The following is a 132,009-nucleotide window of genomic DNA, read 5'->3' as shown; positions in this document are numbered from 1 at the left end:
GCAGACAAAAAGTGGCTGCAAAAAGTCTCCAGGAGATCAGAAGCAATAAAGTGCAATAAAGTATATAAAAAAACAAAAATAGGAGCAACAAATGGTTTATGGTACTATCAAACGAAATGACGTCACTCAGTGTTTACATGTAAAATTTAGGTGCAAAGTAAACACTTAGTGCTGATGCTAGCAACATCCTGTTATCATTAATAATAATTATTACTTGCTCTGCGAGTCACGTGTTGCTAACCTGTAATATAATGATATTATGGCTGCTTGTCATACCTTTGTAAAATAAGTGTTTGCATTTTTTTTGATGTCTCACTGTGTATTTATAATTTGTAAGAGCCAATTATGTGATGACCTGCCGGTAAGAAGTACTATGTAAAAACATGAATGCTGTTGATATATTCAGAATGTGGGGTTGTGGAAGAATTAAAGCATTCCTAATCACAGAAACAAAAAAAATGTAAAAGACTACAGCTGACCAGTCCTTAGATGTGTTGGCTGCATTTGTTTTTCTTTTTTCAAGATTTATTCAATTTTTCTTGTTTGGTGATCCTGCCAGTAACACACTTGCTGGAACAGAAAGAGAATGCTCAGTCACTGTACTGTATCTATGGAGGAACAGCGTTGTCACATTAGGCCAGGGCAGAATGTCTGGTAGGACTACAGGACACCTCACCCGTTCCTTCTCTCCATAACATAAGGGGGGGGGGGTGTTATGTAGTTCACAGAGAGCACAGGGAGTTATCAGCTGACACCAGGGTTGCCAACCTCCTGCAGCATTCTTTACTGACAAAACATTGAAATTTTACTGGCGGAGCACATTTATTACTGGGAACCTGAGAATTTACAGAACTCCTATTGAAAACTAACACAGTGAATATTTGAACAGTATAAACATGATATGGAAACACTGACAATACCTAGAACAAAGTAATTTGTTTGATTTTACAAGTCAACACAGCATGAAATTATCAGCCCTGATATTTACTGGCAGTTGTAAAAAAATCACAGATTTTTATAAACTGTCAGTAAATTTACTGGCGGTTGGCAACCCTGGCTGACACATCTTCTGTGGGGATCAACAAATATTTATTTGCACTTATTACACAGATATAGAAAAATTCTTTAACAAAACCAGACAGGAGTTCTATCTTTTCCCTACCCCAAACAATAATAAAATAGTTTTGGGTTTAGATACACATTCATTTTATCATCTGCATTATTGTGTTTCATCATAAATGAGAATCCTGTTAGAAATTCGGCAAATCTGAACTTCGCAGCAAATAATATTAGTTTTAGAAAACCGCAACCTCCCTCCCCCCAAAAAAATCTCCTCCCTGCAAATGAATGTCATAATGTGTTAGTATGCATCACATACTGGTACATTATGTGAAACTTACCTTAAAAAGAAGCCCTCCGGCAGCATGCTGTCACCACTGACAGGGATTCCATCTTCACTCGGTTTTCCTTCCAGGTTCTCGGGCAGCCACCGTTTGATTGGCTGAGCCGCGGAGACGCCATGCGCAGGAGTTCTGCTAGCGGCAAAGCTCTCTCTATGGATGTCATATCGTCCAGTGAGAGTGCAGTGCGCATGTGCTGGTGACATCACCGGCGCTGTTAAAGTAAATATCTCCTAAACGGTGCACATTTAGGAGATATTTACTGTATTTACAGGTAAGCCTTATTATAGGCTTACCTGTAGGTATAAATACAAAAATAGCCTTTATTACCACTTTAAGGTCTCTGGGTGGCAAATCCTGTTATTAAATCTCTGTCTGTTTTAGGCAGGGCCGCTGATAAGGCAGTACGACTGGTCCTGTTGTATTGGGCTCAGGCCTCATCAGCTAAACAGGGGGGCCCAAAGCAGCTTTATTGTTAATTTCTGCCTAAATTAATAAATTGATTTTACTAGACCACACCCATGCGATCCGATTCCTGTCTGAATTGACAGTTCGCACTGCGATATGCAAACTGTTCTGGGGGTGTCATTAAATTTGTATTGACACTCCCAGCAGTTCGCATATGGCAGTGTGAACTGCCTGTGAGTCAGGTGCGATGCGGGAACCCGCAGTGGATTCGCAGGGTTCCCGCATTGCACCAATGTGAACCGAGCCTAAAACAAAGCACCGGCGTGCTGCAAAAAAAAAGGCAGCTCCAAGAACAGTGGACACAAAATATAACAAATCAATAATTGCGCTTATACAAAAAAACGTAAAAACGTGGTGTGGGGAATAGCTGCCAGCATGTAACAATGTGGTAGACAATGTAGAAACAAGAATTATATGAAACACATGCAGCGCTAAAAAATGTGCTTATACATCTTAAACATGTATATGTGATAAGTGCTGAATTACAAAACTTTAGGCAAATAAGTAAAAAATGTGGTAAAATAAACAAATAAACACATAGAGGAGAAAAAGTCCATAAATGTGTAGTGAATCCTATATAGTTCCACAGAAACTGAAGGTTCGTGGGTGTATACGGTATCAGACCCACACATGGGATAGGAACTGAAGCAAGCTCTGTATGTAGAGGAGACACCTTGCATCCAAATCTTCCAAAAAATTCAAATCAACACAGCAAACAATAGAAATAGACACCCTTACCAGAGGGGATGGACACAGTCACCGTACGGTGGAGTGTCATACGGGCTTGTGGGATCCAACGAACCCAGGGATGTCTGGTTGAAGAAATCTTAACGGGGAGTCTCATCCGGGACGACAGTCGCTGTTTGGTGGTATGCAGATCCACAGCCAGTCACGGTATCTCTCTCAGATGGAACGTCAGTTAGAAACTGAGGCTCAGCGAGGTCCCCATGGTGGAAGGAGGGAAGAACAAAAAGATCCCCACATAGGGCATGAATCCATAAAAAAAGCTTTTATTGAAAAGCTAAAAAGTGCTCAATGGCACTATACAATGGGTAAAATGTGATCACAAAAAGGAGGAAACAAAGTAAAATCGCGTGGTATCAGAGCATCTCTAGGATATAGCAACCCGACATGTTTCGGACCATCGTCCTTCTACTGGGGCATAAACCTGAATGTCTGTACCACGCTCACTTAAATACATAAACAATTAAGCCAAATACTACTCAGCTGTATGAAACCTAGATGTTTGTGTGGGCAACTACACAGGAATCACTGTCAGCTGTTATTCAACACAGGAATCACTGTAAGCTGTATTCAGCAGCTAGTCAATGGTCATCCCCGTGTAGTAACCTTCACTGAAGACAGTTCTGGGATAGACACACAGTGATCCTCCAATCCCAGTGCTCAGAGCGGAGTCACATGACTGTGTCACTGCGTGTGACATCATCGCGCACCGGACGCCGCGCTCCTAGCCTCCTTTCGAAACCAGGAAGTGCTAGGCTATGCAGTGGAGTGTATACACCCACAACAGCCCAGGAGGACGGTCATAGCACATCAGTCCGGGGCACTCACTGCGCTCGACTTCCGGTGTCCCCAGGAGGGGAATTGAGCAATCTGGATTGCATGAGGAAGGCCATAGACACATCCCTATTTATAACTGCAACCCCAAGGCTCAATCCGGATAGGGTTAATTGCATACATACAATTAATTGCATACATACATCTGTGTATATGAAATAAAGTTTAAATAATAAAAATATACACATAAAAAGAAAAAGAAAAAAAAATTTTTTTGAAAAAAATATTTTTACAACAACAACTAAAAATGGGAGTACCTCTGCAATGGTGTAAGACCATACCAAGTGGTCCTATAACCAGGTCCCAAAAAGGTAACGCTAGTGTATAAAAACATATAAAGGGCTTAGGACTTATTTATAAAGGCGTTAACATCCCATTCTACATTCAACCCATAAGGGAAATAGCTTTTTATTTGGTAAATCCAGAACGTTTCAAGTTGTGATAGCCCCCTAATCCGTGGACCCCCTCTCCATGATGGAACAAATTTGTCTATAATCTGAAATTTAGAGCCCCTAGGGTTCTTATTATGAAACTCCAAAAAGTGGCGAGGGACGCTATGGTTGGTGCGACCCTTTTTGATAGCAGTAATGTGTTACTGACAGTCAGTATCTGACTGTAGTATCTGGCAGTCAGTCAGACAGTCAGATACTAATAAATGTTGCACTTGTAAAAAAAAAAAAAAAAAAATGCCCTATCATCATAAAATAAAAATTACCCCACCCCCCAAAAAAAGAAACAAAAACCCCAAAGTCCCACACCTTTTTTTTAAAGGGGGGCCTTGCAGAAAAAGGACGGTTAAAGCTTAAAGGAAGGCTCTCTAAATATGCAATTAAAAACAATATATTGCCAAAATAAATGGACCCTTAAAATATTACCCAATGAATCAAAACGTCTTGTCTGGTAAAACCTTTGCCACCAGAAGAGGAAGTAAGGGTAAATTTCTCTAATGGAGCCTCAGAGAGCAACAGAAACCAAACAGAGGTCTAATCCTTTCCTAATCTATCCAAAATTTTAAAAAAATAAATAAATGTTTTTTGGCTTGACATATATTCTAACACCCCTTTCACACTGAGGCGGTTTTCAGGCGTTTTAGCTCTAGAAATGGCCTCTAAATAACGCCTGAAAACAGCCTCCCATTCATTTCACTGGGGCGGTGCGCTTGCGGCGACGTTAGGAAAAGTCCTGCATGCAGCATCTTTGGGGCAGTTTGGGAGCGCTGTATACAGTACTCCCAAAACGCCCTGCCAATTGAAATGAATATGCAGCGCTTCGTAAGCACGGGCCTTTTTAACCCCTTCTTCGGGCACTAGCTTGGGGTTAAAGGTGCCCCACTATCGGCCAAAAAGCGCTGCTTAAACAGCATCCCAGTGCCCAATGAGCATCTATTTACCAAGTTACACAATAACATACCTGACGGATTTTCCTTCATGCACTGCAAAACAGTGCACATGTTTACAGGTGTACATGTTGCGGTGTATGAGGGTCCAGTATGACATTTACTGCTTAGTTGGGTGCTTCCAGGCAGAAGTGGTTAGCACTTCTGCCTTTTAGGATTTGGGTCCAAAGTTCAAGTCCTGGTCAGGATGCTATCTACATTAAGTTTGTATGTGCTTACATGAGTTTCCGCCCATACTCTGAAGACGCACTGGTACGTAATTGGCCCTATTATGTGTATGTCAGCTAGGTACTTTGGATTGTAAGCTCCTTGAGGAGACTGATGTGAATGTATAGTATGTAAATTGTTGGTGCTATATAACACCTGTGATAAATAAAATCATGTGTGAGCACGCTTAAACACTTAAGCTGCTAGGCAGAAGTGCATGTGGTTAGAACTTCTGCCTAGCAGCACTGGGGTCATCACTTTGAATCTCAACCACGGAACTACGTGCCTTGAGTTTGCATGTTCTCCCTGCGCCTGCGTGAGTTTCCTCCCACACTCCAAAGACAAGCTGGTAGGTTAATTGGCTCCTGTCTAAATTGGCCCTAGTATGCATATATATGAATGTGAGATAGGGACCTTAGATTGTAAGCTCCTTGAGGTTGGGGACTGATGTGAATGTACAATGTATATGTAAAGCACTGTGTACATTTTTGGCAATATATAAATACCTGAAATAAATAAAATGAACAACGCACGTGTCTGATGTGCCTTGACCACAGTTCAATTGCATGAAATTCAGTGACAATTGATGACACTGCTATTATCTTGTGTCTCCCTATGCTGCAAAGACAGGGTCTCTTTAATTTTAAAGATATTGCATGTTTTAGAGGCCGCATCCAGTAACGGCTGCTTCATGTTTACACATCAGTCAAAGGGAGGGTGTGACCGCCTCACTGGTTTATTTTGTGGCATTTTACAAGTGACAACCTGCTCCAGCCGGTTTAACTTATTGAAAAAAAATGGAATGTAAGACAAATGATTGGGGCCTGGCCTGGGCCTAAAAAAAGCTTTTTTTTAACATTGTTTTATTATATATATATATATATATATATATATATATATATATATATATTATGAAATGCATATACAGAAAAGAAAGTCCTGCAGTAATAGCTTTACAGAGTTTGTCAACTACAGTTAAAATGTATTGCAGGATTATTATACACGAGCAATAAAAAGAGATTGTTCATATCATAAGATATCAATATAACAGAACTTTTAAAATAAGAATGTTAAAGGTGAGCTCCAGTTTCCCTGGAAAGAAAGGTAAAACTTGTAATATAGGGACACTTACCTTCCCAGGAATCCAGCACTGTCCTCACCTGGGCCCATTCTTCAATCAGCTTTGGGTCCAGGCGCCAGCATCTTAAATAGGGAAACTGGAAGTGAAGCCTTCTGGCTTCACAGCTTGTTTTGTACTACACAGGAGTCGCGCTGCGCTTTCTGAATGGTCCCGCCAGTGGTGGCTGGTGCTCAATATTTTGTGGGGGGACAAACAAACCTCTCCCCTCACTTGCACCACCACCACCCCCGGCGGGAGACAGATGGGAGGCAACAATCCCCCCCCTGGTTGGGAGGCCGCGATCGGAGGCTCTGCACCCTGAGCCCACCCTTTTTTATGCCAACTAGAGCCTCGGGCTCTAATCACGTGCTTCAAAGAAAAAAAAAACATTGGAATCCCTGTGTCCGGCACCCTGAATGTAGATTAGGGACAGGCACATGGATTAGGGGGACGGCGCCCCTGCGCCCCTAATGGATGGGCCGCTACTGGGTCCTGCAGTCTTCTGGGACTTGTGATGTGTCCCAGAAGGCTGGGGAGGAAGGAGGGGAGCCAAAATTCCTCTCAGATCACAATCTAACTGAAAGTGGGAGCGGATACCTGTCAAAACCAAGTACCCCCCCCCCCAAAAGTGCCAAATGTGGCAGTTGAGGGGGGAGGATACACACAAGCGGAGCTTCACCTTTTAGGTGAAGTTTCACTTTATGAGAGGTTCCTGCCTCAGATCCAAGATTGATCTTTGTAGGAATAAATATTTATAAGGGGAAAAACAATCAAAGAATGTGTCATGTTCTCTGCTGTGATGTAGAATTATTGTTTAAATGATAAAGGGTGTCTATTTTTCAAGGATATTAAGTAGAGGTACATCTAAAGTCTAAAGTTGGCCATATACCAATAAATGTTTTCTAATGGTTATCAGGGTCAAATCAACATTTGTTTTCAATTGCTGTGACAAGAAAATTCAAACACGCAGCATGGATATTTTTTATCAAACAATCATTTTTTGTATCATTTTTCTTCAGAAACTTCCATTCATATCAAAATTGAATGTTAAAAACAAATAACATTTTGATGTACTTTCAAATGACATTCATCCAGTCTCTGTTACATTAGCAAATGTACTGATGAGATTTTTTGTACGAATGTTCATTTTAAAATCTACCAGTGTATGGACAGCTTTATGCCCCGTACACACGGTCGGACTTTGTTCGGACATTCCGACAACAAAATCCTAGGATTTTTTCAGACGGATGTTGGCTCAAACTTGTCTTGCATACACACGGTCACACAAAGTTGTCGGAAAATCCGATCGTTCTAAACGCGGTGACGTAAAACACGTACGTCGGGACTATAAACGGGGCAGTGGCCAATAGCTTTCATCTCTTTATTTATTCTGAGCATGTGTGGCACTTTGTCCGTCGGATTTGTGTACACACGATCGGAATTTCCGACAACGGATTTTGTTGTCGGAAAATTTTATATCCTGCTCTCAAACTTTGTGTGTCGGAAAATCCGATGGAAAATGTTCGATGGAGCCCACACACGGTCGGAATTTCCGACAACACGCTCCGATCGGACATTTTCCATCGGAAAATCCGACCGTGTGTACGGGGCATTAGAGCCAGCAAGACCATTTTTAGAATGCTAAAGAGTAGCACAAATTTTCTCAGACTGGAAATGTTGATTGACAAAATTTAGGAAGAGTTGAATATCAGCCCATTCCTTTTCTTTCCAGAGTCTAGCTATGGTGGCTCTCACTTCAGTCAAGTTGAGAGTTACAAATGTTCTGTATTCTTGGGGCCACGAGTTGGTTTCTATATGTAGTAGAGCTAATGCAGGGTTTAAGGGTATTTTGATGATGGTCACAGAGAAGATGGGGTAAGTTTTCAATAGTTCCAACATATATGATGTAAAGCACAAAAAAGCTGGTCATAGATGGCAAAATCTGATGAAATTCAAGCTCTAGGTGGCCCTTTCAACCGTAATTGGTTTGAAAAAAGTTAATTTGCAAATTGTCTTATCACCTGAACAGTGACTGCATCCTATAGCAGTGACGGTGAACCTTGGCACCTGAGATGTTTTGGAACTACATTTCCCATGATGCTCAACTACTCTGCAGAGTGCATGAGCATCATGGGAAATGTAGTTCCAAAACATCTGGGGTGCCAAGGTTCGCCATTATTGTCCTATAGTGATATCCTATCACTGTTTGGGTATTCAGGCAATCTCTGGTGCTGTTTAGCTGTTTAGCATGGGTGGAAGGAGGAATCTAATGATTTCCTATAATTCAGCCTGCAAGAGCAATGAAGTTGTGTATGGCCACCATAACTGTCCACATAGTCTTTGTCGTTTCATTTTGGATTCATTCAATAAGTAAATCATTGTGAACTTTGAAATAGCTAAGTATGAGCAGATTAAACCTTAGCTTTAACATGTAAAAATAAAGCTGATGGCAGGTCTACTTTAACAATGTTTTTCATTCTCATAAGAAGTAGGAAGCCCTCTATGTACCGTAAGCACTTGGATTGTGAGCATAATTATTTCCAGAAACATGCATGTAATCCAAAGCACTTGTATATTAAAGTGAATTTCCCCATAAGAAATAAGGAAACTCAAATGATTTGTTCCACAACCATTTATTCATAAGTCCTTCAGTTTATAGTCCAGATAAAAAGATTATAACAATGTGATAGGTTGCTTAACTATAAAATGTCCATCCACAAATGAAAGCCTCCACAAGGGGATTAGAAGCAAAATCCATCAGGAGCTACAGACTATAAAAGAGAAGAGAGGCGCCTCTAAGTGTAGCAATATGGTTACATTTAATGAAGGTACAACATTTAGCAACTCAAATGGTTGATGATTAAAATAGGTACATGGCACAGGCATCCGGGGTAAAGCTATCCACATAGACCATCCCCTGCACTGCCAGCTCTCACCGATGTCAGTCTGCAATCGTGAACAGGCAGACTACCCTGCAGTAGATCGATCTGAAAGCCTGGCTTGAAGCACTCATGGAGCGCAGCATGGAAGGGATGACTTCAATGGCGGTGAGGAGGATGGTCTATGTGGACAGCTTTACCCCTGATGCCTGCATACTTAGATGTGCCTGTTTTAATCATCAAACATGTGAGTTGCTAAATGTTGTACCTTTATTACATGTAACCATATTGCTACACTTAGAGGTGTCTCTCTTCTCTTTTATACTCAGTTGTGACATGACGCTACTCTTATAACAAGACATCGCTGGTATATCAAGTCAAAATTTATTTAAAAATTGTTCTTGTCTTGCAAAACGCTCTGAAACCAAGTTACTCTGAAACCAAGGTTTTACTGTATTTGACCGCAACCTGGGGGCAATCCACTCCCTGTACAGGTGTTTAAATGTGGTACAAACCAGGTACTTCATCTCTTCTAAAGATCAGAGCCGTTCAGTCATTTGCAGGTTACTTTTGTCTGGTCGGATTTGACAGGTAACTATGATCGATGTCTCCCCTAGGGGTTGTCATTGATAAGTTGTAACAGCTCAGCTTTCAGAATCACCTGCAGGTTTTTTTTTTGTTTTTGTTTCACAAATAAGTTGCACAATATCACTAATTGCATTCTTAACAGTTTGATCCCAAAGTACATAATACCAATATACAGGGAAATGAGAAGAAGGTGATGTAACTGGCAACCCTTGAAGTTTGCAGTGAAAGGTAAACCCTGGCCTGCCCCATCCAGTGGACACCAAGGCCGTTCATTACTTTGAAGGGCAAGTGGTGAACCCACCTTTTAGGTGGGTTCATCTTGCCTCAAAATAAGTGCATTTTATGTATGAAGCTGCTTTAGCTTTATGTAGCACCCTCCTAGGTAGGTGCTAGAAGAGAGTATAATTTTTGGGTCTGCTTACCAGGAAGATTGCCAGGTAAATTTAGAGTGCTCTATGCCTACCAGGGAGCAGGATCTATTCATAGGGTCTGCTCATGGAACTCAGGTGCAGTTCAGATTGTCTGACTGTTTCACACTGGTCCAATAGGGAGGCTTATTGGACAGTGGGAGGCAGGGCCACCATCAGGGTGGTACATCCGTTACAACTGTAAGGGGCCCCGGGGTCCGAGGGGCCCGTCCGGGCCAGAAAAAGACAGGACGGGTGAAGGGGATCCATGCTGTGCAGTACAGAAACGATCTCACAGTTTCTGCTATTCTCATGGCATTAACTCAGGCATCAAGCTCTTTACTGCCACCTCTGGCTACTATGTGCATGTGCACCCCTCGTGTGACAGTCATCTGCCTGTAGTATGCTTCTCAGCAACATGTGAGCTTTGTGAAAATGAGCTGGGACCAGGTAGGAAGCTACTAGTAGGGGCTGTGAAGGTAAGAAAGGGGAGCTGTTTGTGTACAGGGAGGGGCCAGAAGCTTGTTTGTGTACAGATTTGTGTATGTGGGGCTGCCATATATACAGGTGTGTGTGTGGGGGGTGTGGCTGACATATATATACAGATGTGTGTGGGGGGGCGCTAACATATATACAGGTGTGTGTGTGGGGGGGGGCTCTGACATATATACAGGTGTGTGGGGGGGCGCTGACATATATACAGGTATGGGGGGTGCTGACATGTATAAAGGTGTGTGTGTGGGGGGGGGGGGCGCTGACATGCATACAGGTGTGTGTGTGGGGGGGCTCTGACATATATACAGGTGTGTGTGTGGGGGGGGGCGCTGACATATATAAAGGTATGGGGGTGCTGACATATATAAAGGTGTGTGTGTGGGGGGGGGGGGGCGCTGACATATATACAGGTGTGTGTGTAGGGGGGGCTGACATATATATACAGGTGTGTCTGGGGGAGCTGACATATAAACAGGTGTGTGTGAGGGGGGGTGCCATATATACAGGTGTGTGTGTGGGGGGCTGACATATATACAGGTGTGTGTGTGGGGGGGGCTGACATATATACAGGTGTGTGTGAGGGGGCTGACATATATACAGGTGTGTGTGAGGGGGGCTGCTATATATACACGTGTGTGTGCGGGAGCTGACATATATACAGGTGTGTGTGTATGTGTGGGGGGGGGGCTGACATATATACAGGTGTAAGGGGGGCTGACATATATACAGGATTGAGGGGGGCTGACATATATACAGGTGTGAGGGGGGCTGACATATGTACAGGTGTGTGTGAGGGGGCTGACATATATACAGGTGTGTGTGAGGGGGGCTGCTATATATACAGGTGTGTGTGGGGGAGCTGACATATATACAGGTGTGTGTGTGTGGGGGGGGCTGACATATATACAGGTGTAAGGGGGGCTGACATATATACAGGATTGAGGGGGACTGACATATATACAGGTGTGAGGGGGGCTGACATATATACAGGTGTGAGGGAGGCTGACATTTATACAGGTGTTAGGGGGGCTGACATATATACAGGATTGAGTGGGGCTGACATATATACAGGTGTGAGGGGGGCTGACAAATATACAGGTGTGTGGGGGGGCTGACATATATACAGGTGTGAGGGGGGGGCTGACATATATACAGGTGTGTGTGGGGGGGGGCTGACATATATACAGGTGTGTGTGAGGGGGGGCTGCTATATATACAGGTGTGTGGGGGGGGGGGGGCTGACATATATATACAGGTGTGTGTGTGTGCTGACATTTATACAGGTTTGGGGGGCTGACAAATATACAGGTGTGTGGGGGGCTGACATATATACAGGATTGAGGGGGGCTGACATATATACAGGTGTGAGGGGGGGCTGACATATATACAGGTGTGAAAATTAAACAAAAACACTGCGCTTACTAGGATAACGAAAACAAAAAAGCAGCTACATACGTTATTACAAACAAAAACAATAAAGGAAAAGTGTGAAATGCAGTTCCAGAAGTAAAAATGGCCGCTGTGATACTCCGAGCCATTCCGGGGATGCTGGGTGTTGTAGTCCGCCCTCTGCTCTGTGCTCGTCGTATCACAGCGGCCATTTTTACTTCTGGAACATGTGACAGGAAGTTCCCAGGATACATCCATGAGCCCAGGGTGACAATACTCGAAATTCCAGTAATTGATGAGAGCGATTATCCTGTTTGGGCTTCTTGTGACATATCCTGCCTTCAGAGCCTGGAGTCTGGAACCCTCACTTAGATGACCTATCTGGAAGATCCCTTGAGGTTCCGTTGATGACCCCTGGAAGTTCGGCTGAAGTCCATCCAACCAGCCCTACCCTTCTGAAATCCTCTCTTCTGCCCGGCTGGGCTCACCGCTTGATTTACTCCATGTCGCTGACAGGGGAGTCCACCCTACCCGGTAAGAGTACCCATCTTTTCTCATCCACCGATGTTGAGTATTACTGATGTTGGCTTCCTCCATGGATTTATACCACCTATCAACCTATGCTTGCCACCCATCACCCAGGATTTATCCCTTCAGTGTTCTGACACCATTGGACACTACAACACTTCATAATCTTTCACCTTGAGACTTTATGATTTATTTAACATTAGATGCACCACTGAATTTAAGATTTGTGGACTTGATGACATATATACAGGTGTGAGGGGGGGCTGACAAATATACAGGTTTGGGGGGGCTGACATTTATACAGGTGTGTGGGGGGGACACTGACATATATACAGGTGTGTGTATGTGTGTGTGTGTGGGGGGGGGCTGACATATATACAAGTGTGAGGGGGGCTGAAAATTATACAGGTGTGTGGGAGGGATGACACATATACAGGATTGGGGGGGGGGCTGAGTACGTACAGGTGAGGTGGCTGGTGTGTGGATTCGGTAGGATGGCCCATAGGCAAACCCTGGGGAATGTTGGTGGTCAGGCTCGGGGGTGGGGGCAGGGGGCCCAGGCCTAAAACTGTGTAAGGGGCCCAAAAATTTCTGATGGCTGCCCTGGTGGGAGGAAACCTGATGCGTGAGAGCACAGGCATTGTTACAGCCCTGGCTATTGGCAGAGGAAAGTGCCTCATTACATGCTGGGTGACAGTATAAATGCCAAGGGCACATGTGCTCCGGGTCTTCAGATGAAGAGCGGGGTCCCGGAGGGAGGGGGCGACTGCCCCTCCTCTGTAGAAGTTGCCTTAGGTAGTCGACTTAAGGGCCTGAAAGTCAGGGAGAAGCTGAACCCAGAGGTCCTGCACAGCTGACTGGAAGGGAGACACCAGGAAGGATCTGATTCTGCCTACTGCGAGTACAGATCTGTGTCATGGTATCTGTCCTGTGATTGGCATCCCTTCAGCTGTGAGTGTCAGTGTATGGGTGTCAGTCAAGGGGATGCTAGAGAGTATCCTGAAGATAAAGTAATTGCACAAAGTCTGTTGTTAGAGAGAGCAAGAAGACTTAATTCTTCCATACAAGTGGCAGTATGGTTAAAGCAGTGTGTTTGCTTCACAAGTAATCCGGTGAGGCCAAGTGAGAGTTGTCCTTATCTACTGTGAATAGTTCAGTTGGAGTAGCCCACTATTCCCTTCTCCCATCCAAGTTCCACAATAAATATAAAAAACAAAATACCCTTGAGTGTTTATTGAGTAACGAGCAAACAGGAGTAAGGAGGGATATGGGAAAAAACCCTAGCAACTGTCTGCAGGTAATCAGAGGGAGGCCTAAGAAGTCAACACACAGCAAGCCCTATGGGGACAGTGATACATTTATTATTATTTTATTTTTTTGACTAACATGTTTACTTACCAAAAGCAAGCTTTTCTATAAGAAAATATGGGGGCTGACAATACTGGTCTGCTCCTCAAATTTTTTTTAATAAAACAAAAAATGTTTTATAGTAAATGATCAACTATAACACATCAGTTTGAAAACCTTAACCTCCAAATTAAAATAAAATGGGTCCTAAACCTTTATAATGTGGATGATGTTTCTGTGCATTGGAGGGTGACATTTTTCATTAAAGAGTTTTTTTTTTCTTAAACAAACACTGATTTCCAATGGTGGGTGTCGGGATGAAATGTTGGAGCTGCTTGCCTTTATTGTGTAAAAAGCTAAAGTCATTGAAGTCAGAAGCAGGGCTGAAGGTGGAGATGTCATCATCATAAAACTAGACAGTTTGGCTGTTCCATCTACTTAGGATCTACAAATAACTATGTAGGTTACATGTTTAGAGTTACAGAGGAAGTCTAGTGCTAGAATTATTGTTCTCGCTCTGACCTTACCGCACGTCCCTGGTACAGTGTACAGTCCTGGCATGTTACAGATGATGGGAATGGGGCAGGGTGCTGAGATAATGTAACTCCAGTGCACATGCAACGGAGTTACATCATCAGTGCCTGCCCAATGGGTAAAGCAAGAAGATAGCAGATCCAAAGCAGGAGAAGGTCATGGCACAGGCAAGGATGGGTAAGGGTGGCAAATGCTGGCCACCCCCGCCATGCTAAACGTCTACTTTCAAACCTGTTCCCTAAAGTGTCTTAACACAGGCTGCGGAGGGGGGGGGGGCGACAATTACAAGGTTATGCTATCATTTTGTCATCTACACTCACAGTAAAAGCAGCTATATTTATGGCTGAATGCAGATGCACATTTTAATGATAGTTTGCAAAATTGGCTGCCCTTCAGTTTGTTGCACTTTGTTACCCACTTTCCCATGCTGTCAGGCCTCTCCTTTCACAAACAAGTTGGATGGGTTTGTAGGCGAGAAATGGGTTAATAGGATTCTTGTTTTCTTACATGCCTGATGGGTGTGTTGCTTACGCTGTGAAAATTATTACAAGTGCGTTTTCAAGGGCATTTCTGGAATAGTTCTGAAACAGATCTGCAATGTTGATGCATAGCAAAAATCCTCCTTTCAAATCTGGAGGAGAGAGATGAAATAAGAAGAGACAGTTAGGCTGCCCTTTCTTTTTCTTTTACTGTAGGAAAACAGGAGACACATATGAGATAAAAGGGCCCATACATATAGATTGACTTTGTAACTATATTACTTTTGCTACATTTGGACCATTTCAAAAGCTGAATTTTCTCCTAATTTAAAACGCTTGTATACCCTATTTTGACATTTTTATCTACAGGTAAGCCTATAATAAGGCTTACCTGTAGGTAAAATGAACATCTCCTATTCACCTTGCATGCAGCCGCTGACATCAGCGGTGCATGCGCTCTGAAGGTCCGGCTGAAGGACCGGCAGACACTGCCGGACCTTGCCGGAAAGAAGACTCCCACCCGCATGCATGGGAGTGACGTCCAGCGCTGTGATTGGCCGGAGCCGTGAACCCGGAAAGCACGCCGAGGGGAGAATGTCAGCTCCCTCGGCGCTGCCTGGGATGTGATGCCGACACCTCGTTCTAAGGTAAGCATTTCATAATGAGCTAGTATGCCGTGCATACTAGCTCATTATGCCTTTTCCTTACAGGGTTTTTTTTTTTTCCTTGTGCGGGTATACAACCGCTTTAAAGAGTAACTCCACTTTTGTTGAGAAAAAAAACATTCCTCTCTGGGTGATCTATGTACATTACAAGGATTTTAACAAACTTTGCAGATTCCTACCTTTTGTTATTCTGAAGGAATAGCTGTTTGTTTGCATGGTCAGAGTGAATCTGTATGGGAGTGGTTTTATAATTATTAATCATCTGCTACACCTGCAGGGCTCTGATGAGGAAAGTTGCAGGGTCTGCGTCCCTGTAGACGTGATTTCCCTTTGAGAGTATCTCACTAAAAATTGCAATTTATTTGCAGGGGATGCTCAAAATCTGATTTGTATCTTAGTGCAGACTTCTGTGAAAATTAGTAAGCCAATCTCACAAGCAGGAAATTAAATTTTCAGGGGGCGTTCTGTACACCATCTGTGTACAGAGCACCTCTAGGTAGCCATATTGCATTGTGGTACAAGGACTGCAAGAGGCTGATTGCAAGTGCCAAGATGCCAAATTTAGATACTTATACTGCTTGCATTTAGAAATAATAAGTACATTCAATTATGTATTAAAGTGAAATTAAACTCTGCTATTTTATTTTTATTTTATTCTGTTAATTTAATGGACCTTTAATAGGAGGATTATGGCATATTAGCACATTATGACAGACTTACCTGCCAACTGAAGCCTTCCAGCACTGGAATGCCAGCACTCCAGCTGGTCCCAGGTGCTTCTATTTTTGCCCGGGTCACTCCATTTGATCGCATGAATGGCTGGGCATGACAACATCACTCCAACACATTTGCATGGTAGTCACATCATGGTACATGCGCAGCTTAGTGTAGATTACCACTGACAGGCAGGGAGAATTATTATGACAGAAGAGACAACTAGGTTTTTTTCTGTTATAATAACACTGCCTGTCATCAGTTTTTAATGCCACTTGAATGAATACAGAGCTGCAATAATTTGTATCATGTAAATCTCTTTGCAGTTTACCTTTAAAGCGGAACTAAACCCATCAATTTAACGGTTTCAAAAAATATCCATCCACATTCCAGGCATCTTGGGATTGCTAACTGTCACATTTGCTTGTGTCCTAAACCCAACTGTCAAACCATCAAATAGCTGGAGTTATAACTGATCACATGTGCAGCACCATGGCAGTTGTTGATCAAACAGAAGTTAAGATGGCAGCTTCCTTAACTGAAAAGGATAGTCTGATTTAGTTCTGCTTTAAGACCTCATGTACACTGGGCATTTGGCCATCTCTTCTAGATGCCTTTTCTCCTGGCAGCAGGGTTTAAGCAGAAAAATTTCTTGACACTTGTAAATACACATTTAGATGCATCAAGCGCTTGGATGTTAATGAATTTCATTGGCCAGAATAATAATTTATAATGGCCATTGAAATGAATTAACGCTGAAGTGATAAACGTGCCTAGCTTTAACACGCGTTTACATGAATCAAACATTTTTTCTGCCAAAACGCTGACGTTCCTGGACGCACTGGCAGTGGGATTTGTTTTCTGTGTCTAAATGCCTACATGTGCATGGACACGTACGTTTAGAGGCAGGAAAAAAAAAGACATATGACCCTAACAGCAGCATTAAAAAAAAACTGTGTGCATGAGGCTAAAGACCCTATTCTTACGTCTGCGTGTTGCTTGATGTGTCCTTTCAGAGTATGGTTTGCTGCATGTGCCTATTCATTTCATTAGTCCTCAAATGCACTTGACCCCTTCTTCTCAGAAGATGCCAGTACAGGTGTATGCTTTTCACTGGTGTATGCTTTACATTTAGGGCCCATTTATATTTGTGTAGTTTGTTATTATACTGTATGTACATTAACATGGGTTAATGTGTATTACAATATGGCAGCCTAATAAAAAATAAAGGGGTTGCCAATGCACCAAGCATCCCAAAAATTGGCCACTCCACAAAATTTTAATTCAGTGCAGTGGTTTTTAAACTGCAGCCCATGGCCATTTGCTTGCCTTTATCCAGTACTTGGGAGACTGATCCTCCTAGTGATACGAGGCACTATTCCTCCCACGACACCAACCATGCAGCACTATTCCTCCTACTGACACCAATGATGGTGAATTAATCCTTCTCCTTCTAGTGACACCACTGATGGGGCACTATTTCTTCTACTTACAGTAACAATGGGGCATAATTCTTCCATTCATATAAACAATTAGGCACTATTTTCACACGTATTTCCACAGGTTGTTTAATGCATGCATTCCCAAATTGCATAGATGTGTGTGGGCCATGAGAGCTGTGTGTGCTATTTGGTGAGTGGATGTACAGAGGGGAAAATATTTGATCCCCTGCAGATTTTGTAAGTTTGCCCACTTACAAAGAAATGAAGGGTCTATAATTTTTATCGTAGGTGTATTTTAAATGACGGAGACAGAATATCAACCAAAAATCCAGAAAATACACATCATACAAATGTTGTAAATTGAATTGCAGTTCAGTGAGTAAAATAAGTATTTGATCCCCAAGCAAATCATGACTTAGTACTTGGTGAAGAAACCCTTGTTGGCAAGCACAGAGGTAAGACATTTCTTGTAGTTTGTTACCAGGTTTGCACACATCTCAGGAGGGATTTTGGTCCACTCTTCTCTAAATCCTTAAGGTTTCTTGGCTGGTTCTTGGGAACTCGAAGTTTCAGCTCCCTCCATAAATTTTCTACAGGATTAAGGTCTGGAGACTGGCTAGGCCACTCATGACCTTAATGTGCTTCTTCAGTGTTCTGGCTGAGAAAATAAGGTTCTCATCCAAGATTTTACAATAAACGGCCCCGTCCATTGGTCCTTCAATGCAGAAATGGTGGCCTGTACCTTTAGTAGAGAAACAGCCCCAAAGCATAATGTTTCCACCTCCGTGCTTGACTGTAGAGATGGTGTTCTTAGGGTCATAGTCAGCATTTTTCTTCCTCCAAACACGGCGAGTCGAGTTAATGCCAAAGAGCTCAATTTTGGTCCCATCTGACCACAGCACTTTCTGCCAATCCTTCTCTGAGTCATTTAGATGTTCATTGGCATGACTGTACATGTACCTTTTTGAGGAGGGGAACTCTCCATGTTTGGAGGAAGAAAAATACTGACCCTAAGAACACCATCCCTACAGTTAACCACGGAGGTAGAAACATTATGCTTTGGGGCTGTTTCTCTGCTAAAGGTACAGGCCACAATTTCCGCATTGAGGGGCCATGTATTGTAAAATCTTGGATGAGAACCTTCTTCCCTCAACCAGAACACTGAAGGTCATGGAGTGGCCCGGCCAGTCTCCAAATATTAATCCTATAGAAAACTTATGGAGGGAGCTGAAACTTTGAGTTCCCAAGCACCAAGCAAGAAACCTTAAGGATTTAGAGAGGATCTGTAAAAAAGAGTGGACCAAAATCCCTCCTGAGATGTGTACAAACCTGGTAACCAACTACAAGAAACGTCTTACCTCTTGCCAACAAGAGTGTTTTTATCAAGTAGTAAGTCAGGTTTTGCTTGGGGATCAAATACTTATTTTACCCAGTGAACTGCAAGTCAATTTATAACATTTGTATTATGTGTTTTTTCTGGATTTTTGGTTGATATTCTGACTCCATCATTTAAAATACTCCTATGATAAAAAGTTATAGACCCCTAATTTCTTTGTAAGTGGGCAAACTTACAAAATCTGCAGGGGATCAAATAATTATTTTCCCCACTGTATGTTGAGGGTCTGGCTGGGTACCGCATGTGTGGCAGCAGTAACACACACTTGGTCCAGATGCAATTAAAAAAAAATAAAACACTTCTCAACAAGCCCAGTGGAAGGAAGCCCAACCAGGAACACTCACAGATGACAGCAGCTTGTAGCAGAGCAGGTCTAGGCCAAAATGACAGCGTTTGTCTTGAGGGGCAGAATGCATCCTGGCTGGTCCATGTTAATAGGGAGGTTTCCATGGAGAGTAGAGAAACCCCATGCCGTCTCTACTCGCATGGAACCTTTCCCTGCCACTATTACTGTCCCTTACAGACAGGTGACCTATCCCTACACTACCCAAATGTTGGAATGCGCACCAAACCAAGGAGACAGGGTCTTAATTAGACTCTGCCCCACCTAAGATGGCCACTAGAGTAACATGGGCAGCCAGAACCCAACCAGATTGCTGCCCCAGTGACCCAGGAAACCATAGAGGAATCACGTTCCTCTTGACTTACTGCCCCTCTGCAATGTCTCTGCGGTTGAGAGCCCCCTGCAATGGAGAAAGTGGACTGCACCTGCCTACAGGAGCTCAATAGAAATGGATGCACCTACAGCACACATGAGTTTGTGTAACATATGCCAATGCAGATTACAACATGCATAGGTGTGAGGGGACATGAACATTTTGTGATGTTCAAGTAAAGTAAGAAAAAGTAAAAAAAAATGGAAGATAAAAAAGAAGCAAAAATAAAAAGCACATTATAGCCAAACTCCAGATTTTTTTTTTCAGGCCACACATGTCCATATGCATTTACAGCAAAATAAAAATATACATGAAACGAAATACATCAGGAACCCACTGAAAGGATATGCGTTCTAAAGGAAACAGGCAAGAATGTGGCCTGATGGTTTCAAACCAATAACAGGTTTTCTTTATCGTTGTTTGGACTATTCATTTCTGCGGGGTTAAATGGCTTTGATTCTTCCAAACCGTCAGAGGTCCCCACCTATGGTAAACAGAGCTGCAATTATCCCTGCAGACTGTGGAGGGTTTGTGACATTGTTGCCTTGTTTAACAATCGTCCTCTTATTTGCTCTCTCACACAGTTCACATCTGCTGTGTGTCTATATTCACCTTTTTACAGGTGTCACACAGCAGTGTCATGTTTGCAGTGTTACATTCAGGAATGACATGTTCTTGTCATGTGGCCAAGAAAGGTTACACAAAAAAAGTTACTTCACAGCTTTTCCTTCCAGGCTTTCTTATGTGTACTACTACAATTGCATGAAATAATACTGCTGAGTAATGGAAATATTTTTTTTTTAAATCACGCCTTCAGTGATGCTGATCACAAAGAATTAATACGCAAAAAGTGAGTGTTTAACCATTTGCTGACTACTGTACATAGATATGTGGCCTGTCAGCAAGTAGTGGACCAAATTAATGGCTGCAGTTGCCTGCTAACTTAAGTGGCCACAATCCCTTTAAACAGAGGAGGGGGAAGAACCTTCATTCCCCAATCTCTTTTGTAAGTAATGAAGCAGAAAAAAACAAAATAAAAAATGGTCCCAGCACTACAACTCAAACCCATGAAACATAGAACTGGGTTAGAGATGAATGAAGCTGCAGGAAACCAAGTGGAGCCTGGTATACAACCAGCAAAAAAAAAAAAAAAAGAGGAACAGCGCAAGCACATGATTTAACTAGAAGTACATAAACAAAAATTAGTGAATCACACTCAAGTCCATATGATAATGTTAAATAAGCCCAAATCCGATCTTCAAAAGTCTATGGATAAGCTGGTAATTTTTATGGGGTCAAAATATCAATCTGTTCCAGTCTAAGCAGCTTGAATGGGAAGCTTAAGGTACAGCCAAGCAGTCCGCAGTTTGCTCAATGAGGACATCAAGTGGACGAAACATTTAGGTGGGGAGCTGTGGTTCTTACGTCATCACGCATGTACGCTTGGATGGGCGGCATGCCTGTATTGCACTCTATTGTCTGCTGTATTCTAATGAATCCCTGTTTCTTATGCCCTGTACACACGGTCGGACATTGATCGGACATTCCGACAACAAATCCATGGATTTTTTCCTACGGATGTTGGCTCAAACTTGTCTTGCATACACACGGTCACACAAAGTTGTTGGAAAATCCGATCTTTCTGAAGGCGGTGACGTAAAACACGTACATCGGGACTATAAACGGGGCAGTAGCCAATAGCTTTCATTTTTTAATTTATTCTGAGCATGTGTGGCACTTTGTGCGTCGGATTTGTATACACACGATCGGAATTTCCGACAACGGATTTTGTTGTCGGAAAATTTTATAGCAAGCTCTCAAACTTTGTGTGTCGGAAATTCCTATGGAAAATGTGTGATGGAGCCTACAAACGGTCGGAATTTCCTACCACACATTTTCCATCGGAAAATCCTATCGTGTGTACAGGACATTAGTGTTTTTTAACCCTAGTTATGAAGTCTGACCTGCTCCCCTGTTGTCGGCTTGGATGCAGCAGGAGGAGAGGTGGCAGGTTTATAACTAGGGTTAGAGAGCACTTATAAACATAGGCCATGTACTTTGTCCCATAGTGGACAGAATTGTAAAAAATGATAATGGTGGATCTTCTTTAAACCCACACTTGCTTATTTTCCTACAAACTGGTCTTTTAAAACCACAAATGCAATAATATAGAGGTTAAAAACAATGTTATGCACAGTAAAATACTTACAGTATAGATATGTGTAGCCCAGTCTGCAACACTAACAGGAAAGGGATTCTGTAGCTGGCAACAGAGGAGCTTTTTACACTGGCGCAGCTACAGAAGGAAACTCTTATTGCAGAGCTGTGTGCAGCTAGTCCTAAGCCTGCCCTCTACACAATAGTAAGGCACACAGTATGTGAATTGCAAGGATTGTGGGAGGTGTAGTTCTGACAGACTGAGCTGGCTTGGTGAGCTGGAAGAAGGAAACCGCAGATCCCACAAACCACTGGGGCAAAGAGGAGAGGTAGTTGCCTGCTGCTTTCTCCAGGCATAGAGGGGAAGGGTATAGGCTGTTTTGAGAGGACTGTGCACTTTCGGCTGCTGGCAGATCATTCAATGCTGCACCTGTGAGGGAGAATGGCACAATGATAGATATCTTTAGACATTGGAGAGAGTCACCGATGTTGGTGGAGCCCGCTGCCTGACCAAGGTGAAAGACACTGTGGACCTGCTTGTGCTTCATACAGTGAACAAAGAGAAGTCACCTTCTGTCACAGGAGTTGGTGATATGCTGCTGACCAAAATCACATTACATTTTGACCAAAAAGGGACAGGCTTGTCTGCAAGAACACAGAGTCAGTTTCCATCAGTTTTTAAAGGTACGTTAACCTGAGCGCTCCAACGTAAGAGTTGGGCCCCAACTAGTTGGCCAGCAGAATAAGGGCAATTATATTACAGACCCAACAAACTACTGGGGCAAAGAGGAGAGGTGGTTGCCTGCTGTTTTTGCCGAGCAAAGAGAGGAAGTGTGGAGGCTGTTCTGAGAGGACTGTGTGCACTTTGGACTGCTAGCGGGCCATTCAGTGCTGCACCTGAGAGGGAGAGATGCACACAAAATCACATTACATTTTTTTTTTTTTTAATGATTAACATTTTGCTTAACCATTACAAAACAGAAAAAAAAATGACTTGAAAATAAGTTAAAGATGATTTAACACACTGTAAGTGCTGACTATGTTTAAGGGGTAGGGTCAGAGGTTCTCAATATTAGGGTGGCCAAACAAGCATATTAAAACAACAAAATGCCTCACAGAGAATAGGCAGTGAGGCATTCACTTTTCCTTGAACCTGCTGTGATCCTCAGTGTGACCCAGATGATAATGTGTAAAATACACACGTGCTCAGTACTTTTCTTCTAATTGGCACCTGTCACAACTAATCTGAAGATCTGTGTGTGATAATGAACGCTTCTGATGGTGAATATATTCATTAACCCTGCTGGGTAACATGCCAACAGCTTGAATCTCACCCATTCACTACAGGCAATGCAGGTTTGGAGCCATTTTTGACCAGTCCCAGGCACATAGAGGTCAGTTGAACATTTTCAATCCTGCTGTTGGCATGTCAACCGAAAATGACTTATGCCATGTACACACGATTAGACTTTCCGGCATACTTGGTCCGGCGGACCAGAGTCCGTCGGACAATTCGATCGTGTGTGGGCTCCAGCGGACTTTGTTTTCTCAAAAGTTTGACGGAGATAGATTTGAAGCATGTTTCAAATCTGTCCGACGGACTCTAGCGGACAAACCTGTCGTCTGTGTGCTAGTCCGACGGACTCAAACTGACGCATGCTCTGAAGCAATTACAAGACGGAAGCGCTCGGTCTGGTAAAACTAGCCTTCGTATTGAAGCTAGCACATTCTTCTTCTGTGATCTTTTAATACAGCGCTTTTTTTTTTCTTTATAATGCGAGAAGAAGGAAGTTCTTTGGCTGCTTATATTCACACAGAGTTCTCACAAACTACTTTCTTCATGATTTATCCTCATGCCATGACTAATATTAGATTTTTGAAAAGCCAGATCTCCAGAAAAAAAGTAGCAAATTTGTTTTTGGACTCATCTTTATTTTTTACAGATTTCAACAATATAGATTTTACAATGTGTGCTAAATTATCCAAAATATTTTTTTTTTGTTTTTTTTTTGGATTTTGAGTTTCAAGTTACCACAATAACCTTAATAATTTTTATTGTTTTAATGAATCTTAATGAGGTTGGTGTCCCTTGTTAATTAGACATAGGGGGTTATTTTAAAAAGGCAAAATCATTTTTCACTACAAGTGCAAATTGTACTTGGAATTGCCCTGAAAGAGCATTTGTAAGTGCATTCGCTGTGGATCTGAGGGGCACATGCAAGGAACCCCCCAACAAAAAAAAATACTCTTGCACATGATTGTATGATAAAATCAGCAGAGCTTCCCCTCATTTCAGATCTTCCCCTCAGATTTACAGCGACTGCACTTCCAACAAGTGCACTTGCAGTGCAATTTATCAAGTGCACTTTGCAATAGCACTTTGCACTTGAATTGCAAAATGATTTAGCCTTTTGTAAATAACCCACATATAGTCTTTTTGACCTGTACCTGCCTACTCACAAACCAAATGTCCTTTTTGAATCAAAACACATAGTCAATAATGTAAGGTAACAAAAATATCCATTTATTTGGGTCAAAACAGAAATGAGGAAGGCAACACTCTGTGTGAAGCCTTTTGTCCCCCAGGACACACATCAAGTTAGAGGACAATAAAATTGGTATCTTGCGCCTAGGGAGCACAGTCAGAAGTCAGACCAGACAGAAGCCAGCCAATCACTTTCAAGTCTTCCATGGAGCCTTCCCTGCACGCTGCCCTGTGTCAAAAAATGTGTCAAAAAATCTTGATCCTTAAAAGGATTAATTTTTGCTGAAAGACAAGACACAAGATAAAAACTGTAATGTCAGTCTAAACTCCCAGTATTATATTTGGCTCAATCTAGGGTACACACACACACACACACCAAACACATTCACCAAACACACACCCACGTTTAATCTTACCTTCGTTTCTGACGCTCGCTACTTCCGCTCGGACATACATAGGCCAGCGTAATAGCTTTATATACCCTGCGCATGTGTCATGCTATGCCTGCTTCGCCCGCCCCTGACGTTCTTTAGTATGATTTGTCCCCGCCCCTTCACTCTTCGTTGCGCAGTGGGAGTATACAGAGAAAGATGGCGGAGAGATTTTCTGGAACTAGCGCAGAGGAAAGCCCGGAGCCACAACCATCCAGATCCAAGAGGAGATATAAGGCCACCAACATGGCCTTTGAAGAGATGGTGGAGATGGTGTCCATATTGAGAAGGGAGGACTACGATGGCAAAAAAGGACCGTACACCCGACCCAATATGCGGAAGGACAAAATAATGTCCTCAGTTGTCACCGCTCTTCAACATAAATTTGGCACTAAACGGGCTAAAGAACAATTGAGGAAGCGGTGGTCTGACCTTAAAAGTAGGAAGCCTGAACAATATTGGCGAATAAAGAAGCTGCTTAAAAAAAGTAAGTACTTGTTGTGTGTTCCGAATGAGATACTTAACTTGCATGCTGATCCATATGCTTTTCGTTTATACAGCATCGTTCGTAAAGACCGTTCTTTATATAAAACATGATACTTAGAAAATGACTTTTTTTTTACGCAAAATACGATGGTACAGGGTTTGGACATACATTTAGGTCTTGGTAATTTGTCGTATTCCAAAAATGTGGTGATGTTGTGTAGATGTGTTGGAAAATATAATGCTTCTTCAAAAATGATTCAGTGTAATGTAAGGACAGGACACAGCAGCTGAAACCCAGAGAAAATGTTTTTGGGTAATACACATAGGGGCTCCAGGGGATACTTGAGGTCTCTGCATCTGTGAAACTTGCATGAAAATGTGTATTGTTTGGCATTTTTGGGCAGAGTGAATGTAGATTCTGTCTTCAAAAGTTTTGTTGGAAAAAAATGACAATTGTCCACAACTTCTAACGAAAGTTTCATATTCCCTTTTCAAGACTGAAATATCACTGTGTTTTAACTATACCTTTTGTCTAATGTTCTGGTTGTGGAAGGCCAAGCGGCGGAGCCATTTAGCACAGACAGTGCACAAAGACTCATTGGCCAGATAATGTTGTGGAATGGCCAAATTGATCGAATGCGTGACCAAATTGACAACATGAGAAATCGGCTGGACAGCATGCAACAGGAAATGAAGAACATGATTGATGTTTTGGGCAGAATCTAATAAATTTTTGCCTAAAAACATCAATCATGTTCTTCATTTCATTGTCAAGTTTTATTTTTCTAAAATGTTTTAACTTGCTAAATACTAATGTCAAAATTTTGCAGATGCACACGGTGTGTCATCATGTGCTATCTTCCATCGGGGATATCAATGTACTTGTTTTGTGTTTGCAACCCCTTCATCAGAATAATGTTAGTTTGTGGGAGGAACAAAGGGATTGCACACACAAAACACGTCCATTGCTCCCCCATGATGGGAGATAGCACATGTTGACTTGAACCTTTTTTCAGTGGAAATTGTGAGCATCTGCAATTTTTTTGGTTTTACATGGGTGACATCACCAGCACCATTATTAACATGTTGAACTTTGTAAGTTCCGTTTATTTTTTGGTCTTATTATGGTTTTTAAAACCCTGTTGTGAAGCACAATTTTTTGAAAAATGTATATTTTCGATAAATATGCCGAAACTAAAAAAAAAAAAAAAAAAATATTGCAAAAAAAAAAAAAATATATAAAAACAGGTTCAAACAAAATGCAACTTTCAATGTGCACACAGTAAAATGTTTTTACTACTACAATGTGTGTGGCTTCTTATTTATCAATAACATTTTTTAGTTTAATTGTGTGGTTACAGTGACAAAGGGCCTTATTAACTAAAGGGAAATGCACTTGCCACTACAAGTGCACTAGGAGACAGACAAAACAGAATGCAAACAGGAATCAAAACAAGAGATTGTTGCCAAAAGTTTTTATTTTTTTGATAGAAAAAATTAAAGATCTTGTGGCATTGCAGTGAACCCCCGACCACTAAAATAATTGACATATCTGTCACGCACTTCACGTGCGGTTTGGGGGGCCAAGCCAATATGGCCACTTTCCAGGCCTGTGAGTGGTACATCAACACCAAGTCCGGCCTCAGGCCCAACAGAAGATACATATGTTAAAGAATGTTTTCTCAAAAAATTGTGCAGAATGCAGCAAGCAAAGATTACATGATTTATTTTGTATTCAGCTAGATTGATTGCGGAGAGGAACAAACGGAACCGGCTGGCCAGAATCCCAAAGGCATTCTCCACAACTCTTCTTGCTCTGGCCAGCCGGTAATTAAATACCCTCCTCTCAGGGGTGAGTGTCCTTTGGGGGAACGGCCTCATCAAGTGCTCACCGAGAGCAAACGCATCCACATTCTGGTCATCAGGTGGCAATCCCAGGCCACCAGTCTGGAGACGGTGGCACAGCTCAGTCTGTGCAAAAACTCCTCCGTCAGACATCCGGCCGTTCTTCCCCACGTTCACGAACATAAATTCCAATTGTGCCGAGACCGCCGCCATCAAAACTACACTATGGAACCCCTTAAAGTTGTAGAAATAAGACCCCGAATGGGGTGGTGGCACAATGCGGACATGCTTCCCATCGATCGCCCCGACACAGTGGGGAAAGTCCCAACGGTCAGCGAACTGGGAGGCCACAGTCTGCCATTCCTGTGTGTTTGAAGGAAACTGTGGAGTCAAACAAGAAAAAAAAAATATAAGTACTTTTAAACATAACTTGAATATCAGATTACACAACAACACTATTGGACAACAGCAGTTGAACATTATTAATATGTGTTATTTTTAAAAATTAAAAAAAAAAAAAAAAAGGGCCACTTATAACATTACTCACCCCCTCTGATGGACCATTGATCAATTTGTATGTGGGGGAGGGGTACTAATTGGGGCCAAGAACACACCTGACAGTTGCAAACATTTGAGGGGATGGGGGAGGGGTACTAATTGGGGCAAAGAACACACCTGACAGTTGCAAACATTTGAGGGGATGGGGGAGGGGTACTAATTGGGGCAAAGAACACACCTGACAGTTGCAAACATTTGAAGGGGTGGGGGAGGGGTACTAATTGGGGCAAAGAACACACCTGACAGTTGCAAACATTTGAGGGGGTGGGGGAAGGTAAAACAGTACAATGGAGCTGACAATATACATTGTTCAAGGGACTATAGGCTAGAGGTATAAATGGACCCAGGATTGCATGGTGGGGAGGTTATTGAAGGGAAATATGCATGTAGGCCAAAAAATTATTAACGTAAAAAAACAGCCATGCCTGAAGATAAAGGGGACATTCCCAGCATATTCCAAGCATGGTAATTAGGTAACGAGGACATTTAGACAATACATTAGCAAACATTAAATACATATCATGTAATGTTAAAGGATAAAACTTACCTTCATATAGTCCTTCTGCAGGACCTGAATGATGGCAGAACAGGTCTCTGGGATTATGATCCAAAGAGCCTGGGGGGAGATGCCTGTTGAGAACTTCAAGTCCTGAAGATTTCTCCCAGTCGCCAAGTAACATAAAGTGGCAACTAGCCTCTGCTCCGCAGTGATGGCTAGCCTCATGTAGGTATCCTGCCTGCTGATATAGGGAGTCAGCATAGCCAGCAGACGTTCAAAAACGGGATCCGTCATCCTGAGAAAATTCCTGAAATCCTCAGGATTATTCTCACGGATCTCACTGAGCAAAGGCATATGCGAGAATTGGTCACGCTGGAGCAACCAATTCTTCGTCCATGAACTCCTCCTCGCCCTGTTCATGGACTGGACTCGGGTCAAAGTATTAACCCCAACACCAAGTCCCCACGCAGCACGAACTCGAGAACGAGTACGTCCACGCAACATGGCTTCAAAACGTTCGGCTGGTCAAACAAACAAACTTAGAACAAACGCACTGAAGAACAGCAAGGCCTATGAAGAGCGACCTGAAAATCAGGAACGAGCAGACCAGAACGGCCTGCTAGGCAGGTTACGAACTGACCAACACGCACTGAAAAGCAGATACAAACCTCACAAGCACAAAATGAACCGCAGAAAAAGATCGAAATAAGCTGAAGTGTGAAAAGCACGAATCGTCTCTAACCAAACTTCTACTAACACGAGATAAACATGAGATTAGCAGAAGGAGCCCAAAGGGTGGCGTAGTGGGGCTTGAACTAGTCCCGTCGTACGTGCTCAGGGCCGTCTTTAGCGCAGGGCAAACGGGGCACTTGCCCTGGGCCCAATCTTTGTTGGGGGGCCCGCGCTAGCCGTGAATTGGGGCCCCGATGACAGCTTTGCAGAGTGCGCAGAGGACGGAGGATGTATTCCGTGCTAACCAGCTGAGAGGGGGTGGGGCCGGGAGCTCCACTGACGCTCTGACCCCGCCTACGTGACGGCTTGTAGTGAGAGCCAGTGATCGGAGTGGGAGTGTCATTGGAGCTCCCAGCCCCGCCTCCTCTATACTGGCTGGTGAATACAGAGGTCCGGGGGCGAGGCCGGGAGCTCCAATGACACTCCCACTCCAATCACTGGCTCTCACTACAGACGCTCTATTCCGAGTACACAGGCTGCACGTGGGCGGGGTCAGAGCGTCAGTGGAGCTCCCAGCCCCGCCCCTCTCAGCTGACTAACGCGGGAATACATCCTCCTGTATCCTCTGTGCGCTCTGCAAAGCTGTCATCGGGGGCCCCAATTCATAGGTGATGCGGCCCCCAACACAAAGCGTCACTGGAACTGTTGTAGTGAGAGCAGAGAGTGGAAGCCCCGCCCACACACCTGAATGTATGTAGTGAGTTTGGCTGGCCAGGTATGTCTTTACACCCATAAAATGCCTGACTGCTGAAACCCTGAGCTGTGTTATTCAACTGTAAAGCTGTGCATTGCTGAAAGTTCTTTGACCATCTCCTGTATAATGTCTGCAGTCTCTGATTGTCTCCTGCAGTATGTCCGCAGTCTCTGATTGTCTCCTGCAGTATGTCCGCAGTCTCTGATTGTCTCCTGCAGTATGTCCGCAGTCTCTGATTGTCTCCTGCAGTATGTCCGCAGTCTCTGATTGTCTCCTGCAGTATGTCCGCAGTCTCTGATTGTCTCCTGCAGTATGTCCGCAGTCTCTGATTGTCTCCTGCAGTATGTCCGCAGTCTCTGATTGTCTCCTGCAGTATGTCTGCAGTATCTGGTAATCTCCTGCAGTAAGTCCGCAGTCTCTGGTAATCTCCTGCAGTATGTCCGCAGTCTCTGATTGTCTCCTGCAGTATGTCCACAGTCTCTGATTGTCTCCTGCAGTATGTCCGCAGTCTCTGGTAATCTCCTGCAGTATGTTCGCAGTCTCTGGTAATCTCCTGCAGTATGTCCGCAGTCTCTGATTGTCTCCTGCAGTATGTCTGCAGTCTCTGGTAATCTCCTGCAGTATGTTCGCAGTCTCTGATTGTCTCCTGCAGTATGTCCACAGTCTCTGATTGTCTCCTTCAGTATGTCCGCAGTCTCTGATTGTCTCCTGCACTATGTCCACAGTCTCTGATTGTCTCCTGCAGTATGTCCGCAGTATCTGGTAATCTCCTGCAGTAAGTCCGCAGTCTCTGGTAATCTCCTGCAGTATGTCCGCAGTCTCTGATTGTCTCCTGCAGTATGTCCATAGTCTCTGATTGTCTCCTGCAGTATGTCTGCACTCTCTGACACTCTCCTGTAATATGTGTATTAATGTGCCCCTTTACTTGCTCAATTATTTGGGATTGCTCCACTGCTCAGTGAGAGGTAATGATGTGCATTAACCTCTAGCAACCAATCAGCGAACAGTAGTGATCTGCTTTAATCTCTAGCAACCAATCAGTAAGTGATAATGATGTGCTGTAACCCCTAGCAACCAAGTGAGGGCTAATAATGTACATTAACCTCTAGCAACCAATCGGCAAGCAGAAATTATGTGTTGTAACCTCTAGAAACCAGCCAGTGAGCAGTAAGGATAGGCTGTAACCTCTGGCAAACAATTGCAATTGCTGCGTGATCTGCTGCAGTAAACTGATTTTGAGTCTACCTGCTATTTTTTGTATGTCTCAGAATGGAGGGGTGGGGCCCCAAGAAAATGTTTGCCCAGGGCCCAATCAAAATTAAAGACGGCCCTGTACGTGCTGTACGTCACCGCGTTCAAAACCATCAGACTTTTGGAGTGATCGTGTGTGTCCAAGTCCGTCCGTTTTTAAGTCCGGCGCACCTAGCGTACAAAGTCCGTCGAAAAGATCGCCGGACCAAGTATGCCGGAAAGTCCGATCGTGTGTACGCGGCATTAGACCTATAAAATGTGACCTGTGTACAGCCAAAAAAGGAAACCCATGATTAATATAATTTGATGAAAGGTTCCCAAACAAAGCAGGATATCAACACAGCCTCGTTTTAAGCAATGAGTCTTGCTTTCTCCAGGAATTTGCAGATATGCCAAACTGTACCTGTAAATGATATCAGGTGATCAACCTAACCATTGCAAATTGACCATCCATTCTTTTTGAGTGGAAAATTAAGAGTAAAAGGTGGTCAATTGTGCTGCTAATTTGGATTGGGAGCAAGAAACACCACAGCACCAAAGCAATTTAATCTTGTGGCCTGTCTAACATTGTAAAATCTTTTTAACATATACTGAAAAGTCCCTTTATGTACCAACACTGTATTTTTAATCACATTACATTTTGACCAATGAGGGACAGACATGTCTGCAAGAACACAGAGTCAGTTCTTGTATCAGTTCTTAAAGGTACATTAAAGTTTTACTAAACCCACAACAGTAAAATCAGTCTGTATATGCAGCAAAGCATGCTTGTTATACTCACTGTGGAACCTAAGGGGTTAATCCTCAGCATTGTGTAAAAAAAAAAGGCTGTTTGATCCTGTCTTCTCTGATCCTCCCCTTCTTCCACAGTCCTCGATCCCTCTGTTGACAGTACAGAGCCTTGGGGCACTCTGCACATGCTCAGTTTGTTGTGTATTGCTAGAGAGTTCATTTTTTTTTCCTGGGAAGGTGCATGTGATCATCACAGGGCCAATCAGCAATTCCAGACAAAAAGTCAGGGGCCCTGCAACCTCATAGGACAGCCAGAAGAAAATGAAAATTCCTTCTACAAGCTTTAACCAGTGCTGGGCCAGACACTCATAGAAGTCATAAGACTTCTACGGTATATACTGCTAATGAGAAAAGGTATTTAGCAGTTTATATTTACAAAATAATTGCATTTCCATGTTCTGTGTACTGTGGGAGACCAAATATAGTGAATGCACGGTCCTTGGCTTAGTAACACTTTAACCTGAGCGCTCCAACGTAAGAGTTGGGCCCCAACAAGCTAGCCAGTGGAAGAAGGGGGAATTGTATTACAGACTGCTGGATTGTTGTGGTTGTATAGTACTCCCTACTTAGTATTACCCTCAGTATAGGGCTTAATAGGACTAAACCCTAAGGACTAATAGGACTAAGCCCCGGTGGGCTGAAGTTTAGAGTCCCTAGTCAGGTTTTTATTGCTATTTAGCGGTGACCCCGCTAAAAAGATTCACTCTTTTTGTTCTAGTGATCATTGTCACTGGCACAGGAAGTGTTGGAAAATCCAAAATGATATAGCTGTCACAGGGAAAGAAGATGAGGAAAAACCTTCAAATGTGGACACCTGTTTAGGAAAAAACTGTCTTCGAGGTAATTTCCACTGGCCATGGAGAGATTTCAGTTCCTATTGTGTCTCTGGTACAGGATGTGAAGGTAAATCTCCCCAACAACACACACACACACACACACAAACACACACAGACACACACACAAAACAAACAGAATTTCTAACCTATGAACCACTCCTTCTCTATGCTAAACAAAAATACACTGGAAGGGCTAATTCAAACCAACCTACCAATAATGCATATGTGCTGGTGTGCATTGGGTAAGGGCAGTGCAATGCATTGTTGCAATTCATCACACTGTTTACTTTTTTTTTCACTTTTAAGCATCACAAAATACAACTGTACTGTATGCACGGCAACACATTATGATGCTGTGCAAGTGTGCATTTCATTGCGTATGAATGCAAAAAAAGAAAGTTTTTTTTTTAAGTGTTTTAAATGTAGAAGTGTACTATAAAAGACTCTGTGATGAAGAGGGGGTGATGCAGCACTGCAGTTACAGTATATTCAAATAGCACTGAAAACGAACCAAAAAAGCAGAATGTGCTTCTCATGGTTTTAGTTTTGCTTGTTCTGTGTACATTCAGCTGTGTTTCATGTTTGCTGATGCCCAGAGGTGTGCCGGGTGTGTGTAGGTGTTAGTGTGTACAAATGGAATGCAAACAATTAAGTGTTTATGTCTCTGTGTCTTAATACATTTGTGCAACAGTAGCAGACCATGCACAGATATTAACCAGATGTGTTTCACAATAATCATTCCTAACATTTAAAGTGGTTGTAAACCTCAGACATGAAATATGAACACAATGTATCCCTCTATAGTGTGTACTTGTCCCAATCCAGAGCCCTAAGGGGTTGATTTACTAAATGCAAATAGACTGTGCACTTTGCAAAGTACAGTTGCCCTCTGCAAGTGCAATTGCTCCAGAGCTTAGAAAATTAGATAAAGCTTCACTTTGCAAAGAGTACTCAATCACTTGCAAGGTAAATAAAAAAACAGCATTTTTGCTTGCACATGGTTGGATGATAATCAGCAGAGTTTCTGCTCATTTACAAAGCTCTGGAGCAACTGCACTTGCAGAGTGCAACTGCACTTTGTGAAGTGCACAGTCTTTTTTCCCATTAGTAAATCAACCCCTAAGTGTAATTTCTGTCTGCTGCCCTGTCACTGACACCAAAATGAAACAAAGGTGACAGGGGAGGGAGCTCCAGCACACAGCGTGCAACTGACAGCCTCAGCTCTGTTCCCGTGTGCTGTGTGAAGGGGGGTTGTGTCTCGTCTCTCCAATAAGTTCTCAGGGTTCTCCTCACTGAACTCTGCAGAATGTAAATTCAGCTTTTTGCTCCCCCCTGCTTTCTGAAATTTCAGACAAGTGTAGCAATAACTCTCGGTGAAGCTGCTGGTTTAAAGCAGGCTGTTACCGTCACCTTCGTTACCTCAATTTCACCAGAACCGGGTCTAGGGTCCTGTTGAGCTTAATACCAGACAATGTAGACACTGGACACTTGAGTATCTTTTCCAAGGTTTTAATAAGTTAAGAGTAACTGAAGGAAGTAGCAGGAACGAGGTAGAAGAAGAGTTGCAGGGAAGTTCAAATACCTTTTCTTAGTGTAGTATCAGGAATTGGAATCTTGTAGTTGAATGTACTCTCCTTTCAGAGTTGAATCTTTGCCCGCCCGGATAGGTTTCTCTCACTAACCTAGCAGCTGATACGCAGCATGAACAAAAGTCTCTGCCACAGACTTGAATGGAATAGAAACCCGTACGATCCTCTGCCACAGGATGTAATGGTTTACGATGGATATCAAACACAGCACTAGAACCTTTAAGCCGACCCGGCAGTACTATGCGGTAGGTTAACTTTAGGATACGTCCTCCAACTGAGTCACCAGGCCCCTCTCCAGACCAGCACTCTGCATGATCCTTCCATGACGGGTCCCCCCCTGTTATCTTCTCAGTTGTCCAGCTTCTTCCCGTAGGACAGACAGCACAGGACCATTCCTTCGCCGCTGTGGTAGGCCCCAGACAGGCTTCTGGGCTCACCCACACGCAGAGGCGGCTCTCTAATTAGGCAAAATAGGCGGTGGCCTCAGGCCTCGCAGTCATAGGGGCCTCGCACAGCTGGCTAGTTTACCTAATTAGAGAGCCGCCCCTTCCAGCAGCAGAGATCTCCGCCATCTCACAGTCCTGTATCCCCTCACTCTGCTATAGGGAGAGATAACAGGCTGCGAGTTAGACGTGTGATCGGAGCTCCGGATCACAGACAGGGAGGGAGAGCCGCTCAGTAGAGCTCTGACAGATCTCCCCCCTCCCCCTGCTGCCCGCACAGCCAGACAGAAGAGGAGAGAGAGCTTCTGCTCCTCCTCCTCCCGCCCTCTCCTCCTGGGTCTGCCCCGCCCACTCTCCTCGGCAGTGTTCTCTGTTCTGCCTCAGAGAAGGGGATGTGTGGGCGGGAAGATTCAAGCTGGAACCCAGCAAAGAGGAAAGGACAAGGGGAGTCTGATCCATCCATCCATCCCTCCATCCATCCATCCATTCCCTCCTGCCTCCCAGTGAGTACACTGATGTAGGGGATGCTCTTCCTTCCCTTCCGTCTCCACCCCCTTCTCTTTCTTTCTTTCTATCTATCTATCTATCTATCTATCTATCTATCTATCTATCTATCTATCTATCTATCTATCTATCTATCTTTCTTTCTTTCCATCTTTCTTTCCTTCTTTCTTTCTCTTTCTTTCTTTCTTTCTTTCCTTCTTTCCATCTTTCCATCTTTCTTTCTTTCTTTCTTTCTATCTATCTATCTATTCTTTCTTTCCTTCTTTCCTTCTTTCCATCTTTCCATCTTTCTTTTTTTCCTTCCATCTTTCTTTCCTTCCATCTTTCTTTCTTTCTTTCTTTCTTTCTTTCTTTCTTTCTTTCTTTCTTTCTTTCTTTCTTTCTTTCTTTCTTTCTTTCTTTCTTTCTTTCTTTCTTTCCTTCCTTCCTTCCTTCCTTCCTTCCTTCCTTCCTTCCTTCCTTCCTTCCTTCCTTCCTTCCTTCCTTCTCCACCCACCCCCCTTTTATTTCTCTCTTTGTGACAGCCTACCAGAATAGGTAGGATCTGTGAGAGCAGCTTCCCTGTGCAGCTCTGCTTGAGGAAAATATATCTTTATTATGCCCACTCACCTACCCCTTGTACTGTCCACTCCCCTATACTGTACACTCCTAATACAGTTCATTTTCATCCCTTGAATTTTTTTTCCCATTATGGGAATGAGTGGGGCCTCATGTCTAAGTTTTGCCTAAGGCCTCACAAAGTCTAGAGCCGCCTCTGTCCACATGCTGCAGCAACGTGGTCCTCCCGGTCGTAGGACCACGAGGCAGTACTCCTAACACATACCTGTCGGCCAGGAGGGCCAGCAGGTGGAACGAAAGAACCTAAAACATGGCGTCTGTCCCATAAATACCCTCTCCCAGAATGCAACTCGGAGGACCACCTCCACCGAGTTATCTCCGGGACAGAGGAGCACTTATAGACTTTAACGTGTTGCCTTTCCAACACCGACCCATGGCAACAACGACACCCACAGGCACAGTGTGAAACTACATACAACACAGCCAAACTGGACACAGAGGCTAAATCTGACTATGTATGAACAGGTAACCCACTAAATTTACCTATAAGCGGTAGATTGAAAAATCTACCAGCGCTACACAAGCTTTATAAATCCTGGAGTTTGAACAAATGTAGAGAAGAGAATAATGCAGATAAACAGGTACAACTTATGTATGAGGATGTGTTTCATCTCTGTGTATCACCTGGGGCCAGTCACTTCACTGGGTATATGTGAGGGTTTAGAACCACTTTTAGCCAGCCATAGATGGCCATAAATTCGGCCGGTTAGGTAGGGACTCGCTTGAATTTTGCTCTATGTATGGGCTAGCTGGTTTTACACAGGTCGATTTAATTAATTTAATTAATTAACTTGTGTACAACCAGCCCGCCCGGCTTTTCCTGAACGATCAGTGCCCTTGGCTATGACGGGTAACACTGATCATTGCATTCTGCCAGCGGGGGAAGCTCCCGGCCAGCAGAACACAATAGCTCAACAGGAGTGATTGGATGTGTTGATTGGGGAATCGGTTCAACCTGCTGGTTGAACAAAAAAAAAAACATGTATGGCCTGCCTTGGAGATGAAGGAGGTTAGAAGGTTTATTCTACTTATATTTTGCCTTCCCTGGTTTATTCTAGATCCAGTGTAGGGTGACCACGTGTCCCGGATTGCCCAGGACAGGCCCGTATTTTGCAGGTCTGTCCCAGGCACCTTCATTCCAGGACAATACAGTGTCCCAGAATGAAACTAAAACTGACACAGCCACGCCCCCCCCCCTCCGATCCGATGCCCAGAAAAGGGCACATCGCCACTCTACTCACTAACAGTACTTGTCCTGGCCTGGGAATGTCTGGAGAGGCACAATCCCCACCCCCTGCTTGTGATTTGAGAAATTATAAATCCTGCCTCTTGTGTCTAATCACTGCAGGGCAGTGTAGAGCCAGCATTGGAACAAAGGAAAACGGGTCTCGGCCGGCCAGCAGGACAAGTAATGTCAGCGAGTAAAGTGGTGATGCGGCGGCCTTTTTTGGCGGCGTGATCAGTGCTTCTGGTTAAAGCGTGCACCCGCTGCCCTGACTGTACTGTGATTCGTTACAGTACAAGCTGATTTTTGGGATGGGGGGGGGGGGGGGGGTGTCCCTGAATGGCAGTTTGGAAATATGGTCACCCTAATCCAGTGATGTCATCACTGGGTCTTTTTGCTTCTCCATGGTAATGCATGCACATCATGGCTGGTGGGAGGAGGTAGCAGGGTGCTGTACATACCTTCCCGAACACATCACAAAACTCAAGGTATCAAAATGCTGTGGTACGGATATCTGCTAGTCTTAAAATAGAATTCCTGCCCAACACTGAGCAGCAGTAAAAATGCCCCCCTTCCCTCTTCAGCTACCTATGCTGAGTAACCTGTATAAAAATATGTCTATGCCTACCTTTTTTCCGCACCCTCTGGTCTGGTTACGTGATCCCCTGATCCTCAATCAGCGGCGGCTGCAGGGGAGAGGAGAGAGAACTCGGCAATGGCTGGGAAATCTGGAAACGGTGCTGTCACCCATAGTTTTCTATGTCCCAGCTGTTGTCGGCACTCCCTCTTCTCCCTTGCAGCCGCTGCGGACTTATACGGGGGATCACATGACCACACTGGAGCGTGCTGAAAATAGGCAAGTACAGGTTAGTCACCAAGGGTGTTCGGAGGGGGAGGGAATTTGTTTGAAGGCTGGTTAGTGTTAGGCAGGAATTGTATTTTAAATATGCACTCCAAGAGTAATTAAAGAAAAAAATGCTATGCAGTTCTGTACACTATAAATATTAATGCAGTTTAAGGTACACTATTTTGGCAAGAAGTTTATAGACACCTATCGCACCTATACAGTATGAGCTTGATGGATGGGAGTGCATCTAAAACCGCACATAAAACACACATACAATCCAATGCACCCAAACCACAGAGCACTGGTGTGAATCCGACTTACAGGTCTTGCAGACTGATGAGCTTACCTCTGTAATTCTGACCAATGCATTCTGCTCTCTCCTTCCATCAGCATCTTCCTTATTAGCACATTTGTCCTGCAGCAAAGTTGACTCCTTGTACTGCTTCCCTCTCCACCAGACTGAGCTCTGCTGTACAGGAACTGTGAGGGGGTCATACGAGTCAAATGAAAGTAGTTACCCTGCTTGCATTAAAAAAAATACATATTATGATATATTGGTGAATACTTTTTTAAACGGGTAATATTGGTGAATACTTTGGCAGATGAGACATTTGGAATAATTGTATTTTAGTCATCTGTTTAGCTTTAAAGGAAAATTTGAAATCAGATGAATATGTAGGCTTGCCTCTTCTTGAAAATGGTAGCTGGCTGGCTGTCAGAATCACTTAGACCCCTTTCACACTGAGTCGCTTTTCAGGCGCTTTCACGCTAAGAAAAAGTGCCTGAAAAGCTCATGAAAACCTATTTCCATTAAAATGAATGAATGCTTTCACACCGGAGCAGTACGCTGGCAGGGTGGTGAAAAAAATGCCCCTCTCCATTGAAATTAATGGAAAGTGCTTCAAAAGTACCTGAAAAGCTCTTCAAAAGCGCTCAGTGTTTTACTGGCAGTTTACAAGCGCCTCAGTGTGAAAGGGGCCTAATAAGAAGTCCTGATCTGCATCTGGGTCAGTGACTCATTTCACTCACACTGTCACCTCAAGCACTGAAGGCTTTGGATCAAAATGATAGCTGGGGAAATAGTATTTTTAGAAGTAGAGATCCACAGATACAACCTACAGGTTTCCTCAACACAGGTTTTTTTTAAAGTGGAGATCCACCAGTCTTATGCCCTGTACACATCATCGGACATTGATCGGACATTCCGACAACAAAATCCTAGGTTTTTTTCCTAACGATGTTGGCTCAAACTTGTTTTGCATACACACGGTCGCACAAAGTTGTCGGAAAATCCGATCGCTCTGAACGCGGTGACGTAAAACACGTACGTCGGGACTATAAACGGGGCAGTAGCCAATAGCTTTTGTCTCTTAATTTATTCTGAGCATGCGTGGCACTTTGTGCGTCGGATTTGTGTACACACGATCGGAATTTACGCGAACGGATTTTGTTGTCAGATTTCGTCAGAAAATTTTATAGCCTGCTCTCAAACTTTGTGTGCCGGAAATTCTGATGGAAAAAGTCCGATGGAGCCCACACACGGTCTGAATTTCCGACAACAAGCTCTGATCACACATATTCCGTCGGAAAGTCCGACCGTGTGTACAGGGCATTAGGCTACTTTCAGACTGGGGCGTTGTGGGTGTCGGCGGTAAAGCGGCGCTATATTTAGCGCCGCTATACCGTCGTTTTAGCGGCGCTATTCGGCCACTAGCGGGCGGTTTTAACTCCCGCTAGTGGCTGAAAAAGGGTTAAAACAGCGACGCTGCCCCATTGTTTTCAATGGGAAGGGGCGCTTTAGGAGCGGTGTATACACCACTCCTATAGCACTGCAAAGATGCGGCTTGCAGGACTTTTTTGACCGTCCTGCAAGCGCGCCGCTCCAGTGTGAAAGCCCTTGGGTTTTCACACTTGAGACACAAGAGAGGCGCTTTACAGGTGCTATACAGGTGCTATTTTTAGCGATGTAGTGCCTGTAATGCGCCTCAGTGTGAAAGTAGCCTTAGGCTCCATTCACACTTGTGCAACTCCAAAGTCGCGCAAATTCCATTGTGACTTTAATATACATCTTTAATAAAACTTTGGATGGGTGCAACTTGGATGCAACTTTGGCTGTTGACTTTGGCTTTGACTGTCGCATTGATAACATTAAAATGCAACTTTTATGTAACTTTTGAGAGTATAAATTGCAGTTTACGGCATTCAAATCGCATGAAAGTCACATCACAATTAGTGCAGGGACCTTTTTAAAGTGGCTGCAACTTTAAGTGGCAAAGATTTGAACAGCTTCCATTGAAATACATGTGCTGCGACTTGTCATGTGACTTTTATGTTTCCAAAGTTGCCTGACAAGTCGCGCAAGTGTGAATGGGGCCTTAACGTGGTTCTAAAGGCTTAAAAGAGAAGTATGGCTTTTTTTAATCAGATTTATACTTACCTAGGTGGATGCAGCATCAATGCAATGCTGCATCTGTCCCCCCGCCGGCTCTAACACTGAGAACCAAGCGATCTAACACCACCGATTGCTTGGTTCTATGGGCTCTCTGCTCTGCCCCCTCCTCACTCACTAGAGCGCTCGGCTGTGGAAGGGGCAGGAGCGGCCAGCTCAGGCTCTCAGCAGCTTGCTGAGAGGCTGAGCCGGGTGTCGGTCCAGGCATATGGGCGTTCTTCATTGTCGCTCTGTGACGTCAGCTGAGAGCCAGCTTCAGCCTGCTGTCTGCTGAAATCGGGTCACAGGAGTGCAAAATGAACTGCACTCCTGTGATCCACAGGAGAAAGAAGTACGGCCAAATGAGCTTTGGCTGTACTTCGCCTTTAAGGTTTTTTACCTTTATGCATTCTGTACATGAACGTAAAAAAACCTTCTCTGCAGCAGTCTCCCCACCCCCCTTATACTCACCTGAGCTCTCTGCAGACTCTCACTCCTGATTGGCTGAGTCAATTACAGCCAGGGAGCCAATGACGAGAGAGAGGGGGTGGAGCTGAGCCACAGCATTGTGTATGAATGAACATTCAGAGCAGCGGCTCGGGAGCGAGGCTTCTTGGGTGCCCCCAGAGCAAGCTGCTTGCTCCGGGGGGCAGGAGGGAGGAGCTAGGAGCGGATGTGGGGGACCCGAGAAGAGGAGGATCCGGCTACTCTGTGCAAAACCATTACACAGGGCAGGTGAGTATGACATGTTTGTTATTTTTTTTTTTAAAGAAAACCATACCTTTAATACCATTTTAATGACAAGCTGATCTGTCAGCACTTAGCCGTTATGCCTGTTGACACTTATGCCTGGTACACACGATGAGATTATCAGATGAATGATCATCTGTTTTTTTTTTTTGCATGCTAATCTTATAGCGAAAATGAAGAGGTTATTAGAGTTACGAAAATTGTCTTACGACAGAATAAAAATTTGGACGTGATGTAATGTGCTGCATTGTATTTGTATTGTATTTTCAGACACAAACTGTACCGACTAAACGAAAATCATGCGATCTGGTATTGTATGAGAAGTTTTCACGCTTGTCCATTCAGATAATATCAGATGAACTGTTGTAATTGTCTCTTGAAAGCTGTGTACTAATGATCAGATTATCGTACGAATGTACAATCGCATCGAAAGTGGTATTTTTCATGCTATTTTCTGATCGTGTGTACGGGCCTTAATGGCCCGTACACACGGTCCGAATATCGTACAAAAACGTTTGTCCGAGGAAGGATCGTACGATTTTCGGATCGTGTGTACACTACTTTCGACAGCTGATCACGACCGTTCATCCGATCTTATTCGATTGGGCATGCACGAAAATTTTCCTCGTACGATTCCAGATCGTACGATTTTTGGTTAGTCAGTATAGTTGTCATCCGAAAATTCAATACAAATACATTACAACACATGACATCACTTCCGATTTTTTTTCTGTCGTACGAGAATTTTCGTGACTTTATTTAGCTATTCAGTTTCTACTTGCGACTATTAAGCGAAAACGGTCGTAAGATCGGTCGTTCGATATTCGGATCGTGTGTACGGGCCATTAGATAGCCTGCACACCCTGCCTGCACCTGCAGATAGTTATTTCAGTTTTGACCTGCACCTGGCAGATTTGCAGATATTCAGATATTGAAAACTATCCAGTGCTGAACTGCCCTTTGTTCCCCCCGGGGACTGGAAAGCCCTTGTAGTTATCACTGGTGGCGCAGTGTAGGTCTTGACCACGGCCAATTCTAGGCTAACCTCTCTGGGCATACGCTCATTCCAACAGCTGAAAGATGTGTACGATATTCCTGATTCTGAGAAATTTTGATATCTAGAAATCTGCCACTTTTGGAATCCCTCACTAGAAATCATGATTGGTCGGTGCTCATGACGGCCTTCGAAGCCAGGTGCCGTACCAACCCTACCACGCAAGGCCTTGGATTTTTCCTATACTCATCCCTTGTAGGCCCTTCTAATGCCGCATACACACGAGCGGAATTTCCGGCAGAAAAGGTCAGATGGAACAAATCTATCGGACAATTCGATCGTGTGTGGGCTTCATTGGACCTTTTCTGTCGAAAAATCTGACGGACCTTAGAAAAAGAACATGTTTCAAATCTTTCCGACGGACTCGATTCCTATCGAAAAAAACGTTCGTCTGTATGCTAGTCCGATGGACCGAAAATGACGCAAGGGCAGCTATTGGCTACTAGCTATTGAACTTCCTTTTCTAGTCCGGTCGTACGTCATCACTTTGGTGGGATCGTGTGTAGGCAAGTCCGTTTCATCGGGACTCCGTCGGAACTCTGTTGAAAAGTCCTTCGGAGTTCAGCCCGACGAGAAGTCCGCTCGTGTGTATGCGGCATTACGCTCAGGCACCCTCCTATTGTGCCTGCTGGGAGCTGGACATCGCAGGCCCCGAAGTACTGGACTAAGATTGTTCTGTTCCTCACAGAATATAGTGGCTTTAGAGAATTATTTCTAAGTATCAAGATGGTATTATATCCCAGTGAGAAATGCAAAATACCTCCCTACTTATTCTGCTTCATACTTCTGGGGGTGCTCAGATCCAGGCGATATATACATGGTGGCCATGTCCGAAAGTTAAATGTCTATGAATTTGAGTTTATAGCTTGGTCAATACGATGCTGCATGTGTGACTCACGTAAACCTATTACAGATGTAGTGAAAAGAGAGTGTATTAGCTGCACATATCTTTATGGCCACAAAACAAACTATTGCAAAACCTAGGAAAACGCATGTCCTATCAGACAAACAGGTGCATGGTACACTGTTGAACGAAAAAATAACAGCGTTTCTTACTGATACACATGATAAATTTCTACGGATCTGGCAGCCTTGGTGGGATTTTTTTCCCAATTATGCGACTACCCACTCGCTTCTAATGCCGCGTACACACAGTCGGACTTTACGGCAGACTTTGCCCGGCGGACTTTTCGACGTACTTTACGACGGACTTTCTGAATGAACGGACTTGCCTACACACAGTCCACCAAAGTCTGTCGAATTCGTACGTGATGACGTACGACCGGACTAAAACAAGGAAGTTCATATCCAGTAGCCAATAGCTGCCCTAGCGTGGCTTTTTGTCCGTCGAACTAGCATAAAGACGAGCGGACTTTTCGACCGGACTCGATTTCGACGGATTCATTTAAAACATGTTTCAAATCTAAGTCCGTCCAACTTTTGATAAAAAGGCCGCTGGAGCCCACACACGATCGAATTGTCTGACGAAATCCAGTCCGCCGGGCAAAGTCTGCCGTAAAGTCCGCTCATGTGTACGCGGCATTAGATTTATTACCCACTCTTTTCAGTAAGCTTTGTAGGATTGTACCTGACCCTTTTTTGTGTTTTAGGCCCCTTTCACACATATGGACTGCTCCATCCATCTGTTGAAAAATCGGACATCAATGCATCTCTATGGAAATATGGATGTAAACGGATGATCATTCATTTACATTCGTTTACACCCACATCTGTCAACATCCGTTTTTTTTAAAAGGATCAAAGCCCTATTTTTGTTCCAATACAGAAACGGAACGGGTGAAAAACTGATGTAAATGGACAAACGGTCCATTTTTGCATCCGTTTTTGCATTGGTAGTGGATGTAAAAAAAATGATGGAAAAACTGATAAGCAACTGATGTAAACTTCATATGTTTTTTTCTTTGAAAAAACATGATCTAACTGATGAATTAAAGGAGCCAACTCTTTTTCCCAGGGCTTTTTTTCTGCGGGAACACTGGGAAATACATTTCTGGCACCTCCAACACTTAACTGCTTGCTGACGGTATACAGTACATATACAGTGGCTCTAATGTGCTAAATCACGTACCTGTGCATGATTCTGTACTTCCGGGTCTGGGGTGTGCACACGCGCCCACGGCGACCCAATCCCACTGTGATTGGACACAGTGGGATCCAATCAGCGGGTCCGGCAGACTCGTTGTCCGCCAGGACCCGCTGATCATTCAGGAAAGAAGCAGAATGGCGGTCTGAAAATGTAAACAAGGCATGTCGCCGTTCTGTGAGAAGGGAAGGTAGCGATCTTGTGTTTCTGCTAAGCAGGAACATGGATCTCTGCCTTCCCACAGCACAAGCACCTCCCCCACAGTTAGCAAGCACTCCCTAGGAACACATTTAACCCTTTGATCGCCCCTGATGTTAACCCTTCCCTGCCATTGTCATTAGTACTGTGAAAGTGCATATGTTTAGCACTAATCACTGTATTAGTGTCACTGGTCCCCAAAAAAGTGTCAAAAGTGTCACTTAGTGTCAGATTTGTCTGCCGCAATATCGCAGTCCCGCTATAAGTCACTGATCGCCGCCATTACTAGTAAAAATAATTAATTAATTAAAATTCCATAAATATATCCCATAGTTTGTAGACGCTATAACTTTTGTGCAAACCAATCAACATATGCTTATTGGGATTTTTTTTTACCAAAAATATGTAGCAGAATACATTTTGGCCTAAATTGATTAGGAAATTTGATTTGTTTTACTTTTTTTTTTTTATTAGATATGTTCTATAGCAGAAAGTAAAAAAATGTTTGTTTTTTTTTTTTTTTCTAGTTCAAAAAATAAAAACCGCAGAGGTGATCAAATACCACTAAAAGAATTTGTGGGAAAAAAAAGGACATACATTTTATTTGGGTACAGCATCGAACAACCACACAATGGCCAGTTAAAGTAGCTCAGTGCAGTATCTAAAAAATTGGCCTGGTCATGAAGAGGGGTAAACCTTCTGGAGCTGAAATAGTTAATGTATGTAATGGCAAGGGGTACTGGGTTGTGCCACAGTGTCTATCGATGGAGGGGATCTATATTTTTTTGGGGGGGGAGTAGTGTTGCTGGGGAGGTCTATTGTTGCTGCTGGGGGATCTATTGTATCTGGAAGAGCCCTGCTTTTTTCAATAAAAATATTGTGAAAGAAAACTATCCATTGAACAGATCGATTTGATCCATCTTCTGCTTGTAGCTGATATAGGGTCGCATGGGGGCTTATTGGCTAAAATGCATAATCATGTCATTCACTGTCTGTCATTCACAAATTAGCGAGTATGGAGGTAAGGCTAGGTTTACACTTGTGGTTGTAGGTGGTAAAAACATGCAGTTTAGATGCATTTTTACTTCCTCCTCAATCACTCCCTCCTAAAACGGACCATTACCCTAAACTAACTTTTATATTGTCCTGCCTCCTTCCACCTCCCTCTCTCACAATTGGATATACAATTAATTATTTTTTTATTTATTTAAAAAAATGTTGTAAGATAAAGCAGCACTTCTGCATTTCTCGCCTAGGCAAGAAGGACATTTGTACCCCCTGCACCCCATCCTGATTTCGGCACAAGTGCAGATGTGCCGCCTGAGGTCTCCCGCACAACTGCACATGCTTGGCCTTTACTGTGCATTCACAAAGACAGCTGTTATAAAAGTTTCAAAACTTTGTTGTGCATGTGCTGAAGGGTTCTGCCAGGAACCTTAACAAGCTTGACAAAAAGGATGGTATACTCAAAACTATTTGTCTTGATTCCTATGTATATGCGGTAAAATTTGTGTGATGGCCTATGGCCTCTTTGCAGCCACTTCTTGTCTACATGCAGTCCAGTGATGGCCTCATGCCATTTCTCAGAGCGTGTTTCCTAATGGTAACAACAATGTAACGTGCCACTGTAATGTGTGTTGAAACAGCCATTTGTCATTTCTGTCAGAAGCCAGGGTGACAACTCTGGAGCGCAACTGGGAGATAAGAACAGATCGTCATATAAGAGGAAGTGACTGAAAAAAGACCTTCATGGCAGAATCGCCAAGGATTATTCTATTGAAAGTGACAAGTTGAAAAGTATTGAAAATGACTTTTGAAATGGCATTAACATGTTAAATCTTATATGGGATTTTAGGGATTGGGTTTAAATACGTAGCCTCCCTGGCGGTATGATTATGTCAGATTTTTGTGTCTCAAAGCAGTACAATTATTTTGCATAGAAATTTGGCGTTTTATATTGTAGGCCTGTAATTCTTAGCAATAACACTTAAATCTGTCCAAACAAGAGTCTAGTAGACATCCCGGGTATGACAAAGTTTGAAACACAAAATCATAAATTATAATATAATAAATAAATATAAATAATTCTAAAAAATAATAATATAATAATAATAAGATTAAATTTCCCCACGATTCACTATCGCTCCAATCTGCAAGTGTTCTAATTGACTATCGCTGTTTTCTAGCTGGTCTAAAACCACTTTTGATGTTAAGGGACATTTTTTGGTTGCTATGGACAATCTCCAGTTTCCAGGCAGAAAGAACAGTATATATCATATAAAAGTGCATGCAGGCCACTGGACAAACCACTAGGGATAAAAGGGATGTGAAATAGTTTCATACAGTAATGTAATCTGTAAGATTACAATGTACTGTATGTGTTATGAATTTTACATTTTTTGAATTTGCCGCCGGGCTCCACCCCCATGCGTTGCGACGCTCGCAGGGAACGGAGTCCGGCACACAGAGGCTTCAGGCGGAGGACAGAGCCCGCGGACACAGCGGGGGGATATCGCAGGATCCTGGAGACAAGGTAAGTATACCACACCAGGATCCTGCAATGCAATCCCGAGTGTGGCTCGGGGTCACTGCTAATGGTACTGAAATTTAACCCCGAGCCCCACTCGGGAAAACCGCCAGGGAGGTTAAGGGCCTTTTAATTGTAGCACCCTGAGGTTTAGTCAGGGAGCTCCTCATAAATTTAGTCACCTTGGTCGATTGATAGAGATCTATTAATTTCCCTTTAAGTTTGGCTTGTTTCATTTTTCTCTTCTACCCCTAGGTGGCCGGGAAATTGGTGGTACTAGATATGAGAAGGGCAATCCAAGGTCATGCTACGGGTATTTGGGGTATCTCAGCCAATGCGCAGGGGTGTGAGGACCTATCCAGAAGTAAGAGGGCAGCATAGGGTTGGGGCTGCGGCTTGCAGTCCAACCGAAAGTGATCGTTTTCTATCGACTGGAGAACCTGTCATTGGTCGGAGGTAGAAGGGAAGCTGTTGCCACAAAGGGACATACTACCTTTACCAGGGATAACCGGGGGGTAACTGAACAAAGTACCGGAACCATATTCTCACTGAACGGGCATGGTGGAGAATCGGGAAACTTCAGGTGGTGATCAAACCAGGGACCCAACCCGCGGAGGAGACGATTGCAGGACAGCCTTGTGACAGCCAGGGACCACGCCGGTTAGCAGGGGTGAAGCTTGAAGTATCTGGAGTGCCAAGCGAGGGACCCAGCGGGAAACATGGGTGACGCTTGAGGGAGATCCCACCACCAACTTTGGAGGAGCTCAAGGGATTCAGAGTCAGTGAATCAGAGGGACTAGTGAGAGACCGGGAGCTCAGTGTTGAAGAACTACAAGAGGCAGTTGTAGTGAAGCTGAAAGAACTTTTGAGTTAAGAACTGTTAAAGGACTGTTGCCATAGGAGACAGCAATCCTGCATGTACAGAAGTGACACCTTGCAGGGGCCTTTCCCTGCATGGCTGTCCTCCTATTGAAGTCTCGGAGTCTGCCAATTGAATCTATAACTACTTAAGGGTGTCCTGGCCCTAACCCTTTTCCCCCCAAAAATACAAAAAGGACTGTCAAAAGAAATAAAACCTCTTTTACATCCAAGAAGTGTCTGGCGCCCAATGACTTTCACCATCTTTGCACCCACTTTGCCTCACAACCCACCACATATTGAAGGTTGTCTGCTATCTTTGGCCTTGGAGGTCCTCATTAGACTGGACAAGGCCGGAGACCTTGCTACATAATTCAAAAAAACTAATGGCGTAACTGCTCTAAAGAGTCTGTTTATTAAGGCAGCACAAGGAAGAAAAATCAAGGTCAAAGTACAGAAATCCTTTGCAACCAGCTGTAGTTAAACTAGTTTACAGGTTCCTCCCACAATTTATATTTGCTTTAGCTGATGCTAGAGAATTAAAATATAAGTCCACCCATAACTGATGTTTGTTTTAGTTGATGCTGGAGAGCTGAAGAGTCAGACGAATGAAATTCAGCATTTGTATAGTAGACGCTGGAGAATTAAACTCCCTCACAGTTTCCTTTATCTCTCGGAGACTCTATCGTTGAGATCTATATGCTAAGTTCCTAAATCTGCACACCTATTGAGCCCATTATGAGGGGTTCTCATCATCCCTGTACAGAGTTCCCAGTAGGGTTGCCACCTTTTCCTCAAGTCAAACCCAAACACTTTAGCGGCACACAGCAATTTTTTTAAATAGTATAAATTATACGTATACTGTATTTTGCTATTAAATAACATTTCTAATTATATGAAGTTAATAACAAGAGTCTCCCTTTACATCAGAGTCAAGAGAGAGTTCCCCTTTTACATCTGAACTTGCAGAGTTCCCTTTCACTGTAAGGGGGGACTCTGCAGACTCTGATGTAAGGGAGAACTCTGGGGACTCTAACATAAGGGATGCCCTGGGAAACCTTTAAGGGGGAACACTGATAAATCTGATGTACAGAGAGGACTCTGATGTAAGGGGGAACGCTGCCACTTCTGGTGTAAAGGGGAACTCTGATGTAAGGGGTGCTCTGAGAACCCTGATTTACCTTAGTGTACTCAGAGGCAGGAGAGAGAAGGGGGAGACTTCAGTCACAGACAGGGATGGATGGTGAGTTCACTAACCCCTTGGCAGTCAGCACCTCTCATACAGATCTATCTGAGGCTGCTAGACTTCCAATTTCCGGCCTTCACTTTCCTTTTCTGAGGCACACTCCGGGGATTGGAGTGTGGGCAGACACACAGGGGTGGGAGGGGGGAAGAGGTGCAGATCAAGCTCTCTCTCCTCTCCCGTCTGTGTGTGTGTTTGGGGGTGGGAGGGGGGATTGTTAGTGCTGGCTCTGGGCAGTGTGAAAGAGAGTGTAACAGACACCCTCAGCTTAGGCAACTGCAGCCAGCAAACCTGCTGGGAAGCCCTAGTCTAGTCTGATAATGCATAAAGGCAGTCTGAAACCCGGACGCATGATTCAAAACCAGAACTGTCCGGGTGAATCCCAGACAGGTGGCAACCCTAGTTCCCAGGTCTGCACACCTGCTGTACCAATGATGAGGGGTTGTCATCATCTCTGCACTGAGTTCCCAGATCTGCACACCTACTGAGCCCATTATGAGGGCTTCTCATCATCTTTGCATTCAGTTCCCAGATCTGCACACCTGCTGAGCCCATTATGAGGAGTTCTCATCATCCCTGCATTGAGTTCCCAGGTCTGCACACCTGCTGAGGCCATTATGAGGGGTTCTCATCATCCCTGCACTGAGTTCCCAGGTCTGCACAACCGCTGTGCCCATTATGAGGGGTTCTCATCATCCCTGCACTGAGTTCCTGGGTCTGCACAACCGCTGTGCCCATTATGAGGGGTTCTCATCATCCCTGCACTGAGTTCCCAGGTCTGCACAACCGCTGTGCCCATTATGAGGGGTTCTCATCATCTCTGCACTGAGTTCCCAGGTCTGCACACCTGCTGTGCCCATTATGAGGGGTTCTCATCATCTCTGCACTGAGTTCCCAGGTCTGCACACCTGCTGTGCCCATTATGAGGGGTTCTCATCATCTCTGCACTGAGTTCCCAGATCTGCACACCTACTGAGCCCATTATGAGGGCTTCTCATCATCTTTGCATTCAGTTCCCAGATCTGCACACCTGCTGAGCCCATTATGAGGAGTTCTCATCATCCCTGCATTGAGTTCCCAGGTCTGCACACCTGCTGAGGCCATTATGAGGGGTTCTCATCATCCCTGCACTGAGTTCCTGGGTCTGCACAACCGCTGTGCCCATTATGAGGGGTTCTCATCATCCCTGCACTGAGTTCCCAGGTCTGCACAACCGCTGTGCCCATTATGAGGGGTTCTCATCATCTCTGCACTGAGTTCCCAGGTCTGCACACCTGCTGTGCCCATTATGAGGGGTTCTCATCATCTCTGCACTGAGTTCCCAGGTCTGCACACCTGCTGTGCCCATTATGAGGGGTTCTCATCATCTCTGCACTGAGTTCCCAGATCTGCACACTTACTGAGCCCATTATGAGGGCTTCTCATCATCTTTGCATTCAGTTCCCAGATCTGCACACCTGCTGAGCCCATTATGAGGAGTTCTCATCATCCCTGCATTGAGTTCCCAGGTCTGCACACCTGCTGAGGCCATTATGAGGGGTTCTCATCATCCCTGCACTGAGTTCCCAGGTCTGCACAACCGCTGTGCCCATTATGAGGGGTTCTCATCATCCCTGCACTGAGTTCCCAGGTCTGCACAACTGCTGTGCCCATTATGAGGGGTTCTCATCATCCCTGCACTGAGTTCCCAGGTCTGCACAACTGCTGTGCCCATTATGAGGGGTTCTCATCATCCCTGCACTGAGTTCCCAGGTCTGCACACCTGCTGTGCCCATTATGAGGGGTTCTCATCATCTCTGCACTGAGTTCCCAGGTCTGCACACCTGCTGTGCCCATTATGAGGGGTTCTCATTATCTCTGCACTGAGTTCCCAGGTCTGCACACCTGCTGTGCCCATTAGGAGGGGTTCTTATCATCTCTGCACTGAGTTCCCAGGTCTGCACACCTGCTGTACCCATTATGGGGGTTCCCACCATCCCTGCACTGAGTTCCCAGGTCTGCATACCTGCTATGCCCATTACAAGGGGTTCTCATCATCTCTGCACTGAGTTCCCAGGTCTGCACACCTGCTGTGCCCATTATGAGGGGTTCTCATTATCTCTGCACTGAGTTCCCAGGTCTGCACACCTGCTGTGCCCATTAGGAGGGGTTCTCATCATCTCTGCACTGAGTTCCCAGGTCTGCACACCTGCTGTACCCATTATGGGGGTTCCCACCATCCCTGCACTGAGTTCCCAGGTCTGCACACCTGCTGTGCCCATTATGAGGGGTTCCCATCATCTCTGCACTGAGTTTGCATTGAGCTCCCGGGTCTGCCCACCATCCCTGCCCTAAGTTCCCACTCTGCACAGTTGTTATGCTCATTGTGAGGGATTCCCTCAACTGGTTATTAGCAGTTATTATTATATTTGGAGTGTGCCACTTTGCAGTATAATGGTGAGCTGGCTGGATGTCATATATTTCCCATATCACACTCTTCCCTCCTCTGTGCTTTTGCATGTGTGCAATTATCATTGTTAAAGACGTGATGAACCGCTGCTAATAACTATTGCTTACTATCACTGCTAATGAATAAACATTGTGTTTGGCAGGAACTACAATTCAGGTGCTGCTGATTTATTTTCTATACTGGGGGGGAGGGGGGCGGACTTCCAGAGAGTGCTGGATGTGGCTGTGGGTGAGCTGTCCCTGGAGACCTCCCTCCAGGGCCATTGCTTCTCCTCCAAGGCAAACAGGAAGTGGGTCCTGAGGCCCCTGGCCATGATTGGTGCTGACAGCTGAATATAAAAAAAAAATATTGGCGTCAAAAAAAGTTGCAAAAAAACCGGCGTGGGGTCCTCCCCACGTCCATACCAGGCCCTTCGAGTCTAGTTTGGATTCGGAGGAAACCCCCCAAAATTTTATAACAAATGGCGTGGGGTCCCCCCCAAAATCCATACCAGACCCTTATTCGAGCATGTAGCCCGGCAGTTCATGATAGGGAGGGGATGAGCGAGCGCCCCCCCCCCACGCACCATACCAGTCCGCATGCCCTCAACATGGGGGGTGCATGCTTTGGGGACAAGGGCCTTTTCCCGACAACCTTGGCTGGTGTTTGTTGGGGTCTGCGAGTGGGGGGCTTATCGGAATTTGGAAGCCCCCTCTAACAAGGGGGCCCCCAGATCCCGGCCCCCCCATGTGAATGGGTATCGGGTACCGTCAATGGATGGATGAAAAACGGACATACGGAACGTCCGCGAGAAAGGGGCCTAAGAAGCACAGCTAAATTTTAGACAACAAAATCCTAATTATTAGGAATTCAACTACAGGTGAATTAGACTACAGGTCTAATTATTCATTAAACAGGTGTCCAGCAGACAGTTGATTATAAAAGGGCATTACTTAACAAAGAAAACCTCTTTCCATTTCACGCTGTCAGCAATAGCACCACATGGAAGCATGGAAGAGAAATGTAACAAGGCCTGAGAAAGAATAAAAATGTTGTTACACAAGAAAGGTGAAGGCTACAAAAAATTCAGCAAAGCTTTACTTATCAGTCAGAATTCTGTAGTCATCGAGACCGCCGGGCACTGGCATTGGCTCCGGGGGCGAGCAGCGTGTGCGCGCGAGCACCTCCGGCGGTGCGTATGCACCCCTAGTGGCCACCTTAGGAACCGACGTAACATAACGGCGATTTGCCTGCCTGTGCCATTCTGCCGCAACTGCGGCGGCTGGTCGGCAAGCGGTTAAAGCCGCGAAACGCGTTGAGCTACCAGATGTCATGTACTTCATGACATGCCCTCGAGTGGCTCACAGTCCCTGACATTGGGCCATTATGTGCACATATACCTGTAAGTGATCTTATTTAAAATAGAAGGGGGTGTTTTCTATCTATTCTCCCCTATATTGATACAAGCTAGTTTACTTAGTTTATTTACTCTCCCATTGCAGATACATCACATGTCTTAAAGAGCGGCTTAAAGCCACAAAACGCGTCAAGCTACCAGAAGTTGTGTACTTCAATTACACGCCCATTAAGATATTTGCTCATATATACAATTTTTATTGTGACAGGAATCAGAAAGTCCATAGACCATGCAGATCCTATCTTGCAATATGCATATATCCAATCATGAATGTTGGTGGATTCCTTAATCTTATCATGTGATTAATGTTTATAAATATGTTATTACCAGATAGTACTGTTTCAGAAATTGGCACTATGGAAGTGTGTATTTCTGTGTATATGAAATTTAATGTATCTAAACATGTATCTTTGTATTATTAAATACTTTACTATCCACCATCCTATTAATATTGTTACCATGAGTTTCATATAAAGTCCCACCCTTTTTGTTGCATCTTTGCTGCTTTTCCTGCTGCATTTTTTCTCCTTTTCCTCTTAATGATAGGGATGGACCCGGCCATGGCTTCATTCAAAGTCCCAAATTCCCCAATTCCCCCCTTTTTATGATTGATGTTGTCATGAATTCACAGATGTACTGTTCTATATTGAAAGAAAAGATGCTACCATCACTCCGTGCCCTTGGTTGTCATGCACTTTTCCAACATGACAATGATCCAAAACACCCATCTAAGGCCACTGTTGCATTTCTGAAGTAGAAAAGGATGAAAGTGATTTAGTGGCCAAGTATGTCTCCTGATCTGAACCCAATCGAACATGGGGAATTCGGAAGAGACGAGCATCACTCTCCATCCAGCATCCAGGCTTTAAAAGAGGTTGTTCTTGAAGAATGGAAAAAGATAAATGTTGCAATATGTCGCCAACTTGTTCATTCCATGCCTAGAAGACTTGGTGGTGTCCTTACAAATCATGGAGGTCATACAAAATGTAGATGCAGTTGTTTTGTTGTGGGGGTATATTCATTTTTGCATCAATTAATTTGAGTAAAACTGAAAATTTTGTAATTTAAGTTATATTATTAACCTTACTTTCATGGAATGGAGTTAAACAAATGTTCTATAAAACTCAGTTTTAGTTTAAAATTTTGGAAATTGATATTGTGTTCATTGAGATATTGATTAAAATCTTACTTTTCAAAAGAGCAGTACGCATTTATGCCGAGCACTGTAGATGCCCCCAAAATTATAAGGTGTGTGACAACACAAGCTATCTACTTCTACTGTTGGCTGAAATACAATTTTTTGGGTGGATTGATTACAATGATTTATGATGTCTGATATAGATACATTTACATTTTTTACAATAAGAATTAAGGAGATATAGGAGGAGAGGAGAGGAGAGGAGAGAATATGAATATGGGAGGGGGTGATGAGAAGATGAGTAGGGGAAGGGAGGAAAGAAGATGAGGAGTGGAGAGAAGAGGAAAGAGGAAAAAAAAGAAGAGTAGAAGATGAGGTGTGAGGAGAAGATAAAGAGGGGAAGAGAGGGGAGATTTTGAAGATAGGAAAAATAAGGAGAAAAAAAGGTGAGAGAAGATGATGACAGGAGAGGGAGAGGAGAGAAAATGAGGAGAGGAGAGAAGAATAGATGAAGAAGAGATGAGATCAAGAGGAAAGGAGAGGGGATGGGAAGGAAAGGAAGAGAAGATTGGGAGAGGAGAGACGAAGAAGAAAGAAGATGAGGAGAGTAAGGGAGGATATGAGGAGAAAAGAAAGGAGAAAGTGAGAAGAGTGAAAGTTGAGATGATGAGAGGAGAAAACACAAGAATGGTAGGAGAAAATGAAGAACGCAAAAGATTAGATGAGGAGAGGAAAGAAGAAAAAGAGAGAAGAGGTGCAGTGAAGATGAGGAGAAGATTTGGAGAGAAGAAGAAAGGAGAAGATGAGGAGAGACTGAGAGATAGGTATAATGCATACAGTATATAGTTCACAGTATTGAAGGCTCTCTGCTGATGTTCTTCCAATATAAAGTGGGAAGGAAAAGAGAGAAGATGTAGAGATTAAATGAGGAGAGAAGATGAGGGGAGGAGGACAGGAGAGGATGAGATGAGAGGGGAGCATGAGGTTCCTTTTCAAACGTTTCCAATAAAACATGGATGTCAAAACACACAGGTGTGATTCTGGCCTAATGCTGAAAACACACATTTGAGTTTTAACACACATGCATTTCCATTGAAAATGAATAAAAAACGCATGTTAAAGCGTAACAACGCATGTTAAAAAACATGCACTTTTAGGCGATATCTGAAAAAGTTTCTCCTCAGAGACGCCTCCATCTTTTATTTTCTTCATCAGCTCATCCCCCACAATTATTACCTTTTGTGTCGTTTAACCCTCCCTCTTAGATTGGAAGCACTCCTCCTGTATTGCATTGCATTCTAACTGTACTGTCTGTCCTCATGTTATAAAGCACTGCGCAAACTGTTGGCGCTATATAAATCCTGTACAATAATAATAATGAAAAAATGTGTAGTAAAGCACGCTTAAGCTTGTTACTATGTATTTACATTAATTTTTCCTCATGTAAATGTGCAATGCAAGTTACAAGGCACACGTATCAGATAGGATTTGATTGCTCAGATGACCCTAATATTTTTCTTTGTATTAGCTCTCCCAATGGTCCACAACCTCCTACTACAGAACATGTGTGGGCTATGCTCATAAATGACAACGCAAAATAAATAGTAATGAGCACATGGCAGTAACTGAGACAGCTATAGCATACCTGCCAATATTTTGAAATGGGAATCAAGGCAGTGTTGCCAACCTACCAGATTGAAATTTACTGACACGACACCCAAAATTTCCTGGCACAGCCACGTTTTTACTGGCATTTCCAAAAGTTTCAAAATTACAGTTTTAAGTGCAAATTTTAGTATTTAGGCTACAAACAAGTACAATATGCAATTAGCAATGTGATTTAAGGTAGATATTAGGGCAAAAAACATATTTCTTATTTTATCTTCGATATAGTAAGTAAGTAGCTCAGGGACAGGACTCAGGAGGGCAAGAAATTAGAATAGGAAGGCACACACACACATGAAGTTGACTCTTGGTCCCTTCAGTCCACTCCAGTCTAAACAGCACTGACAGTCTTGCTCCTGTCCTGCAGACCCACACACGAGGCTCTGGCCTCTCTGCTTGGCTCCCTTGCACCATGACAGACATCACACGATACGCTCGGACACCACCTCCACCAGAGCTGCCCGAACACACTGTAGCAGGGACTCGGATGGTCTCGGCTGGCTCTGGATCGAGCCGAACATCACAGTTATATTTTTTACTGGCAACTTTTTTCCTTTTATTGGCATTTACTGGCAGGAGAAAATTGCCTGTTTTTTACTGGCTGCCAGTAAAAATACTGACGGTTGGCAACACTGAACCAGGGACACCTACTAGCAAACGTATGTAGGCATAGGACACGCCCCCTGTCACACTCCCTTAAAGGAAAAGTAACCAAAAAAAAAAAAAGGTTAATTAAATCCACAAGTGCTTTTTTTTACCACTACTATTTCTTAATATTGGCTTTTAAAATTTACAAATGCATCAATTTAGAAATTGGATGGAATGTTTAGCACTGGGAAACACTTTTTTGAAAGATAAAATAGATAGATAGATATATCAGATCAGACCAAAATGAGTGACGTATGAGGAGGAATGAGGGACATTGCTCCAAATCAGGGACAGTCCCTCGAAATCAGGGACAGTCCAGAGCTATGGATATAGGTCAGGCTGTTAAACAAAAAAGTTGCTTGGGTGCCACAGTCACATTACCTACACTTTGCCCATGCTTTCTACACCCGCGCCAAGTGCACTACACGTATCATTACTGATAAGAAGAATTGATTTCCATGTCTCCAAAACAAGAGCCATTTTTATTGAAGCCAATCCTATAAGCTTTTAAACAAAGTGAGTCTACGTCAAAATGGCGGCATGCCACCTACGGTTGGGAGACTTTTATGGGGAAATGGATGGGCCTCTAGCGGTAGCAGACTGATGACTAGATGAAGGAGGGGGCGTGGTGCCCGCACAGGGTGTGCCAATGGGCGGGTTGTGCAAGGGACAGGTGCGTGGATCTCGCGAGAGGTGGGAAAGCTGCAGCTGCTACTGCTATAGCAGCCGGAGGACGGTGAGGGCTGAGCAGAGACACCGGGGATCCCCGGAGGAGGTGAGACTTGGGGGACAGTGTATTCTTCTCATTCTATATCATAGGACACGGAATGAGCTTTATACCGGCCTCTGCTGTGATCATAGTAGAATTACAGGACAGCGCTGTATGTTGTATAATAATACATAGGATGACCTGCACTCTCTGCTCTGCATTCTGATCACTACCACTGGAATATTATTACTATTGGCATTAGATGGCAGAACATCACTTTTTTTTTGTATAAAAAGTGTGCCGAGTACATACAGATATTCCTTATTGCCCATAGCAGCCTGCACTCCATGGATGAGGAGGAGGAGGACGACTTGGTGTGGTTGCTATTGGTGACGTGACATTGGCTTGCAGCGCCCTTTTAAAGCATCACCTGTGTAATAATCTACAATAACTGTGTACAGACTGATGATCATAATACACTTATTATTATTGTCATCATATGACAGGACAGCCCTGTGTGTATACATTGTACCAATACATCACACAGACCTGATCTCTGTATACACTGTCTGTACTGAAGGTGAACAAAGCTTTGTTACACATATTGTATGCAAATATACCTACAGTAATACCCAAATGTTACTGGATTGTCTCCAGATGAGGCAGAGCTGTGTGTGTATATATACCTTATAATAGTACAGAACTGTGTGTATATATACCATATAATAGTACAGAGCTCTGTGTGTATATATACCATATAATAGTACAGAGCTCTGTGTGTATATATACCATATAATAGTACAGAGCTCTGTGTGTATATATACCATATAATAGTACAGAGCTCTGTGTGTATATATATACCATATAATAGTACAGAGCTCTGTGTGTATATATACCATATAATAGTACAGAACTGTGTGTATATATACCATATAATAGTACAGAACTGTGTGTATATATACCATATAATAGTACAGAGCTCTGTGTGTATATATACCATATAATAGTACAGAACTGTGTGTGTGTGTGTGTATATATACCATATAATAGTACAGAGCTGTGTGTATCTACCATATAATAGTACAGAACTGTGTGTGTATGCCATATAATAGTACAGAGCTGTGTATATATACCATATAATAGTATAGAGCTGTGTGTGTATGTGTATATACCATATGATAGTACAGAGCTCTGTGTATATAGACAATATATATATATATATATATATATATATATATATATATATATATATATATATATATATATATATATTCTCTATCTATCTCTCACCAAATGGAAGTTTTGGTACCGAAAACGCAGGATGCACTTTGCTGAAAATGACAGTTTTTAAAGAATATTTATTTTTATATATAATTGTATCCAACTTTTATATGAAAAATATGAAATTATTGTTGGCCATTATTGGCACCTTTTTAGTGCAAGGGAAAGCTCAAGAAAAATGCAGTCTCTGACCATCTCTTGTATCATGTCTGCAATCTCTTACTTAAACACACTGCTAATAATATTAGCAAAATTTCCATTCGGTGCACCTCTAGCAGACCTGATACAAGAGATGGTCAGAGACTGCAGACCTGATACAAGAGATGGTCAGAGACTGCAGACCTGATACAAGAGATGGTCAGAGACTGCAGACCTGATTCAAGAGATGGTCAGAGACTGCAGACCTGATTCAAGAGATGGTCAGAGACTGCAGACCTGATTCAAGAGATGGTCAGAGACTGCAGACCTGATACAAGAGATGGTCAGAGACTGCAGACCTGATTCAAGAGATGGTCAGAGACTGCAGACCTGATTCAAGAGATGGTCAGAGACTGCAGACCTGATTCAAGAGATGGTCAGAGACTGCAGACCTGATTCAAGAGATGGTCAGAGACTGCAGACCTGATTCAAGAGATGGTCAGAGACTGCAGACCTGATTCAAGAGATGGTCAGAGACTGCAGACCTGATTCAAGAGATGGTCAGAGACTGCAGACCTGATTCAAGAGATGGTCAGAGACTGCAGACCTGATTCAAGAGATGGTCAGAGACTGCAGACCTGATTCAAGAGATGGTCAGAGACTGCAGACCTGATTCAAGAGATGGTCAGAGACTGCAGACCTGATTCAAGAGATGGTCAGAGACTGCAGACCTGATTCAAGAGATGGTCAGAGACTGCAGACCTGATTCAAGAGATGGTCAGAGACTGCAGACCTGATTCAAGAGATGGTCAGAGACTGCAGACCTGATTCAAGAGATGGTCAGAGACTGCAGACCTGATTCAAGAGATGGTCAGAGACTGCAGACCTGATTCAAGAGATGGTCAGAGACTGCAGACCTGATTCAAGAGATGGTCAGAGACTGCAGACCTGATTCAAGAGATGGTCAGAGACTGCAGACCTGATTCAAGAGATGGTCAGAGACTGCAGACCTGATTCAAGAGATGGTCAGAGACTGCAGACCTGATTCAAGAGATGGTCAGAGACTGCAGACCTGATTCAAGAGATGGTCAGAGACTGCAGACCTGATTCAAGAGATGGTCAGAGACTGCAGACCTGATTCAAGAGATGGTCAGAGACTGCAGACCTGATTCAAGAGATGGTCAGAGACTGCAGACCTGATTCAAGAGATGGTCAGAGACTGCAGACCTGATTCAAGAGATGGTCAGAGACTGCAGACCTGATTCAAGAGATGGTCAGAGACTGCAGACCTGATTCAAGAGATGGTCAGAGACTGCAGACCTGATTCAAGAGATGGTCAGAGACTGCAGACCTGATACAAGAGATGGTCAGAGACTGCAGACCTGATACAAGAGATGGTCAGAGACTGCAGACCTGATACAAGAGATGGTCAGAGACTGCAGACCTGATACAAGAGATGGTCAGAGACTGCAGACCTGATACAAGAGATGGTCAGAGACTGCAGACCTGATACAAGAGATGGTCAGAGACTGCAGACCTGATACAAGAGATGGTCAGAGACTGCAGACCTGATACAAGAGATGGTCAGAGACTGCAGACCTGATACAAGAGATGGTCAGAGACTGCAGACCTGATACAAGAGATGGTCAGAGACTGCAGACCTGATACAAGAGATGGTCAGAGACTGCAGACCTGATACAAGAGATTGATGCAGCCTGCCTGTGCCCGGATCTGAGCAGCTATCTCCTGCTGTGTCACAGAGCTGGATTTGAATTTCCCGGCCGCAGTAACAATGTCCCTCCTCCTGTGATCACGTCACACTGATTCAGTGTCCCGCCATTGAATCAGTGATCCTTCTATCACAGGAGGCCGGACATTGTTACTGCGGCCTGGGCAATCCAGCTCGGTGACACATGGAGGTAATGGTTCTGCAAGGGGAGGAGGAGGACGGGCCCAGGAGGACAGAACCTTAAGCCGCCAGGATGACACCCGCAATGGGCGTCACCCAGGGCAGACCTCGCCCCCTTTTCAACTCCATCATCTGCATTTTTCTTTCGGCTGCATGCCAAAAACACAGTTTGCATCCGATATATATCTATAGATCTATCTATCTCTATCTCTATCATATATATATTATTCTGCAGAGCTGTGTGTGTGTATATATACCATATAATAGTACAGAGTTGTGTGTGTGTGTGTGTGTGTTAGAGCTGCACAATTAATCGTCAAGAATTGTTATCGCGATCGCTAAAGTGTTTCACAATTCTTTCTATGCAAAGAATTCTCTCTGCTCTTCTGAAGCCACAGCCCTCAAAAGAAAGGAAGAGAAAAAACGGGCAGTCTGCAAGAAACAAAACCTTCTTTATCAGTTGAACTTAAGTATAAACATTGTAACAATTTGTCAATGGAATAGACTTCCTGCTTAAGTGAAAAAAGTTTAACCACCTAAGCACTTAGGGCTCTTTCACACGGGGCCCCCGTGAACACCCGCTTGCTCAGCGGGGATCGCTCCGCCGATCCCTGCTGAGCAGGAAGATGACAGGTCCATCGCTGCACACTGTGCAGCGACGGACCTGTCAGAGCACCGCTCTCCCCTATGGGGGATCGGGTGATGACGGACCGTAGTGTCCGTTGTCACCCGATCCGATCCGAAAACGGATGGAAAAGTAGGGTTTTCCTCCGTTACACTTTTCGGGTCGGATGTCAGCAGACATGTCACCGCTGACATCCGACGCTCCATAGGGATACATGTATGTCCGTTTTTCATCCGAAAACGGAAGGATGAAAAACGGACATACGGATCCCTCGTGTGAAAGAGGCCTAAACCTTTTTCTGACATTTGCTGGTTTCAAGTTAAAATTTTTTTTTGCTAGAAAATTACTTAGAACCCCCGAACATATATATATATATTTTTTAGTAGACACCCTAGAGAATAAAATGGTGGTTGTTGCAATATTTTATGTCACACTGTATTTGCGCAACGGTCTTTCAAATGCAATTTTTTTGGAAAAAATTACTTTAATGAATTAAAAAAAATAATCTAACCAGTAAAGTTGGGCCAATTTTTTTTTTTTTTGCATAATGTGAAAGATTTTACGTCACGAGAATCGTGATCTTTTTATTCTAAGCAAAAAAAATCCATGATTCTCATTTTGGCCAGAATTGTGCAGCTCTAGTGTGTGTGTGTGTGTGTGTGTGTGTGTGTGTGTGTGTGTGTGTGTGTATGTGTATATATATATATATATATATATACACACACACACACACACACACACACACACACACACACACACACACACACACACACACACACACACACACACACACACACCCCAGTACAGAGCTGTTACATGGTACAGTGCTGTGTGTATACACTGTAATAATACACAGTACTGCCACTGCTGTCTGTATACTGCCAGCACAGTGCAGTCTGTAATTTTCTGTATGACTTTCTTATATTACTTTGTCTGATATCAAGACTTGATAGTGCTGGGTGTATACACTGTAATAATACAGAGTGCTGGCATTGCACTGTGTATACAGTCTGTATTCACTATAAGTCCTCATGCACACGGACGTTTTTACAGCTGCTTTTTTGAGCTTTTTTTGCAGCTTAAAAAGGCCCGTCTATGTTAGTCTATGGCTTCATGCCCACCTAGGCGTTTTTGAGCTGCAAGTGGCATAGGCGTTTTTAAGCTGTAAAAAAAACCCAGGACCAGTGGGTTCTGAAAGACGTTTTTCAGCTATAAAAACGCTCTAACGCTGAAAAACGTCATTCACCAACGTTTTTTAGCGTTTTTGATCCATTGAAAAAATTTGGAAAAAAAAAAAAACGCTCAAAAACGCTAACGCGGAAAAACGCTCATAAACGCTAAAAAACGCTATTGCAAAAACGCTGAAAAAAGTAAAAAAAAAATCACTGCAAAGATACTGGCGTTTTCATAACGTTTTTTTAACAGCCTGTGTGCATGAGGGCTAATAATACACAGTACAGACACTGCTCCCTTTATATTCATGTACTGACCTATGTATTTTTATATTGTATATATGATTCTCAATTGTTACTTTTAAATGTCTTTATATGAGATAGTGCTGTGTGTAATATAAATATACAGCTCAGTGTTACATTATTACTATTAGCCTTTGTATGTAACATAGTATGAACTGCTGCACTTTATCAGAGTACAGAAACTTGACCCGAAAGAAGAGGATTGTTCCCTTTTACTAGTCTTATTAGAGTAAAGTAGGTCCAGTTTAAGTTTTTGCAGTCCATGTTTGGCAAAATGATCCCTCTTCTCCGCACTGAGAGCGGAAAAGTCACATGGCAGAATATAGCAATCATTGTGGCAAATCGCACGTACATTGTAGCTGTCAATGTTTTTGATAAAATGTACTCTCTGCTATAACAGCTTCACACAATACTCTGGCCTCTGCCTAATGTATAATTGTATGAGCGTGTACCTGTAATTATTTTATGATCGTGTGTTTTTACAAACAGTGCTGAAAGCTGTATACTACACAGGGCTCTGCTACTGTCCAGAGTCCATAACTTATGTACAAGTCTGTCATTTATAACTATATAGTCAGTAATGAGAGATAAACCACAAAATGTAGGATTTGTTTATATGACAGATTAGATTTACAGTGCTGATGCTGCTGTCTATATATTTTTGTACACACTCTGTGTACTGGCCTTGGTTACTATACATCGTCTATTAGTAATTCATTACTTTGCCATCTTGCTCTATTAATATATGTAATATTATCATTGTGTGATCTGCTTAGGATGGGCTGTACAGTGTGTATGCTATTATGATATAGAGAAGTGACACCTGTATATACTATATACATCGCACTAGCTTCCAGTATCCTGTTTTTGGTTTGTGTCCTCCTGTATTTCATCTACTATTCTGTCAAATTGGCAGATTTATTTACTGATCAGCAAAAATGTATGGGAACCCAAAATCTTTTTTTCAGTATGTTTGACATTGTATCTCACAATATGCTTATCTTAAAGGATGTATCTAGGCCAAACTTTCCCTTAGTTTTGGATGGATTGGGGTAGAGTTGGCATACCTGTTGGCTCTTTACTGCCATCCAGGGTTCTGTTGGCGCTTTTGCAGGTGTGACGTTGCACAAGCGTCTTGGGCGGCCATTATCCCAATGCCCTAATCGCACAAAAGAAGTGCACAACCCTTTTCTTTTTAAAATTACGCCAAACCAAACACTTGGTACTTTACTATGTATTTTGGCATGCAAATGTTGGCAAGGTACAGTTGGGTGCCATTAAGAATTAATGGCACTTTTTGCATGTATGCAAAAGGAATTGCACACTTTTTTTATGCATTGCGGTTGCAAGCGTTCCCACAATGAACAAAGGTGAACGCAGCCTTAGATTTTCCCTTACTTCTGTACTACTGACAAGCTTTTGCTAGGCAATAAGTGAGGAGAACTCTCCAACAGGAACACATACACAAAATAAAAAGGTTTTCAGTGTGACATAATATACTTTTAAGCCCAACTGAACCTTTCATTTAAATCAGTTAAATCAGTTAAATGCTTTACATATGCATCAAAACTTGTCCAAAGTTTTAGGCTCCTTTTTATATTCGGACGTCTGACTTTACATTCCCTGGGACCTTTTCTAGAATAGCCGTGATTTCTTTAGTGTCAGTAGCAGTGGCTCTCATAGGAAAAAAACTTAATTTCGCATGTCCTACAACTTGGGGTCTCACAAGTCACACAAATCTGAAAGGAGCCTTATTGTTTGTTTTTGTTTAAAAGTAGCCACATCCTGAGTAGAAAAGCCTGTTCCTTGCCAGAATGCTTCAGAGTGGGTCTCTTGCACTTGAGGTCCTGTAAGCCGCATCTTTGCAGCGCTGTAGGAGCGGTGTAAAGCTCCCCTGCCCATTGAAATCAATGGGGCAGCGCAGCCAAACTGCCGGCAAAGTGCCGCCGCAGCGGCGCTTTGCAGGCATTTTTAACCCTTTTTTGGCCGCTAGCGGGGGTTAAAACCGCCCTGCCAGCGGCCGAATAGCGCCGCTTTACCGCCGGCGCCCGCCCCAGTGTGAAAGTAGCCTAAACTTCTGCATTCAGCAAAGGTGGTAGTTCCCATCGATTGGCTCTGACTCAGGAGAGGCATTGGACCTCTTTCTTTGCAAGCATATTTTACATCTTGTACCCAGAGTTGGGCTTTAAAAAGAAAATACTTATTCTTCATTTCAGCTTTAAGAAATATAGCCAAACATACTAAAAACAGATTTTTGGTTTGCATATGCTCTTTAATCAATCATGGGTAGGGGCAACGTGTCTTTATGGCTTTTTTTTTTTTCTCCTCCAATTAATCTACTTTTCACCCTATTTTATGCTGAACCGTCACAGCTTTCCAAATCCACTGCGGGTCCTCGCATCGCACCCGACTCGCACAGTTCACACTATCATATGCGAGCCGCCGGGAGTGTCAATACATTATTATTGACACCCCCATTTCTGCTTGCATATCGCACTGCGAACTGACAGTTCGGACACCCATGCGATCCGATGCTGGTGTAGACCAAAAAAGGGTCTTGTGCGAGTTTGGTCCGAATGCGAAGTGATATCAGCCATACTATCTGTATGGCTGAAATTGCATCGCATGGACATCACATGTGATTTGCAGTGCGGTGCGAATTGCATGCAAACTTGCACAACGCACTGGTATAAACCGGCACTAAAAATCAACATTTAACAGTAGAGAACAGAGCAGGTTGAGGCACAAAGCTTAGTCTTGGACCCCTAGTGAGTCCCTACTGTATACTATTACACAACACTCGTCTGTGCTATTTAATACAATATTTGTATGTCTGGGCTAAACTGGCTTCATGGTGTTGTGCTTTTTCCCAGCGCTGTACACTGTTCTGTATAGACCTGCAGAATCTCTCAGATTGCAGTGCTGGAATAATGGGTGTTTGCATTGATGACTAGGCTGCAAAATCCATTCTTGTGTATTATGTCATTTTCTTATTGCTCTGTTTTTTTTATATACTGCACAGTAAATTATTTATGTGATGTTAATAAGTATGTGTTCTTGCACATAGTTATTATATTTATAATCTTGTGCTGTATTTTGTACAGTAATAAGCCACCATGTGCTAGTATGTATCATCACTACATATTACATCACGGTGCTCTTAACTGTCGTGTGTTACTTACATTATCATTGTGATGCTGGATACATAAAGTGGATCCTAAAAATGCTATATTCTATACAGGGCCATTCCAGTGCTGGGTTTAATTGCCACCAGTAAGGGTAGTAAAACATAAAATTACTTCCCTGTCATTTACAAACCTGTTTAATTCTTGGCTATGCACACAAATATGACACAGATCAGCCTCTGCTACAGGCTCTTGTTTACATGGGCGTACATAAGAGTACAACTGTGCGAAGGGCTGTATTCGCCTCCATGGGATACACAGATGTCCTGTGCCTATGCATTCTGTCCTATTCATGTCGGTTAGGTCACAGTGCTCCCAGTTTGACGTCCGTGTGTCTGCGGGTGTGTGTCTCCAAACTCACACTGTCTGCGTTTGGGGACATGCACTGCACCCACATGGATGTTAAATAGGGAGTAGTGACTGCATCCCAGTTGACATGAATGGGACTGCCCACACACATATGTACATAACACCTGTGCATTCCAAACATGGGCCTTCACATGGGTATATGCTTGAAGTGTAAGTTCACTTTTACAGAAAAATCTGTAAGGTAAACTTACACAGGACCCCCTCCTCACCCGTCCCGCTGACCTGTAGCACGGCAACCTCCCGTTCTGAGCCTCGGTATAGCTGCCTCACTGCTCCGGCGCTTAGAATTTCCCTCAGCTTTCTCCCTTCTTCTTACCTGCTGAGAGGACGGACTACGCGGGTTCAGTTTGGTTGGCGCCGCCCAGTTAGAATGCTCCTAAACTTACCGCCTGACGGGGTACTTTTAGGAGATTAAGTTCCGGGGATTTCAAAGCTGCTTTACCGGGGCTCAGAATGGGAGATCGTGGGACTGGGGGGGGGGTTTAGGAGGGGGTCCTGTGTAAGTTCACCTTACAAATTTTTCTGTAAATATGAACTTACCCTTTAAGTACTCTTGTGTGAACAAGGTCTAACCTACAGGTCAGGGGGGTAACTGCAGAGATCGCAGGGGTTGCAATTCTGACCCGGCCCTATGCTTCAGGGGGCCTGTGCCGCTCCCCGTATACCTGGATAGGAGTGGCGGTGAGCCGCTAAAATCCTGCTTCTCCTCTCCCTCCCACAGGCGTTTAGGAGGAGATCAGTTCCACTATATGCCACCTGATTACAGAATCTGTTCATTCATAACCAAACCATAGTAAACTGTGTTTACTATGCTCTGGTTTGTGAATGAATAGGAAGCTTTGTACAGAGCTATTCCTGTCAATTCATTGTGTCCTCAATCTCTCTCTCTCTCTGTCTCAAAGGTGGAACATCAGAGGATTGTTTAGGTTCCTGATATCTCCTCCAAAGCCCCCCATGGGGCTCCTAAAAAAAACAAAATGAGAAAAAAAATGAAAAATGACTGACAGGGTCGCAAAAGGTGGCACTTGCGACCTGGGCCCTGGCATTTTGCCTGTGTGTGTGTGTCTCCAAGACAGCAGGAAGAACACATGAAAGGGTCCTGCTGTAGGACCGTAATAAATGGCCCCTCCTCTCCCCCAGTCTAATTACTGCGGGAGAGGAGACTGAGGAAATGCTTTCCCTTGCCTGCAGCAAAATGATGACCTCATCTCCGCCTATGTACAGTCATTAATTAGAGATAAAGATACCCTTTTGATAATAAAAGGTGCATCCTTTCTGAAAAAGATACTGTTGCTGTGTATTGTAACAAGTCAAATTACTCATGCAGATGTGTAAAGTAACTAAAAGTTAGTTTAACTACTCAGTTTTTAACTACTCACAGTGGTAGTTAACCTGAAAGGTAATGTGCTAATAATATGCATTGAATACTAGCACATTATGTGAAACTTACCTGAAAATGAAGCCTTCCAGCGGCACGCTGTCACCGCTGAAGGCGCCCCCATATTTATCCGGAAGGAAGACTCCAGCTTTGTGAGTGGCCGAAACTGCGATGACGTCACTTCCAGCGGGAGCAGCCATTTACGGCATAGGACTCAGGAGAAATGGACCGGGTGGCTTTTCCTTCAGAGCACATGCATCGGCGACTTCATCGGCTGCATCTACAGTAAATATCTCCTAAACGGTGCACGTTTGGGGGATATTTACAGGACCTGTAAGTAAGCCTCATTATTGGCTTGCCTATAGGTAAAATTCATGCATGGGAGTTTACTCCCACTTTTAAATTTATGCCAGCAAGAGGTATAAAGTTTTTAAGCGGTTGTAAACCGCCGATGTTCAAAAACAAAGCAAAAAATAAAAACCTGCATGGCAATGGCATAATGTGCTAGTATGCATCGCATATTAGCACATTATAAAATACCTTGGAACAAAGCCCTCCAGCGTTATATATAAAATACAGCTGAGAGGGCTGACATGTTCACCTTGTCTGTCTTCCAGTTGCGCAAGCTCTGGCTATATGATTGGCTGGAGCCGTGATGATGTGGCTACGGGAGCTGCCATTTCCAGCACGGGCCCTGAAGGGCCAGCACTGTAATCCGGAGCTTTAGAGCACATCCACTGATGTCATCGGCTCCATGCACTCTGAATATCTCCTAAAATGTGTAAGTTTAGGAGATATTCACTTATTATAGGCTTACCTGTAGGTACAAGTGGTAGTACAGAGTTTACTACCACTTTGAGGACACCCCTGCCCCTACCTACCTGACAGTGTGATGGGTCCTTTAGGCTCTAGGCATTGAGGGTGAGTGCACCTAATATCCACTACCAGGAAGAGACGAAACTCCGGGGGTCTTGTCCTCCATTCAATGACTACCTGATGCTGTTATAACATTTTTAAAATAATGATCAACGACTTTACCTTTTATTGAAGCTGTCCTTTAATACACCCCCCCCCCCCCCCATCACACATTTATTCCTTTGGATAGCTATACTCATGGTGGCTTCCAGTGATCTTTTGGAATACAGCTTGCCCATAGGAATGGATGGAATTGTGGAGTATAAAGAGGAGCCGGCTGGGACCTTGCTGAAGTAACGATCGCTGGATCGAGGAGGAAGAGAAGCATTCTCCAATGTGGGCTGCACTTTGGGGAGTAGAGAATATAGGACCACTTTAGTAGAGGTGAAGCTATCCTAAGCCACATGTTTAGCTCAAGCTGTATGTCTCTGTGAACAAGGATCCAGCTGACATTTATTCCTTACAAGTCTTCTCCTCTGTATTTGTTATCATGGACTGCTGAGGTCTGTGTGATTGAAGCAAAGAAAATGTGTCTTTTATTTCCAAACAAATATGACCCTATACATTTCCTGTGTGTTCTTTTGATTTAGTAACTGATATGATTCACGACTTCTCTGTAACTGGTTAACTAATGTAATCTTGTTCTAGTTTCACTATTTGTGAGAAAGCAGACTCATTGTAAAGAAAAAGAAGTCTGCCCCTAGTAGCCAGTCAGGTTGCAGGTTGGAAATGTAAAATTTGCAGATGATTGGTTGATGTGAACAGCTATGGAGGGGGTCATTCACAGGAGCACAGAGGTCTGTGTAGAGTTAAGTACTCGGAGATAACTATTTCTTTGCAATTTTTTTGTTCACCAAACTCTAATTTTTATCCCATAAAGTCCACTGTGATCAAATAGGGGACTTTTGGAGGGGCAGTGGCAAACGTACCAGGAGTGTGTGTAGAACCCCCAGCTGCCACATATGTCGGTGGCAGTGAAAGTGTTTGTGGTATTAAAGCTTTTTTTTTTTTTTTTTTTTAGTATAAGACATACAAACAGTAAACCTGCCACAGCATTGGGACTAGATCCACGCAGGATTCAGTACCAGCCGGTAATTGGGCTGCTTCCATCATTAGTGACATACAGCTTTAGCATGTCCACAAGAAAAGAACAAACAACCTAGTGCTGTATTGGCTCCTGCTCAATTGAAATAGCTAAGGATCAAATCTTTCAGTTGAGACCCAAGGTACAATAATAAGTATCAAACTCATATCAGAGATTACAATACAAAAAAGTCACCCAATGTATCAAAATCACATCCACCCGTAGAGTAGTATTATGTACATGCTCAGTCAATCTGCGGTTGCTGTGGAGGCCTCCGCTAGCCATTTGGCCCACACCCTATCGTATTTTTTGGGGCATCCTTTATTTTGGTATGTTTCCTTTATAGAGTGGTAGTACTTTTATTGACATGTGTTTTCCATAGAAATATGGACGGCGGGGCTCGTTTTTTCCAGCAGAGAGTGATCATTTTCCTGGCATAGAAAATCAGGAGTCCTATCAGAGTTCTTTCTGCTGTCCTGGGGGCTAATTCTTCTACTAAGCCTAGAAGGCATATCTGCGGGGTTGGGGCTATATCTATTCCCACCACTTCTTGTATTACAGATAGTAGTTGTGACCAGTAGTTTTTAATTGCTGGGCAGGACCAGAAGATGTGTATAAAGTCACCCAGATTTCCAGTACATCTCTAACACTCTGAGGACAGGGAGGTTCTCATTTTATGCAATCTATACGGGGTAATATATGCCCGGTGTAGTATTTTGTATTGTATGAGACGGTCTCGATGTGAGACCAGGGTTTTGAAAGGGAAGTCCCACATGTCCTCCCAATCCTCGCAGTCCTGTGTCCATCGCTGACGGAGCTTTGACAGATCTGGAGTGGAAAATCTAATGCTGTGTACACAGGACCGGACTTTTCGTCGGACTGAACTCCGAAGGACTTTTCGACGGAGTTCCAACGAAACGGACTTGCCTACACACGATCACACCAAAGTCCGATCGTTTTGAACGTGATGATGTACGACCAGACTAGAATGAGGAGGTTCATAGCCAGTAGCCAATAGCTGCCCTTGCGTCCTTTTTTTGTCCATCGGACTAGCATACAGATGAATGGATTTTTCGACCGGACTTGAGTCCGTCGGAAAGATTTGAAACATGTTCTATTTCTAAAGTCCGACAGATTTTTCGACAGAAAAGGTCCGATGAAGCCCACACACAATCGAATTGTCTGATGGATTCGTTCTGTCGAACCAGTTCCGTTGAAAAGTCTGGTCGTGTGTACACGGCATATGGAGATGTGCATAAAGGACCGAGGTCGGTTTCCTGGTGCATTCATATCTTGTGACCCTCTTCAGATTGGATTGCGCTATTTGTGTGTCGTTGGGTATGATTTGGGCTTTAAACGCATGAGACTGTTGCATATAGTGAAATAAATGCAAGGGAGGCACATTGTTGTGGGATACTAGATGATTGAAGGGGTGTATAGCTGTGCCGGTGGTGAGGTCAGATAACAGTTTAATACCACATTTGGCCCCATTTTGGGGTCTGGTAGTGAGTAAAGATGGGGTAAGGTAGGGTTGTTCCATAGGAAAGTGGTATTAAAGCTTTGTTTTTTTAAAATAACAAACATGTCATACTTGCCTGCTCTGTGTAATGGTTTTGCACAGAGCAGCTCCAATCCTCTTCTTTTCAGGTCCCCTTTTGGCGCTCCTGGCTCATCCCCTCAGGCAGTGCCCCCAGAGAAAGCCGCTTGCCCTGTGGGCAGCTTTGCATGCTCGCTCCCAAGCCGCTGCTCTCTATGCGTCCATAAGACACAGAGCCGCGGCCCCCCCTCCCCCACTCTCTCCTCATTGTCTCGCTGGCTGTGATTGATAAAAAAATCTTAAGGCTTTTCACAACTATTTTAAAGGTGGGTATGGTCAAGAGGGTGTCTCTGTATTTGTTTGACAATCTGGTAACCCTATTTTAGGATGCACTTTAACATTTTTAACTACATATGTGCCTTGGGGTGATGTTTAGAATCAATGGCACCACAATAGATGTATACCTGTGAGCTGGTAACAAATGTAATCACACTGTAGTAGTCTGAATGGGCCTTCAATAGAATAAAATCTAACATATAGTTAGATCCATATCTGTAGCTATGAATGGGAAAACAAACAATGCATTGGTCATCCTTTTAGAATGAGGTGTTTTGTTGTTGCATACCATGCAGCAGTGAGCAATCAGCAGTATTGCCTGCACATTGTACTCCATGTGCCGTGTGTTTACTTTCTTACTGACCTGTCATATTACTGATTTCTAATTGTGTGTATTCTTCCTCTTCTGTCAGGTCACACCGGAGGTGTTATCATTGCAATTTCACAATACATCCTCTGCTAATGCCTTGTCAGTTGTAGCTAGTGTTATTACATCCTGTGTGCTGATAAGTAACAGAGGCAGTTTTTTGAGTTGTTATAAAGCAGGTGCATCGAACGGGTATTTTTTTGGACCACGCGTGACCATCTTAAAATTCCTAGGGTTCAAGTAAACCTGTCTATTGAACAACAAAGCTGGCACACTATACATTATATGGGCAAAAGTTTGTGGATCTCTCTACCCATCACACCTGTATGGGTTTGTTGGACATTTCATTCCAAAATTATGGACATTATTAAATGGTTGACCCTCCCAATGGTACTTTTAAAGTGTTTGTAAACCCGAAAAAAAAACAAAAAACCCCCTATAAGACAAAGGCAAAATTAACTAGTATGCGATACTAGCTCATTATGAAATACTTACCTTAGATTGAAGCTGTTGCAGCGGCCCCTCATACCGCTGTGACCGACGACATTTCTCCTGGAGTTACTTCCGGGTCTGCAGGCTCTGGCGCTGTGATTGGCGTGATGAAGTCACTCCCGCACATACGGCTGCTGAAGAAACGGCACGAGCGAGCCGTTTCTTCAGTGCGCATGCGCCGATGACGACGCAACCATATATGATAACTATCTCCTAAACTGTGCTGGTTTAGGAGATATTTACAGTACCTACAGGTAAGCCTTATTATAGGCTTACCTGTAGGTAAGTGGTGTAACTTGTTTACAACCACTTACTTTGTTCCTTGATTTTCATTATGTTACAGTTCTTTAGTTCCTTAAGGCTCCATTCACACTTGTGTGACTTGTCATGTGACTTTTGACATCAAAGTTGCATGACGAGTCGCAACTCATTCTTTTCAATGGCATCCGTTCACACCGGTTAAAAAAAAAAAAAAAAAAATCAGCAACGCCACTACGTTGGTACGGCTTTGGTCCAGAGAATCTAGAGTTGCATCAAAAGTTACATCAAAGTTGCACTGGAAATTGTGCAACTTTGGAGACGCGCTAATGTGAATGGAGCCTTATTTGGCAAAAAAGGGACACGTAGTGCCAACATTTTGCAAAATTCAGACATTCGTCATTACAGGATAAAAACAGGCTATCAATATTTCAGTGGAGAAAATAATTATTTTCACGGCTTTTATAGGCTCTTAGAACTGTCAGCATGAGAGAGACAGAAAACAAAGCAGCACAGGTATGGGAGGGAAGAGGGAGGGTGGGCACTAGCAGCCAGTCACCCTCTGCTGCATATAGGAAGTAGAGGTGACCAAGCTGTATTGGTTTATTGCAGTAGAGAATCATGAGATCACCGACTGAGCTGTGCTGTGTAAAGAAATAGCTGGGCAAATGTATAAATCAATTGGCATGTATAAAAAAAAAAAAAAAAAAAAAAAAAAAAAAATTTCATCTGCTCAGATCAATTTATAATTGGAAAAAAAGATTGTGTACATGTGTAGGGCAGTACAATAAAGAATTAATTAATCCCCATCACTCAAAGCAGAAACAAACTTTAGCTGCCTTGAGTGAGGTTGCCTTCAAGTAGACTGACAGGAGCTCAGAAAGTTGTACCTGCGCTCAATTTAATTGTTAGTGTGTTTTGTGTGTACACCAATCAGCTATAACGTTATGACCACTGGCAGATTAGGTGGATAACGCTGATTGTCTCATTACAATGGCATCTGAAAGTCAGTGGGGTACATTTGACAGCAAGTAAACATGATGTCCCTGTAGTTGATGTGTTGAAAGCAGAATAAATGGGCACTGCAGTTTGTTGTGAATGGGGCTGTGTAGCCACAGACCAGTTAGGGCGCCCATACTGACCCGTGTCCATACCCAAAAGTGCCTACAATGGGCACAAGTATCAGAGCGGGACCACAGAGCAACGGAAGAAGATGGCCTGGTCTGATGAATTACGTTTTTCTTTTATATCCTGTGATTAACTGGGTGCTTCGCTTACCTGGGGAAGAGATGGCACCAGGATGCAGTATAAGAAGGTAAGCAGGTGTTCTGTCAAAAACTCCCAACTCGTCAAAATCTCCAACCATGTTACTTCCAGTGGCTCTTCAGCAGCAATAATAGGAGAGTTTGGCGAGTTGCCTGTTTTCACAGAACAGCGGCAGCGTATACACTATGGTAGATGACAAGTTGGCTGTTTTGACAGAACACAAGGTAAGGAGGAAAAAAGTTGTTGCTGCCTTGGAGGCGACCATGTTGGTTAGTATCGGGCAGTCTAACAATGTCCACTCATTATATGGTGTACCGTAGTGTATACGCTGCCAGTGTTCTGTGAAAGCAGCCAACTCGTCCAAATCTCCAATCATTGCTGCTGGAGAGTCACCGGAAGTGACGTGGTTGGGGATTTTGGTGAGTTGGAATTTTCGGCAGAACAATGGCAGAGGCAGTGTGATTCTTTGGGCAAATTTCTACCGGGAAAAACTTTGGGTCCTGAAAGGTTAAGTGGATGTTACTTGATAGGTACCCCCTACCTTAACATTGTTGCTGACCAAGTACACCCCTTCATGGAAACAGTGTTCATTCAGCTGGATAATGCGCCCTACCGCACTGCAAAAATGGCTCAAGAAAGGTTTGAGGAATGCATTGAGTTCTAGGTGTTGACTTCACCTCCCAAATTCTCCAGATCTTAATCCAATCAGTTCTCGGTGTTAGTCGTGTGGGGCATCAGCAACATCACACGTATGCTGCAGCATAGAGGGTTTTGTTTTTTGTTTTTTCTTTCAAGGCCTATAATTCTTCTTTTAAGCCATCTTTCTTTGTAAACTGACCTCTTAAGATAGCAGTGCAATTTCTTCAAAATAATAACCTCAGCAGGTTTGACATGGGAACCAAAGAAAAGCTGTGCTCTTATAGATAGGATTATTTTTAACCTGTTCTTCATGTGTCTGTCATAATGGGCAATGAAAGAGAGCATAGCTCCAAATGACTTCCAGTAATCCTAATGTAGGGAAGGCACTGATAAAAAATATATTCTGGGTGCCCGACTTGGCAGCTTCATAAACCACTTTGTATACTGTATCCATCATTTTTTTTTTTTGGCTAGAGTAGGGATGGATTAGAACCACTGTCAAGTTTTTTTTTTTTTACTGCTAAACCCAGCAGAATACAGATTTTCAGAGGGTCACTGAAAGTCTTACTGGGCACACTGCCTCTGGTTCTGCAAAACTCCACAAAACGGGTCACACCTTAACATGGAGGAAGAACACAAACACTCGGATGTATGTTTGGCTCTTATTGGACAGTATATGTTTTTATTGCTGTCTGTGTTAGAGGTGCACCAATACCGAGTATTTTCACGAGTGCTCGTGAAAATGCTTCTGATACCAAAACTGATTCTTTGTGGTGCCATTTGCGTCAATACCTAATGAAAGAATTACGTGTGATTTGAACAGGAATGCGGTGTCACTTTAAGTACAGTTCAAATGCAAAATCTGCATAGGTCATCCGGTGCCACCGATTATAGAAAATCACGCTCGCTGGAGGAGATGTATAGGCGATATATATAATGCCCCCAAGTTGACATCACTTCTGCCCTATACCCACAGGGGTCCCGGAACTTCTCTTCAGCTCTGTGAGTACCTCCAGCGGCCGTGGTTTTCTATCATCGGCGGGACTGGGACACTATGCAGATTTTACATTTGACCAAATATGTATTTAAAGAGGTTGTAAACCTCCAAAACCCCCGCAAAAAAACAACCTGCAAGACAAAGGCACAATGAGCTCGTATGCATTGCATACTAGCTCATTATGGAATACTTACCTTAGAACGATGCCCTGCAGTGCCGCCCGCACTCCACTCCCACGGCCGTCATCTTTCACCGGAGTTATTTCCGGGTTCGCATACTCCGGTGCTGTGATTGGCCAGAGCCGTGACGACGTCACTCCCACACATGCACACAGGAGCCGACAGTCACGGCATGGGTACTGAAGAAACGGCACAAGCAGGTTGCTTCTTCAGTGCGCATGTGCCAATGACGGCAGCAGCGCATATAGTGAAAATTGCACAGTTTAGGAGATATTTACAGTACCTACAGGTAAGCCTTATTATAGGCTTAGCTGTAGGTACAAGGGGTGTAACAGTTTACAACCACTTTAAAGCAGAGTTCTGCACGCCCCACTTAAAAATTAAATCAGCAGGTACACATGCAGCTGCTGACTTTTAACATTATGACACTTGCCTGTCCTGGAGTCCAGCGATGTCGGCACCGCAGCCAATGTTTACAGTGGTTGGTTGGTTGGGTGCTGCCGCCGCCATTGCGGGTAAGGGAACCCAGCAGTGTAGCCTTTTGGCTTCACGGACAGGTCCCTACTGCGCATGCGTGAAGCTCGCTGTGCTCTTTCACTGGCCTGGCAGAAGAGGAGGGGTGTCGAGCTGCTGACATAATTTGCCGTGGCCTGGTCTCCCAGAAGTGGGGGACAGGGTACTTGTAAAAAAACAGGTACACCCTCCCCCCTGAAAGGTGCCAAATGTTGCAACGGAGGGGAAGGGAATAGGAAAAGGCAGAAGTTCCACTTTTGGGTGGAACTCCGCTTTAATGTAAATTCTAACGTTTTTAATAAACTGCCCTCTAGATGGCACTTTTCCCTTTCTATACACAAACAAGAGCGATGGGGGAAATCGCATGGTATTTGGACAGGAATTGTACCACATTCCTGTTCTAATCGCATCTGGCTCTTTGCAGTGCAATTTGCACCCATTTATTTTGTATCGATGAAAATCACACCACAAAGTACCGGTACTCGGGATCGACAAGTGCTTGACCGAAAGTGTACTTGTCCTGTGCGATTCATATGTGATCCAGGTGCAGTGTGCTTTCAGCCCATTCATTTGAATGGGCTGAAATAGTGGTAGACCACACCAAAAGTAGTGCATCCATTACTATAAAATAACGCACATCAACTGGATCATATGGTATTACTGTACCATGCAATCCTGTGCAGGTATTCGCACTGCGTTTGCGACCTGCATTTGGGTTGTCATTAAGTTAACTCTGACACCTGTTGCACATTACGAGTGTAGTACATTTTGAATGTTTGTTTCCCATACCATGTTCTAGTGTCTACTTGCCCTTAGTAGGGAAAGACAGATTTTTGTATACACCGGGGTGGTGGTTCAATTTTTTAATTTATTTTATTTATGCCTGTGACTGGCAATCTGTCAGTAAATAGACGAAAATCTATTTATCAGCCCTGTTTGCATAATGTTGAGCAATGTCAGGTGTATGCTCTGTGACAGTCCTATCGTCATTGACTGACACAGCTGGGTAACTATAGTTAATAAACACAGCTGCTCTTCCCTGTCCCCTGATCTGTCACATTGTCATTCACCCAGGACACAAAAAGCAGGCCCACTGTTTATGGGTGTGTCACACTGTTCCTCTTTTTGCTCATTCTTCATTGTGTCCTTGCTGTCCGTAAACACATCATGTTAGTTCCGACTATGACCTCTTTTAAAGGCCAGCTTCAGTTCAGTACATGGGTGAAGCATGGGTGATATATAAAAACTTTGTCACATCCTCAGTAATGGCCGTGGCTTGGCCTGTTACAGCAAGTGGGAAATTTAAAGAATCTGCTGGCAGGATCAGTAAGTAATTAATCTGTTAGGCTGCATTCACACCTGAGCGTTTTCAGCTCATAAAACACATGTAATACACCCTACAAGCAAAATCCCATTTGTTTTAATGGCACCTGTTCACATCTGAGCGTTTTATCACCTGAAGCAAAACGCCTGAAAAAATGCCCTAAGCTCAAAAAACTGGTAATGAGCTTCTTTGGGGCAGATTACAGGTGTTTTTCTGCCTTTTACATTTGTGACCTGAACAAAATCGCGGCAAAAATAGCTGTAAAAAACGCGCAACTTTGAAACGCTCAGGTGTGAATGCAGCTTACGCATTCCAACAAAAGCTGTCCATACATGGATCGAAATCTAGCCAGTTCAGCGGGGACCAGTTGAATTTAGATCCATGAGTGGCCTCTGTGGTTGAACAGAAGTTGATCTGGTAATTGACTTCTGAACAACCGTCCTGTTGGAAAATTTCAATCAGCACTGCAGGCTATAGACTACAGCATTGATCAGTGTATTCTGATGGCAGGGAAATATCCCGGCTGTCCAAATACAAAGATACAGCGAGGAGGATTCCCCCATCCACCTCGAATATGTGGATAAGGTATTTAGGACTTTTTTTGTTGTTGTTATTAAACCCGCTGGTTGAATGAAAAAAACTGACTCCTCTATGGCCAGCCAAAGACTTCTGTATTAATGCTTCATATACAGTTAGGTCCATATATATTTGGACACGGGCACAATTTTCATACTTCTGGCTCTGTATGCCACCAGAATAAAATTTAAAACAAAACAATCCAAATGAATTTGAAGTGCAGACTTTCAGATTTAATTCCAGGGGTTGAACATAATTATCAAGTACAAATTTTAGGAAGTGCAACCATTTTTATACACAGTCACCCCATTTTCAGGGGCTCAAATGAATATAATCATAAATAAAATGTTAATTTTTAATATTTTGTTGAGAATCCCTTACTGGTAATGACTGCCTGAAGTTTGGAACCCATGGACATTACCAAAGACTGGGTTTCCTCCTTTCTGATGCTTTGCCAGGCTCTGACTGAAGTTATCCTCAGTAGTTCTTTGTGGGTCTTTCTGCCTTTAGTTTTGCCTTCAGCAAGTGAAATGCATGCTCAATTGGGTTGAGATCAGGTGATTGACACGGCCATTGCAGAATATTCCACTTCTTTTCCTTCAAAAGCTCCTGGGTTGCTTTTGCAGTGTGTTTTGGCTCATTGTCCATCTGTACTGTGAAGCGCTGTCCAAACAACTTTGCTGCATTTGGCTGAATCTGGGCTGACAGCATATCTCTAAATGCTGCAGACCTCATCCGGGTGCTTCTGCCTTCTGTCAGATCATCAATACACACCAATGACCCAGCGCCACTGGAAGCCATGCATGCCCATGCCATCACACTGCCTCCACCATGTTTTACAGATGACGTTGTGTGCTTTGGATCATGAGCTGTTCCAAGCCTTCTCCACGCTTTTCTTTTTTCCCGTCATTCTGGTACAAATTTAATCTTAGTTTCATCCATCCAAAGAATGCTTTTCCAGAACTTGTCTGGCTTTTTTAGATGATTTTTGGCAAAGTCTAATCTGGCTTTTCTATTCTTCAGGCTTATGAATGGTTTGCACCTTGTGGTGAACCCTCTGTATTTGTCTGTGTCCAAATATTTATGGACCTAACTGTATTTCAATTTTTGCACATAGGTAAAGTTTAGGTAATGCATATGGTCTGATTCCTTTTATGCTCTTCCTGATCTATATGCTTTATGATAGAAGGTGAGTTGCAACTCACTGCAGTTCTGCAGATCCTGGATCTCTTATCTGCTCGTTGGACCACTATTGGACAGTAGGGATTGGCTCAGGCGTGTTCGGAGCCTACCCACCAGGAAGCCATCACTGCACACCGCCAATCATAGGAAGTGAGGCATTTTCTGGCCCGCAACTGCACATACACACGCTGCCTATGATTGGTGGCGTGCAGGGATGGATTTCTGGCGGGTGCGATCCGAACGTGCCTGAGCTCATTATTATTGAACAGTACTACATTGGTAACTTTTTTCCTACACTCTACTTCCTTTAAACCTGCTTATACTTTTCTATCTTTCAGCTTACAAAGGAACAACTTCTACTTCAAGCCTGATTTTTAAATTTCAGCTGGTGTGGGGTAGCTCAAAAGAAAAAAAGACAGAGTTCAGGTAATTACCAAGTCCTGTCACCCACTAAATGATCCTTTTCCTAAAGTATTGTCTAGCATATAAACCTGTCAACATTAGGTGTCTAGACATGGGAAGGAGGGGGCCACTAAGTAGTCATTATTGTTGTCATTCAGAATAATCCAGCCCAGCCGACTATCTCCTGGACAGGGGATGTCTGTAGGACATCAGACATACAAAATATTCCCCTTCTTGACTGTACTATGGCATTATCTTTTAGGCTCCATGACAAATCATACCCCATTCTTTTAAATGGCACACGTTTGAATATGACAAATTGTTTATTCTTGTGAAAATCGCCAAAAAATTCCAGTTTAACAGATCAATATTTCCACTGAATTTGGCTGTATGTGAGGGACAATTTACAGAAAATTCACGTGGTTCTTAGAAAAAGAAGGGGTCATCTTGAAATGTTGTGTTGTTGTGTTTTTTTTTTTTTTTTTTCTTAAGACCACGAACTTGTGCTTGTGGATAGCCATACCCCGCTGCTTCTTACTCTTTCCAGTAGTGTGAAACCAGAAGTCCCTCCCTTCTTCCACAGCTCACTAACCACAGCTTAACCATACGGAAGTGGTTTTCAAACAGCTAAATCTTCTCAGGGACCCTCCCTGGCACTCAGCAGACCTGGTGCAGAAGCTGCCAGTCAGGCTTTTTAAAGTGAAATGCGACCTCTTTTTACCTGAAGGGGGAAAAAAAATATTTTTCAGGTCCATGCACACTAGGCAGCAGGAAAAAAATGCCAGAAATGCTGGCAGAAGAAAGAAGCATAAACGCACCCATGGATCATAACATACGTGCGTTTAGGTGCATTTAGACATGTTTTGAGTTGATCAGGTTTTCCCTAAAACACTAGAAAAATGTAAACTTAAAAACTTTTAAGGGGCTTTAAGAGGAAGTAAACGCTGCTGCCTTTTTTTTTTGTGCTGGCCTGTAAAGTAAAGGCATAATGTGCTAGCATGCTAGCATCGCATGCCGCATCCATCTTCGCCCGTCTGCCTTCTGGGTCCGTGGACTCCGGCTCTGTGACTGGCTGGAGCCGTGTGACGTCAATCCCACGCATGTGCCCGGGAGCCACCGGTCACAGAACAGGGTTCTGAAGAAACGGCACAGGTGGCTGTTCCTTCAGAGCACATGCGCCGGTGGTGTATACAGTAAATATCTTCTTTAGAAGATATTTACAGTACCTTATTATAGGCTTACCTATAGGTACAAACAAACCAGGGAAGTTTACTTCCTCTTTAAACGCTGGGTTTAGGCGCTTTAAGCATTTTTTCTGCTTGAAAGCTCCTCTCAAAACCACACTTGTGGCTTTTTTTTTTTTTTTCAGCCTATAAACACTCCTCTACAAATATGCCGGTGAATGCCCAAAGGCTAACATAGAGTTGCTTCTACAGGCTGAAAGAAAACACGCCAAATGCTTGTATAAGCAGCTATTTTTATGCACAGTGTGCATGAGGCCTTCATGTGGTGAAGCATTTTAGATATACAGTCATGAAAAATCAGACTCCATGCACACTAGACGTTCAAAAACCGCTAAAATAACGCAATAACCGATAAAAACAATGGCAATATTTGGCTTTTCTTGCATGTGTTTCTGCAGTGTTTAGGGGTGTTTTTCAAAAGTGTTTTTTTAAATTTTTAAAAATTTTTTTTTTTAGGCCATCTTGGTTGTGTTTTTAAGATCCTTATTTGAGCATGCAGCCTGGCAGGCCTGGAAAGGCGGGGGGGGGGGGGACCAGCGAGCATAACCCCCCCCCCCGCAAACTATACAAGGCCACATGCCCCCCCCTACCCCAAAGCACTTTGACCCCATGTTTATGAGGACATTAGCCTCTTCCTCACAACCCTAGTCTGGGGGGGAGGGGGGTGACTTATCGGAATCTGGATGCCCCCCCACCCCCATGGGTGAGTATGGGGGTACTAATTCACCAAAAAAGTGTCAAAAAGTAAATAAAAATGTGCACACAGTTTTTGACAAGTCCTACTTTTTTTTTTTTTTTTTTTTAATGTCTCTCCTGGTGTAGCTACATTTGTCAGTCACGATAAATGCCGGCCGCCAACCAACCTGGGGGGAAAAAAAAAAGTCCTCACTCAATAAAGCCTCCAGCTGTTTAACAGCTCCACCGCCTCCCGCCACTAAATAAACCAAGTGTTGGCATTGGGTCGCATCCTAGCCTAGAAACCCTTTAAAGTCACATAATCCGATCTCCAATCGCAAAGTTATTTGCTGCATTAACCTCCTTGCTGAACGATGGCTACAGCACGGACCTAAATTCCCGGGAGGCTGTCAGCCAGTGTCAGGTGATCACGTGATTTAAACAGAAGCAAGTAATCAGCTTTTTTTTTTTTCCCTCATGCTGTCAGTGTGAGGAGAAAAAAAAGGCAATTACCGACTCCTGTAAACTGGTCCCGCACACGGAGAGCCAGTGCCCGTAAGTACTGCTAAGTAGTGCCCACCAGTGCTGCCAATCTCTACTTTGCGTGGACTTCTTTAATTTGTAAAAAAAAAAAAAAAAAGCGGTGCATAAAGTGCTGTAACTCTTGGCAACCTGTCAAAATTTTCCTTCCACTTTGTTTATGGTCCATCAGGAGTACATGGGTGCATCTAAATGGTGTGGCAATGGCTAAAGCCCTTCAGCCTCTCAAGGTATTGGTATATAAATTCATACAGGTACAATCCTTCTCCTGTCTTGTTATCACTGTAAATTCAGAGAATAATATTGGTAAAGAAATTGAAAGTCCTTATAAAAATTGCCAGTAATTGCTATTAAGACTTAATAAAACTCTTCCGTACCGCCTGTCAAGAACCACAATGGTTCAGCAGCATATGACACATAATAAGATTATATAGGCGAGCATAACAAAATGACATGATAATCTCTTATTTGACCGGAGTTCATGAAGAACAAAGCTAGCATACTGTTCCTTGGTTGACCCAAAGCAATAGTGTTTCACATCCTTGTGTCCCCTGAACAGCCATACATGTGAACTAATGTCTTTCATCCATAATGAAAGAAGAGACATGGACATCACCGTCTTATAGCTCTCACATGCTTTGCTGGTTGCTGTCCCTTGTTGGATGAGTCAGAAGAGTACCTGTAGCTCAGATAGGATGCTGCTGCCTACCTGTTCTTGACCTGCCTTGGCCTAAAACATTTTTAAGGTTTACAATGCTGAAGTGCAGGCAATTTGGAGTGCTCTTCAAACCAGTCTCTGTGTCCATGTGAAGCTCCTTGAATCTTAGGCCTTGGCCATACATGGGATTTTGACTACTGCATGAGTTGAGAAAGTTTCCCAGTTGCTCTGTTCAGCCCCAGGACCTGAAGTAAATAATGGATACGACGAGTGACCACACTGGGCTAATCAGCATGGTCACCTGGAGGGTCCATGGCCCTTTGTAAGTAAAATTGCAGCAGCTCATAGCTAACACAGGGCTGGTGCCTGAATGAACCCAGCAAAATATGTATGCGCTGCTTGGATGGACTTAAGGCAGTTCTTTGCCCTGTTTGAAAAAAAACAGCAGTTACAAAAATTGTAGATGCTGGCTTTTATTATAAAGACACTTACCTGTCCATCCAGGGGTCCAGCACAATCCTCACCCGAACTGATTCTTCATTGGTCTTTGGGTCTCTGGCGCCGCCATGTGTACTGTGGGCAGCTGGCTGTGATTCCTTGTGGCTTCTCACTGTGCATGTGCTAGCCGCACTGTGCTTTGTGAATAATTCCACAGCCTTCTGGGATCTGTGAGGTGTTCCAGAAGGTTGCCAATGGGGGGGAGACTTTCCGGTCGATCCACAGTGGCTCCCCTCCCCCCAAAAAAGTATAAGATGAGGGGGCATAAAGTGGAACTTGCCCTTTTAAGGTGGGTAAAGCACAGGTTCACTTTGAGCCCCTTCTCGTGCACTCAGTTCAATGCCAGGGCCTGTACTGTACACTGGGATTTGATAGGGGTGGGGTTTAATATTGACTTGGACAGAAGTCAGGGCTCTAAGTAAAATGCTAGCCTAAGATCTAAGTGGGTCTACGGGGACATGGGGATTGATTTCAAGACAACACCTAAAGTGGTTGTAAAACCACACAAAACAAAACAAAAAAACTGCAAGACAAAGGCATAATGAGCTAGTATGCATAGCATACTAGCTCATTATGAATTTCTTACCTTAGCTCGAAGCCCCCGCAGCGGTCCTCGTACCCTGCTCCGGCCGGCGACATCGTTCCCGGAGTTACTTCCGGGTATTGCGGGCTACGGTGCTGTGCCGGAGCCGCGATGACGTCACTCCGGTGCATGCCCCGGGAGCCGCCGGTAACGGCACACTAACGTACTTGCCGTTGCTTCAGTGTGCATGTGCTGATGACGTCGGCACATGCAGATACAGGGGATATCTCCTAAACCGTGCAGGTTTAGGAGATATCCGGAGTAACTACAGGTAAGCCTTATTAAGGCTTAATGTCCTTTTCTGTTTAAATCTTTTTTATGAATTGTTTTAGTAAAACAAAGAAAGATCAATTGGTAGATCAGTGAACAATCCTCTCTTGCTCCAAGTGTGCAACATAGAAGACAAACAAATGTGGGGCTTAATAAAGATTAATAAAGACCCAACACACAGGTTAGGTCTGCTATGAGGCTCCCAACACATTTTAATTAGCATATAAGGCAGGACTGTAACTAGTACTGAAATACTGATAGAATGTTTGAACTTCATGAACTCTACGAAGCAATCATCCTACTAGCCACCTAGTACATTGTGTGTATGCAAAACAACATGATCACAGGTACACAACATTGCTAAGGTAAAACCACAGTAAGTTGGTCCTGGTGGCATATTGTGTAATAAGTAAGGCTCTTTTGGCAGTCGTTTATTACAACTGTCCCTCCCCTAAAGGGGACCCTATTCCCAACAATATACCCAGGAGTGTATGGGTTAACGGGAGAGGAGAAACGATAAGAACATAGGAACACAAAACCATGGTGAATCCATCTAGGAATCCGCAGTTAGACATCCAAGTCAACAACTCTACGTATCAGGGACTTGTAGGTATGCAAGCCAGGGGGACCATATCTTCTCGAAAAGGGAGTGCTGGCATTACAGGAGGCAAATAAAAATACAGATCCATGTCTTTATATTGGGTGTATTTAAAATGTATTTATTGAGAATATATATATATATTATACACCCCTTCTTCTTTTTTTTTTTTTTTTTTTTTGCGAGAATGCATTCCAAGTTTAAATTGTGATCTCTTATTTCGGTAGAGTTCAGGGTTCAAAAGATTAAAGCTAGTGTTCTATTCTCTGGCTGCCCTGGAACCCTTGTATCTTGCATCCTTCTGTCCCCTGGGCAGCTATAGATATGAGTAATGTCTTTCATCCTTATGGATCAAAACGGGCAGTGACATCACCATCCTAGAGAGCTCCCTTGATGCATCAGTGGTGAGCATGATGAGCTGCAATTTGTAATTCTAGAACATTCATTACATAACAATGGGTGAGAGGTTTGAGGCGGACCTTTGGATGCTGGTGAAACTGTGACTGAAATCCCTGCTTTATCCACTTAGAGCCAGCTTCCTAGAGATTGGCCTCACTGCAAGCCCCAACCCAGGAACTGTTCACTTTCCGACAACCAATATGATTTTAGGACAGCTGTAGTCATTCATGGGTTAATAGGAGCATGATTATTTATATAGCTAATATTGCAGTTCCTCTGCTGGACTTTGTTCCTCTTTTCTAGGTGATGTCACCTCATTGTCTACTCTATTGTATCACTTCTTGCTGAAATGCTCTAAAACAGCCTGAGTCCTGCTCCATTAATGATGATCGTTCTGCAGCAGGGTGAGCCAAGCTGCAAATCCTGCCAAGCTATAGACAAAGGATGATGCCTATTGGACCTGTTAACGATTTCTTGGTTGTGAAGAGTTTCATGTGAAAACCATTCCTGAGCATACATACAGACAGCCAAGAAATTCTCAGTCACAAAGGCTACGTACTCCAGCCCCACATAACATTGAAACAATGCTTCCAGGTGCAGAAAATGGTGCAGGAGTAGAGCCAGGTTTGCTGCATCCAGTTATCTTATGATGGGAAAATAGACATGCAATAAAGATAATTTTTCAGGGTAAAAAAGGTAGCAATTTCCCTTTTCACTTATGGATGAGAGAAACGTTGAGGGTTGCCCTTCATTGCTTCTCTATCTGAAAATGCTAGTTGCCTGGTTATCCTGGCTTCTAGATTCAGACCTAGAGCAATTATGTAGATTGGGGCTTCTGACCTTTCTCTGACTTTAGAGAAACTCTGTCAGTTTGCCCATTAAGACTAGGTTCACACCTGTGTGTTTTGTAGTGCGTTTGCAGATTTGTAGAAACGCACTACAGTTCATTAAACATTCATTCCTAAGGGTCACTTTCACATCTATGCAGTTTCCACAATTGCATTTTTTTGGAAGGGTGCAGGGACTTATTTACATGCAGCACTATGCATTTTTGGCTCCATAGACTTCAATTGAATTGCAGCGAAAATGCATGAAAAACATGCATTTTTGGTGCATTTTCCCGCATGACCACAGACGCCACCTCCTAGAAAAATTAACACATCCCAAAGAACGCATGAGAAAGGCACTTTTTTACCTTTAGGGTAAAGTGTCAGAGCCTCTTTAAAGACTATCTCCTGACGCACTCATGCTTGCCTTCACCACACTTCTATGTGGTTTTGTTTCTCTGTCACATCCATCACAAAATACTGGATGCTTTTTGTGCAGCCAATCACCAGGCCTGAACCCTGTTATGAGGGAGCAGGTCACATCTTGAACCCTAAATGTTCAGCCTCATCCATGGAGGACGGGGAAAGTTAGTACAAGTGTGTTGAAAGGTGAGGGGGTTTGTGGCTTTGCCTAGATTAGGAAAAGGTCGGTGTAACTAGATCACTTTTAAAGCCCATAATTTTCTTTAGAAATAAAAGCAGTTCAGGCTGCAATACTCCCCTTCAGTCTGGACCCTGCAGTACCTATTTTGCTCCACAAGATGTCTACGGTCCTGGTTGAATGACACCCAGCATCACTGAGCCTAGAAGACAGAGGCCGTACTGTGAGTGCAGTGTTGTGAATCCGCCTCTAGAGGGGGTATTTAAGCAGGGCCCTATGCTTTATTATGTAATGGTGCACCACTGACCTCACTATATATTTGCGAGGGGGGGTAGGGGGAGCCTGTAGTTGGGCTTTAGGCCAGTATGTCAGCATAACAGCCAAGCAAGTATTTTCAGTCAATTTGGGCATATGTCTTTCGTGACGTGTACTTCTGCCTTATGTAAGTGGATTGGCGTGGAGCTTTTAGGAGACTGTAGCACCAAGCATAGCAGCTCACAGATTGATGTTATGGTTGTATGGAGTTACCCTTTAAGATTTGAGCTATAGGAAAGCTTACCCTTTACAAGCAGTGTGTGCGCTGAGACTAGTCATGTGCTCAGTGCTTGAAGTAATCAGCAGACTCCAGGAAATTTTTTTTTTTTTTTTTGTCTGGAGAAAATGATCTTTGCAGATTTCCCTTTTAAGGCTCACGTTTGTATCATGTTTTTACGTCTAATCGCCAACATGTTTTTCCTCTCTGCATAAACATACAAGACCTTTCTTTCATCGAACGCCTATAAATAGTGCCAGACAGCCAAACTATGCAGACTTGGAAGCTGGCGATGGCATATTATGAAAATGCTCACTGTTCTCTTAATTTGTCGATCCTTTGTAAACTTCAGGGCGTTCCGCGGAGCAGGGTGACCTCAGAGCATGTCAGAAGGGACTTCTGATTGCAGCGTTTCACATGTTCCTCCACGCTACTCAAGGACTGGAAAGTGGAAAATGAATTGCATAAAAGGATTCAATCTTTATTATTAATTTAAGAATCCTAAAGTGGAACTCTAGGCACAAGCAACTAAACTGCTGAAATCCATTAATGGGATAAGAGACCTAATTTTCTCTCTTTAGTTCAGGAACACTTAAGCCCCATACACACAGGCTGAATTTGGGGAGACATTAGCCAAAAAAAAAAAAAAAAAGCCCACATTTGGCCAGTTTGTATATCAGCCAGTCCGACAGAAGCCATTTGGCCGGCTTCTGTTGGACGAGCATGTCGGAAAACCTGCAGCCGACCAGCCAATGGAGGAAAGTGCTGACCTGATTGTTTTTGTTGGGGGGGGGGGGGTGGTCCCCATGTCAGAACACAACAGCTCAGTGGAGGAGATCGCTGTACTAAAGGCAGATCATTAGTACAGCGGCTCTGACCGGAGCTGTCAGTATTTTTTATTTTTTCTGCTCGATTGAACGGGAAAGAAAAAACTATTAGTGCATTCCAGGCTTTAAAGGTCTTGCCCCCCCCCCCCCCAAGCTTGTGACTGGACAGTAAATAAAGAGGTAGCAGAGTAATGATCTCATCTTTGTCATTCTGTTCTCTTATCAGTGTGCTAAAAAAAACCCCATCTGACTAATGACAATGTAATCAGTGTGAGTGATTATCCTCTAAAACTTCTCTTCTTTGCTTAATCTGTAATTATGTATGTACATGGTATGCGTGTTCTGCTTAGTAGAGCGGCACTATGGTTGTGTCTTTCGGCACGTTCCCATATTTGTATTTTGAGGCTTCATGCACACTGAGCTGAGCTCAAAATGAGCATGTAATCGTCCCTAAGGCCCCATTCACACCTGAGCTTGGCGGTTTCAGGTAGAAAATCGCGCGATTTTACCGTGTTTTTGCGGCAATTTTGTGCAGGGCAAAAGGTCACCAATGTAAAAGCAGAAAAACGCCCTAATCTGCCCGGTTCGTGCGACAAAAAAGGGTCCAGAACTTGTCTGAGCTTCAGGCGTAGGGCTTCAGGCATTTTGGAGTGGAGATGTGAACCATCTCCATAGAGAATAATTGATTTTTTCCCCTCCAGCGTTTTGTAGCTTCAGGCTTCAAGATACAAAACGCTCAGGTGTGAATGGGCCCTTATGTGCATGGACACATAGGATAACATTGCGCTGCTTCTACAGGGAGAACACAAAACTCCTGTAGAATCAGCGATTTTTTTTTTTTTTTTTTTTGCCAGTGTGCATGGTGCCATAATGTACATGGGACAGCCATATTGGCTTATTGCATCCCTTTTCATAGCATCTGCTTAATATTGCTGCACAGTGGTTGTGACTTTGACTTTCAGTTCCTTTCCTTCTATGTAAAGTTTGTAAGTATATGTTTATAGGGGACAGTCCTCTTTGCCCTTCGCATATGCAGGATCAGACGTAGTCAACTGGAAACAGCTGGGGGGAGAAGTCTGTTTTTGCTCATTAAGGCCTCATGTACACTGCTGCTGGTAAACGGAGCTTCCCCTGAGCTCTCCTCTGTTATCTTATCAGTACATGTACACAGGATTGTTTCTAGGCAGTTGAGTTTAGAAGCATTTTTTTGGAAAGCAAAAAAATGCGTTCAGGACGGATGTTCAGAGGCATTTGAAACGCCTGTAACAGCTTGTTAACGCGGTAATTCGCGTTTAGCCGCATTTCGTTTACAGGCGTTTTTAATGGGGATACATTTTTGACCATTTAAAAAAAAAAAAAAAATCAGCTAAACGCGGCAAAACGCACGTTTTTAAACGTTGTTTACTATCATTCAAGTTGAATCGTTCAGGGGAGGTTGTAAAACGTCCCGCGTACATTAAGCCTTACTTGTAAATGTAAAATATTCAGCTCTGTAAATGGAAGACTTTTTACAAAACGGGATAAAGGGAATCTGGAAAGTTTCTGAGGGAGCCTACAGTTCCCCTGTAGGCTGTTGCCTAAAAATGAAAATGCAGAATATTCTTATACAAAACGTCATATTTACTTGAAATCTTTAAGTTCCAACCATGTTAATGAAAATTGTTTGCAATACCATTCTGTATCCTCTTTAACCTCTTACCGACCCGAACAGTAGATGTACTGCAAGCTGGTAGTACAGCCAGGCACCACAACGTACTTGTACGTTGTGTACTTCCTAGTGCGGCAGCGCGCATGTGCGTGCCCCCTGCTGACGCATGCTGTGGTTGGACGCAATATGAGTTTGGCAGCAGCCTGCTGATTGGATGTGTGAAATTGCAGCAGAGGGTTATGTGTTTACAAACGCACAGAAGTTGTGTGTGTGTGTGTGTGTGTGTGTGTGTGTGTGTGTGTGTATATATATATATATATATATATATATATACTGTAATTTAAGTCACAATTACCAGCATAGTGTCACAGTTGCTTAAATTACAGTATATATACCATAACTTTCCCACAAATCAAATATTATACATTTATTGGGATTTTTTTTTTTTTTTTTACCAAAGATATGTAGCGGAATACATTTTGGCCTAAATTTCTGAAGACATTTTTTTTTTATTGGATATGTTTTATAAAAGAGTAGAAAATACAGTTTTTTTCTTTTTCCCCTAAAATGTTCGGTCTTTTTTCTTTTACGTAATAAAAAAAAAAACTCAGTGGTGATCAAATACCACCAAAAGAAAGCTATGCATGACTACGTAATTGCCAGTTAAATTATCGTAGTGCTCTGGTCATGCAGGGGGTAAAACCTGGTGGTCAAAGCAGATATAAGCACTCCTTTTTTTTTTTTTCCATCCTTTGTTGTCTCAGAGCTGCTGATCTCCTGCAGCCTTTTTGCAGCCACGTCCTCTCTATATGCACTGCAGTCTCCCTTGAGTTACCCTGACAGCGTGCTCTCGGCCAGGTTTTTTTTTTTTTCAGCCAGTGTGTTCTCTTGCACCGTGCAAAGGGCATGAGTGTGCATTATGGCAGGGGGTCTTTCTTATTGCGCCATGCTAGAGGCACGCATGCTCAGTGTGGTGACTTGGGTGCAGTGCAAAGGGTGTGCATGTGCATTGTGGCCTCTTGGGTGCTGCACTTGGGGCGTGCATGCCCTGTGTGACTGGGATCATCACTGTGATTAAGGGTGTGTGTGTGTGTGCAGTGTGACACGTGGCCAATAAATGGAGACACATAGCCCTACAGCAGGGATATGCAATTAGTGGACCTCCAGCTCTTGCAAAACTACAAGTCCCATCTTAATGCAATTCTCATGCCACGTACACACGATCGGAAATACCACCAACAAAACTCAGACGAGAGCTTTTTGTTGGAAATTGCGACCGTGTGTATGCTCCATCGGTCTTTTGCTGGCGGAATTCCAGCCACCAAAAGATTGAGAGTAAGGATAAGCTCCGGCGTGTTCGCATGCTGCACGTGCTGATCTCGCCAGGAAGTCGGCACGGCGCATAGCTAATCACAAGCAGTAAGACATTTTCAGGATATGTGGCTGCAGAGCTCGGGAAATGTCTCACTGCTTGTGATTAGCGCTGCGCCGTGCCGACTTCCTGGCGAGATCAGCACGTGCAGCATGCGAACACGCTGGAGCTCATCCTTAATTGAGAGCATGTTCTCTATTTTTCGGTCGGGAAAAGTTCCTATCCGAAAAATCATGCATGCTCGGAAACAATTTGACGCATGCTCGGAAGCATTGAACTTCATTTTCTCGGCTCGTCGTAGTGTTTTACGTCACCGCGTTCTTGACGGTCCAAAGTTCAGAAAACTTTTGTGTGACCGTGTGTATGCAAGGCAAGCTTGAGCGGAATTCCGTCGGAGAAACCATCCAAGTTTCTTCTGACCGAAATTCCGATCGTGTGTACGCGGCATAAGTGTTTTGGTGGAAACTAAAGAGAAGGACATTTAACAGTTACATGGAACTCTACAGGTGAAACATCAGTTCACACTGAAGGATTATACTACTTTAAAGACTTTATAGGACTTTAGTGATTTATATCTGTTAAATTTCTTCTTTTCTCTCTTTTTTGGCATTCTAACAATTCACAAGCAGATGGAAGCAGAAGAAAGCGCTGTCCTTCCAGACAAAAGTCCTGCTGCGTAGATTGATAGCGCTATATGCAGTCACTGGCCACTTTATTAGATACACCTTGCTAGTACCAGGTTGGACCCCCTTTTGCCTTCAGAACTGCCTTAATTCTTCATGGCATAGATTCAACAAGGTGTTGGAAACATTCCTCAGATTTTGGTCCATATTGACATGATAGCATCACGCAGTTGCTGCAGATTTGTTGGCTGTACATCCATGATGCGAATCTCCCATTCCAGCACATCCCAAAGGTGCTCTATTGGATTGAGATCTGGTGACTGTGGAGACCATTGGAGTACAGTGATCTCATTGTCATGGTAAAGAAACCAGTGGTGAGATGATTTGAGCTTTGTGACATGGTGTATTATCCTGCTGGAAGGAGCCATCAGAAGATGAGTACACTGTAGTCATAAAGGGAAGGACATGGTCAGCAACAATACTCAGGTAGGTTGTGGCATTTAATCAATGCTCAATTGAAACTAAGGGGCCCAAATTGTGCCAAGAAAATATCCCCCACACCATTACACCACCACCAGCCTGAATCGTTGATACAAGGCAGGATGGATCCATGCTTTCATGTTTAGGCCAAATTCTGACCCTACCATCTGAATTTTGCAGCTGAAATCGAGACTCATCAGACCAGGCAAATTTCTTCCAATCTTCTATTGTCCAATATTGGTGAGTCTGTGCGAATTGTAGCCTCAGTTTCCTGTTCTTAGCTGACAGAAGTGGCACCTGGTGTGGTCTTCTGCTGCTGTAGCCCATCTGCTTCAAGGTTCGATGTGTTGTGCGTTCAGAGATGGTATTCTGCATACCTTGGTTGTAACAAGTGGTTATTTGAGTTACTGTTGCCTCTCTATCATCTCGAGTCTGCTCATTCTCTGACCTCTACAAGGCATTTTCATCCACATAACTGCCACTCACTGAATATTTTTTCTTTTTCAGACCATTCTCTGTAAATCCTAGAGATGGTTGTGTGTGAAAATTCCAGTAGATCAGCAGTTTTTTAAATACTCAGACCAGCCTGTCTGGCACCAACAACCATGCCACGTTCAAAGTTACTTAAATCCCCTTTCTTCCCCATTTTGATGATCAGTGTGAACTTCAGCAAGTCGTCTTCACCACGTTTGAATTGCCTAAATGCATTGAGTTGCTGCCATGAGATTGGCTGATTAGCAATTTTTTGTTGTCAAGCAATTGAAGAGGTGTACCTAATAAAGTGGCTGGTGAGTGTAAGTTCCTATAATAAATAAATAAAATATCGGGTTCAGGTTGTTGGGCTGGTTTACAGAGGAACAGTTGCCAAACTGTCACATCTTCCGATCGTGTCTCGGCACTGAAGGGGGACAAAGCTGGTTGTTGTGAAGCAGCTAATGTGTGTCCATGGGCTGTGAGCATGTTGCTTCTTGAAGCACCTTAAGAGTATCTGGAGAAAGTTCATGTTTCATTTGTGGCAGGTGCTTCCTTCCTGCACCAACCGTTTTTCACTTCTGATGGTTCCATTGCCAGACGGTTTATGACCCCACCCAGCAGCATCCAGATAATGCTAAACTCTCGGCTCTATGTTCCAGCTCGTGTCTTCCTGGGTAGTGTTCTGTTATGGGCTTTTTACCTTCCTTGTGTCATAAGAGACCGGGTGGCAATTTTAGCAAGGATAGACAGTTGGTAAGTAGGATTTCATTTCACAAAAGTATTGAATGTTGTGTTTTTTTTTTTTTTTTTTTTTTTTTATGAGAGTTAAATACTGCAGCTGCTGACTTTTAATATTAGGACACTTACCTGTCCAGGGCGCCTATGATGTCCTCGCCCGAAGCCGATCTGGGTGCAGGCGCTGGCATCTTCAGTAAGGGAATCAGGAAGTGAAGCCTTACGGCTTCACAGCCTGGTTCCCTACTGCACATGTGCAGGTAGCACTGCGCGTCCTGACTGGTCCCTGCTGTTTTCTGGGACCTGTGTGTCTCCCAGAAGACAGCGGGGGGGGGCTGGACATTGCGAAGATCGCTGCAGAATCTGCGTCGATCTATTGCCAGAAGTGGGAGCAGATACATGGATTAGAAAGGTATCTGCTCCCCCCCCCCCCCCGAAAGGTGCCAAATGTGTCACCGGAAGAGCGGGGACCAGAAAAGCGGAAGTTCCATTTTTGGGTGGAACTCCGCTTTAAAGTGACTCTTGCATGAAGGAGGTATGAGAGCTGCCATTTCTGGCCTTCTTTTCAAAATGCTGATTGCTTTGCTATGTCTGGTTAGAAACATTTTGGAGTCAGAGACCCAAAAAGAAAAAATCCTAAAAACTTTCGATCAGAAGAGCGAATGCTGGTTAGTTCACACAAAAGGAATGTACATGTACTTCACAGGACAAATGGCTATGCATTTTTATTAAAGTTTATAGTGTGGCACATTTAGGTGGTTGGAAACGTGTTTAGTTTTGAGTACTGTTAAAGTTGAACTAAATTCCTGCTGTCAAAAACTGCGAGCAGGCAGGTTATATATTGCAGAAGAGACATGCAGCATCTCTTCAGTAATAAAAGAAACCTACCTGCCTGTGCGCTCTTCTTTGGCATGTACAGTGAGCTGCACAGCTGAGTTTACATTATTCCAGCCCAGCACCTGTGTGCCGGCATGATTACACTCCTGTGCAGGCGCAATGAAAATCGAAGACTGGCATCCAGCAGAAGATGCTGAGGAGGGATGCAGATCATTGAAGGAAAGGTAAGTTTAGCTACGCTTTAATTTTTGCAGCCTGAAATAAAAATAGACCTTACAAAGAAACAAAAAAATAATTTTCATGGTTCTCGCTAACGTCTTGTAAAGCCGTGTTCACATCGCCATGCACTTTGGTGTGATGCAGTGTCATTCATTTTGAATGGCACCCCAAGGCACCTTCTCAATGCAAATGCATTGTCTGCTGCATTGCCCAAAATTCTGCTTGTATGTTTTTTTGGTGCGTTAGCCTATGCAAATGAATGATCTGCCTTTAAAGCAATCCTTACACCAACAAGGTTAACAAAAGTAAAAAAATTAAAAAGCAGTGTTGCCAGTTCTGTTATTGTAATAAAGGTCAGTAAGGTGCGTTGCTTGGAGCCCTGTTGAGTATGCATAGCTGGGTTAATTTCTCCACAGCAGGAAATGGGGTGCCCACGCAATGCTGCCTAAGGACTGGCTGTACCCTTTGGCTTGACTTGGATCTTCTCTTGAACTCTTTGCCTGACATCTTTTTATCTATTTGTGTTTTTTTTTTTTTTTTTTAGCACGTGTTACTATGGCAGTGACGGCTGGGAATGCCACTTCCTATCCTATGAGTAACCACACCCGTGAGAGAGTGACTGTTGCCAAACTTACCCTGGAAACTTTTTATAGCAACCTCATCCTACAGCATGAAGAACGGGAGACCAGGTACTGCCTCACTGATGTCCATAGTAGGGTGTCCACATATATATTTAAGTGTAAAGCCTAATATTTTTTTTAATAAAATAATAAACATGTTATACTTATCTGCTCTGCGTAATGGCTTTGCACAGAGCAGCCCCAACCCTCCTCTTGTGGGGTCCCCTGCCTGTGCTGCTGGCTCCTCTGCCACACTGAGTGCCCCTATAGGAAGTCGCTTGCTCGATCCCAAGCTGGGCTGTTTGCATCTATTCAGACCCACAGCCTGGCTTGAGCTCACCCCCCATTCTTTAGTCACAGGTTTTGACAGACAGCAGCCAAACCAATGGCTCCTGCTGCCCTTTGCCAAGCCTGTGTGAGTGAGAAGAGGGGAGAATAACTGTTGCAGACGTGCACAGTGCTGGATCGAGTTCAGGCTCAGGTAAGTATTGGAGGGGGGGGGGGAGCTGCTGGGGAGCTACTATTGAAAAGTTTTTTACCTTCATGTATGGAATGCAATATGGTAAATAAACCTTTTACCTTTACAACCACTTTAAAGTAGAAGTTTAGCCTAATGCCGCGTACACACGGTCGGACTTTTCAGCTACAGCCCGTCCGACGGACTTTCAACGGACTTTCAAACGACCGGACTTGCCTACACACGATCACACCAAAGTCCGATGGATTCGTACGTGATGACGTACACCGGACTGAAATAAGGAAGTTGATAGCCAGTAGCCAATAGCTGCCGAGCGTTGGTTTTTGTCCGCTGAAGGTCCGGTGAAGCCCACACACGATCGGATTGTTCACCGGATTTGGTCTGTCGGCATCCGTCAGACAAGTCCGGTCGAAAAGTCCGACTGTGTGTACGTGGCATAAAACTAACTCTAAACCTACTTGCAGCCACATTCTAAGACTAATCTAACCCTGTAAAGCAAAGATCGCTATACATACCAGCTGATCCCACGTTGAGCTGTCAGCGATGGCTTTTCTGTGGAGGCATGTGCAGGAGAGGCAGCCCACAATGGAAGTCCCATAGTAACTCTATGGGTGACATCGCTTTCCAGGCATTTCCCAGCCATTGTCAGCTGTGTTTTCCACACAGCATCTGCTGCTGGAGACCAGACCAGATCAGCTTCTGAAAAGGCATGTATAGCGATTTTTACTTCACAGGGCTAGATTAGCCTTATGCTGGCCATACACTATACGAAAAATTGGCCGAACCCATTTTCAAAAAACAAACATTCGGCCGTGTCCGCAAACGGTAGTGCCATCATGTAATGACCGATAAACCGTTCAGTGGACATAAATGAATGCATTTTTTGTTTGTTTTTTCACATATACCTAGTGCAGACGGTTTGGGCGGGAAATACATTAACCTTTCAATTTATCATTCGTTCTGCAGAAAATTTCCAAACTTGTCCTTGTCCTGTCGTTTTTTCTGCTCAAAAATGTCTCAACGATTATCGATTTTTGTGCCCATTAACTGGCCGGAAAACAAACAAACTGTCTGACAGCATTTCGGACAATTTTTTGTATAGTGTATGGCCAGCATTAGAATGTGGCTGCCAGTAGATTTAAAGTTAGTTAGGTTTAGGCTGAACTTCTGCTTTAATATTTCTTTTACTTTTCCTAATTCAGTTGCCCATTTACTGCAGTGTGTGGTGGTGGTTTTTACTTGGATGCAGTTAGATATTAGGGATCTAAATCATTGCACCATATTTTTTTTTTTTTTTAATGTAAAATTTTCTTTTTTACCCAATGTACTTTTGTGGATTTCAAAGCGTTAAACTGCCTTAGGGCCCATTGAGATCTGTGTGGTGGTGAAGCATGGGAAAACGTAACACGCAGTTTTGCACCGCCATTCATTCTTATAACTCCCCAACACATTTAGCAAGCTTGACATGATTCTGTGTCAGAACAAAGTAACTCTCATGCACAAGCACATCATCCAGGCCCAGAAAATGAAGACTGAACTCGAAAGAAAATTGGATACCCTGACGACACAGGGAAGCACTGACATTGCATCACCGTAGAAGATCGCTTTACTGGGGAAGACTGCCATAATATGCAAATATGCTGTTCATACTTGTACAAAAATCAAAATTTTGAATTTAGTCTGGTGGTTTGACAGTACAAGCAGCTTGGGAACCTCATTTTTCTTTACTGTAATTATACAATACAACTTGGTCATCTTCCCATCGCCAACCTGTGACAAAACACAGAGCATTGAACGGGTGAGGCCATGGCTCTTATGCTTTCAGCGTGTTCCTTGAAAGCGCATGCAGCAAAGCCTGATTCGTTCCCTCTTCAAAGGTAAATGCTGCCATATAGGAAGTTTAGAGGCTACTTACACTAGCTGCACGTGAAAAACATATTTATATAATTGTTTGTGGTTTTATATTTGCCTGAGGTTCATCATTTGTTTTAGTTTTTTTGAGTTAATAAGGCAACCCTAAAATGTAAGATGGACAGTTACTTAAAGTAGAAGTTCAGGCTAAAACTAAAATCTCTAAATCTACTTGCATCCACAATCTAAGACTAACCTATCTAGCCTTTAAAGCAAAAATCGCTATACATACCTTTTCTGAAGCAGCTCTGGTCCGGTCTCCAGCGGTGGAAGTTCTGTGCAGGAGACAGCTGACAACAGCTGGGAAGGGACGTCACCCATAGAGGTACTATGGGACTTCCGTTGTCGGCTGCCTCTTCTATAGACGCCTACACACAGAAGCCGCCACTAACAGCTCAGCGTGGGACCGTAGCGGTTTCAGAAAAGGTATGTATATTGATTTCTTCTTTACAGGGCTAGATAGGTTAGTCTTAGATTGTGGATGCAAGTAGATTGGACCAGAGCTGCTTTAAAGGCTAGATAGGTTAGTCTTAGATTGTGGAATCAAGTAGATTTAAAGTTTTTCGTTTTAGCCTGAACTTACACTTTAATGCTTCAGTTGCCACTCATATTTAAAGTATGATGTTTAGATGGAATGAACATTAACGTGACATATGCTTTCTTTGCTTTAAAGGCAGAAGAAACTGGAAATTGCCATGGAAGAGGAAGGATTGGGCGATGATGAGGTCAGTTTTTTATTTATAAGTATTTGACTTCTTTTTTTCCCATCACAAAGTCCTTGTTTTCATTCCGGCTCATCAGGAAGTGAATAATAGTCGAGCTCTGTACTGAAATGTCAAGCTGCTGCTTTCTATCGTTGCCACCAAAGTGAGTCAAAGAAATGGACCTCTGCCTACCACTTGGGCACAAAGCCTTCATATGCTAGGACAGCACAAGGCTCTGCTAGCCAATGACTACATAAAATTTAAAGCTGACTTGATTATATCACTGTACGAAGAGGATTATTTGAAAATACGCCTACCAATAAATCGCGCATAGATGGATGGATAGATGGATATTGTAAATTTTTCAGTTTTGTGTGCAGACGAACTGTAGTGATTTTTTTTTTTTTTTTTTTTTTTTTTTGCTTTTTCTGCCCTCTAGTGTTATTATTGAGATCTGCAGGACTGCTGAACACTAGTAACATCCTGTAGCTATTACTTCTTTATTTTTTTTATTTATTTTTTTTTCCCCTTTCAATATGTTTTTCAAGATGCTCTTTTGCAGTGATTGGAGTTTTTCGTTTTTTTTATCGATACAAATGTCATTTTATCAATAAAAATGGGTGTTGCTATTTTTCAAATTGTATTTTATTTTTTCTTTTAGAAAAGGCTTCGGCGCTCGCAGCATGCCAGAAAGGAAACAGAATTCCTGCGGTTAAAGAGGACCAGGCTGGGATTGGATGATTTTGAGTCGCTGAAGGTCATTGGCCGGGGAGCATTTGGAGAGGTTAGTTTTTGAAAGATGCTGCAAATTAGAGCAGACTTCTACTGAAATTATTTAACTTTAGAGAGGAACAGAACTCTTAAAGCTGTGGCCAAAAAATGCAGATATAGGACAAGTCTCCAGTATTGCCTGTGGTCTCTCTGAGGCTGATAATTCCAATATTACCATGCATTGTTCTGCACTGTATGGTATAAGCAAGAGAGAGCACCTCCATCTAAGTTTAAACCGTTTTCTAAAAAGAAAAAGATAAAATGTATGCACTTGCTGCATGACAGATACAGTCATCTATGGAGTGGCTCAATCATGCAGAGATCGACAGGCAAGCAGCTGTTCCAAGGTGGAGCGATCAGCAGTCAAGTGACTGGTGTATGCAGAGTTCACCCAGGGAGCTGCTGATTTGTAGGAGAGGGGGCGCTATCAAGGCTGCAGGTGGAACACAAGCTCTGTCGGCTCAGTGGCGACTCCCAGGTAACCGCCAACTCGGCTAGGCTCAGCTCTGCTCCAGGATTGTGCGATGATGTCTTCACTACATGAAGGGGGCATGCTTACGCTTATCTGTCATGCAGTGCATACATTTATTTAATCTTTTTCTTTTATTAACCATTTCACTACAGGGCACTTATACACCCTTCCTGCCCAGACCAATTTTCAGCTTTCAGCACTCTCGCACTTTTAATGCCAACTATTCTGTCACACTACACTGTACTCAAATAAAATTTTTATATTTTTTTTCACACAAATACAGCTTTCTTTTGGTGGTATTTAATCACCCACTAGGTTTTTTATTTTTTGTGACATAAGTGAAAAAAAAGAGCAAAAATTTTGGAAAAAAACCCTTTTTTTAACTTAAATTATTATTATTATATATTTTTTTACACAAAATTATCATAAGTTATTTTCTCACACACAGCATATGCATACTTCCAATTACACCCCAAAATACATTCTGCTACTCGTCCCGAGTATGGCGATACCACATGTGTGTGACTTTTACACAGCCTGGCCACACAGAGAGGTCCAACATGCAGGGAGCGCCATCAGGCGTTCTAGTAGTATAAATTACACATCTAATTTCCTAACGACCTATCACACTTTTTGAAGGCCCTGGAGCACCAGGACAATGGAATTACCCCCAAAATTACCCCATTTTGGAAAGAAAACACCCCAACGTATATTCTGAGGTATGAGTCTTTTGAACAGTTCATTTTTTTTCCAGAAGTCTTTGAAAAACATGGAAAGAAAATAAACTCCTTTTTTTTTTTTTTTTTTTTTTTTTTACACAAAGTGGTCAATTTATAAGATATTTCTAACACACAGCATGTACATAGCAAAATTTACTACCCAAAATACATTCTGATACTCTTCCCGAGTGTGGCAATACCACGTGTGGGAGACTTTTTCACAACCTGGCCACATAGAGAGGCCCAACATGCAAGGAGCACCATCAGGTGTTCTAGAAGCATAAATGACACATACAATTTCCTAACCACCTATTAGATTTTTGAAGGCCCTGGAGCACCAGGACAATGGAATTACGAAATTACCCCATTTTGGAATGCAAACACCCCAAATGTATATTCTTTGAGGCATTATGAGTCTTTTAAATGGTTTATTTTTTTCCAAAAGTTTTTGGAAAACGTGAAAAGAAAATTTTTAAAGTGTTTTTTTTTTTTTTTTTTTAACACAAAGTTGTCAATTTTTTAATTAGATTTTTCTAACACATAGCATGTGCATAGCAAAAAATATTATACTGCTCCTCCTGAGTATGTTGATACCACATGTGTGAGACTTTTACACAGCCTGGCCACATAGAGAGTAGACAAAGGGTAACAGTAAAAGGGTAGCGCAAATGAATATGGATAAGAAATATGGATATGAATAAGAAAAATCACAGTTCATCAATCAGAAGTCCATCAGGGGTTTAAAAGTTTCCAGGTAAGCGGATTAGAAGAATTAAAAAATAATAATGGCAGGGCATCTGCGGCTGCTATCCTCAGAAAGATGATTCTGTATAGAGGAAGACAAAGAGGAGAAACCAGGAAGCGCCACCTGAGTGTAGTATTAAAAGCTGCTTTAATGGCAAGGTAACCGAGACTCACTTACAAGAGGTAAAAACATAGAAGGCTCATCTGTACAAATGCAGGCCTGCAAGGAGGTCTTCTCTCCTTCTCTGTGGACGTTCCCCTGGATGTACTCCTGTGACGTCATCCACGAGTGTCCGATGCTGGTTCCGGCTCCCCCTGGTGGCCACAGGACGTGCAGAGCGACTAGAATTAACACACAGCCACACACAGTGGCCACACCTGGATCCGGGGACCTCCAGACGGACTCCACACATTTGTACAGATGAGCCTTCTATGTTTTTACCTCTTGTAAGTGAGTCTCTGTTACCTTGCCATTAAAGCAGCTTTTAATACTACACTCAGGTGGCGCTTCCTGGTTTCTCCTCTTTGGCCACATAGAGGGGTCCAACATGGAGGGAGCACCATCAGGCGTTCTAGGAGCATAAATTACACATTTCATTTCCTGACTACCTATCACACTTTTGAAGGTCCTGGAGCACCAGGACAATGAAATTACCCACAAAATGACCCAATTTTGAAAAGAAAACACCCCAACTGGTGACAGGTACTCGGGTACTCTGATGGGCTGGTGACAGGTACTCGGATGAGCTAGAGACAGGTACTCAAGTACTCTCAGTTGGTGATGGGCTGTGCCTGGTACTCTGGGGCTGGTGACTGGTACTCCTGATGGGCTGTGACAGATCCTATTTATTTGGGGGGGGGCAGCAATCGGGCACATCCCTGCACTTTTTCAGCCAGGTCTCCTCCTCGCACACTGAGGAGGAGAACCCGGAAACAGGGAAACAGCACTACAGCCGTTTGTTGACATTTGTGACTGGCTGTGATTGGACACAGCCGGTCACGTGGTAAAGAGCCAACTTTGTTGGCTCTTTACCCTGATCGGGAATGGGCTGTGTCTGAGGGACACGCCTCATCCCCGATCATCGCGGAAGAGCAGCGATCACGAGCACAGTACATGTGACCGGCTGTGATTGGACACAGCCAGTCACATGGTAAAGAGCCAGCATCATTGGCTCTTTACCCTGATCGAGGAGGGGCTGTGTCCCGAGGGACACGCCTGATCCCCGATCACCGCGCTGGGGGCCCGCAGTAGTGGCGATAACCTGAGGCCATCATATGACGTCCACCTGGGATGGCAGAGTTGTGCAGACGTCATTTGACAATGGCCCGGTAGGTAAGAAGTCGAAGCGGAACGCCCACCATAGGTGTACTGCCGCAAGGCGGCCACTCTGCGACAGAACACCTACCTAGTACATGATCTGACACTTATGCCAGCGACCCGCTCCCACTGTGATCACACAACGGGAGCCCAGCAGCGTGTACTGTTGACTCAATGTCCGCCAGAACCCGCTGATGACACAAGCAGAAGGACAATGTAAACAAGGCAGATTGTCATTCTGTCAGAAAGGAAGGCATTGATTCTGTGTTTCTGCTAAGCAGGAACATGGATCTTTGCCTTACCCTAGTCAAAGCACCTCCCCATGGTGAGTAAGCACAACCTAGGCACACAGTTAACCCCTTGATCGTATGTGAATGGTGCAGTGCTGTTACAATACTATAATAGAACTTGTGTGGCACAGGTAATAAGCTGTAAATAGAAAGTGATGCTAAAGCTGTACACAAGATGGCAGTATAACCACAGCATCAAATGCATAAAACTTCCAAGGTGACACTGTGAGAAAAGGAATCCAATGCAGGTATAAATCTTCTACAATAAAAATCAAACAGTGCTCATAGATAACATGTCAATGTGTGTAGTGAACTAGTGACAAGTCTCTAGAATAATAATCTTGAGAAGGGGAGTGACAGGTGATGTTCCAATCTTAACCATGCAAACTATGAAGTAAGTGACAGGTGACTCTTCATTTCATGCAGTGACACCTCTAAGTGAAGTGGCCTCTCGCCTTACTGCTGTAAGGTAACAGCATGAGAAAACGTCAATAATTCAGATCTTCTCTGTAGGACCTTGCATAGGTATCTGGTAGCTTCTATAACCTTTTGAGGGTCTTCCTCTCATTAATCCAAGAATCGGTATAAGTTGGTGAATGATGGCTCTTCTGTATTAAACTTCCACACTCGCCCCAACCGGGATGCAAAGGGAAGAAGGGAAATGCCCTAATAGTGTGGTATGTTGTATAAAATGTATTTATAAAATCAATACAAGGTAACACTCAGCAAGATGAGACAAGTAATACATCCACGAGCGCCAAGCTCATCTCCCGTGTCCCTTCCGGTGTGCCTGTCAGCCAATCGAATGGGATTGGCTGACAGGCACACTGGAAGTGACGCGGGAGACGAGCTTGGCACTCGCTCATGGATGTATTACATGTCTCATCTTGCTTAATGTGAGTGTTACCTTGTATTGATGCTATTAAATTTTATATGACATAATACACTATTGGGCATTCCCCTTCTTCCCTTTGCAGCCCGGTTGGGGCGAGTGTGGAAGTTTAATAGAGAGGAGCCATCGTTCGCCACCTTATACTGATTCTTGGATTAATGTGAGGAAGACCCTCAAAGGTTATTGAAGCTACCAGATACCTATGCAAGGTCCTACAGAGAAGATCTGAATTATTGTTTTTTTTCTCATACTGTTACCTTACAGCAGTAAGGTGAGAGGCCACTTCACTTAGAGGTGTCACTGCATGGAATGAAGTCACCTGTCACTTACTTCATAGTTTGCTCGGTTAAGATTGGAACATCACCTTTTACTTCCCTTCTCAAGATTATTCTAGAGACTTTTCACTAATTCACCACACACATTGACATGTTATTTATGAGCACTGTTTGATTTTTATTGTATAAGATTTATACCTGCATTGGATTTCTTTTCTCCCAGTTTCACCTTGGAAGTTTTATGAATTTGATGTTGTGGTTATACTGCCATCTTGTGTACAGCTTTAGTATCGCTTTCTATTTACAGCTTTTTACCTGTGCCACACAGGTTCTAGTATAGTTTTGTAACCGCGCAGCACCATTCACATACACTTATTACTTTGGTCACGGATTCACCTATAGGTGTTTGCAGCAGTTGCTTTGGTGTGTGTGTGTGTGTGTGTGTGTGTGTGTGTGTATATATATATATGTGTATATATATATATATATATATATATATATATATATATATATATATATATATATATATATATATATATATATATACACACACACACCAAAACAACTGCTGCAAACATACACATTTTTTCATCTTCAGTGATTAAAATTAATTAAGAAATAGTTTTTTGTTACATTTTATTTTTTTTTGTTGGGTGTGTTTTTTATAGCAAAAAGTAAAAAAATGTTTTTTTTTCCTCCAAAATTGTCGGTCTTTATTTGTTTATAGCACAAAAAATATAAACCCGTAGAGGTGATTAAATACTACCAAAAGAAACCACTCTTTGTGGGGGAAAAAAAAGCAAAAAATTGTATTTGGGTACAGCGTTACACAACTGTGCAATTGTCAGTTAAAATAACACTGTGCAGTATTGCAGAGGGTAAAATATAGTGCAGACTTAGTGCCTACAGCCCCATAGCTATAACAGGAGTGATGCCCCCTCCCTCCCTTTAAAAAAAACTTAGACTTTCAGCATGCTTTGCAAGCAGGCTGTCATGGATGCACCCATATTTAATGTTTTTTTGTGAATTAAAGATATTATACTAAAAATTCAGACTAATGATATAATCTTTTAAACCTTAAAAAAAGTGTCTCTTCACTGCATCTGAGCACCACAAAGCAAAAACACAATTTGATTCATTTTTAATTTTCAAAGCAAACTCTCCTATCCATCCATGTCTCCATGCTTTTATTTTGTTGAGAAATCACTTAATAAAAACACCCCCCTAGCATGTCTAGCAATCTTGAGTAATGCCCGCGTACACACGGTCGGACTTTTCAGCTACAAAAGTCCGACAGCCCGTCCGACAGACTTTCGACGGACTTTTGGCGGACTTTCAACAGACTTTCTAACGACCGGACTTGCCTACACACGATCACACCAAAGTCCGACGGATTCGTACGTGATGACGTACACCGGACTAAAATAAGGAAGTTGATAGCCGGTAGCCAATAGCTGCCATAGCGTCGGTTTTTATCCGTCGGACTAGCATACAGACGAGCAGATTTCTGGGTCTGGCGGAGTTACGGCGTAACGATTTGAAGCATGTTCCAAATCTAAAGTCCGTCAGATTTGCGACTGGAAAAGTCCGCTGAAGGTCCGGTGAAGCCCACACACGATCGGATTGTTCACTGGATTTGGTCCGTCGGCGTCCGTCAGACAAGTCAGGTCGAAAAGTCCGACCGTGTGTATACGGAATAAGGGTAAATGATTCATGTAGCATTTACTTCCAGGAGCGTGTGCTTGGCTCAGAAAACCCCTTCTCCTCTTCTACCCTTCTGAAGACTCCCCGGATATTTGACATCATTTGCCTAGGCAAGAAATCAGGAAGTAACTGAAGAAATGTAAATAAAAAAAGTTTAAAACAAGTAAATATGATATGCTTTCCTATCTATTTATTAATTCTAGCAGCATTAGTTTATTTATTACATAATAGTGATTGGGAGAGTAAAATTCCACTCTAAGTTGACAAATTGGCCTTTATACTTTTCCTTTAAAGAGTTCTGAATTTGTAATGTCTGCTGTGACAGGGGATGTGTAATTGCCCATTTAGCAAACTTGCAGATATTATATTTCAGGTGCGTCTAGTTCAGAAGAAGGACACAGGACACATCTATGCAATGAAGATCCTCAGAAAAGCAGACATGTTGGAAAAGGAACAGGTTTGTACAAAATTATTCGTCTGTGTCTTCTTCCCCGGCTAAATTTGACTCTTCAACCTATAGTGCAACTTTTAAATCTAAACTCCAGCCAATAGTTTATTTTGGATGGAGGGGAAAGGGGTTAGGACCTCTGTCACATTTTTATTGCCTCTTTCTAATTAGGAAATTTGTCTTCACTTCCTGTCCAGATGGCAGGTGTTTAGGACAGGAAATAATGGGAAAGCTCACTAATGGGGACACAGATAGCAACAAAGACAAAAGTAAAAACATGACTGACAATCTAACACTTCCTATATCTATCCTAAATTATAAATACATTTTGGATGGTGTTGGACCTTGAATCAACCTTTTAGCTAGCCAACATAGAATTTAAACCTGTTGCCTAAAAAGTATGTAAATACTTGTTTGTCCTGTAGCATGCACAGCAGAACTCCTGTTAAAGCCCATCTACGGGCAAATGTTTTAGGTGTTTCGGCGCAACTATTAAAGTACACGTGGCAATGGGCTTTAAAGGAAATTTAAAAGAAGGCATTGGTGTCACTTCAGTAGACAGACTTATTTATAGTAATAATTTAAAGAAAATACATTTGCAATGGCATCTCTGTACTCATAATGAGCGCTTCATAACCTCAGAGCTCATATCGTCATGACCAAATTAAGTTTTCTAATATTGCATATGGTGCAAATCTAACTTGTGTTTTTTTTCTGTAGGTGGCTCATATTCGTGCTGAGCGAGACGTCTTAGTGGAGGCTGATGGTGCCTGGGTGGTGAAAATGTTCTACAGCTTTCAAGACAAAAGGAATCTCTATTTGATCATGGAATTTTTACCTGGAGGTAACTTTTTGAAATCCAGGCAAACTGTGAAATACACAGAAAAATACATATAAAGGTGTTTGCTTGCCAAAGGATTTGTATTACTGTTCATCCATCCTGAGACTTAGCTCTGCCATACAGCACAGCCTTGTCTGGGAGGGGAGGAGACCTGATATTTATCTGCAACATTTCAGGAAAGCTTACTTTTTCTTCCCCCAGCCTGTGTCTGGGACAGTGAAAGGGGAAGCAGCAGACTGATAGCTTTTCTGTCATTCTGCTCTCTCCTCCCATCCATATGTTTTGCACTGCAGTAGAGCTGATTGGCTCCTTGTGCTGTTTTCCCTTTCCCAGTCTAAACTGTGCTGTACAGGAACTGCAAGAGTGCTCGTACCAAGTCTAATTCAGGTACTTGCACTGCTTGCTTTTAAAACAATACATTTGGGGTCTGTGTCGACAATTTTGTTTGTTTCAAATGGGTTTTGCATTCTCGTACAAGTTTGAGAATGCAAAACCTGCTTGAATCTGGTCAGAAGGTGGTCAACTGGACTTCAGATGCACCTGTCAGTGAATTCTGAACGATCTCAAAAGCATTTCAAGCTGATGTCAAACTAATGCCATCGACACAGGCCCTTAATAATGTGTTAAAGCGGTAGTAAAAGGCAGCAAAAAAAAAAAAATTGGGCCCAGGGCAGTTTGTCATAATGTGCTAGTATGCAACGCATACTAGCACATTATGAGCAACTTACCTGAAAACGAAGCCCTATAGCACACTGTCACCGCTATAGGCGCTTCCATCTTCATCCAGTCTTCCTTCTGGGTTTGTAGGCTTCGGCCGTATGAGTGGCCGAGCCATGATGACATCACTCCCACGCATGTGCAGGGTGTGAAGTTTTGAATGGGCTGCAGGGTCTATTCAGAGCCCAATGTACAAGCGCCGGTGACATCACCAGGCGCTTCTAAAGTAAATCTCTCCTAAATGTTTTGGAGATATTTATTGTACCTATAGTTAAGGCTTACCTATAGGTAATAATAAACAAAGGGAGTTTACTCTCACTTTAATGGATTCAGAGCTTTGTTCATTTCTTCCTTTTAAACCTCTCTAAAAATTCAGTGCTTTATGCTATCTGTGCCCCTTTTTGAGGTTTCCCTTCACTGTGTTTTGTCTGACGTCCATCACCTGGACAGGAGGTGGTAGGAAGCCTTCCGTTCAAGAAATACTGTCATAAATACCTGACTACAAGGGTTTTTACATCTTCCTTGTTTTACTAGCAAAATTTTTTTCTTTTGTTATCTGTGTCCCCATTGAAAATATTAACTCTCACTCATCTAGGTGACATGATGACCTTACTAATGAAGAAAGATACTTTAACAGAAGAGGAGACACAGTTCTACATAGCAGAGACTGTATTGGCCATTGATGCAATTCATCAGCTGGGCTTCATCCACCGGGACATCAAACCGGACAACCTGTTGTTGGATGCTAAGGTGATTTTTTTTTGTTTTTGTTTCTCTTTTACTTTTTATATCCCTTCAAACTTTTCTCTTCAGTAAAATGTAGGATTGTTTTTTTTTTTTTCTGCTTCAAAATAAATCCTGTTATAATAGTAATATGTGAGCTGCTATTGGCGACTTCGTCCTGAAACGGCTAGTCTTCTGGCTGTGGGTGCTTGTGTCAACGGGAGGTGGGCTTCTGTCAGTTTAACAGCCTATTTGGGATCATTCGGAATTCATTGCATTTCATCTGCAGTTGACCTGCATATAACCTATTTCTAGCTACTTTTGGATTCCATAGACTTGTATTGGTGGAGTCTGAGTCATTGTTCTGACACGTTTGGAGATCATGAAGTTGAAGAAAAGTTATCTGTATGCTTGTGATGGGTCATATACCTAAGTAGAGGGCAGGGAAATGGCATTTCCAGACACCAAATTCAGTGAAAGCTGCTTCTGTATTTTCATCGTAGATGTTCACCCTCATTCATTGTGTTTCTGGGCCTGCTAACTGGACAGGGCAATTGCCTTGCAGTCCCACTCTACCAATATATTGTCAAGATGAACAGGATTGCCCAAAACCTCAAGCAGGGTGGGAAGGAAGCCAGGAAATAAGGCGGAGAGATCTCACTGCGCAAATCCCTCAGGCCTGATTCACACCTATGCAGGTTGCAGTTTGCATTTTCAGGTGCATTTTGCATTTTTGAATACACGCTTTTGATCCATTGAAGTCTGTGGAACCAAAAACCAGGAAAAAGTCCCTGGACCTTTCCATGAAATGCACAGAAGTGAACTAAATCCATAGGAAACCATGTTAAATGGACTGTAGTGTGTTTCTGCAACGCTGAAAACGCACTAAAAAAATGACTAGGTGTGAACCAGGCCTAAAAGAATTAAAGGCAAAACTTTTTTTTATTTATTTTTTTCATTTTTGATAAAGGAGGGTTATAACCCCTGTAAGATTTATTTATGCCATCTGCGTCCCATTGGCGAGATTTCCCTTCACTTTCTGTCTCATAGCCAAACAGGAAGCGGGAGAAAATCCATCTAAAGTCAGGGAATCTTTGGATGTCACCAGAACTAGTGTCCCCATTGGAAAATATCCCCACTATCCCTGTTCTGGGGACAACCTGGATTTTATTTTACTTTCGCTGATAATAAAGACTGAGAGTGGGAATCTCCCTAACAGGTGCACAAACAGCAATACAAATCTGACAGGTTCTTATTCTCCACATCTAAAACCAAAAAAAAAAACTAGAAGGGCTTTTGTTGAGGTGGTGGTGGTCATTTTGTGGTGGTGGTCATTTCTCAGCAACGCGTTGATTTCTTTCTCAGCAATGAGTGCTGCTGCCTTGACTCCCAAGAGCCTGCCCCCACATTCTGTATAGGGTAAAGGCTCTTGGGAGATGTAGTTCTGGGGCCATATTTACAAACTGACCTCCCAGCTGCTTCCCCCCTGCAAGACGTTTAACCAGTGATGTCACAGGGAGTAATAAAAGTGGTTTCTAGCTACAGGGACGTGGACCATGAAAAAATAAATTTTGGAGCATGATCTAGGGGTAACTTTGATTATTGTCCACACAAAAGGCTAACGTCATTAACCACACATGAAAATAGGGAATGTATTCATCCTAATCATACAGTAAAAGACACAGGACTTGTATTTTATAGACAATGGGTTATATGCTGCTACTTCCGGGTCATTGGACATTGACAAGATAAAAAGAACGTTGCTAGCGCCACCCTAGAGCTTACCCACATAACCCCACCCACTCAGTGATGCTCCAGTTTTTGCTAGTGTGCTTAGGTGATGGACCTATTCTCCTATGGAGAAGTATTTTTCTTTAAAGCCATTTTTTCATTTAGAGCTTATATCAACACCTGTCTGCTTACATTACCTTGCGCTGCCTAGCAGTTTCCAGATTGGTTATCCTTGGTGTGTACCTCAGGGTCCGTACCTGGACTCCTGTGTCAGTTTGGGCACTGAATCCTGTGTTAGGTGCTCTCCTTGGCATGAAGTACAAGTTGCAGGGTGCTATACAGGTCCAGGGCCATGGTCCATTTCTATAGTTCCTAGACATTAAAGACCCTTTCGGGGGTTATCCCAATGTAATGTGTGAAGCCTGGACTTTTAATAGACCCAGTGTTGTGCATAAGGTCCGACAGGGTTTCCCTGTAAAGACTCCAGTTTCTGGATTTTTTTTTTTTTTTTCTCCTTCCAAAAAAGTTTTTAGTAAACAATTTGTACAGACAGGATAATCTTATACAGTACACAGGCAATACTTCCATTACAAGGAGGAAAAGAAAGATGAGAGAAAGAAAAATAAAGAAAAAATAGGAGTATATCAGTAAATTAGGAGTGACAATGGGGAGAAAGATGTGGAATCCCACATGAGAATGAATTCATAGTTCGATTACATTTCGTAGGTAACGCTTCTGGGTGACCAAAATACCATTCCATTACAACTGTTGGAATCTCGCAACCAATGGTCCCAGATCTTATTGTACTTGGCTGGGCATCCTCTGTTAATGTATAAGAATTTTTTGTAAGAGATGATCTTGTTTACTTCCGCTATCCAGTCAGTAAGACTAGGAGACTTCGGTCTCCTCCACTGCCTAGCAATAACTTTCCTGGCCGAGAATTGTGTTTCATGTAAAAATATTTTTGAAAATTTTGTCATTTTCAGTCGGGGGATATCCCCAATATTCACGGCTTTGGATCCAAAGTGAGGGGTGAGCCCATAGTATCGTAGATGAAATCTACTATCTGCTTCCAGAAGCTTTGTTTTGAGGGGCAAGCCCATATTAAATGGAAGTACGTACCCACTTCCCCACGACGCATCAGGCAAGAGCTAGGGTGTCCTCTTTTGAATCTGGCTCTGTGAGATATGCTCTGTGTAAATATATATTTGGGACAGTCTATCAGCTTAGGGTACACGGCTTTGCAGGTGTCTAGTGCCTTGCTCCACTCGTCGTCCTCCAGTACACCTACTTCCCTCTCCCAACGGAATTTAATGTCATATGCCAATTTGGTTGAAGAAGGGGTAATAAGCATGCTGTAGAAGGTTGATATAAGTTTTTGAGGGTCTGTGCTTTTGACTATTGCTATAATAGTGTTAGGGGTGGGCTGTGGAACGGATCGAGGAAATTGTAGTGTAGAGTATAAAGCGTGGCGGACTTGTAAGAATCGGAAGAACATGTGATTTGGGAACGCAAATTCACTTTGAAGGGTATTGAACGTTTTAAGATTCCCGGTCAAAAGTAGGTGATGTAAGTAATATATCCCTTGTGTACTCCAGATTTCAGTGTTAGGAATCTGGAGGAATTCAGATAGCAATTTGCGAGGTCCCATATTCGTCTGTAGTGATTATAATAAGGTCTTGCTATCTCCTTCAGAGCCAGATCCCACTGCAATCGCACTAATTGGGTCCAAGGCTTATTGTGACCAGGTTGGGCAGAGGAGTATACTTAATCTCTCTTTGTCAGTTTTATCTATGTGGAATAGTTGGGACAATTGGAATGCTATGTAATAAAGGTTTAGATCAGGCAAAGTTGTTCAGTTAAATTTATGCAGCCCCACACTCCTAAAGGTAGGCGAGCCCATGTTTGTATTTTGGATTTGATTAAGGTGTAAAGGGGGTCGATGTTAAGGGAGATATAGTCAGCTGGGGACCGGGATACATGGACCCCTAAGTACTTCATAAAATTTACTCGCTGTAGCGGGAGTTGAGCTTGTGACCTAGAGGGTTGGAAGCTATCGACGGGTAAAATTTGTGTCCCAATTAATTTTAAGCCCCGAAAATGATCCAAACTTTTCTATCGTTTGGAGTGCATTTTGAAGAGAGGGACCCGAGTCAGCCATGTACAGCAAGGTGTCGTCAGCATACATACTGATTTTTTTTTTTTTTTCTGTTAAAGACCCCAGATTTAGACCCCGGATCTCTGGATTTTCTTAGATGGATATGGCAAGTGGTTCTGCTGCAAGGGCATACAATAGTGGGGATGGTGGGCAGCCCTGGCGTGTGCCTTTCATGAGGTCAAACGCTGTGGATGGCCATCCATTAGCCACTACTTTGGCCGTCGGAGCTTGGTACAGTAGTTGAATCCACTTGAATCCTTCTAAAACCTGCTTGGTCCGCATATATCAGAGTCAGAATGACCTGGTTAAGATGGAGAGCGAGGATCTTGGCAAGTATTTTAATATCCACTTGGAGCAAAGAAATGGGTCTATAGGATTCTGGGTACCCTGGGTCCTTTCCTGGTTTGGGGATAAGCACTATGATTGCTTCTCTCATAGAGGGGGTAATGTAAAAGTCTCAAAGGTGATTGTATAGGGCCAGTAATTTCGGAGTGAGTATTTCACTGTATTTTGAGTAGAATTCAATGGGTAATCCATCTGAGCCTGGAGACTTAGATCTGGCAAAACTAGCTATTGCACTTATTATTTCATCAGTTGTAAGAGGTGCTTCCAACATAGCTACTTGGTCCTCTTTCAACTGTGGGAATGAGATTCCTGCGAGAAAAAGGTGCATTGTTTCCCCATCTGCAGGTGCCATAGATGTATACAACCCCGCAAAAAAGACCCTAAACTGAGAGGTGACACTGGGCGGGTCTGTAATCTGTCCACCCTCGGGACCATGCAATGAGATAACCGGTGGCCTATCCTCGCTAGGAACCAGGTATGCTAGCAGTTTGCCCACCCTTTCACCATGTTCAAACAGCTTTTGTTTGGAGTAAAAGAGTTTGCGTCTGGCCTTCTCATAGTGCAGTTGGTCCATCATTCTGGTTTGTAACCTGAGGAGGTCTGCCTGCGCAGGAGAAGGGTCAGAGGCATATCATTTTTCTGTGTAGGACAGCTCCGCCACCGCCTCAAAAGCAGCGGCAGAATTGGCCTTCAATCTGTTGATGTGGGATATAAAGGATGTGCGTACATATAGTTTGAATGAGTCCCACACCGCAGAAGGGGAAGCAGAGTTTTCATTTTCCAAAAAGTACTGCCTCAATTTGTTCATGAGCTTGTCATCCTCTGGCAGTAGGGAAAGCCAAAAGGGGTTTTAAGCGCCAAGAGCGGGCGGTTTATTAGCAGGAATACTTGGAGTGATCCAGTAGGGGCTATGGTCAGATAAGAGCCGGGGGCCAAAGGTTGTTTTCCGTAACCGTGGTAGAAGCATGTGGGATAGTAGAACAAAGTCTATAGGGACATAGTTTTGTGAGTGGATGAGAAGCAGGAATATGCCCGAGTGTACGGGTTCTTGTGCCGCCAGGTATCCACTAGGTTAAAATTAGATACAAGTCTGGAAAATCGTGTGTGTGTGTGTGTGTGTGTGTGTGTGTGTGTGTGTGTGGTCCCCGTGTGTGAGCCTGAGGTCTGGAGTCTGTCTTTATTAGGGTTGAGTGTAGTATTAAAATCTCCCATCCAAATTGCTTGCACTGCGGGGTAGTGAGCCATGAACATAAATCCCTCTGTGATAACAGTGATGCAAAAAGGAGGTGGGACATAAAAGGCTAACCGTAAAGGCTCTCCATGTAACTTTGGCATATAAAAAGACATGGCACCCCTGGGGGTGAGGAGAAATATCACATAGCTCAAAATGTAGGGATTTGGCAATGAGAACCAAGACTTCTCGAGCATGGGATGTGTGGGTAGAATGAAAAAGCCCACCCAACCCATGGGCGACGGAGTGTCATCTGTAGACGACCTTCCACGTGTCTCAACCAGCACTATCACATCCGCATGCTGTTACTTAAGGAAGGCGAAAACTGCCGACCTTTTAATCTTGTTACGCAGGCCTCTCACATTCCAGGTAAGAAATTTTATAGATGCCATGGTCTAAACATCACATAAATAGATACACTGATTCCCAGCAACCACCGCTCTCTGGAAAGTTAATGCGGATATCAAAATTTACCCATGGATTTCTCAGAAGCAAACCTAGAAATAAGAATTAAGGAAAAAGGAGTACATCTGTGTGTCAGTTGTAAATATATCATGTTGACCGTATTGCTGTTCAGAAGAGTAAGAACATTCCCCACCCCGCCCTACACCCTCCCCAACTGGTGTGGGCATCAACCCAAAACTTAGTGCATATATCAGTGAGGAAAAAGGGACTGGTTTCTAAGGTATTGAGATAAAGAAACATCAAAAATAGATTAGGTGACTGAAGCAAAAGGTGGAATAGGTACACTGTCCATAGTAGCAGATTACCAGTCACCGGCGTTACACACTCCATGCAAAGCCTGTGGACAGCATAGAGCAGAACTCAGTGTCCAGACCAACCAGCATAACTGTGTTTCCTAGTTGGATGGTGGGCAAAGTTCCGCTGCACTTTGCATGCGTCTAGTAGGACTGCAGTGTCTCCGGAGTCACACTGTCAAAAAACAGGTATAAAAGGGTAAAGGGTAATATTGAACAGTAACTGGACCCTTTAAGGAATTCTGCACACCCGGGAGTCATTTTTAAGGTATTCCGTGAAATAACAACTGGTCATTCAGTGGAGGTTCCCCTAGATTAAAGTAATTGTGGCACATAGAACATAACAGGGTTTTAATTCGCCTGCATTGCAGCTGGTAACAGCATCCTGGGGAATCTAACAAAAATTTTTTTGGAAAGTGGTGCTGCAACTGTAGTATAGGGCCTGATCAGCGCGTTTGCCATTTATTTTGCTGCTCTGCCAGAAGCTTTGCGGCGTTCCAACCAAGTGATTACCTCTTCAGGATCATCAAAAAAGAGGGGCACGGTCCTCTCCTTCCATTCTGAGACGTGCAGGGAACAGCGTAGAATACATTAGGTGTTGGATTTGCAGCTGTTGTTTTGCTTCCATGAATCTCTGGCGACGACGCTGGACCTCTGCCGAAAAGTCAGGAAATATATCCACCTTAATATTCCCACGAGGTACAGTATGCTGCCTTTTTCCCTGGCCAGTCTTAGAGCTGCATACCATCTTTGTAATTAAGGAATTTGGCTATGAATGTGTGTGTGTGGTGGGGGGGAAGCTCCCTGAGGGGGCTCCAGTTCTCAGACATGCACAATACAGCCTGAGTGACAAAAGCAGATTTCTCTGCCACTGTGTCTAAATTCTTTTGGAAAGTGAAGGTTCTACAAATGTACATTTGCTAAAGGCCAGAAATGCTACAGGTCCTCTTATCCCCTGACCTTGAGAAGCAAACCCTCTTTTATTTGAAGATGTTATGGAGGAAAGTATTGAGGATACTGATTTTGTAGTAAAGGCAGTGGAGAAATTTCCTCCCCCTGCATTTTAGCCCATGTACAAGCCATGTAAACGAACAGCGGAGTCAGTTTACACCCGATCACCCATAATACAGACCAGGCCCTGTCCATGTCCACTCTGCAGAAACTAAATGTGCACAAACCTGTCATCCACCCGCAAAGTCTGCCCTGTGTTAAAAAAAAAAAAAAAAAAAAAAAAAAGGGGCTTTACAGCACCCAATTTTCCACAGCCAAAACGGATTCCTGTGGATACTAGGACTTGTTAAATCAAAAAACCCTGTTCCCATACATACGCACATTGATACATACGCACATTGATTGTATTTCTTCCACCTCAATGAGGACATTGCCCTCCCTTTCCTCTGCCCTACCCCAAAAACATGACAAGGAAATTTCCTCACATTGTTTGGATGTGGTTAGCGCTGTCCAAGTCTGCTTGTCAGTTAAGACCTAGTGCCGGTTCACACTGCAGCAATGTCCGATATCGGATTTGATTCGCACTGCGGTGCAAATCACATGCGATCTCTGTGCGATTTTCAGTCATCCAGATAGTATGGCTGAATTTGCATCGCATGTGATCCGATTCCTGTCCGATTTTGCAGTTTGCACTGCGATATGTGAACTGATTTGGGGGTGTCATTAAATTTTTTTTTTTTTTTTAATTGACACTCCCAGCAGTTCGCATAGGGTAGTGTGAACTGCCGCCGGGAAACATGTGATGTGGGAACCCGCAATGAATTTGCAGGGTTCCTGCGTCGCTGCAGTGGGAACCGAGCCGTTTCGCAATACTGAGTCCATTTTTGTTCTACCTAGAGGTCCTCATAGAGGACACCCTGCTTCAAACAACTGATTCCCAGAATCTTCCTTCATTTTATTTTCCTATCTGAGCCCATTCTACCGGGGCTGTTGGTGTCTTCTGGGCTTTTTTTTATCATCAAGCATCTGTATGTCAGATTTGCACGGCCGTCACCTGGTCTTCTGTTCTCCAAGTTTTACCAGGGGGACCTTCAGGTCACCTGATGTGACCTTCAACCACAAGGTCCTTCATGCTGTAATCTGAAAATTTTGTTTGGGTTCTGTAAACCCTTGTGTTTCTTGTGGGCCTGTTGGCAGCTCCTTGTTGCTGTATTGTTGCCAGTGGCGGCTGGTGACGTTTTAAAATGGGGTGGGGGGGGGGGTGCCAGACCCCGCCTGCCCTTTTTGACCCCTCCCTCTTCTCATAAACCCCACCCCTAGAATCCACCCACTCCACTTGCTTCCACCCATAGTGTCAGGAGTATACAGCCCCAGCGTCACAGGACAGAGTATACAGCTCAGCCTCGCTGATTGGCACTGACAACACTGGCCACTCAGCCTCACTGATCAGCACTGGCTCATGGGGTACTAGTTAAACGGGACCCTCTGGCGGCACTGACAGCAACCCCCCCCACCCCCGGGTTCGCGGCTCTGCTCTGATAGCAACCCCACCCCCACGGGTGGTCCGGCACTTACTGTCAGGCTGTGGTATCCTCTGAGTGCTGACTTTGACTTTGTCTCCACCAGAGCAGCAGCAGTGGCGGAGGTATCCTTCCTCAAGTCCAGTGCGTGTCTTCTCTGCTGGTGCCTCCTCTTCCTAAGTGCCAGGCATCCAATAGGATAGGATCGCCTGGCGCTTTGGCCAGTTGGGAAACGGGTATGACGACCTGCCTCCTGATTGGTGGGGATGAACATTGTGTGAAAATGAATTTGCTATCGTCACACAATTGGGTGCGCCCCGAGCTCACCCAATTTTGAAGCCTATTAGAGCCTCTGGCTCCAATCAGGTACTTAAAAAAAAAAAAAAAAACACAAAAAAACCGCACCCTCCCACCCCTGCCATAGGAGTTCATGCGTCCGCGTCCTGAAAGAGGCCCGGCGCATGGATAGGGGGGGCGGCACCTATGCACTCACAATGCATGGGCCGCCACTGATTGTTGCCCACGCCTTATTGCTTGGTTATATTTCATGATCTGTGAGTACGAGAGCTGTGTCCTGTACGGTATGATTAAGAGAATAGGCATTTTAACTTCCTGTGAATTCCTTATCTTGATGTACATTACAGGACTTGGCCCCTCCCCTCTGTGTCTTGATTACTCCTTATTGCTTTTTAAAAAATGGGAACCTCATGGAGGGGGCAAGGTTATTTGGGTATGCTCTAGCAAAGTTTTTTGCCAGTATCTAATCACCTGAAGGTGGCAGCATATTAACCATGGTCTTTAAATACAAGTCTTACATTGGGTACTATACTGCTAGATAAGGAATTTTGCAGGCAAGTCAAAAGTCCTATTTTTTTTTTTTTTTCTTATTTTGATAACTGACCCTTCCATTCCCATGTAATATGTACAATTGTAATAACCTGGTTCATTTTGCAGGGTCACGTCAAGCTGTCTGATTTTGGTCTTTGTACGGGACTGAAGAAAGCCCACCGGACAGAATTCTACAGGAATCTGAGCCATAATCCTCCCAGTGATTTCAGTAAGTGCCGTACAGTCCTGTTTCTGTGTCCTTGTATAACATGAACTGCAGGTCTACGTAGAGAGAGCCTAAAGCCATTTGTGAAACACTCTATACCTTCTGTGATTGCATGTTCTGAGGTTCGAGAGGAGTTACCAGACCCCTTGCAGCTCTGGCAACCTAAAACAATTTACTCAGTATGCTGCCGCCAATGCCACTTTTTCATCTGTCCTTTTTTTTTTTTTTTTTTTTTTTTTTTTTTTTTTTTTCTTGCAACTTGTACAAAAGTTTCATGTATATTTTGCACCATAATATAACAAATCTTTTTCATGTCAGCATTCCAGAATATGAACTCGAAGAGGAAGGCAGAGACATGGAAGAAGAACAGGAGGCAGTTGGTAAGTACACAGGTGGGAAATAAAATTTGTATTTAAAACTTGTAGCGTATATGAGAGGGAGCAGTAATAGAACTTAGTGAGATTACATAGAATGCACTTTGTCAGTTCATGGACTGCACATTTCCTAAAAGTAAATTATATTGTACATTCACCTTGAGCTATTACATATGTATTATTATTGATTGATGCCTCAGGCTTTTGCTGTAATGGAGTGGGGAACATTAGGCCGCACCACTGCCTCTTGGGGAGGGCAGTAAACATGATCACATTTGGTAAATTCTGAGACCTGAGCTTATTCGGGTAGATTCTTGCAGCAGATAAAGATGTGTTGGGGGGTGAGTATACTTGGGGGAGTTGGGCTATCAGCAGACGCTGGAACTGAACAGCTAAATTGTCCATTCCTCTTCAGTGTACTTTCAGAGTGACTATAGGAATGATGGTGAATTGGAGTGATTTGATAGGGACAGATGATATCACAGCCATGCGACTATCACATGATCAGGCTAAAAAGAAGGTAAATTCTGAGTTGCTATGCTGAATGGTTGGTTAAACGCTATGCTAGTAAATAGTTTTCATTGTTATGTATGCTGCAAACCATTGAAATGTAACATAATTTCTGGCCAGTATAGGATTCTGCACTTCTTTGCCGTTTTATGTTTTTATGTGTCTTGTGTTCTACTGATCCAATTAATCATTTATTATGTGTCATGTTTCAGGCCTACTCCACAGTTGGGACTCCCGACTACATCGCCCCAGAAGTCTTCATGCAGACAGGATACAACAAGCTTTGTGACTGGTGGTCGTTGGGTGTCATCATGTATGAGATGTTAATAGGTAAGCATGAATCTAATGAAATATTGCAGCAGTGCTGACTTCAGGAAGTCTACTTTATCTACAGACTGCAGCATCTTAACAAATGACTGCAACTTTCCACCAATATTGGCATGTGGTTAAGGCTGCAGTTTGTGTTCAGACTGAGGTGCTGCCTAAGTTGAACAGCAAAATGCTAATTACTGACCCCATGTGGACTGTGTTCCCTGAGTGATTTTACAGATAACCTGTCAGCTTAGAAATATTGAAGATGCCAAAGCTAAACACCACTGGCTAAGTGGTTAGCACTTCCCCCTAGCAGTACTATGGTCGTCTGTTCGAATCCCAACTACGGCACTACCTGCATGGAGTTTGCCTGCATGGGTTTCCCCCCCTGCACTCCAATAACATGCTGGTAGGTTAATTGGCTCCTGTCAAAATTGGCCCTTATATATGTATGTATGAGTGTGAGTTAGGGACCTTTAGGATTGTAAGCTCCTTGAGGGCAGGGACTGATGCAAATTTACAATATATATGTAAAGTGCTGTGTAAATTGATTGCATTATATAAGTACCTGTAATAAATACAAAAAATATATGACAAATTATAAATATTTTTTTCCATCCAGTCCTGAGATTTCTATATAGCTCAGCCTACGCACAGCCTGGACAAGAGGCCTGTTTTTTTGCTGCTCCAGTCAAGTAGCATTAGAAGGTCTTGTGCCACCCCCAGCCTGTGACTGGACATTGAAAGGAGAAGCTGTAAACTCACACTTGTTCTGCTTTTCCCAGATTCAGTTTAAGTTCAGCTGTATGTGGGCTGTAAGAAGCTGATCAGGTAAATTCAGGCCCAAACTCTGGTTGCATTTAAAGTGATTGTAAAGGTTTGCTCTTTTTTTTTTTTTTTAAATAAAATAAATAACAAAAATGCCTATACTTGCCTGCTCTGTGCAAGGGTTTTGCACAGAGCAGCTCCGATCGTCTTCTTCTGGGGTGCCCCACCAGCGCTCCTGGCTCCTCTTCATTGGGTGCCCTCACAGAAAGCTGCTTTCCCTGGCGAGCATGTTTCCAAATCCTAGTGCTGCATCCATTGAAACATTTGGTGTGACCCCGCCCTCCACTCCCGTGTCACTGGATTTTTTGATTGACAGTAGCGGGAGACAATGGCTCCTGCTGCTATCAATCTATCTGTCCAATGAGGAGAGCTGCTGGGCTCATGCACATCGCTGGATCAGATGGACTCGGGTAAAAAAAAAGGGGGGGGGGGGGGCCTCTGGGGGCAGCAAAGAAGGTTTTTCACCTTGATGCTTAGAATGCATTAAGGTGAAAACCTTGAGACTTTCGTGTCATTTCATGTCTTTTTATTTCTGCCTGAGTTTTGACTTTAAAAGGACAATAACTACTAACTTTCTGTTAGTGTTTACATTTGTTCTTTATGGTCCCACTGTATGTAGAACATAACCACCCTTTATTGCTCGCTCTTGAGTTGGTCTAGTCTTGACAATCAGTGCCCTGATTACCTGTACAGTTCTCCCCCTGCAATGAGATTCCGCTCATCGGCTCTTCTCACCTCATACTCTGTCAGTGTGAGGCAAGAAGAGCCGATCAATGGCACTTCAGTGTTTACATGTGACCGGCTGTAATCGGACACAGCTGCTCACATGGGTAAAGAGCCGCGTCATCGGCTCTTTACCAAGATCAGGCTCGCGCCATGTCCTAGGAACATGGTGCGATCGCCTCGTGTGAGCAGTGACACTTGGGCGATGTCATGATGTCACCCCAGAATGAGAGTGGGTCCCGCCTGCCTTCATTCTACGATACAGCAGGCAGGATCCCCTCTCGTTCTGGGACGATGTCATATAACATCACCCCAGTGTCCTTACTCGTACGCAACGATCACGGTCGCACCGTGTTCCTAGTACACAACGCTAGCCCGATCTTAGTAAAGAGACGATGATGTGGCTCTTTACCCATTTGATCGGCTGTGTCCGATCACAGCCGGTCACATGCAAACATGTCCCACTGACAGAGTGTGAGGAGAGCCAATCAGCGGCATCTCATCGCAGGGGGGAACCTGTACAGGTAATGGGGGCACCGATCGTCAAGACTAGACCATCTCAAGAGCGAGCAATAGACGGTGGTTATGTTCTACATACAGTGGGACCATAAAGAACAAATGTAAACACTCTAATAGGAAGTGGGACAGCAAAAAAGTGGAGATTTGCCGCAGGCTGAAAGCAATATAGAAGGAATTTGTTTGAATAAAAAATGCATACTTGAATATGCTGTATTTTTTGTTTTAAACCATAGTTTAGCATCACTTTAAAGCTTCAGTCTATAGGGCTGCCTGTCTTGACTTCATTACTTATTGAATGACCGAAGATTAAACAAGTATGAAGTATGCAGATTACTTGCAGCTTGCTTGTCGCAGGTCTGCAACTTACAGAGGGATGAAGGAGCATCCATCCTAAATAAGAAAATAATGGTTAACAAATGCAGTTTCCATTTTCCTGTGGTGATGCATAATCTTTCACTGCATCCAAAAATAGCTGTGTAGTTGACATTTTGATAAGTAACAAGCTCTTTCATCATCAGTTCTTCACAGTTCCTGATCTTGGCTCTGTGAACTCTGTGACATAATCATTGTCGTTTTGATTCATTTATATAAAATTTATGTAATTCTGTTAATTGTTGTGCTTGTTATGCCAGTGATTTATTGTGGCTGATATAATTTAAAGGTCTTTGTTGTGCGTTACACAGGATATCCTCCATTCTGTTCAGAAACACCGCAGGAGACGTATCGGAAAGTGATGACCTGGAAAGAAACTCTTGTTTTTCCTCCTGAGGTGCCAATATCTGAAAAGTCAAAGGATTTAATTCTCAGGTCTGTGCCAGGCCACATGGGAGGGCAATGGCTGGGTATTAGTGATGCATGGATAATAGCCTGACATTCGCCCTTTATAGTTGATTCCTGCTGCTCCTTTAAAGGGTTCTTAATGCCACAAGTATTTCCTGGACTTTCCGACCACGTGATCACTGTGATTGTCTGTCACAGCGATCACATAATCGGGAACCATGCTACTGGCTGTTAATTGTGAATAGTGACCAGGAGCTATCGATGACACTGCTGTCAGTGCTGAGGGCACCAAGTGAGTGTGCATCCAACACAAAGCAGTGGCATTAGCTGTACGCATATATACAGTGGATATAAAAAGTCTACTCACCCCTGTTAAAATGTTAGGTTTATGTGATGTAAAAAAATGAGACAAAGATAAATGATTTCAGAACTTTTTCCACCTTTTAATGTAACCTATAAAATGTACAACTCAATTGAAAAAACTGGAATCTTTTCGGGGGGGTAAAAATAATGTGGTTGCATAAGTGTGCACACCCTCTTATAGCTGGAGATGTAGCTGTGTTCAGAATTAAGCAATCACATTCAATCTCGTGTAAAATAGGAGTCGGTACAAACCTGCCATAATTGGAGGCGTGGCCATGACGTTCATGTGAGCAGTGGTGCTTCACAGTAGCTCTGCTAGTATCCTGAGATTTCCCCCGTTGTGAGACTTCAAAACTGGTGCAATTGACCGAATCCTTCACTTCCGGGGTAGAGTCACTCCTGCAGCTGCTCACAGCAGTCCAGTGAAGCCTGCAAAGATGACTAGCCAGCTGGGAGACAATATCAACACCACAAGGCTGACACAACATGGCAGACCCCCGCTGACACAGCGTGTTGGGTTAGACAGAGTGCAACTGCAGCCAAGCTGGAGAAGTTTGCTCATGATCAGAGCACGCACAAGAAGCTGCACAAACGCTCCACTTCTCCCATGGCTACTGGAGCTCAGCAATCCTCAAAGAGGCAAGCAGAACTGGCTCAACCCGTGGCAGAGGAAATGCTGGCAGAACTCCTGGGACCCGCAGTGAGTATCTTTCCATCGCCATTACACGAGACAACAAGTTTCCCTGACACGGAACACATGGAGCCCACGCTGCAAGATATCCTTACAGCAGTGCAGACTTTTGACTCTTCTATTGCTAATCTCTCCACTGAAGTTAAAAGCATGAAAGAAGATTTATTGCACATTAGGCATGATATGCAGAAAATAAGAGAGCCGCTACTTTAGAGGGTAGAGTGAGCTCAGTTGAGGATGAAATGCCACCATTGCTACAGGATGTTCGTCTGATACTGCAGCAAGGGTCGAGGATATTGAACAGGCTCACACGTAATTATAGTCGGTATGCCTGAAAGACCAGAAGGCAAAAACTCTGTAGGTTTTATTGAAAACTGGCTGACTGATACATTTGGGAAAAATGTGGAAAAGGTGGAAAGGTCTCACAGGGTGCCATTTCGAGATCCACCGCTAGGGGGCCCTGATTGACTATTTCTGCTAATACTTCTTTATTACAAGGACAAAGATATAATTTTATGGCTGGCCAGACAACAGGCAGAGGAAATTATGAACAGTTCCAAATACCAGTCAATATTGGCACAAAACCTTTAGCCTTTTGCTAGAAAGCTGAACATGAAGAGGAACGTCATCGTTCAGCATGATAACGATCCAAATCAACAAAGGAATGGCTTCACCAGAACATTAAAGTTTTGGAATGGTCCAGCCAGAGCCCAGACTTGAATCTGATTTGAAAATCTGTGGGGTGATCTGAAGAGGGCTGTGCACAGGAGATGCCCTTGCAATCTGACCGATTTTGGAGTGTTTTTGCAAAGAGGGGGCAAATATTGCCAAGTCAAGATGTGCCATGCTGATAGACTCATACCCAAAAAGACTGAGTGCTGTAATATACATCAAAAGGTAAAAACAAAGTATTAGGCTGAGTTCACATCATTGCAAATTGGATGCGAGGTCCCCGCAGCCAATTCACAATAGCAGGAGAATTTGACCGGCTCTCTATGGAGCCGGTTCACATATCTCCGCAGCAGGTCCGGTGCATTTTGCAGAAAAACGCTGTGCGTCTTTTGGTCCGTTTCAAGTGCAAATTCAGCCCAAAATTAGTGCTGAAATCGGACCAGAAACGGTGAGCCAGTATGCACCGGACCCCTGCTGTGAGATGGATTTGTCTTAGGTGTGAACCGAGCCTTAGTTTAAGGGTGTGTACACTTATGCAACCATATTATTTTAGTTTTTTATTTTTACTTCCCTCAACCTAAAAGATTTCAGTTTGTCATTCAACTGATTTGTACAGTTTATAGGTCACATCAAAGGTAGAAAGTGTTCTGAAATGATTTATCTTTGTCTCATTTTTTTTTTTTACATCACAGAAACCTGACATTTTAACAGGGGTGTGTAGACTTTTTTTTTATATCTACTAGTATATGGTAGAATATTAAAGCCCACCAGTTTGTTTGCCATAAACATAAAACTCACATGTGTTTCTCACACATTGTTTTATTTCAGGTTTTGCAATGATGCAGAAAACAGGATTGGCGCAAATGGCATTGAAGAAATTAAGAGCCATGCTTTCTTTGAAGGAGTAGACTGGGGCCATATAAGGTAGCAATAATTTTGTGTCTGGTACATGTGTGGATATGCAGATGGCCTTTTAGTAAATCACAGGCATTCACTGACCATGTAAAAACACTGAATTTATCTGTCCCCCCCTCTTTTCTCAGTTTATATTCTTTTTCAAAATAAGCTCAATTTTGTTTTTTTAGATTGCTGCATCTTAGGGCTAGGCCAAGCTCCCTGTACCTGCCTGCACTCCCAGTGGTCTAGTTGGACTTTACCTCTCTCCCTAAGCGGCACCTAATTGCACCGCTCAGTCCTGGGGTAGAGTGAGCCATGCCTGGGTGATGGGGGGGCTGCTTGTAAACAGGCTAGCCTCATAGTAAATAGGCAGACTGACGCAAATGTCATTCTGCCCAAAGAGGACCAGTGGTGCCAGGCTTGGAGTTCTACTTCAAATGCGGTATATGTATATGACTTTGGCCTGGTATCAGCCTCTTGCAATCCCTGTACAGTAGGACTGAGAACCAATCAGGTGTGCTGCATGCATATATGTTGACAAACACCATGCTGATAATAGGAGAGAAAGAAGTGAGCAGAGGAGTGACCTCCTCACTCTGCTTCTGCTCTTTCTTTGTCCAGTCAGCAGGATACCCACCCCCTCATTTGAAGTCGTGCTGTAATATCAGCAGAAAGTAAGGTAAAATCTTCCCATCAGTCAAGGGCAGCAGTAAGAAGTCTTTATAAAGATTAAAAAAGGTTCTGGTTGAGAGTTGGGCTAGGTTTGTGGTATTAGCAGTATCCTTTGTTATAAAATGCCTAAAAAAATGAATAAAATAATGTGTGCATTAAATATAACACTTGTCCTTTATGATGTGTATATCAATATGTTTAGAACACTAAACTTAAATGTATATTGTAGAAATCGGCAACAAAAAAAGAGTGTATTAACGCTGAACTCCATGCAGGCATTAAAGACACAAACTGAAGTGGAAGTGTGTTTTGTAAATGTGCAAGTACCTGAATTTGACTTGGTACCAGCCTCTTGCAGTCCCTGTACAGCAGAGCTCAGACTGTGGGAGAAAGAAGCAGCACAAGGACCCAATGAGCTCATCAGTGTGCTGCTTATCCTTCACTGTCCAGTCACTGGTTGGGGAGGGACATTAAGAAAAATAGGGTTAGAAACTAGAAACCAAAATACAGAGGGGCATGGGGAAAAATATCTGGCAAACGGTGATGGAATTTAACCCCTTATCGTCCGCACTATAGCCGAATGATGGCTACAGCGCGGACCTACTTTGCCGGGAGGCCGTCATATGACGGCTTCCTGCGCTCGAGTGGCCTGCGAGCTCTGTGATCGAAGAGTCTGAGACTCTGCTGATCACAGATCGGCGTAAGGGGTCAATCCCGACCCCTTACCACGTGATTAGCTGTCAGCCAATGACAGCTGATCATGTAATGTAAACAGAGCCGAGAAGCGGCTATTTTTTCTGCTCGTGCTGATAGCGCGAGGAGAGAAAAAAAGTCAATCACCAGCGGTTGTCAGAGGGACATCGGTCCTGATCAGAGAGCTGCCGCCGAGTGATCTGTGCCCACCTATTTGCTAAATTTTATAACTATGGAAAATGTTTTTATTTCTTTTATTTTTCAAAATTTTCTGTCTTTTTGCTTAAAAAAAAAAAAAAAAAAGTAAAACCCCCAGCAGTGATTAAATACCACCAAAAGAAAGCTCTATCTGTGTGAAAAAATGATAAGTTTCATTTGGGTACAGTGTAGCATGGCCGTACAATTGTCATTCAAAACGCGACATCGCTGAAAGATGAAAATTGGTCTGGGCAGGAGGGGGGTTTAAGTGCCCAGTAAGCAAGTGGTTAATAAACACTGGCACTGGAGTAGCCTGAATCTTGAGCAGCTGTGCATGGCAACCAGTCTAGCTTTTCAAAGCTTAAAGAATAAGTTCACCTTTTATACTACACATATATGTTACCCTTTTCCCCTCATTGTAGGTGTAATATGTATTTGATCCCCTGCTGATTTTGTACGTTTGCCCACTGACAAAGAAATGATCAGTCTAGAATTGTAATGGTAGGTTTATTTTAACAGTGAGAGACAGAATAACAAAAATATCCAGAAAAAAACATTAAAAAAAAATTAATTGATTTGCATTTCAATAGGTGAAATAAGTATTTGATCCCCTATCAAGCAGCAAGATTTCTGGCTCCCAGGTGTCTTCTATACAGGTATCAATCTGAGTTTAGGAGCACTCTCTCTTAAATGAAGTGCTCCTAATCTCAGCTTGTTACCTGTATAAAAGACACCTGTCCACAGAAGCAATCAATCAGATTCCAACCTCTCCACCATGGCCAAGACTAAAGAGCTGTCCAGGGATGTCAGGGACAAGATTGTAGACCTACACAAGGCTGGAATGGGCTACAAGACAATCGCCAACAGCTTGGTGAGAGGTTGACAACAGTTGGTACTATTTATTCGCGATTGGGAAAAATGCAAAATATCTGTCAATCTTCCTCTGTCTGGGGCTCCATGAAAGATCTCACCTCCTATGGTTCAGTGATCATGAGAATGGTGAGGAATCAGCCCAGAACTACATGAGAGAATCTCGTCAATGATCTCAAGGCAGCTGGGACCATAGTCGCAAACAAAACAATTGTTAACACTGCTCAAAAAAAAGCACACGTGCAGGCCTGCCTGAATTTTGCTAATGAACATCTGAAAGATTTAGAGGAGAACTGGGTTGTGGTCAGATGAGACCATAATCAAGCTCTTTGGCATCAAATCAGCTCACCGTGTTTGGAGGAGGAGGCGGCATGCTGCCTATGACCCCAAGGACACCATCCCCACCGTCGAACATGGAGGTGGAAACGTTATGATTTGGGGGTGTTTTTCTGCTAAGGGGACAGGACAACCTCACCGCATCAAAGGGAGCGATGGACAGGGCCATGTACTGTCAAATCTTGGGCGAGAACCTCCTTCTCTCAGCCAGGGCATTGAAAATGGGTCGTGGATGGGTATTCCAGCATGACAATGACCCAAAACACACGGCCAAGGCAGCAAAGGAGTGGCTCAGGAAGAAGCACATTAAGGTCCTAGAGTGGCCTAGCCAGTCACCAGACCTTAATCCCATAAAAATATGTGGAGGGAGCTGAAGGTTCAAGTTACCAAACGTCAGTCTCGAAACCTTAATTAGAGAGGATCTGCAAAGAGGAATGTAGTTGTAGTTGGCCACCAGGTTTGCACACAAGAAACATCTGACCTCTGTGATTGCAAACGAGCCTTTCGCCACCAAGTACTAAGTCATGTTTTGTGAAGGGGTCAAATACTTTTTTCACTCATTAAAATGCGTATCCATTTATAACTTTTTTTGAAATGCGTTTTTTCTGGATTTTTCTTTTTTTTTGTTTTTTTTTTTTTTTGTTCTGTCTCTCAGTGTTAAAATAAAGCTACCATTAAAACTTTAGACTGATCATTTCTTTGTCAGTGGGTAAACGTACAAAATCATCAGGGGATAAAATACTTTATTCCCTCACTGTATATATAGGGTGTAACATGTGCTAGTCTCTGCAGCCCCCCACCCACCCCCCTTTGATTCCCCAATTTTGACATTGAATGGGGGATCTCCCCCATCACCGTCGCAATTAAAAAACAAAAAAAAAAAAACAGAGTTCTGTGAATGTGAACTACAAACACTGACCGCTTTTGTGGCTGTCGGCTTGTAGTTCTCAATGAACTACCTGGACGCTGTTGACCTAGTTAGTTCGTTGAGTTTTCCTGTTAGAGTGCAGCTGCCTGCCTGTATGAGGTATGAGCACACAGCTTACACAGCCTACAAGAGCCTTGCACAGCTGTTCCAGATTCTGTCTGCTCGAGTTTTAGTAAATGCCTCCCAGAAAATATTTTATGGAGGAGGAAAAAATATGGGGGATTTAAAATGTGGCAGTGAAGGGGGGGGGGGGGGGGTCATCACCATGGCCTTGTATATTGAGTTATATGCATCTTCACTCCTTGTACCCTCCGCCTTTCTCAGTTGTCTGTCTGAAGAGATGAATGGAGATATTTAGCGTTTGTTTTAAAAATTCACTGTTTCTTACAGAGAGAGACCGGCAGCAATAACCATTGAAATAAAAAGCATTGACGACACTTCTAATTTTGATGAGTTCCCAGAGTCGGATATCTTACAGCCAGGTATGGAGACACATCATGGTAAGCAACATTAGGCAAGAGTGCCATATCTTTATATATTTATTAAGCAGGACACTGACCATATACACAGCAGTTCTCAATCAATTTTTTTCAGCTTTTGATTGCAGAATAAATTAAAGAGTATGTCAAGAAAAAAAAACTCTTCAGTACTAATATACCACACTTCTCCATATTATATCCTCTTAAAAATGCTGCAAGTACAAAAAAAAAATACCTGGCTATCTTTCAGAAGTCGAGTGCGCTCCTATATTCCTGCTTAGGCGGATAACACATTGCCTTTGCTGCACTCAAATCCTAAGCAGTGTTGTCAGTCCTGCCGACGGAGCTACAGAACTCTGCCTATCCCTGCCCCTCTCTGTCCCTCTTGACATGCATACATTGAATTCTTTCCCAGCCAAACAGTGCTGCGGCATTGATTCCCAAGAGCCTGCCCACATAGTGTGAAAGGAAATGTAGTTCTGAGGGTATAACTACATTGATAAAAACTGAACTCCCTGCAAAAATGTTACAAGCCTGATGCTGATGTCACAGGGAGTAATAAAAGTTGTTTCTTTGTACAGGAATAAGGTAGAGGAAAAAAATGCTGGGACATGATAAAGGGTATGACGGAGGTATTGGGGATTAATGTGGGTAATGTCCAGACATACACTTTAGATATAACTAAGGCTACTTTCAAACTGGGGTCGCCCATTTTAGCAGTGCTTTAGCGCTGTATATAGCGCTCCCAAACCGCCCCCAAAGATGCTGCTTGCAGGACTTTTTTTAACGTCCCTCAAGCGCACCGCCCCAGTGTGAAAGCACTCGAGCTTTCACATTCGGACAGCATGGGAGGTAGTTTTCGGGCACTATTTCTAGCGCTAAAACGCCTGAAAACTGCCTCAGTGTGAAAGGGGCCTAAGAAAATGAATTTACACTTATACGAGATGACTGCAGGATATTGTATTCATGATTCTTTGTGCGTATCGTTGAAGGAATTTTTTGTAATTGTCCTACTGTTTTAATATTGTGGTGAACCAGGAGGGTAGAGAGAAATCAAACAGAGGCTAAGCACACACAGCCCGGATGTTGGGCCATTTATTGAGCAGGTTTTAGCACACAATATGGAAGAACGGACCGGAATGGAAGGGACAAATATAATAGGAATGGGTCAGTGTGCCAACGATTCACAAAATGGGAATCCAAGGGCACCACCAACTCCAACAACGATTAAACTTGTGTCAGTCCTAGCAGTCCCAGTGTCCCAACTAGCACAAAGCCAATAGTAAGCTACAAGACCCAGCAGTTCTAATCTGCTTGTTTAAATCTCCTTTTAGTCTTCTGCCGCCAAGACCCTGCAACCATGAGTTTCTCTGTGTTAATCGTTGGAGTAAACAATGAGTATACGCTTGACACTACTATTTATTTTTTGTTTTTTCTGAGCATAGAGTTATTATATTGTATCTGGAGTTTAGCAGTGAGAAACTTGAGCCAAAATTCCTGGTGCCAAGGTGTCTGGTTATATCCTGGAATAGGATATGTTGAAGCCTGTGCTCTTTGCTGAATCTCTAAGGTAGAAAAGTATCACCAGCACACCATTGTATCCCTCCAGCCCATTATTGTACTGACAGCCGACACCCACAGCAGTCAGAATACCCAAACATTGACTGTGCCTTGAATGGATGTAGCCACTGTTCAGCCGACGATTTTCAGGTCAACTTTTTTGATTAAGATTGAAGTATGTTTGGTCTTCGGGTACTGACAGGTCAGGCCACCCAAAGCCCTTGGCCAGCTGTAGCATACAGTAGGACTTTAATTAAATGCGAAACAATGCAACGTTTTGGAGGACACAGGACCCCTTCCACAGGCAGCAGTGACAGTCTTACAGGAAATAGACACAAGGTTTACATACCCTACACCACCAATCTAAATCTCCATTTTCTTACCAAACAATTAACGCACACAAAAAATATTTAACCTTTAAAAAGCAAAATAAGGCAAATGGGTTTATACATCTATGTCCCTAGAACAAGTAACATTAACAATCTCCCATTGGCGATTGAACATATCGTAACCTATAAAACCCGCCTGTCAGGGCCAAGGCTGGAGAGGAAGTTGCCCCAGCCTGGAAGTGCGCCATAGAATCTGCTCCTGGCAGAACTCAGTACAAATCTCTGTACAAAACAATGCCACAATAGTTGGGAACTTGATGGAGAACAATGGGGAAACTGGATGCAGCATGATCACCGAAACGTGTAATATACATATCTTTTAGGCAGTCTATAGGAAAAACAATGAAGAATCTAGAAAATACCCTGGTGACCTACAATATATGAAGGAAAGCGCTGCAGAAATCCATGAGCCTGGCTGATTATGCTCTGCCTAATTTGTTTTTATTATTTTAATTTTTTTTTCAGAGGCTGCAGATTTTTCTTTAACATCTAATACTACTGACCTGATATATATATTTTTTTTTCTTCAGTGCCAAACACCACAGAACCAGACTACAAATCCAAAGACTGGGTCTTCCTAAACTACACCTACAAACGCTTTGAAGGCCTGACGCAGCGCGGCTCCATCCCATCCTACATGAAATCAGGAAAGCTATGAGTTTTGACAACCAACTTGGGTTGGAGAGTACACAATACTCAGGTATCTGCCAAGTCAGACTTGTTTGGCAGATGGACCTATCCGCCGACAACTTGTTGAACTGGTATATACTCAAGGAAAATCTGCAGGAATCGGATTCCTTATGACTACAGAACCGTGTTGGCAGAGCCAGCTGGAATTTTTTTGTTTTTTGTTTTCCCTTGTTGGAAAGGGATGGGATTTAAGTTATCTTGCAAGGGTACTGCATTGAGCATTAAATCGTATCAGTTTCTCTCTGAACACTGGGCACAGAGGGTCTGCTCCTCTTTAGTGACATCCTTTGCACTGTGAGGCCCTGAATTGTAATTGCTGCCATTTACTGTCACACTGGCCTTTAGGAAATGACGACCGCTCAAGAGTTATGGCGGGAATTATGGGCTGCAATGTGCTGCATCTTAGCGGGGCAGTTCAGTTGCCATTTGAAAGAAAGTCATGAATTTCTTTGTTACTTCACTTTTTTTTAAAAAATGTTTTTAATTTGTAAAATTATTTATTCTGCACTGTATTGGTTTGTTTCGTGCTTAGCTTATGTATGTTTTCTTTCTTTTTTTTTATTTTTTAAACTATCTCCATTTTAAGTGGTCAGGGAAGGAGGAGTCATGATTTGGTTCACAGGCCATGGAATTTCTCTTAAAGCTTAATGTTCTGTCCATTCGTTCCTGTTTTAGTATGAGAGGTGGGAGACATGCTGTTTAGCTCTGAATGAAATGAATGTACTAAAAATAAATAAAACCATTCAAAGTAATTGTTGACCTGTATTGACAGCTTTGGTTAATAGTCTTACATTTGATCAATCACAAGAAAACCAGAAGCTGAAGTTGGAAATTGACCTTAAATTTGCCCTCCCTGGTTTCTGGTTTTCCCCCTCACCAGCATGCTATTTTTTTTTTTTTTTTCTAATCTGGTAATTTTTATTAGGACGTTCAGTTAAATTTTTGCCATTTATGTTTTTAAAAACCGCAAAATACCCAACACAAAATCAGTTACTATTTCCTCCAATCACCAACACTTAGGTTCAGCATGTACTGTAGAAAGTACACGTAGTACAGAAGTTCTTTTATAGAGAGATGGCAATAGAGGCTAACATGTAATCATGTACATGAAGTACCAGCTAATTGAAAATACATTATTAACTGTAATAGGTGGTTTAATTTCATAATTTTCTGAAA

At 43.3% G+C, this 132,009-nt stretch overlaps 1 protein-coding gene across 7 annotated transcripts; it reads left to right on the top strand.

The window, feature by feature from the left end:
- Window positions 1-56,815: 56,815 nt before the first annotated feature.
- STK38L (serine/threonine kinase 38 like) lies at window positions 56,816-131,585 on the top strand. 7 transcript variants are annotated; one of them, XM_073621739.1, is made up of 16 exons: window positions 56,955-56,973; window positions 79,271-79,358; window positions 94,519-94,663; window positions 97,657-97,708; window positions 98,349-98,471; window positions 105,246-105,329; window positions 106,041-106,164; window positions 107,474-107,628; window positions 117,250-117,352; window positions 117,668-117,729; window positions 118,139-118,243; window positions 118,446-118,563; window positions 121,299-121,422; window positions 123,950-124,045; window positions 128,106-128,215; window positions 130,674-131,585. In XM_073621739.1, exons 3-16 carry the CDS (start codon window positions 94,530-94,532, stop codon window positions 130,799-130,801), a joined length of 1,518 nt encoding a protein of 505 aa, XP_073477840.1. In that variant the 5' UTR covers window positions 56,955-56,973; window positions 79,271-79,358; window positions 94,519-94,529; the 3' UTR covers window positions 130,802-131,585. The 7 variants fall into 7 exon arrangements, with proteins under 7 accessions (XP_073477843.1, XP_073477839.1, XP_073477846.1 ...); XM_073621742.1 differs by lacking the exon at window positions 79,271-79,358 and having other exon boundaries at window positions 56,816-56,973; window positions 128,106-128,197; XM_073621738.1 differs by lacking the exon at window positions 79,271-79,358 and having other exon boundaries at window positions 56,816-56,973.
- The last annotated feature ends 424 nt before the right edge of the window (window positions 131,586-132,009 follow it).

Source organism: Aquarana catesbeiana, linkage group LG03, assembly GCF_042186555.1.
Source record: "Aquarana catesbeiana isolate 2022-GZ linkage group LG03, ASM4218655v1, whole genome shotgun sequence".
In the NCBI taxonomy this organism is placed as follows: Eukaryota; Metazoa; Chordata; class Amphibia; order Anura; family Ranidae; genus Aquarana; species Aquarana catesbeiana.
This window is presented reverse-complemented; position numbering and strand designations above follow the sequence as displayed.

Bases quoted from the DNA above. Each gene is read 5' to 3' on its own strand.
- STK38L (XM_073621738.1), top strand. From the start codon at position 94,530: ATGGCAGTGACGGCTGGGAATGCCACTTCCTATCCTATGAGTAACCAC. The intron at 106,165-107,473 runs GTAACTTTTTGA...TCACTCATCTAG, and splicing joins CATGGAATTTTTACCTGGAG to GTGACATGATGACCTTACTA. The intron at 118,244-118,445 runs GTAAATTCTGAG...GTCATGTTTCAG, and splicing joins ATGATCAGGCTAAAAAGAAG to GCCTACTCCACAGTTGGGAC.